Raw genomic sequence first — 144,179 nt, forward strand, 5'->3', positions numbered from 1 at the left:
TAAAAAAAAAAATAAAAAATTTTTAATATTTTTTTTCCGAAATCAAAAACTTTTTTGACTTTTTTTTAAAATACGCTATTTTTTTTTATTTTTTTTTTTTCTTAAAATAAAGTTTAGATATTTTCCTTGAACACCTACTTGGTCGCTTAGTGGGATGCGAGTGGGATATCTATCAAAATAAATATTTTGTAACTCAAAACATAAAATTTTTGACTTTTTTTGCAAAATCAAAAACTTTGTTGACTTTTTTTTTCAAAATGGACCCTTTTTTAATCTTTTTTTTTAGGTCAAACAAAAGCTTAGATATTATCCTTGAAGACCCTTTTGGTTGCTTAGTGGGATGCGAGTGGGATATCTATCAAAATAAATATTTTTTAACTCAAGACTTACAATTTTTGACTTTTTTTTTGCAAATACGATTTTTTTTCCAAATGGGCCCTTTTTTTAAAATTTTTTTTGTAGTCAAAAGAAAGCTTAGGTCCATTCCTTTAAGATATTTTTAGTCCCTTAGTGGGATGCGAGTAGGATATCTATCAAAATAAATATTTTGTAACGCAAGACATACAATTTTTTAATTTTTTTTTGCAAAATCAAAATTTTTTTCCAATATGGGCCCTTTTTTAATTTTTTTTTTTTGCTCAAAAGAAAGCCTAGGTCCATTCCTTTAAGATATTTTTAGTCCCTTAGTGGGATGCGAGTGGGATATCTATCAAAATAAATATTTTGTAACGCAAGACATACAATTTTTTAATTTTTTTTTGCAAAATCGAAATTTTTTTCCAATATGGGACTTTTTTTTAAAATTTTTTTTTGCTCAAAAGAAAGCTTAGGTCTTTTCCTTTAAGACCTATTTTGTCACTTAGGAAGATGTGAGTAGGATATCTATTAAAATAAAAATGTTGTAACTCAAGACATTCAATTATTGACTTTTTTTTTGCAAATTCGAATTTTTTTTCAAAATGGGCCCTTTTTTAAAAATTTTTTTTTAGTCAAAAGAAAGCTTAGGTCCATTCCTTTAAGATATTTTAGGTCCCTTAGTGGGATACGAGTGGGATATCTATCAAAATAAATATTTTGTAACTCAAGATATACAATTTTTGATTTTTTGGCAAAATCAAAAACTTTTTTGACTTTTTTTTAAAATGGGCCCTTTTTGTAATTTTTTTTTTGCTATAAAGAAAGCTTAGGCCTATTCCTTTAAGATGGTTTTGATCGCTTAGTGGGATGCGAGTGGGATATATATCAAAATAAATGTTTTGTAACTCAAGACATACAATTTTTGTGTTAAAACATTTATTTTGATAGATATCCCACTCGCATCCCACTAAGGGACTAAAAATATCTTAAAGGAATGGACCTAGGCTTTCTTTTGAGCAAAAAAAAAAATTAAAAAAGGGCCCATATTGGAAAAAAATTTTGATTTTGCAAAAAAAAATTAAAAAATTGTATGTCTTGCGTTACAAAATATTTATTTTGATAGATATCCTACTCGCATCCCACTAAGGGACTAAAAATATCTTAAAGGAATGGACCTAAGCTTTCTTTTGACTACAAAAAAAATTTTAAAAAAAGGGCCCATTTGGAAAAAAAATCGTATTTGCAAAAAAAAAAGTCAAAAATTGTAAGTCTTGAGTTAAAAAATATTTATTTTGATAGATATCCCACTCGCATCCCACTAAGCGACCAAAAGGGTCTTCAAGGATAATATCTAAGCTTTTGTTTGACCTAAAAAAAAAGATTAAAAAAGGGTCCATTTTGAAAAAAAAAGTCAACAAAGTTTTTGATTTTGCAAAAAAAGTCAAAAATTTTATGTTTTGAGTTACAAAATATTTATTTTGATAGATATCCCACTCGCATCCCACTAAGCGACCAAGTAGGTGTTCAAGGAAAATATCTAAACTTTATTTTAAGAAAAAAAAAAAATAAAAAAAAATAGCGTATTTTAAAAAAAGTCAAAAAAGTTTTTGATTTCGGAAAAAAAATATTAAAAATTTTTTATTTTTTTTTTTAAATATTTTTTTTCGAAAGATCGAAGAAATAGCTATCTATACTATTTGGAACACATTTTGCTAAGAACAATAGGTAATAAGTTACATGGATAAGAAAAACCCCTGTTTGACCAAATTGTCAAAATTTTACCCCCTATAACTCAGAGAGTTCTCGACCGATGTTGTTGAAAAATTGTGTCTGAGTTACTATCCAATAGAGCTAACCTTGGTGCAAATTTCATCCCGATCGGAAGACATCGATTTCAAAAGTTGGTTCACTTGACATGAAATCCCCCATATATAAATTCAACATCCAATTTCGGAAGGACATTTGTATGGGGGCTAGGTGAAATAATGGACCGAGTTCAGACAGTTTCAATAGGCTTGGTCCTTGGGTCGAAAAAGTAATATGTACCAAATTTGATCGAAAAATCGCTACTGACATCTATATTTGTATTTTCCTAGAAGTTTCCATTAGCGATTTTTTATATATTAACCCAGCAAAAACTTTACTTACCTAGTAAGCCAGCAAGTATAATTGGAGCAAAGCGATAACTACTTATTATTTGACTGAAACACTACTTACCATTGTTCGAGATTTTTAAAAAATTCAGGGGTCAAGCTTGTAAGCTTACAATCAGTTGAGAAATAAGTAGTAAATTCACAACAAGAATATGTAGCTAAAAAAAAACACAAAAAATATTGTCTTGTGTGGGAATCGAACAGTCACATTATTTGCTTGTATTTGATAGTCAAGCTGCTAACTCACTGCTCCATGTACGAGTTATTTTATTGGAAGTTAACAATAGTTTTAACATCAACATATAAATGAATATGATATGAACAAAAAAATTAATGGCTTTGACAGGTGGCGAACCACTAACCTCCCGTTTTCCAGTCAAACACACTAGATAGCTGTGCTAAATGCAAAAGTTCATTACCAGCCTGTATAAAAATAAGTACTTATTCTAGTAAATAAAATAATGTGCTGGGTAACCACCACTCCTTACAAAAGAATGCATGAAATAACTAGTTGTCATTACAAAAATTCACAAAATTTTTGCTGGGAAAACAATAAAAAAGTAATATTCGGCTGTACCGAACCTTATACGTATATCCCTTCACCTATGTAGATTAAAATAAAATAGTTTTGCAAAAAAAAAAAACATTTGAAGAAAAAACATTTTGTTAGAACAAATTTTTAGACTCTGACCTCTTATCCCACCGGCTTCGATACAAATATCACAATCTTTCAATAACACTGTGCCACAAATTTCTGGTCACTGAAGCTTCAACGAATTCAACACGTAGAAAAACGTTGAGGAAGAATACATCCAAGGATTTTGTTAACTTGGTTTGAATTTCATTTGTATGGGCTTTAGAAAACCAATTAACCCTTAAGAGCACTTGGGGTCAAAATGACTGTGTTTTTTGTGATTTTAAGGGTTAATATCCAGTTTTGTACTGTTATTGTAAATAACATGTTATATTTTTCATAAGTTTCATCAAAATCAGCCCAAAAATATATAACATTTCGCTATCTTTCCATTAGAAATTCCAAATATTGAAAAATTTGACCTTAGACCTTCACGATTTAAGGGTTAACGTTTTCCGATTTTAGGAAAACTTTCAGACTATATTTAAAATTACCTGGACTATAACATTCTGAACAGATTTTACTTAAAATTAATAACAGTAAGGAAATTGGGCTCATTCGCCAAAATATGGCCAAAAAATTAGCTTTTCTCGAAAATCTCAAAATTTATTCCGCAGGTACAGAAAAACTATATGAGGTATTGACATATTTTTTTTCACATTTTTATTCCCTATTATGTTGTAAATAAATCCCCATGTGATGATCAAAAAATTCTGAAATTTGTTTAACAAAATTTTTAAAAATTTTAAATTGTAGTTTTGAAACTGCCGTTAAAAAATATTTTTTTGATTGTAGCTGCGAATAAGTTAACTGTATCCTATGAAAATAAAAACTCATATACAAGTAAATATGGATATATTTTAAGAATAAACTTTTGTTTTAATATTTCTCAAAATATGTTAATTTTGTTCCTACATTTCTTGTTCTAGTGGCCTGAGACACGTTAATGTCCTGGCGATTTTTTAATAAATTTAACATTTTTTAACCAAATTTTGTCTTTTATATCTCATTAGAACGACAATTACGTATACATTTTGATTCATTTAAATTAAATTGCAAAAGTAATTACTTAATAGCAAAATTTTTAAAAAGAACTGAAAAAAAAATAATTTTTTCCCCTTGTAAATGCAACTCAAAACTAAATCGAAAGTCGGCACGGGTTGCCCTTCTTAGAACAAGCTAAAAAAATTGTTGGTGGTATTTTAGGTCATTACGAAAGTTTTTAGGCGGTACCGTGTCAACATTTCAAAAAATTTAAGTTTAAGGGACACTCAAGTATGTATGTACCCTCAATATGACAGTTATATAAGTTATAAAAAACAAAAATCGCATTCAAAATATACGCCATCTATTGTAAATCCCGCATTATTAAGTCATACACCCAATTAAGAATATTAAATTACTATTTGTGCAGATTATTATGAAAAATAAAACTTGATTTCAAACCCAAAAGGTACTTTACAAAAAAGGAAATTTTTTATTTCCAAAAACTCTGTGGCTTTTCAAAAATATCACTTAAATAGTAATTATGTTTTTGGAAATTCCTTCATAGATTTGTTAAATACGTACACCGCACAGTAGGTAATTTCACTCAATATCTTGGCCAAAAATAATTTTTTGCACTGACAAAAACATTATAATTGTTAGTGCAAAAAATTATGTTTGGCCAAGTTATTTGCCCAATAATATGCTGGACATTGTATGGTAATAACGTAGAATTGCATAGAGCAAAAAAATGAAATTAGTGAATACTTCCTATCCACATTTGCTATCGAAGGTAAAATAATAGAGATATTAGTGATTTTTAGTTAAATTTTAACTATTTATTTTTCATACTAAATTTTTGGGGTAATTTAAAATAAAATTCTTAATAAATGAGAAATTAACCCTAGGCTCTCTTTTGTTATATCTTATTTCTGACTTTCTGGTTGAATTTTTTTTGTTTTGGTGAATTCAGGGACTTATAGTAAAATTTCACGGACAATATTTTTGCGGAACATTTTAAAACCTTAAATCCCTGTTTTAATGGTGTTTTTTGCTCTTTTTTAAAAGAAGAACAAAAAAGACCCATGCCTTGAGGATTTAGCGGGTTAACATATTCTACAAAAATATTCTTCGTAACATTTTACATAAATTTGCTGAACACATTTTATACCAAAAATGTAAGGACACATGGTTTCTTCTTAAGAATGTGCCAGAGTTGAGAAACTTTAACCTCTCCTCAAATAAAATTCTAATGTAAACTTTCAAAACGCCGATACACGTGTCTTTTTTTTTGTCTCCTCTATCAAAATTTATTGGTCTAACCTTGTAATTGTTTTTGGTTATTAAACAAATAGAAGGAAATCGTTCATAATACGGTAAAGAGAGGAGATAGTAAGTAAAATTAAAAAAAAAAATAAATTCTGTAATTCTAACTTATCCTCAAATTAATGTCTTTTTCCATAAATATAAAATTCGAATAAGCTTTTGATAATGTTGGCCGTGGACTGCCGTATTTTTCATTGATGAAAAGTGTTAATAAAATAATTCTGAATTTATGTTTTGTTACTTTTCGTTTCATTTTCTTTCAGACAGCGTCAGTTTAAAAAATAGCAAACATTCTAATATGAAAAAAAATAATAAGAAAAAAATCTATGCTGTTTACAATTTTATTATCAGTAAAATTTATTTAAATAATGTTTTAAGACAAGATTCAGCTTCGTTAATGGCAAATATGCAAACTTTTTATAAAAACTGATCATTAAGGTGGCACAAAACTCACGGAAAATTAACGACTTTTTAAAAAAAAAATTGTCTGTATGGCTTATACGCCATTTTGTTAGCCCCTTTGCATATTTTCATCGTGCCGGATTTTTTAAAAAAATGTCAGTTAGTTTTCGAGATATTCAATTTTTTTACTTTTTTTCATATGGTGGCAACCCTTAAAATATTCACTATTACAAAAATCAAAAAATCCAGCTGTACGTGCTCATGAAAAACTTCTAAATTCCAAATTTCAGTCATATCGGTCCAAAACTTTGGCTGAAATTGTTGTTGTTGAAAATATAAACAACTCAAAATAAAAGGTTTATCAAAACCTAGTTGAAAATTGTCTGTAAAATCATTTCCGTTAAAGTTGGTAATATAATAAATGGATGGACTATATGGTATGACATTATTGTACAGACACATTTCCCATAAAACCCCTAAGAGATACGCATTAGAAGGACCATAACCATTAGACGGACATTTATGTAAATAATATTTATAAATATTTTGAAATATTTGTTATTTGAGAGTCAACTTTAAAGGACTAAAACAGGACAAAGCTCCATCTCGTGAATACTAAACGACCAATAGAAAAACTTCTTTATGTAGTATGAGCTCAAGTAAAAGATATATTCTGAAGACATACATTTTTATATTTTTGTCCACATTGGAACCACATTGCATTATAAAGAAAATAATGTGAAAAATTTTCAAAGTTTCCGCAAAATTTATGATAAAAATTGAAAAATTTTATTTTACTAAAGTGAAGCAAGTATAAAACGTACGCATCAAACAAGTTGCACAACACACAGTTTCTGCTAAAAAATAAAAAAAAAACTTCAACACAATTGCGCATGCAACATACCGCAAACCAAACACAACAGCAAGCCAAATGTAAACAAACAAAATTACAAAAATAAAAACAACAACAGAAATGTAAACATAAACTAAAACGAATAAAAGAAACAAAAACATAATATTCCTCCAAATATAACAACCAAAAATAGAAAACTCCCTTCCACCCTTTATCAAATAAAGCATTTTCATTATCATCGAATAGACCTTTTAACACCTCAAAGGGTTAAATGCAGCAACAGCATTTTAGAAAGACACATGCTGCATGAAGCAAATGTTGTACAACAGGGATGATGGTCGAACAACATTCGAACATTGAGTGTTGGGTTCGATGTTAAAGAACACGATGATGATGTTGTTAGAAAATTAAACAACAACAAAACAAACAATAAAGAAACAAAAACGAAGTTTTTCATGCTAAAACGATTGTTGGCCCAATACGAAACTGTCAGTCGAGTTACGAACGAGCAACGCGATGAACGTGTCATGTGCCAAGCGCTAAGAATTTTGAAAATTATTTGAAGTTTCCAATAAATTAATAAAAAAGAAATTTTAGTCTTTCTATAAAATAAACTTAATACGAATGATTGATGTCTAAAAAAAATAATAGTTTTAACATAAAACCTAATTATTGTAAACGGTATTAAAATAAAAACAAATTTAATTTTTAAATAAGTGCAGAGAGTTTTATTTAAATGAAAAATAATTGAATGGAATATAAACTGTTAAAACTTTGCCCCAAAAGGGCTAAATTGTGATTTGTTTGTGGACTGATGGATCGATTTATCATTTGATCGATTTAGACTTTATTTACGTTTAAAAGTGATTGGTCGGTGTGTTTACGATTTGTGGACGTTAAAGAGTGCTCGTAAAATTAATATTTTTTATTTCAATTTTGAAGAAAATACAATAAAAAAAAACAAAAGCCGCTTGCCGGTCGGTCTAAATGGATTTACTGATAGTTGTTGTTTGTTGGTATTTTTCTTTTTGTTTTATAAATGTCTGTGAGTTAGTTTTACCGCATTGAAGTTTGTTTTAAGTACAACAATATACCGTGTACAACATAGTAGCCGATAAACGGATAAATGTGGCATTACAATTCTACGACATTGATGTCGACATTCAAACTCACTTAAATACTGTTTGTATCGTCATCATCTACACAACGTCAGAGTCGTCGTCACTGACTCTGGCTGTGACTCTGGGTTTCGAAGATTGTCGAAACGTGTTTCCCTGACTGCACAAGTTCTTTTTGCCTGGATTTGTGCTGGTGCTGTTGTTGTGCGTCCATTGCTACATGCCTGGATGTGTTCGTTCGTGTGTGTTTGTGCTGGAGTGTTTAAACGTTTTAGTCAAGTTAATGCGCGTATTTTGTCGGCCTTTTGATCTTCAAAAAGGCTTTTTTCCCTGCTGTTGTTGTGCTACGATCAAGACCAAAACATCAGGCTGAAAAAGAAAAACTGAACAAAAAAAAAATAAACCAACCAACCAACAACAACAATTGTGTGCACGAGTGCAAATTGAGTATCTGTATCTGTGAGTGAGTGCGTGTGTGTTTTAGTATCTGTGTGCAGGAAAGTGATCATATTTGTTCGAACATTTGTCGGTTCGTTGGGTAACATTTTGCGAACAAGTGCCGCAAAAACAGAAAAACCAAAAAGTACAATAAAAAAAACACATAAACACAATCAAACCGACACACAAACCAGACAGCCCTACAGACAGACAAGGCGGTAAAATGTAATACTGCCAGCCAAGCAACTAAATAAAAGACCTTCTGCAGTTCCATCCATGTCCGTTTCAAAGGAAAACTAAACTAAATACAGAAAACATAAGAAAAGTGCATTATTTTTTGCCAGAATTACAAAAGAAATACATATTAAAAAAAGTATGAGAAAATCTTTGAAAAGCAATACAAACGAAATCCAAAGAGGCTTCTAAAGAAACACAACATCGTCACTATCGTCAACAGTAATAAAATAATTGAAGTATAAAAAAACTGCACAACAAAACAAGTTGAGGCAGATCATTAAAACAAGATAAAAAAAAACAAATCAGAAGCTAACAAAAATTGTGTCAAATTAATTAACTAGAAAGTATTAAAACGCCACCAAAAACAAAACAAAACAAATTAATTCAATTAAACAAATAACAAGTTTTAAATAATAAATACTACACATAAAAATCTCAATTATAATTAAACCCAATCTATACTTTATTAAATAACAAAACAAATTATTTTACTAAAATTTTTTTACAAAATCTTAAAATTTTTCCTTAAAATAAGTAGAGTAATAATAAAAATAAAATTAATCCTAAAAACAAAACAAAAAAACGTGTACTTAAAAATAACAATTTTAAAAATTTAAACAAAAATAAAACTTTACAATTTAAATTATAATAATTTATAAAATAAACTCCCGTTTTAAAGTTTAACAAATAAACATAAAATGCATTTATTGTGGATTATAACTTTGGCCACTTTGGCCATTTGGCATTTGCAACTGATCAATTGTGATGATCTCTCCATGCACTCTCAAACACAAACCACAAATGGAGGCTTACAAAGTATGGGCGTAGGTGGGCCCGGCCAAGGCTCCATAACCAATCCCTCGAACCCGCTTGGCAGTTCACTGCACAACCAGAATCCCTCTAACACAAATCTCAATCAATTAGCTGGTAATAGTTCACTTTTAAATACTCTTCTGCAAACAACGGGCAATGTGGGACTGGGTGGTCTGAATGGCAATATTGGTGCCATGGGTGCCATTGGCGGTTTGGGCTCTGTGGGCAGTGGCTCTACTGGTTTAATGGGTCATCCTGGCGCTGGAGTTGGAGTTGGTTCTCATGGCGTTAGTTCTGGTGGTGGTGTACATCATCATGGTCATGCTTTAGCGGGCTTGGCTGGTTTGGGCATCATTGTGCCCGGTCATCGAGGCAGCAGCACTGCGGATACAGGCGGTCGTTATAATCCGCCTTATTTGGGCTCCAGCAACCTGGATATGATGGGTGGTGGTGGCAATGGTATGCAACAGGGAGGTGTTGTTCCTGTTGGAGGTTCACAATATTAGTAAGTACAAGCTGAATTTGTTTATTATATTTAATATTACTGAGAAATAACCTACATATGTATGTCATTATAATTGGCACAACTATAAGAATGAAAATACGTAGAAAAATAATACATTTTGAACAAATAAAATACTTGTGAAGTACATAGAGTGGAAACTAAGAAAAACTCAAACAAAAAAATTACTCAAAATCATCACACATAAGATTGTTGTTTTTGTTCTCAAATTGATTTTTTTACTAATGTGCTGTTTTTCTATAGCGAACGAGTACTTTGAGTGGAAATTTAACATGTATTTTGTTATTGTAACAAAAACAAAATACATGTAAAACGTCCGCACAAAGCACTCGTTCGCTATAGAAAAACCGCAAATAAAACTTTCTCACCACTTAGGATTTTGACAACTGAGTTAGGTCTTTAACAGGAGAGTTTCCGATCTATGTGTCGTTATCTATACTATGTATTATTATTACAAAATCAAATTGATTGTCAAATAATATTCTAAAGTATTGTGAAAAATATTTTTACTTTTTTTTTATTTCTGTATTTAAAAAGTTTTGGAAGAAAATGAAAATGACAAATTAAACAAAATCAAATTGAAAACTAAAATCCATATCAATAAAGTAAATAAATGTACCTATTATGAAAAATAATAATAAGGGTACTAATTTAAACGTTTAAATTTCCCATTTGTGCAAATTTGCGTGACATGTTTCATGAACCCACCTTTTAAATTTTGTGCAATTTTATACAATTTCTATTTGATAAAAATGTCAAATATAAGTAAATTCAACAAAAGCTTTAAACAAAAAGTCTTTCAAATGAGAGTTAAATCTTTGAAACAAATGATGGTAAACATAGTTTGGAAGATGTTGCTTATGTTCTAGCTAGTTACACAATTTTCACATGTACAAAATATTTACTATGCATATATTTTATTTGATTATTATATAAACCATAACTGGAACTTTTTGAACTTTGAAAATTATAATACCATATTACTCGTCGTATAAGCCATAAATGTTTTTAGTCCACATGTTCATCCCATGTTTATTTCATCTCAGTCCTTACGATCTTTATGAGCCTTTTTTATAAAAATTTGAACTTGTTTTTATATATAAAAACAAGTTCCAACGTACACTAATTTTTGCTAGTTATACCCTACACCACCATAGTGGGGAGGATATAATGCGTTTGTGCAGATGTTTGTAACGCCCAAAAATATTAGTCTAACACCCACCTTAAAGATTAAACGATGTCCGTACGTCCGTCTGTCCATGTAAACCTTGTGCGCAGAGTACAGGTCGCACTTTTTTGGCCCAAGAACCAAGTCTATTGAAACTGGTTGAAATCGGTCAATTATTTTACCTAGCCCCCCATGTCCTTCCGAAATTGGACTTTATCGGTCATAAATTTTTAATTTATATATGTATCTCTACAAATTCCGCTCCAAATAAGTTTTATATATACAAAATTCATTATATTATATGGAGCTTGACCGACCATACTTTTTTACTTGTTTTGAAAATGTTTTGGATTTTTGTAGTAGGGGTCCTAATCGGGCCACTTTTCCTTAGATTTCTTTAAAAATTGCCGGAAAATTTTTGTCACGAAATTTCCAGTATTTCTTTATAAATTTTCTTCCTAAAATTACATTATTATTATTTCTGCCAGAAAAAATAATAACTAGAGATCGAAAATAGCCGGTCTACTTTCATTTCAATTGCAAATTCCCAGTTTTGACCATTTAAAAATCGTTTTTGTGTTATATCACTGAGAGAGAAAAAAAACAAAAGTAATGATGAGTTATTTATAATTTATTTTGTTTTCGTAAAGTTCAAAAATAAATCGCAAAAATTTATTTGATGTAAATCAACGCATAAATACATTAAATTAGTAAATCATTGAATGTAAAATTTTCAATTTCACAAAAAATCGAAAAATTTAAAAAAAAAATTACAAATTTTTTAAAAAAACATAAGTTTTTCATACATTTTTTTAAAAAAAAAAAAAAAAGCAAATTTTACGAAAAATTATCAAAATACCAGAACTAAAAAAAATTCTCAATTCTGGCTGCAAATCGGACTGCATTACTTCATATTCATCAAATGCTTTTCATAATTAAAAAAAAAAAACATCAAAAACTAATAAAGGTCATACCATCCATGTAAATAAAAATCATCTGATAACTGTTATGTTGAGTGATTTATTTTTTACCACAAAATATAAATCACAATTTGGATTTTTTGGTATATGGACGAGTTATTTTCGGTCTCCGAGTAAAATTCGGTTATTAAGATGATTATCTTCAAATTCGGTTATAACAATTAGTCTTGGGGATTTGTCCACAAGGATATGGATTTTGATAGGCTTTTGGAGACATAAAATTTCGTTAAGGGAACTATGAATTTTATTGGAGATATTTTAAAATATTTCGGGGATATTATGGGGATAAACTACTAATAAGTGAGCCTTCTTTCTTGTTTTTTGGGTAGAAAATGGAGCTTTATATCCAAAACATGATGCAGTGAAATACAATTATTTCAACCAATTGAATGATTATTTTTAAAATAAACGTTGACAAATTCATAAGAATTTTTGGCTCCAAGTACCTTGTTAATTTCATAATACTTAATTGTATCAGTTATCGGCCAATTATTTTAATAAGTAGTGTAATTTTTGTGAAACAATATTTGGGGATATTTTTAATTTTAGTTGGGGACAGTGATGAAAAGTACCTGGTAACCGTAATCAATAAAATATAAAAATTCACAAAAAAAACTTTCTTGACTTGAGTTGATCAACTTCTATTTCGCATAGATATTAATTTATTGCAACAGGAAAGTTTCAAGTTAAAACTTGGAACCTATTCTATATATTTCATATACAATAGGCCCGTCCCCACTGTGCGGCATAGGGTATAGAATTTTTTACGAAAATCTGTTGTGTCTGCAAGCTCAATTGAAAAATCGTAAAAATAAAAAATGAAGTATTCAAGAGAAAAATGTTTTAGCAAGCGTTTAGTTTAGTTTTTTTTGTTATGTATTTATTTTCTTCAGTCATTTAATCCACCAGATAATAAAAAAATGTAGCGTTCGATAAAGAGTGGGTGGCATTTTTCATTCATTCATTGTTTTTGACTTTGTTTGTTGAATGTGTGTGGCGTGGCGTTACTGTAGATGTTTGTTTGGATGATGGTTGAAGATTTGTTGCAACAATGTAATGACAAATAATGATGGTACTACAACAACAACAGCATTCACTTACACACTAACAAGTTGTTTACCAAACAAACAAACAACAACTATAACAACAACAAGTCTACTAAATGTCTTATATTCAAACAGGGATGTTCTTTCTATTCTATTCAGTTCAGTTTTTCTCATCTGTTCGGTTCAGTTTGGTTCTGTGTTCTACATACAAATGATCCACAAACAAAAATAACACACGGAAGAGGCAACAAATTGTACCTGCAGTTGTCTGTCTGACTGCCAGTTAGTTATTCAGCCTGTCTGATGAGGACCATGATGTTGATGACGACTCACTTTTATAGCCGACAATTTAATGTTGCTGCTCCTGCTGCTGCTTTCGTTGTTGTCATTGTAAAATGTAAATTATGTGCACTTTTCGAATTAAAAATTTTTACAACAACAAAAACATCTACTCCGCCCTCTTTTTGCCTTAAACCACAAGAACAACATCCCAATAATAATAATAAAAATTTCGCATTTTGTTGTATTTTGTGGTTTTCTACTTTCGGTGGCGGTTTTTGTGTGGGTGCCAGTCAGCAGCCAGCAGTGTTGATTTAAAACTAGAGCTTTTGGTTTTTTTATGAATAATCATGGTAATAAAACTGCAACATTGACGGTAACCAAACGAACGAACAAATGAACGCATTAAACGTTAAAATTCCCCAAAGAAAATAAATTATTACTCCGCTTACAACTTGCCCGGGTAGACTACTATGTATCTATTTCGATATTTATTCTCCTCACCCCTCCTCCTCCCCTCGAGACAATAGATAGCTGCTAGAAGCTGTAGTCGTTTGGTATAAATGTCATATAATCTGTTACATTCAGCAGAGGGGGATGGATTTGTTCTTATTTTTGTTTTTTTTTTTCTATTATTTATGTTAAATATTCATATTGTTTTTTATTACATCAAAATTAATGCATTACAGAATATTTATGTTCATTTATTTATTTTTTTGTTTGTTTTGTTTTAGTGTCTCTTTTGGTGAAAGTAATAAAGATTTTTCTGTTAACATTCGCAAGGGATGACAATAATTTCTTTTGAACAAATTTTTCAACAATTTAAAATTATTGGAGCTTTAAGAATAGTCTGGTCAGGTCTCAGTGTTTGTGCACGCAGAGAAATAATAAGTTGTTTACATGTTTACCGCAACCATTCTAACATTTTAACCAATTTTTTCAACAATATAATGGTAACTGTAATTATTTATATGATTGTGGAAACTACTTAGTAATATGTTAAAATTACTATTCACATGATTGTAGCAGTCATATATATGATTACAGTAATTTTTTATATGTTTGTGGCAATCATTTTTATGATTAAGGATAGGATTATACCACATTATGTTGTTCTCGAATTATGGTTATCATAATCTGACGTTTAGACGTTTATTTCCTCACATATTTGAATAATATGAAGGCACTTACAGATTCTATAGTGGAGACAAATTATGACATAATAGAGATTAGAAAATATTTTTACTCACATTTTTAAGAGATATTTTTTGGTCAAAACTCAATCATTTCATTTACTTATTTCATTGATACTATATTGTACAATAAAACATTATTTTTAATTTGCTCTATAAAAATGATCTTGATTTCATTTCATATAATTAAAATTCAAAAACTAAACAAAAAATTGGCATTAATCATAAAAAACATTTCTTGCTTAAATCACTGGAACCCTGTGAGAGCATAACTGTGTGTCTGTGGTTTCAAAATGACTTTGTAAACACAACAATCTGTCAATCAAATGTCAAAAAACACAAAATGCTGTTACTCTTTCTTGAAGTACAAAATGCAAAAAAAAAAAGAAGAGATTTATAAACATTGAGCGCAGTAAATGCACATTAATGGTCAATAAACAACTTTTGTTTAAACATTTTCTTTCTTTGTAAGACAAGAAAGCAAACAAATTTAACTTAAAATAAAGTTTAAATTAATGTGAGTGAATCCCGTTACAAACATTTACAGTTACAAAGATAAAAATGTATTGAAAATTTAACAGAAATTAAATAAAATCATTTCTGAAAGATGGTTAAAAAAAATATTGAATATTTGCACTCAAAAATATCACATCACTTCTAACATTCTTTTCATATTTTGGAATTTAAAATTCTGATAAAGTTAGTAGTTTTACAAGGTATCCTATCATGTGATATTGTCCTATTGTTCTAATATTTCACGACTTGGTGGCTAGGCTTATCCGACTCTTAGGCGTTCGGTACAAATCTCTGCTGGATGGTTACGACAACAAAATAAACATAGCATAGAGATTAGTATAGCTTTTTTAGCTTGAAAGGCAATAACATTTTTAAACCATTGTGAAATATTAGGTCATTATGACAATATGACATGATAGGATGGATACCATGTGAATCCACAAAATATGTATGAATGTGTCGTAGCAATCTATAAGTACTTTTTTGGAATCCCATTTTATTCTCGAATAGAGTTGATTATTGCTAAATTAGTGCTGATTATGTTAAATTTAATCTACACAAGATTTGAATTTAATTGATATTAAATAGTAAAAGGGATTGTATAACATGTGGCTGAACCGTTTTGTTGAAACTACAAGTCGTCAACTCAATATCATTCAGCCTCATATTCGAAGAAGTATAGTCCAATGATTCCTCCAGCCCAAAATCCGCACCAAACACTGACATAATGTGGATGCATTAGTTTTTCGACAATCTCTGAACCCCAATCGGCCCACAAATGCCTGAAATACAAGGTGACTGATGAGTTTTGCTACATTAAGAAACTGGAATAATGATTTTGTAAAGCATGGGATTTATTCAATCTTTTTTCATTCGAATGCCCATTATTAGACTTAAAGATAATTAAATTGAATTGAATTTTCTGTGTACAGTTGCACCATCATGTTAAAACCACACTGAGTTGAAGGAATATCTTTCGGCGTAGTTCCGGAAAGAAAAATAATTTTACATGCTCATGTAACTGTCTCAAGTAACCGTAATGGTTTGTCCGTTTTGTCCAAGAAGGCACACATGCAGTATTTCTGGGTTCCTTTCACATCGAAATGAGCCTCATCAGACATGAAAAGACAATTAAGTTTTCTTTTGGTAACGGATTTCATCAGCCACCCTGAATAAGCTAAAAATATCATTAAGGCCCAGTTTCGAAAAGCACTAAAATATGAAAAAATCTCTTAAAAATGTTGGTATCCAAATAAAATTCAACAATAATAAGTTTCATGTAGAATGAAATCGCGGGACTTCATTTCATGGCGATCGGTCTATAATTGATCATTGCACCCGTATAATACCCACCACCCAAAATCACTTTAACGAGCACAGGTCTCTAAAAACAGTTCTCTAAATTTCATGACATTAGGTCATAACTCCCACTTTCGAAAATCATTCACAAATACCAAATTATTGAAATTTTAGAATATTACTTTCTTATTTGATTTAAAGGGTATATATAAGATTATCATTTCGTTTCTAATTTCTACATTTTTCATTTGAGACCCCACAAAGTCGCAAATGATCGTCTTTCCGTAGCCCCCAAATAACATACATTCATGATTCATACATCAATATATCTGCTATAGACCCGGTTCGATCGCTGTTTAAAATCGAGAAAATCTGCCCACAAATGGCTGAGATATATGGACAAAACCAGGACAACCTCTATTTTTGATCTATATCTGGATTACTAAGTCATTAATATAGATAATATGAATATCTAACGAGAGATATTTGGAAGACCTTTGCTACGACGCACGGTGGCCCAAAGTGTCCTCTTTAAGCCCATATATAATTGTTGACCAGTTTTGACCTGTTTGTTGAACACCTTTTTCATTTGAATGCAATTATTCCCAAATTTGTTTTTTATTTTTATTTTACTTGTTCATTTGACTGGCGCAAAGTACAAGTCGCAAGTTTGAAGATATTGCGATAAAATTTGGTACATACATTTTTTTCGGCTCGAGGACGAAGCCTCTTGAAAGTGACTGAAATCAGTCCATTATTTCACGTAGCAAATGTTCTCCCGAAATTATACTTTATCGATCGTAAATGGGTAATTTAAACAGGTATCTACATAAATTTTGTTCCAAATAAGTTTTATATAAACTGTATTAATGTCACCTAATTTTATGATGATCGGTTCATAATTAGTCATAGCTCCCATATAATGCCCGCTTCCAAAAATCACTTTAACGAGCATAAATCTTTTAAAAATTTTGGTATAAACATAAAATTCAACAGAAATATATTACATATAGACATAAATCACACGACTTAATTTCATGGCGATCAGTCCATAATTAGTCATAGCTCCCATATAATGCCCTCTTCCGAAAATCCCTTTAACGAGCATAAATCTCTTAAAAATTTTGGTATAAACACAAAATTCAACATAAATAACTTCAATATAGATCATAGCTCCCATATAATGTCCTCTTCCAAAAATCATTTACGAAATTAAATTATAGTGTAGGGTATTATATGGTCAAGCTTGGCCGAACATACTTCCTTACTTGTTTTTATCAGCTTACAACTTTTTTATAAGTAAAGCTGATGCAAAAAATAAAAAAATCCGCATTTTCATACTAAATGCTATAAAAAAATTAAAAGTTCAACTTTAACCCTAAATTACTCAACAACTGCTAAACCGATTTTAATGAAATTAAAACTGGAGAAAAAATCAAGAAGTTATCTGTTCATCAAAAAAAAAATTCTAAAATATCTCTATCGGTTCAAAAGTTACAGAGTTTTGGCCGACGATAATGAGCCACTGTGCGACGTATATAATGCCCTAGTAAGTTGGTCCTACAATAGGTGAAAATATGGAATAATATTTTTTAACCCGATTTTTTTTTCACCAAAAACTATTTTTTGTCATACAATTTTTTTCTTCAATAAATTTCCAAAAAATTTTTTTTTTTAAATTTTCAAAAATAATTTTTTTTAAATATAATTTGGTGAAGGGTATATAAGATTCTGTACAGCCGAATATTGCTCTCTTACTTGTTTTACCTATTTTTTAACTATATGTATATTCATTACTAAAGGTCACACATGGCAAATATTTGACGAAAAAGACGTAACCACTAAATAAAATATATTTGAATTCTTTTATTTATTTCATAAACTCCTTATACTTACGACTATTCAAAACATTGTTTTATTTTATTTGATGCTGTTTGATCTTACAAAACACTTGTAAGAGTAAACACGTCAAACAAATTTGTGCTATTATAAGTGGTTACGCTTTTTTGAGTAAATATTTGTCATGTACGTAGACAATATGGATATCAAATGAAAGACATTTCTAAGACCTTTACAACCAACGCCTTATATAAATTAAAATTCACCAACAAATATTTTTTTTCACCCAAAATTGTTTTTAATCTTTATGATTCGGCACAGACGAACGAATTGGTTTTGTATAAATTCCGAAAAAAATTAAAAGTTTAAATAATTTTAATATTAAAGAAACATTAGCAAAACACATTAATTAGACTGTCTAATCAATTATTTACTTAATATTTAAACAAATGAATGCATTTTTAGTAGTATTACTTACTTACTTACACATTTTCTTTTGTACGATTTTTGACCTTTCATACATACACTCCACTCCCTCTCTCTATTGGACACATTATCGCCCAGTTACACATGTTTTTACACATTATGCACATTTTGTCTCAGCAAATTACAAACTAATCACTGTTAATCAGCTTAAATACAATTTAGCAAATGTTGCATTTTCATAAAAGGGAATATTTAAATTATTTTCACAAAAGGTGTTGACATGACTAATAGACTGTGCTAACAGTAAGCAGACAGACAACAAACAAAACTAAACAATACTGGGGCAAAATCAAAATAAAAAGTAGAAATATTGAATGGGGGGCCAAGGGACTGGCGAACAGAAAAAAACTTAAATACATTTTATAAGCAAATAAACTTTAAGTTTGTGAGGAGCACTCAAGTAAATTAATATTAAAATTTAACTAAATTTTATTAAAACTTTTTTTTTAATAGACTTTTATTGTAATGCCTTTTTCCCCAAATAAAATATGTTTGTATGTACATTACTATACATTAAATTCATTCTACTTGAGTGTGTGTGCGATAGTATCTGTGATTTTACAGAATACCACAAAGACATTGACTTGATTTAAATTGACACGCCTCAGACACATAAACTACATTGGCGAATACAAAAGAAACGAAACTCTTTTTTTTCTTTTTTGCCTCATTTCTTTTCTTTCTTTTTTTTTGCTTTAGCAGGCATTGCACAAGAATATAAAAGAAGATTTTTGTATATTGATAACAAAACTATTAATGAAAATAATATTGTTTTTTTGGGTACTTTTTTTTTGCTTTCAGTTAAAAACATAAAAGAGTACTCTAGTCGGTTGTACTTGGTTTTTTTTCTTCTTCTAGTGTGTTGCGTTGTGTTCTAAAGGGAAAATTTACATTTTTAGAAGTACAAAAGATCTTTTAGAAAATTGTGTAGATAATAGAATTTAATTTATAGTTGCATTTTATTAACTTTGGATAATTCTAAGGCAAAAGAAGTCATAATTTGTGAAGAAATTTTGATTGGATTTTGAAAATGATGCCACTATAAATGAATGTCGGTATATTGTAGTTGGCAGCAAAAGTGCAGTCTATTGTATTCTAAACATATTAAGGGTTTACTCAACTAGAACACATTTACCATAGATAAATACACATAGATGGGAAACTCTTCTGTCAAAAACCTAAGTGATGAGAATGTTTTGATGAAATAAACTGTGTTAAAACTAAAACACACGTGTGATTATTTTGAGTAATTTGTTTTAGTTTTTTTTCTAGTTTCTCTTCTATATGTATTTCTCTGGTTATGTGTTAAGTAATAGTTTTACTGACAGTTTTCATACAAAAATAAATTTAACCGACGGTATAACTATTAGTTAACGCATAACCAGGCTTCGTGTTAATGGAGGTTATACTAATATCTATTAAGAGTTCAAAAAACTTAAGAAAGATTTGCTCACATATTTTATTATTAGTTACTTTTTACGATGGTTTTATATGGTTTTTATTCTCCTTATCGGTTAATAATCTGATCTTGCATTTTGTTATAAAAAATTTTAAAAAATGTCATAAATAAAACACAATACTATAAAGTCAATATGATGAGTATGTTAAATACTTATTTGTTTATTTATCTTAAGTTCTACTGGAATTGTATTTTGCTTTGATTAATCATCATGATGATGTTTTGTAAATAATTGTGCCTTTAAGCTGGATTTTTGCTTACTACTCAGAAAATGCGCTTATAAACAAATTAAATCGATTGCCAGTCAGTCAAACAAACAGCTTTTAAAAATAAATAACTTATTTCATTTATATACTGGATATTAATTTCATTGCTTTAAGGAAATTTATTTAGTTGTTCTAAAATTTAACTTTCACATAAGTAGGACAGCAAATGTTTACCCATTTATGTGAAATTATTATTCACTGGTGGTGAATGTATGTTAATATAAGTGTTATTCATCATACACTTTATAAATTTTACACTTATGGCTCCTTATTAAATTTTAAGTGTGTGTAAATCACGCTGCCATCCAAAGTATAACTCCTAAATATACAATTTTTATTGTGTATGTTAGTCATTCTTTTAGACAGTTTGTTATTAAAAATCATCCAAATCGCTTCAGTATGAAATAAGTTATGAACCAAAATGTGAGACGACCTCAAAATATTTGATGTTTATTTTAATCAATTTTGAACATTAATAGTGATGACAACAACATAATTTGTTGTTGTAATAATATGTATATGGAAATCATTTTTATAAGCCAATATGTTTTTGTAATTTTTACAACAAAAAAAAAAACTTTAGTGGATTTGTGTATTAGGGTTCTATAGTTAAAACAAAAAGTCAACTTTTTCGATTTTTTAAAAGTCGACTTTATCCTATTTTAATGTTAACAAGTGAGAGTGTTATATCGGCTGTGACGAATCATAAAAACTATCAGTATTTGACAATAAAAAAATTTCCTGATAGGGTTATATGGGGGTTAGGGTCAATTATGGACCGATCCTCACAAATGTTGGTAGAGAGATTTGGATTAACATAAAATTTGTTTCATCACGATATTAATTACACGGTGCTACGATGGAAAAAAACTTGGAGAACGACCTAGCGTGGGTTATAAGGCTTGCTGAGTACACTACAAATTGTGTCTGAAAATTTCAAAAACACCCTCAAATTCAGAAGTTATTCTGAAAAAAAAGTTTTCAGTGATGTTCGTCAATTTATCGATCTGTAACTCAGTCAGTTTTTGTCCGACTTTAAATTAGTTAACGGGTTTGGAAAGAAAACTGATTACGCTTTAAAATTACGTGCAGTTTTGTATACATTTGTAAGTTATAAGTATCATTTTTCTTAAGAATATCTAAAAGAAAAACAAAATTTATAATTTTTTTTGATTTTAGTAGCTTTTCATTGCTTGTTTTGATATGAAAGTTTATAAAACTTTATAACAACATATATAGGAAATTTAGTTCTTAATAAAACATGGTTTTAATTATTCAAATCGGATTAAAATTGTAAAACCTATTCAACTTTTAATTAACCCCATTTTTATTATTTTCTCCCCCAGCGCATATGAATATTTGTAAAATTTTGAATTTACAAGGTAAATTTTTTCGAACTTTTTCAAAAAAGTTTAATAACTTTTGCAAATATAAACCAATTTTAACAATTAATATCTCATTTTTTCCCATACAAAGTTGTCTTTAAAACACTGAGCAAAAAAGAATAGGTTTTTATAGAAAAAAAATTAAAATAACTAAATGAATGAATAAAAATGAATTTGAAATAAAAATGAATTTGAAAAATTATTAAAAAAATAAAAAATAAAGCGAAACTTGTCTATCCAAATTGTTTAAAATTTTGAAATCGGTCTAAAAATGTATAAGTTAGAGGTACTAAAGTACTATGACCACCTACCCTAAAACAGTTTTTTCAAAATATCTCAAAATTTTAAGGGTGTTTAAAAATTTTTGAAAACGGTTTTATTATGTCCTCACCTAGGCCTACAACCCCAATTAGGTCGCTTTTCAAGATCTGACGAAAAGTGTCATTTTGTAGCAGAGTGTTATTATAAGACAATTATGAATGTTCAGGTCATTTTCTGAGGGGGACCTTGTATGGGGACTAAGGAGAAATGTTGCCTGATTTTCGCCATACTTTACAGTATAATATCAGAGTACTTAGAAATAATTTGTGCAAAATTTTATCAGGATTGCCGAATAACATATTTATGACTGCACAAACTGTAATTCGAGGGGACCTTTGTATGGGGGTTAGATGAAATCATGAACCGAAATTGCAACAGAGAGTAGTTGTGGAAAATTTAAGCCATATAGCTCCTTTCGTCTGGGCCAACAGACAGACAGCTAGATCGACTTAGAATTTCATAAGGACGCAAAATTGTTGACTTGCTGCAGAGATTATAATAGGTTTAAAAAAAAGGTTGTGTATGAAAAGTATATTCTAAAGTGACAGGTCACTTTTATATAAAGTAATAGATCTATAACCAGACCCAACGAACTAGTCACCTAACTAGTTCTAGAACAATTTCACTCCCCTTCGCCTAGTTTTGTCATTTCTATTGACCATGAAATCTTTTGTTTTTACATCCGTGGTTTCTTTCTGTTTATGATTGTGTAAACAACTCTGGTATTTTAAAAATTTATTTAAACTAAAACAATTTTCTTCAAAAATGTCAATATTTTTTTTCTTGTTTTGAAATGATAAGATATTTAATAATTTTTTCTTTTAAGTTTTATGGACATAAAGAAAATAACAAGAAAAATAAACATTTCTCAAAGGAGAAGAAGTCTAATAAAAATCACAACAATACACATTTACAAAGAACAAAAAATAAAAAAAAAATTAAAAAAAAAATAACGAAGAAAAAGAAACACATCTAATAAGAAGTAAAACTCAAATTTCACAATTTAGGAATAACTTTTTTTTGTATATTTATTTTATGAAGAAACACACAAAAAAAACTAAAACGAACTTCTGAATTAAAATGAAATGTTCAAGTACTTTGATAAAGAACAAAAAAAAAACTAAACAAAAAAAAATAATATACAAATACGAAAATATTTTTTTGAGAAGATGATGAGTATTTTTACTATTAAAGTTAAAAAACTTTGGCTATAAATGTTAAGACAATAGACAAAAATACACACACCCAAATACCCAAAAACAGTCTGACTTTTACTAACAAATGAATATAAAATTTAACGAGGTACCAACCAAAGCAGCACAAAGTTTTTTTGTAGTTAAATATCGCATCAAGACATTATCATTAAACGGGGAAACGTATCAACGACCCAACCAGCACTAAGCTAAGGAGCAGAGCGAGGAATTAAAATAAATATTAAAGAATTTTAAGGATTCGTTTTGAAGATACATAGCTTGTGTATAAAAATTAAAATTAAAAAAAAAAAAAAACAGAAACTTGTAGGAAAGAGTACTTTAAATAAATCAGTTGCCTGCGTATCAATTACAATAGAAATTAGCTTTCTATTGAAATCTTATATGTTTAGCAGTAAAAGGTTTTAAAAGCAAAAACCATTCATTCATTCTTTCATCCATTCGTTCATTGATGATGATGGTCGTGTCTATGCAGAGCTTTTAAATAATTGATTTTTGTTTGTGTTTTTTTTTCTCTGCTCGTTTGTTGTTTAAAGCTGCTTAACTGAATTGAGAGTAAGAGGATCAAATAAATAGTAATACTGTAAAATTATTAACAAGTTTTAAAGTTAATTTAACCCATTAGGAATAGAAGAGCTAGAAAAGTTAATAAGTTAATTTAAATATTGTATGATTTCACTTAGTTAGAATGATGATATATTTTAATCACCTTTTCCCATCTTTCTGGCAACATATGGATTCCGAGTAGAGTTTAGTGCTTTTAGTTTTACTCTTTGTGAAAATGCAAAATACTAAAATAATTCCACTTTCGATCGGAATAGAATTCTGTGAAAGCCGTAAATACGAGTTTTTGGAATATTTTGAATAATGAACTTGTTATTGGTCTATTTGGGTTAAATCTTTTTTTTTTTGTATGAATCTTCTGTGTATATTTTTGGAGCTTTAAACATCTTTCGAAAAACATCAAATAAGACCAAAGAAAATAATTCCCGGGCATTCTGGCACAATTTCCCGCGATTTTGGGATTGGCAATTTTGCGGAATTCCCTGGATTTCCCGTCCCGAATCAGTTGCATTCGGTACAGATTCCATGTGACTGTTTGACCAGATTTAAGCAGCTATATAATAATATATAGGATAATCTTTTACAGCGTTCAAGCATCATATCAGTCATGCAAAATCATCTTTAATGGCTCTCGGCTCCAATTCGTATAGTACTCAATTTTCCTTCTTTTGGATGAATCCTGATGCTCGCAAGCGTTTTGAAATTGCTGCTTCATTAGCTCCCAATGATTTTGAAAGCTCTTGTTGAGTTTTACAATAATCTTCATGGAGTAATACCTTCTTTTTTTTGGTCTTCGACCAGATTTCAGCAGCTAATAATATATAGGATAATCTTTTACAGCGTTCAAGCATCATTTCGGTCATGCAAAATCATCTTTCAAGGCCTCTCTGCTCCAATTCGTATGGTACTCAATTTCCCTTATTTTAGATGAATCCTGCTGCTCGCAAACGTTTTGAAATTGCTGCTTCATTAGCTACCAACGATTTTGAAAGCTCTTGTTGAGTTTTACAATAATCTTCATGGAGTAATACCTCCTTTTCATGGTCTTCAAACTTGTTTGACTTTTTTACCACTTCTGAATCGCACAGACCATCTTTCGCACTTTGAAACCGATTGAACACATTCACCATAAGCTTTGGTAAGCAATCGGTGTGCTTCAGTGGCAATTTGTTTTAAATTAATGAAGTAAAGCAAAACTTCCCGCATATGTCGCTTTTTCGAAGCAAAACAAAAACGTTGTTGTTTACACTATAATGCTCAAAAACTAAGTGAGGCAGATTATACCCTTCAAGCCGCTTCTTAGGGCTCTATGGGATCCGTCTCCAAAAAATAAACTCGAATATTCCTCTGCTAGGCTTATGTGACATTTAACACCAATCAGATCAGCCATTTAGAAATGGCGGTTTTATTTCCAAAATATTTTGATTCTACCCCACTGTGCAGTAAGCAAATAGTTTATTTTTAAACGTTAAAACGTTTTGTATTAAAATATAAATTTTTATAAAAAATGGACTTGCTTCCTAAGCTAACGATATGTATGTGTTATTTACTCTAAGATGAATATTTTTAGTTGCTGCATATGGAACTTGTATGTACTCGCATTCCCAAGGGTTAGTCTAATTATAGTCTCGTAGAAAATTTAGCATTTGAACGAAATTTATTCTCTCCACACAGTTTAGTGCCAGCAGAGGTTGTATAGTAAAATAAAATAAATAATTTAGTCTTAAAGCCAATATACAATATACTATAGTTATCTGTTCAAATTAGAAATTCAAAATTTTGAAGTTTAGACAGAAGTTAATTGTTTAGCCCTGTATGGATTATGTTAGATTAAAATAATAATTGTTTTACCCTTAATTATCTGAGTTTTATTAGGAAAACATTCTTTCAACATCTGCATCACAATGTCGATGATGACGATGTTGCAACATAATTATTTGATTTTGTACGTACGAGTTCGTCGTACATTTCAGCAATTGTTGTTAATACACATGCACGAGAGAATGTTGTCTGTCAAACATGATTATTACATTATTTGTTTAATATAATGTTGTTGTTGCTGTTGTTGTTTGTATTTGTTGTATATTCTGCCTCTAATCTAATGTGTGAGTGTGTATTTTTGTTTGTTGCTTTCGTCAAGCCTTATTCTATCTATCTACTACTCGTTTTTTCCTTCTTATGCCATGACTACTACTACAACAACTTCATTCTCTAATTAAAACTAATGTTTTCGTAACTGTAGTTGTTGCTGTTGTCGTGTTGTTGTTGTTGTTGTTATTATGTATTTTCTATTTGTATTTGAAATTGAAACCAACCCCTTTTGTGAAGAGGTCGTTCGTTTAGTTATCGTTCGTCGTAGTACTAAAACAACTGTAACCCCCTTCTTAAAGGGCAATTATTAAATTTTCATTACATCCCTTAATCAGCTTTTGAACAAAGTGATTTTGTTCTCATTACATTACACATGTATGTATGTAAATACATATGTATGTTTGTTTGTATGTATGTGTGTGTGTATCTGTGTGTGTAGTATTGTTTCTTCGACTGTTATTTTCTGGTATTCAAATACTTTGTTTGCTTAAACTTAATAATGGTTGTTAAATTGTAATCGAACCCTGAGTTTTTGTGAAACCAAGACAAATATTGATTTACAAACAAACAAAAAAAAATACCAAACAACAAAAGGTTATGCATAAAATTCAATTATTTATTTGTGTTCGTTTGTGTGTATTTTTATAGTCAAAAGGAGTTTGAACTTGAGATTGAATAAATATTTTAAGAAACAAAAGATTTACACAATAAAAAAGGGAATTAAAACTTTATGAATATTAATAGAGTCTTATCCAAGAAAAGAGTCTTTATAATTATAAATTATGAGACAGTTAATGACTGTCGCTTTCTAAAGGTGACAGATTTTTAACATACATATTTTAGCAGTTTAAAAAGGTTAGAACCTTAATTCTCACGGAATTTTTAAGGGACATGTGCTGATTTTTTAAAATGGAAAAAATTTAAAAGTCACTACCAACTGGAAATATATAATTATTTCACTTTCACATATTATTATATCAAATATGTAGATGGGTTTGCTATGTTAAACAGAAAAATTGAGAAAAATAATTGGGGTATTCACACGGTCTCCTATTAGTCGTATTGGCATAATGTCCTAATATATTATAATATTTGTTGTAGTGTTTTAAACAAAAAAAAAGTATTATTTTATGACAAAACAATAAACATAGTTCAAATAGTCTTATTAGTTTATCATAATATATAAGGACATTATGAAAATATGACCAAATAGTAGACCGTGTGAATACCCCAAATGTATATTGTATAATGTCTCTCCTCCTTTATAGGTATACAATATTTAATAAATATCTTCCTATTACTAATGTTTTCAACATTAAGAACATCCAAACTACTTTTTTTTGTTTGTTCCAGACTAAAAAATTTTAAATTTCTTCAATTTAAAGTGTGCAAAACATATTAATCTGAGGGTTGCGGGTTCGAATCCCACCAGAGTCTCTGCTCAGTTTACTACAACGGGTCTTCCTAACTATGGTCGATAAAATTATGTTTAAACGTAATATTTAGCAGCAACATAAAATAAATTCAATATTTCCACAATTGAATTTATTTTATCAATTGAACTTTGCGTTAGATTTATTCTTTTTTTTTTAAATTTAAAGTAGGCGTGGCACTTCTTATAAAAAGTAAATAGTTATTATCTAATATCTGGTGAAATATAATTGTGAAAACCGCAAAACTTCCCGGAATTTACGTTGGTACCATTGTATGCTTCTTTCCTGAAAATGGCCAGAATTGAAAAAATGGGCGTGGCACCACTCATACCAAGTAAATTGTTATTTTCGATTATCTGAAGTTGTACCCGAATATCTCCTTTATTACTATACACCTATCCCTTGATTTACACGATAGATGCGTTCCTGAAAAAATCGTGTAAATCTAAATGTTTGTATGAGAAATCATGTAAATCGAAAAAATACCCAAGTACGAATAAATTTAAAATCTTGTTTAGAAAATTCATTTATTTTAAAGCAAGCATATTCAAAAAAAAATTCAATTTAAACAAAATTTAGAAAAATTTCTATAAAAAAATTTGATTTAAAACGTTGTTTAAATTTAAAAATTGCATTAGCTTTTAATAGAATGTCCGCTATGGCATTATTTTCCAAAACTGTCCCGATTCGTCTGTATTGAAGACTTTATCAGGAGTTTATGAATTGGCAGTTTATATTTTGCCTTTGAATTTTGTCTATGTGGTCAAAGCTTACAATTACAACTTATTACAATATTAATAACATTGTTACTTTTCAAATTAAATGATATGAAACGTAAATTTTGTTGAATACGTTGCGACACTATAGAATCACATTTAAAAAAATAAATTAAAAGTTGGCTTTGACTTTTCATTTTTGGATTTTTTTGTTAATGATAAAATATCGGTAATAAAATATTTATCAAAAAATGGGTCGCGCAAAACATTGCACTGAAGAAGAAAGGAAAATTATTAAAAATTTAAGTTGTTCCGGCCGATCTCAACGTGAAATTGCTAAATTAGTAGGACGATCCCAGAAATTTGTTTTCAATGCGTTATCCATCCGCAAGCCGCCACGTTCCATAGGAAAACCACGAATAACTAGTCATCATGAAGATAATTTAATTGTTATAATATCCAAACGAGATCCATTTAAGTCCGCTGACGCAATCCGGAAGGAGGTTGGTTGTGAAGTATCCACAAGAACTGTTCAATGAAGATTGGTGGATGCTGGTCTGCATGGCAGAACTTCAAGAAAAGTTCTTATGCTCACTAAAAAGCACGTGGCAGCAAGAAAGAAATTTGCCAAAGAACATAAGGATTGGTGTGGCCCGGAAAATATAAAAAAGTGGCGAAATGTGTTGTGGACGGATGAAACAAAAATTAATTTGATTGGTAGCGATGGTAAAACATGGGTCAGACGTCCAAAAAATTCTGAATTAGATCCTCGGTATACAACAAAAACGTTCAAACATGGTGGTAGAAATATTATGATATGGGGATGCTTCTCTTGGTATGGCGTTGGTCCAATTTACTGGATTAAGGAAAATATGGATAAGCACCTTCCAACAAGATAACGACCCAAAGCACACTTCAGGTCTTGCGAAAATGTGGTTTTCAGATAACAAAATTGATATTATGGAGTGGCCCTCGCAATCCCCTGACTTAAATCCTATCGAAAACCTATGGAAAATAGTCAAATATAAACTGGACCTGAAATGATCTTTTTCCATCTTTCTGACCACGTATGTACTCCGAGCCAAAAGAACTGCTCATCTTTTGAGACCAAGAACGAATGAAGCCAATATTTTATACAAAATGAAGCGTATCCTAAAGAGAGCGTTCTGCATTGATCGAAACAAATAGTAGTCGGACGGGGCAAGGTCTGGACTATAAGGTGGGTGAGCCAAAACTTTTCAACCTCCTCTTTGTGAATAGTTTTTAACTGGTATTGCAACATATGGCCAAGCATTGTTATTATGGAATATTATGGTTTCATTTGTAGCCGCATATTTTGGGCATAATGATTTTTCTTTTATAACGTTCAGCTACATTTCGGACATGCAAAATCGTCTTTCAAAGTTTCTCGGATTCAATTCGTATGGTACATAATTTCCTTGTTTTGTATTAATCCTGCTGCTTGAAAACATTTTGAAATTGCTGCTTTTGTAGCTCCAAATGATTTTGCAAGTTCTTGATGAGTTTGACAACAACCTTCATGGAGTAATGCCTCCAATCCTTGGTCTTCAAACTATTTTGGCTGGCCTGGGCAACCTTTGTTTTTCGTATCAAAATCTCACACGTTGAAACCGATGGAACACATTCACAATAAGATTGGTGAGCAATCGGTGTGCTTCAGCGTCCTTTTTTTAAATTAAAGAATTAAAGCATAACTTCCAGCATATAACGCTTCGACATTTACGAAGCAAAAAAAAAGTAATCTGACTAGTTGTTTAGAAGGGAGTTGTAGTTTCGATTCCTATTTAAGTCTTTAGATCTTGTCTTCTCTTAAATACAAAATTAAGACCATTTTCGCATTAGTCATAGTGGCTTAAGTTATCTAATTTTTATCATTTAAAGATTTAAAATTTGGTCTGCCTAATTTTCAATCAACTGTCCTAAAACTAATTAAACCTTTTAAATTTATTATAAATCCAAAAACTTAAATGTTTCAAAGAAATTTATATAAAAAAAAACAAGAAAATCTTCTTTAAACCATAAAAGAAGCGTACAAAATCACACACAGATAAAAGTCAGTGATAATGCAACAGCGTATCAAACGTTTTACAAACCTTTTTTTTAACATACATCACTCCATTGTAATCTTTTCAAATATCTTGTCTACAAATAAAGAAAAAAAATGACTTAAAACATTTCAAGTCAAGACAATTAGAGGTGTAAACTGTAATACAAACGTGACGAAAAAAGTTGTACGTATGAGGTAAAAGGAATTATTATTAAGGGAAACCGGTGGAAAACATGACAAAAAAAAACAAAAAATGTTTACAACAATTTTACAAACAACATTCAAATGTTTGTAGATACTTGTACAAGTATTTTGTTACTTTACTGAGCATCTCAGTGTGGAGAAATATGGATGGATGGTTGGGTTGGATGTATGACTGTTTGGTTGGATGGATGCATTTTGAAAATCCCACCAATACTTTGTTAGTTTGCTTAGACAATTACCACATCTATGATCTGTTAAGATGAAGCAAAACACACCCACAGTGTAAATGTATTTACTATGGGTGTTTGTCTATGTGTTTGTGTGAAATTAAAAAAAAAAAATAAACTTCTCATTTCAATATAAAAATTGCCTTTGATCTTGACGAAAATATAAAACTGCCGGTGTTTAATCCGATAATGATGCATCATCATCGGCAGCAGCAGCAATGTTTTCATCATCATCATCACCATCAATGAACAAGCGACCGAGTTGAGCAGACAGACAGACAAATAATAATTTCTTCCATGATTTAAAACGTTTTTTTATTGTAGTTGTTTTTCTGTTGGTTTTTATATTGATTTTAATTTTAATACAATTTTCAACTTTTATTAATGCATGTGTATTAGGGTAGTTGTGTTTCTATAAGAGGAAAGATAAGGGGTTTATGTTCCCAACTAAAATGAAAGTTTAGTTTGTTTGAGGAGATTATTTCTCAAAATTGTTGTCCTATTGTGAGCTGGATCTTAAAATAAAAATGCCCTTTTTTAAGGATTATTTTTCATATTTTTTTGGTGTCATAAGAAAGGTCTTTGAATGGTATCAGTGCTGAATTATCGTGAAAGTCCCAAAATATTCAAAGTTATATAATAGGTTGAAATCCACTTTCCGTAACCCCCAAATAACTTAAATACATGATTCATACATCAGTATATCCGCTATTGACCTGGTTCGGTTGCTATTTAAAATCAAGAAAATCGGCCCAAAAATGGCTGAGATATAACGAAAAAACTAGGACAACCTCGATTTTTACCTATTTTTATCTAAGTATATCTGGATTACTAAGTCATTAATATAGACAATATGGATGGATCTAATGGATATAATGACAGATACTACAAAGACCTTTGTAACGACGTATATAACGCCATAGGAAGTCGCACGTACAATGGGTCAAAATCAGGAAAACTATTTTTAAGCCCGAAATTTTTTAGCCAAAAAAAATTTTTTTGTCATAAAATTTTTTTTACTAATAAATTAAAAAAAAAATTAAAAAATATTTTTTTTATAATTTTGAAATGAATATTAAAAAATTTTAAAATAAAATTAAAATTTTTTTTTTTAATTTTGTTTTAAATCTTTTATTATACTTCAAAATTATAATTTGATGATGGGTATATTGGATTCGACACAAATATAGCACTTATACTTGTTATCCTTTGAACCAGCTCATATTTTGAGAAACGGAATCTAAGAATCAAGTAAACTTTTATTTTAGTTGTAAACTTTTGGGGGCCAGCCTAATGTGTAAGTGCGTGTGAATATGTGTACGTGAGTTTGTAGTGGTAATAAAAGAATGGAAAAAGAAAAATCATAAAATTAACGAAGACGAAACAAAAAATGCTTTCAATCATAAACACCATAATAAAATCTTAAAACAAATACTTTTTTCTGTAATTTTCTTCTCATTTCTTCAACTTAAACTTACAGCCAGCCAGCCAACCAACCAACTGAATGAATGAAATAAAAGTACATACAAGGAAAAAATAAAGAAATTAAATGGAAAAAAAAACAGTGAAGAAATAGAAGAAAAATGAACAAATGAATTTCTTCGTTTAAATACTTTGTCTGTCTGTCTGCCAGTCAATATGCAGGTGCATTTCAGCACTCAAATACAAATATTAAACGAGTAGATTGAGATTTGTTTGCTCGAGCATTTTGTATTTATAAATTGAAAATAAAAACAAAACACAACAACAACAAAAAGTTATAGCAAAAACACAATAACAAAATGTGTGTAGGCTGTAGTTAGTTTGGGTTGGTGGTTAGATGAAATGCATCAATGAAATTACAATTTCCATCTAGGAAATATGAAAATAATAAAAACAATTTGCTGTCAATGGACTCGGGGCAAAACAAAGAGGAAGAGCAATAAAATGTTTAAATTTATTTTATGAAAAAAAATAATAATAATGAAATCAAAGGATTCATAATAATTTCATTTCATTGATCCTTTCAAGAGTTATGAGTTACTACATGCTGTGTTTTAGGTAACAAGCGATGTTTTATGAATGACAGCGTTTGTTTTTTTTTTGGTTTTTTAAAGTACATACTCTACTATTGTCATTGAGTTATCAGATAAGAAAAATATTTATGGTTTCTAAACTATGTACTTCGGATTAAATATAGATTTAAAATTGAATTTTACTAATTTTAAAGGTGAATGAAACGAATTGGTTGTCTACAAAGTAATTGCATAATAATGAATATAATTGTCTAGTTTTCCTAGAATTTGGCAACAGGGTGAGTGAGACTTTTCCTGCTATCTGACTTAATTTTTCACTCTTATAGAATAACTTTCTATTATTGTAACCTAAGAGCGACTATAGCAGAATTTATTCTACAAAATTTTTAATATTTGTCACTCTAGGAATATCTCTTATGAAACCTGATACAGCATTCGCTGAGTTAAACAAATTTTGCCGAGTTTGACTCGTATAGCTACAGTGCGAAGTTTCTGTTATGATAAAAATGATGAGAATAACAATGATGTGACAATTCTTATATTAACCTTTAACCTACTACATACTGCATAATTATACCAAAATTGGATCCCATTGATCAACACGAATACCATGACCAATTAACATAGCCAGACAATCACATATAGTTGTCCTTATTATATTAATATCTTCGCTACTTTCACTAGTAGCGTGCTGAAAAGAGCTTTCAGTTGAATTTCCACTAAAAAATTCTTATTTTCATATCTTGATTTTAAGGCATTCCAAGCTGCCAAATAATTTTGTTCAGACAAGGGATATTTCTGTATTATTTCCAAGGCATCCTTAGATGTTTTGTTAAGTAAATGGAAAAACTTCTCTACTGTAGATACTCTTGGATTCGTATTATTATTAACATTAACATATAGTAACATTATTGATACATACACAGAGAAAACAGATTCGTAGTAGCAACCGCATTTGTTGCCAATCGAATGATTCGGATATACACATAGAATTTTTCGGTTTTATCAACAGAAAGCCAGTTGATAAAGACAAATTTCGTTTGAAGCAACCAAACTTTTGTTAGAAATTCGGACCGACCATGGTTCAAAATTGGGGAAAATACTTATTAACATAGTAAACATGATCATCTTACTTAATCATGTTTACTATTTTTTTTTTTATTTATTTATTATTTATTATTTATATTATGTATTATTCTCTTCAACAATTCCAGTTTAAAACTTATAAAAAAAAACTCAATTTGTTTACACCAAATTAGTCTCCACCACACAAAATTCAACAAAATCAAACATCTGTTCTGTGTAAATTTTCACATTTTTATGCAGTAAAATTCAAACAACATACACTCAAGAAAATATGGCTGTGGCGATTCTTATATACATAAACTTCACCAAATTATATGTACTTTAAAAAATTTTTAAATATTTTATAGTAAACAGAATAAAAAAAATTTAAGTTTCATTTCAAAACGTTTTTTTAATATTAATTTAATTTTTTTTAAATTTTTTTATTTATTATTGAAGAAAATTTGATTGCAATTTTTTAGTGAAAAAAATTTTAAACCAAAAACATTTTTCTCCTGAAAAAAAAAAATTTGCTTAAAAATGTTGACCCATTGTTGATTCGACTTACTAAGGCGTCGCAAAGTGGTATATGAAACATGGCTAGTTTCATATAGGAAAGCTAAATATTAAAAATGGTTCATATCGGATAGTCCCTAGGGGTACCTCCCATACAAGGGTCCTTCCAAAATAATGTTGTATCAGTCTTAAATTCTTAAATAATTCAGCGATCTTATTTAAATTGTGCATATATTAGTTCCAAGTGCCCAGATACCATACTACAAAGTATGAAGAAAATCTGTCCATATTTGAACCTAGTCCACGTATAGGTCCCTTTCTGAAAATAGTTTTATCGTTCAAAGCTCAGATAAAAATAATAGTATCGTGATGAAATTGTGATGAAATTCGACAATAACAAGTTTTATATAAACCCAAATCTATCTGTTAAGTTTCATTAGGATAGGAGCATAATTGCTTCTATCCCCCATACAAAAAGTAAAAGCCTAGAAGTATGCGAAACCTTTTATTGTAAATATGCATTGCAATTTATTATAAACTAGTTGATCGCCCCGGTAGCATTTACTAATGCATTAAACACATTCAAGACAGCAGGCTACCAACTTCAATCTGTCAAAAATAAAATGCACACGTTTATATGGAGACGATTATTTTAACGACAGCACAGCTACACGGCCACACGACTACTCATGCCGATGTAGCCGAATTAGGCTAATTTCTATTTTTATCAACTACAAAACAGAAATAGTGTTGCTAATATAATAAAAAAAATGTAAATCAAATTAGTGCTTAAAAAAATATATATTTTTTACTTAATTAAGAGAAGTTTCTGATAACCATATTGAAATAAATTAATAACAGGTACATAATTAATTATAACCATATATATATTTTTACTCAAAATAATTGTTTCAGTCTTAAATACTTTGGAATTTTGTACGGTTATTTTTTATTAAAGTGGCACCACTGAATTATTAATCAGCTGTTTACTTTGTAGCTGTCGTCTTTAAAATAATTCAGTAGCTGCCACACGACTACAACTGTAACCAGCAGAATTTGTGTTCGTGTAGTCGTGTAGCCTGTTGTCTTGAATGTGTTTAATGCATAATGCTTTTTTATTACAGTTGACTGGACTCACAAAAAAAAAAGAATTTCCGAATTTCACAAAATTTATAAGTTTGTTCAGCGATCGCAAAAAGTCGCAGATTTTTTTACATAAAATGAAAGAAAATATTCCAATCTTTCATTTAGTAGTAGTTTTAACACGGAGGTAGACCGAGCTAACTTATTTTTTTTGTAATGAAAACTGCAAATGGTACATTTTTTGGAGCCATTTTGATTTGCTCAGATCTCTTAAACTATTTATGTAATTTAAATATTTTTTCTTTCCTATTAAATCTGAAATACAATATTTTAATAAAAATGCTCTAAAACTATTGTTAGTTGAACCATATTTATTGTATAAACAATTGAAATGTAGTAAAATTTTCATCAGTTTTCGTTGTATAATATTTAGATAACTTTACCACACTCTTTTTTATTCAAAATTTAATTTTTTTCGAAAACAAATCATTGTTTTCTACTAATGAAACATTTCTCTACAGAATTGCATCATTAGATTTCTAAAAAATAACTGTAAAAATAGACTTTTGCCAAAAAAAATACCACTGTGCGTCGTTGCAAAGGTCTTTGAAATATCTATCATTAGATATCCATATTGTCTATATTAATGAGTTTCTAATCCATATAGAGATCAACAATCGAGATTATCCTGTTTTTTCCTCATATCTCATTCATTGGGAGCGGCTTCGCTGGGTGGCGCGCATCTGAAGTGTCCAATTTCCCATGACTCTGGCGCATAAATTAGACTGAATTTCACCAATGGGTTATGTTGGCTATGAGAGTCACTTTGGTTTGTGGCTTATTCGCATAAACCTGTGACTTAAGAAAATTCCACAAGAAAAAGTCTAACGGGTTTAAATAGTACGATCGCGGAGGCCAGTTCACATCACCTCCACGTGAGATTGCCATGTCCTCAAATCGTTCGTGCAGAATATCCAGTGTGGCATGAGCTGTGTTGTACGTAGCGCCGCATAGTGGATTCTCTTATATAGACAAGCGGTCAAAGTTCAATATCTTTAAAACTAAAATAGCTTGGGTTTTCAAAATTTGTCATCTCATAGCATGCCCAAAGAACTTAAAGTTTGCAAAATTTTAAGAAAAAATATAAACAACTGTAGCCACAATAGCCTGATCTCTGGAGGATTTTTGAAATAAAGTATTTCAATATGAAAATTCGTTTGTTTTAAACATGATACAACAATATTAGGTACACTCAGTGGAAAATAAATTCTCAATTATACAATTCTTGTAACGTCAAACAAAAGAAAATATAAAAAAATATGAAAAAAATTAAAATCAAAGTTTGACGTTATAGGGCTAAATATTGAAAACTCTCCCTAGTGATTCTACCTTCTACAATTATTGTATCATGGTTTTAAACAATTAAAAAGTTATACAAAGTCATATAATGCGGTATTATTAACGGTCATTTTCACAATGTACGATTAAAAGTTAACGTGAACTTTAACCGCAAGTTAGGCTAATATGAATTTCACAATGTACGATTAATTCTTAACTGACACTATTTAACAACAAAGTTGCTGTTAAATATAACCGAATAAATTTCGCCGGTTAGCATCTTAATTGTAAGAAATATAATAAAAGAACATGGAAAAACATTTATATTTTTGTAATATTTATAATTTTTAAAAGTGTAAAACGAAGAAAAGTAAATTTTGCACGGGGTGATCCATATACCACCCGGATATTGCACTTACAAACCAAACAACAAATGTGTACTTTTCCTTGCTGGTTTTCAGTAATTGTTGTTCCGTTTGTTCTTTAAATTTTACAGTTAGGTACCTTAATATTTTTGAGTTTTATACGTTTTTTATTATACCACTAAGAAAACACAAATTATTATTTTTTATGCAGTCTTTTAGAAAATTTTTTATATTTCAATCTTTCATTACACTATTTTTCGTAAACAAATGTATGCATTATTGCCATACTTTCTACTGAATGCTTTGGTTAAGTAATCAAATGATGGTGAAACGTATATCGGTAACCGTTGGTTAAATGGTCCCCGTTAAACAAACCGACAGTTAGTTAATTTTCCGGTTAAAATGAAATAATCGTACATTGTGAAAATGGCCGTAAGTAATAAGGAAAAATATATATCAAATATTAAGCAAATTTAAAACTCCTTGATTTAAACTACTGTCTTTCATTGTTGGTAAGTTTCGGGCTCCAGAAATAAATGGATCTGAACTTAAAAAGACCCTATTTAAATTATCTGTATTTGTAGCAATGCACGATATTTTGCATGTATGTTGCAATCACCAATTGAGAGTAATGCATGCTTGATCATCTCAACAAGTTTTCTGGCTGTTTCTACAGCATAATCCTCAAACTTTTGGTCATCAATTTCAAATCCAGATTATAGCTTGGTGAATTGTGGCACAACTTTTCACATTTTGGCTTATCTACCAAAAGTCCCATTTCGGCCCGAAATTGTTGATGAATAAATTGTTTTCTCTTCAAAACACTTGACTTTTCGTTCTTACTGGTCTTACATTTTTTAGATCTAATTTGTACGATAAATGAATAAATGAAAGTATATAAAATTAACAAAAAGTCAGGACCAATTCTTGTAATTTCAGTAGTAATCTGTGATAATAAATAACCAAACCTAAGTAGAATATGGATATAATGGACTTTAACTATTACATTTCCATGAGTGTAACGAACATATTTCGTTTTTTGTGATGTATTATTTGTTTCTTCTTATTTTTTGTTCTTACTGTGGCAGTAACACTTTCAGCTATTTGCCAAGTCTTGAGCACACATTGCAACACACACACACATACAGACATACTTGTACACTAAAACAGATAGACGACAGTAATAAAACAAATACATGTGCAACATGGGAACTTGGGAAGGAAAAAATAAAACTTTGGCCACACGCCACAGTTAAAAAAAGAATGTTGCAAACAAAAAAAAGGCGGCAATTATTAATGAAATGAATGAAGACGAAGAAGAAAATGAGTAAGAAAAAACAAAAACTGCAGCTTTGATGTTAACAGACAGACAGACAAAATAGGCCTACAAGGCGGTCTTTGAAGTACGAGTATGTTGCTAGAAACAACAAAAACTCACACACAAACACACGAAAAATCCTACTTGAATACTACAGATTTTTTTTTCATAATTTTGTAATTTTTTTTTTGTTGTTTCTAAATAAAAGTTGGTAAAATGCATTTTGCGGTACTTTATAGACCGTGCATAAAAGGCGTTTAGTAAGTACTAGATGATGTTAGACACACACAGAGAGAGAAAGATACAAGTGTTTATGTATGTATTGTGGCATGCAACAAAAGAAGGTATATTTATGAGTATTTACAGTTGTAATTGTACAGATTTAGATGCTTGTACATAAGTCGTTGTTGTTGCTGTTTTTGTGTTAAATGTTTGCTTATAAATTGCTAACTTAAGTCGAGCAGTTTTTGTTGGGTAAAATAAAATATAAAACAGCAACAGCTTGTTGGCTTGGTTACTTACAGCAACAGCTTGCCTCAGTGTCAGTTTAGCCGCCCTGCCAGCCTGCCTGCCTGTTGCAGCCTGGCTTGTGTTGGCTTAGCAGCCTGACTGCCTGACTGACTGGTTGGTTGGCTGTTTTGGCTGTATTGTATTTTACAAGTGTGAGTCTTTAGTTGATCTTGAGTTGAGATGAAAGGTGCACTGGCTAAAATGCCGCTGCTGTATTTTAGACACATTTTATTATTGTATGTTGCATGTAGTACATTTTATTGACTGATGTAGGTACAATTCATACATCTAGATAGATGCTTAAGAGTGTGTGAACGAATAGTACTTCATGAGCACACTTGTGTAGTAACAAAAAAGGTGTGACTAAAAGCATAAAATGACACTTAAGTTAATTGTTGTCTAAAAATGCTTAAAATGTGTTAAAAGGCAATAAATTTTAATAATGAATAGGACAATAACAATATTCATATGTACAATAATATGTTCATACACATTTCCTCATACCCAATACGAATACTTCTACATAGCCATTCAAAAAATTTTTTCACAAGAAAATACCTCACAAATCCCCCAGCTTCACAAAAAAAATGTATAATTTTATATTTATAAATAAAACTATGCACTAATTTATAGCACTGTGGGTTCCCAATATTGTCGATTTAATGTTTTAGGGATCTTTACCGGTTGCATGCAAACGATATGTTTTAGGGTTGTTCTTATAAATCATTAAGATAGATGGAGGTGAAAGCATCACTTTTGAATTTTTTTTTTTTAAATTTTCATACACAATTTATTTCTTTCCAGTTTAAAAGAATTATGTATTCCAAATAAAAGCATAACATTTTCTTATTAGGACGAAACGATAAGTTTCGAAAAAAAAACTGAATTTTTGAAACTTTAACTTTGGAACTGTTAGGCAGATTTTATAATTTGTGATCTTATATTAAAGCTGTTCTAGGAATCTATCTTTCAAAAGAGCCATCTTCCATTTTCCGTAAATGGATGTGTCAGAAGCTAAAAGGTCTAACTCCACAGAATAAAAATTTGAGTACATTAGTGATGTTTGAAAAATTGATTTCCAAAATTTATGAAAATAATAAAACTTAACAAAGGGTTGAATTAAATTAAACAATAGAAGAACGAAATAATTTTCAAAGAATTCACAACTAATTAGATAGCAATATAACAAAATTGAGAAATTTTCGAAAAGTGTAGTTAGGCCTTTTAGCTTTTGACACATCCAAATATGCGAAATTTCACGATTCTTTTGATCTTTTGAAGAATACATATCTGTCATTTATTCTCACTTAGTTATACATTATAGTGTCAACAACAAAGTTTTTTTTGCTTTGAAAATGTCGAATTTTGTACCAACATAATGTCATATGCGGGAAGTTTAGCTTTACTTCTTTAATTTGAAAAAAAAGTGCCGCTGATGCTCACTGATTGCTCACCAACGTTTATGGTGAATGTAATCCATCAGTTTTAACGTGCGAGAGATGGTCGTTCGGATCAGAAGTGGTGACTTTGACACGGAAGACAATGTTCGCCCAGGTAAGCCAAAAAAGTTTGAAGACCAAGAATTGGAGGCATTGCTCTATGAAGATTGTTGCAAAACTCAACAAGAGCTTGCAAAATCATTGGGAGCTACTCATGCAGCAATTTCAAAACGTTTGCGAGCAGCAGGATTCATCCAAAAGCAGGGGAATTGGGTACCAAACGAATTGAAGCCTAGATGCCTTGAATGACGATTTTGCATGTCTGAAATGATGTTTAAACGCTATAAAAGAAATTAGTTTTTGAGCCGAAGCATTACTTGCGATGAAAACTGTATCCATTGCGATAACCCGAAGCGTTTGTGATCGTACGTGAAGCCAAATAGCCATAGCGCTAGTAATGCTCTATATTTGGTTGGAGCAAAAGGGTCCCATCTATTATGAGCTGTTGAAATCTGACCAGACCATCACATGGAACCTGTTCCGAACGCAACTGATTCTTTTGAAGCGACCATTTGCCGAAAAACCAAATCATTTCTTTCGATGATAAATGAATCCATTACGATAACCCGAAGCGTACCGAAATCCATTTGCTGAAAAACACCCAGCATATTCGGTCAAACATGAAACCGTAACATTCCATCATGACAACTCTCGGCCACATGTTGCAATACCTGTTAAAAACTATTTAGAATGAAGTGAATGGGTCTTTTTGTCTACCCTCTTTATAGTCCAGACCGTGCCCCGTCCGACTACTATTTTTTTCGATTGATGCAGAACGCTTTCGCTGGGATACGCTTTACTTTAGAACAGAGTATACAATTGGCTTAATTAGTTCTTGGCCTCAAAAGATGAGCAGTTCATTTGACTCGGAATTCATATGTTGCCAGAAAGATGGAAAAGTCCATAGCTAACAATGGCCAATACTTTGAAAAAATTTATATTGTACAAATGTATCGAAATAAAAGCTAAGAATTTAAAAAAAATCCCGTATTTTTAAATCATAAAATATCACCCAAGAACAAAAACCAAGAAAATATTAACTTTAAAGATGTTTATTATATCGAAATTCCGTCATGGTCAAAGTGGGACCAAGAGAGAAATTCGCATCTATAGAAAATGGAAGATACCTTTTTTGAGATATCCTTTATTCAAAGACAATTTTTGGCTCAATATAGTGGAATAATTTTGAACACGATATGGAAATAATTTCTATTTATGATTCGATTCGGTTGGTTCTTTCAACACAAACAATTAAGCAAGATTTTTGTGTTCATACGTTAATTGGAAGTTAAAAAATAGAGATACTTAGTATAAGTTTTTTGTTGATTTTGAAACTGCAAATATAATAGTGACTCTATTATATAAAAAATTCATAGTTTGATCCATATTTTGTTCCACGCACTAATTTAACTAATCTCATTATTAATTTATATGAATTTTTCTTAAAATTATCTCCCATAGTGCAGATTAATGTAAAAGTAAATTTGTTCATTTGTACTACTTTTTCACATGTTTAAATTGTTGTCTCTCTTTTCGGTTGTTTTGCTCGCTTTTCTTAATCATTTTATAACATAAACATGTCAATTTAAATTTTTCAGTTGTACGACACAATGACAATAAAAATTTCTTAAATTACATCTTTTATTTCCACGCCAATGACTTTTCTCTGTACTCAAACAGACAGACAGACGGACGGACATTTGAAACACACAAACGTAAAACGACAATTGCCAGTATTGTATGGTATTGTGTGGACAGATCAATACGAATTACGAAAATGACCCTGAATGTCCCCAAAAATATGAATGAATGAATGTCATATAACATCAAAATCAACAACATCATTCTCATACCGTCATCATCATCATCTACATCAACATTGTCTCCGTTCTTTGTATGGAGATTTTATCGGGCCACTTACATTTCGCCATATAAAGCAATATACCCGAGTCTGTATGTTTTTTGTTGTTGCTTTGATGGACTCTGACTGCATGACGGACGTACGGTCTAGAGGAGTAGTTTGAACAGAAAATAAAAACTCCATATGTAGATTTAAGTTAATGTGAAATGTTTGTTAAATGTTCTACACAAGATTTAATTTGCAAATCAAAACATACGACAAACGATTTATGTTCATGTTAAATATGTAAATGACAATCAAGCAGTCATATCACATTCACACACTTACAATATACAACAGAGATTCTTAAATGGTTTTCGGTATTTTTTTTATTTTTCAAGTATCCCTGACAAAACTTGTAGCTGTTAGATTTATCAGCTTCGATTTTAAGAAATTCAATATAAATGTTCTAAAGAACTTTGCTACGACTCGAGAACTTTCCCTGAAAATTGTCTAACTTTAAAGTATTCGAAGCAGAGCTTTGAATTATTTATTGGTATATGACTTAAAAATGAGGAATTTTTTTAAATGTTAAGCTTTTTTATTTGTACAAAAGCTCTGACCTCTTCCCATATTTATGGCAACATATGGATCCCGCTCCAAAAAAAGAACTGCTCATCTTTTGAGACCAAGAACGAATCAAGCCAATTTCGGATACTCTCTTCCAAAGTGAAACGTATTCCAGAGAGAGCGCTCTGCATCGATCGAAACAAATAGTAGCCGAACGCGGTCTTTCTAAATAGTTTTTAACAGGTATTGCAACATTTGGCCGAGAGTTGTAATGATGGAATGTGTGGCCGCATATTCTGGGCGTTTTTTTGGCAAATGGTTGCTTCAAACGAATAAGTTGCGTTCGGTACAGGTTTCCTGTGATGGTCTAGCCAAATTTCAGCAGCTCATAACAGATAGGACCCTTTAAGTCCCACCAAACACAAAGCACCATGGATATTTGGCTTAGGTGTCGATTCGGTGGTCTAGCTGCACATATGATCACTTACGCTTCGGGTTGTCGTAATGGATGTATTTTTCATCGCAAGAAATGATTTGGTGCAAAAATGATTTTCTTTTATAGCATTCCAGCATCATTTCGGACATGCAAAATCGTCATTCAAGGTCTCTCGACTTCAATTCTTATGTTTCCCAATTTCCCTGCTTTTGGATGAATCCTGCTGCTTTCAAATATTTTGAAATTGTAGCTTGAGTAGCTCCCAATGATTTTACAAACTTTTGTTGAGTTTTGCAACAATCTTCATGGATTAATGACTCCAATTCTTGGTCTTCAAACTTTTTTGGCTGGCCTAGGCGATCATTGTCTTCCGTGTCAAAATCACCACTTCTGAACCGTTCAAACCATCTCTCGCACGTTAAAACTGATGAAACACATTCACCATAAACTTCAGTCAGCAATCGGTGTAAAGAAGTAAAGCAAAACTTCCCTCATATGATGCTTTGTTGACACAAAATTCAACATTTTCGAAGCAAAAAAAAATCATTGTTTACTCTAATGCTCAGTAACTAAGTGAGAACAAATGACAGATATGTACCCTTCAAAATGACGTAAGTTATTAAAAACAAAAAATGCTTTCATTTTTAAGTCATTCACCCAATATTTTCACATTCCTCAGCTTTAAGTTATCCACCGTTTGAGAAATGCTGAAATTAAACACAATAAATTTTGTGTTTAGGTAGCGCCAGTTAAATTGACTTTTTTGTCGGGTGTTCATTTCGAAGGAGACGATAAAAAATTAAGCTGTAGAAAATAAAAGTGATTTAATAAAATTTATTTAACTACATATGTACGAGTATATACCTACAACTTGTTCAATTTATGTAGCTGTTAAATGTTTGATTATTATTCCAAGGAAAAGAAAAAATACACTTTTAATTTGATTTTTGTTTAACAAAAATTCTTAAATGAACATTAGATTTTTTTAGGTATAACAGACATCATTCGCGGTTCAAATAAACTTTAGCTTCAGGGCGTGAATTGACAATTGCAGTCAATTAAATACATTTCCAAGTAAAATAAATATCTTTAGATTTTGTATTAGTTCTCCTCCCTAGTCCATTAAGTTGTTGATTGATATGTTATTGTTTTTATTATTTTAGTTAAGAAATTTCCTTTAAAAATTTAAATCTATTTTTTCTATGCAGCACCTAAATATTTAAATTGTTTCCCTTTTAAATCTGTCACTAATTAGTAACGATTTTTTCTATATGTATATCACCTTTGAACATTTTCTGTAAATGAATTCTTAAATTTAATTTTCTATCTAAAACAAAAATCGTTTCATTAATTAGAAAACAGGAAATAAATCATAAATGGAAAAAACGTTTCACTTTTTTTTTTCTTGTTATTATTGTAGAATTTTAATTGCCCTTGTTTATCAGACCCAAATAAATCTAAAAAAGATCAGTGCAAGCCAAACTAAATATGTATGGATATAAAATAAAAGTACACCAACGTGCAAGCGATATGTGTGTATAAAACTGTATCTAGATTTAAAGATATTTATATATATATATGAATAAAAATGAGTTTTACGTTAAAAGTTGGCTGTGTAGTTTTACATTACAAGTCGTCTTCATGTGTCGGCATTTAGTGATGTCATAAAAATTTGATTAAAGGCACCGACATATCCAAACTAAGCAACAAATTTTACAACAGCAACTACATACTACATATAGCCCATACTCATCATCCATATAAATGATGAATGTATAATGAAATTACCACCCTTTCAACAACAGAGATTCTTCTTTCATGGTTCAGTTTTAGTTTGATTTTCAACTCCTTGTGCTTGCTGCCAGCAGTGCAATGCAGTAAGTGTTTGATGTGAGTGATTGTCATTTAGTAAATCTTGTTGGTTTTTTTTTTGTACACATTTACTAAATATAGAATTTATTTTTGGCTATAAGTAGTATGTGAAAGTCGTCGTGTGTTTTATGTTTAAGTTCTTTCTAAATTTCAATTCATTTTAAATTAAATTTTAGTTCAATTCAAATCGGTTATTTTCCTGTCAACAAAGTTCATACAAGTTACAAGAAACAAAGATCGGGACGAACGAGAAATTTCAGTTAAAAAAATTAATTTTTTAATCCTTACTCTTCTGAATTCGATAATATTTAGCCACACAAAATTTAACGTTCTCCAGAATTTAGAAATTCGCTTTAGCATAGGTTTTATATACATATGGGCAATTCCATATCATAGTACGTGACATTTGTACGCCTATAGAGTGGAATAGATTTTGCAAAAATAAGAGTATCTGAAAAATAATTTGGTCTTTATGTTCCATTCAGAGGGTACTATATTTTAAAATAAGAAAAAGTTCTTTCGAAACATTGCTGTCCAAAATATGGAGCGAACATAAGGGTATATCGTACGTGACATAAAACGTAAGTAATTTTGAGGTACATGTAGAAATATGCGAAAATATGCGTTATGTTTTCTTTTAATTTCTTAAAAGTTTTCTTTACAATCCGTCATATTTAAATAAAAACAATATTTGGATGATTTTATAATAAATAAAATTTAATATCGTACGTGACATACCGCACGTGACAGATTTTTCTCTTATAATAAAACAATATATAGTATTCCCTAAATATATGTATACAAAAACTAAAAAAATTAATAGAAAATATACATTCAATTTCAGTAAACAATTTTATAATAGCAAATAAACAATCAGACTCAAATTTCATTTCGTACTATATGCTAATTGCGAGCTTAGTTTTAACCGCAATTAAATTAAAAAATTAAATATAGACAGTTTAAACTAGTATTTTTGCCAATAAAATGTTGTAATAAGCTGTAAATACTTACACATAGTTAGTTTTAGTTTTAGTGCTTTCTCCTATTCAAATCATCTTGAAAAAAAGTTTCAAGGGTTTTTGGGTTTCTATTCATTGGAGAGTCATTCTCGTGGAATTGTCCACATGCTCAAAGTTCATATAAGTAAATAAAAGTAAAACTGTTAATATCTTAAGAACTGTTAGTCAGATTTTATAATTAATGATCCATATCAATGCTAATGAATTGTAGAATTTAAAGATTTTTTCTAGAAATCTGTTTCTCACCAAAACTATATCCTGTTTTGGCATAGAAAATCGTGCTTTAACAAAGGGTATAAACGTATTTTTGATTTTCCAAATATTTTCCTTAAATATGAGCCATTGCACGATTAGAAACATATATTGGGTGTATGATAAATGCGGAATTTACAATAGATGGCGTATCATTTGACCGGGGTTTTAGTTTTTAATAACTTTTTGGGCCTTTTTTGAAAAATTTATATATTTAAATATATAAGGCATGACTCATTCATTCACTCACTCACTCATAACTGTTGAGTCAGTGAGTGAATTAATGAGTCTGACCTTGTATTTTTAAATATATAGATTTAAAAAAAAGTTCCAAGAAGTCAATCGTACGTATACTTTAGTAACTGTGTGTATATGTCATTTTGAAGGGTACATATCTCTCACTTATTCAACATGCCAGATATGGTTTGTCCGGTTCAGAAGTTGTGATTTTGACACAGAAGACAAAGATCGCCCAGGCCAGCCAAATAAATTTGGAGATCAAAAATGAAATGCATTACTCCATGAAGATTGTTGTCAAACCCAACAAGAGCCTGCAAAATCATTGGGAGCTAATCAAGCAGCATTTTCAAAACGATTGCGATCATCAGAATTCCTCCAAAAGCAGGGAAATTGCGTACCATACGAATTGAAGTCGAGAGACTTTGAAAGACGATTTTGCATGTCCGAATTGATGCTAGAACGCTATAAAAGAAAATCATTTATGCACCGAAGCATTACTTGCAATGAAAAATGGATCCATTGCGATAACCCGAAGCGTCAGAGATCGTATGTAAGCCCGACTATTAAGCCGAATCGACACCAAAGCCAAATATCTATTGCCCTAGGGTAATGCTCTGTATTTGGTGGGAGCAAAAGGGTCCTATATATTATGAGCTGCCGTAATCTGGCCAGACCATCACATGGAACCTGTACCAAACGCAACTAATTAGTTTAAATCTTGCATTTGCTAGAGCGTGATAACGCTCGGTCACATTCAGAGCTGTAAATGAATCATTCATCATTTTTGAATTAATTCGAAAATCATTCACACAAAAAAATGGAATGAAATTTGAATCAATTCAAATGAATTTGGTAAAAATGAATTGTAATTCGTTTTCAATTTTCAATTAATTCAAATTAATTAGAAAAAAGAGTTAGCAATTCATTTGAATTAAATTCATTTCCAACTCATTTGAATTGATTGAAATTTGAATTAATTTTGTAAGTAAATCTACAGTAAGCATCACTGTCGTTTTGTCATTCAACTTTTTTTTATGAAAAAGAAAGCAAGCATTACATACATTATTATTTTTCCTGATTTTTGATTATTTGTAGAAGATAGTTTTATTTTTTTGAAATAAATATAAGATAAATATTAGCAAAAAGTTTGTCGTGAATATTAAATGTGTTTTGTCGTTCAGCGTATTTCAAAATAAAAATCAGTTCTTCTTGAAGAAACAAACTCCAAACACCATGTTTTTTTTCATTGATCAGCCGCGGATACAGGACAAGGCTTTTCAATTTTTGTACTGGATATTTTCATTTTGCTAGGAGAAATTGTTCATTCCCCCTAGGGATTTGCTCTTGAATTTTATTGATTGCAACTCATTTTTGATTCATTCATTTGAATTGCTAATTCTTTTTTCTAATTCAATTGAATTAATTCAAAATCAATTCAATTCAAATGAATTGGAAATGAATTGCAACTCATTTCTGCCTAATTCGTTTGAATTGATTCAAATTTCATTCAATTCATTTTTTCAATTCAATGAATTAATTCAAAATTTAGATAATTCATAATGAATTAAAATCAAAAAAGAATGATTCATTTATAGCTCTGGTCACATTATGCAATACCTGTTAAAACTATTTAAGTAGTATGAAGTGTTTGGAAAGTTTTACCTCACCCGCTTTATAGTCCAGAACTTTCCCCGTCCAACTAATATTTATTTCGATCGATTCAGAACGCTCTCTCTGGGTTATGCTTCACGTTGGAAGAGAGTAGTCGATTAGTCGGCTTGATTCGTTCTTCGTCTCAAAAGATGAGCAGTTCTTTTGGCTCGGAATCCATATGTTGCCAAAAGGATGTACAAAAGTATTTTAAGTTTTACACCCAATATAAAATTCGGAATGTGATCCTGGGGGATTCTAGAGATAATTGATATTAAGAATATATTCGTAAACATGTATTTATGTATATATTTTATAAGTAATTGACCAATTTTTATAAACTTAGTCTTATATTAATCTTTGAAAGCTTGCTATTCTAATGTATTACTCAAAAACATGTGTATCACATGTATGCAAAACAAAAGTCAATGAAGCTCAAACAAATTATCAAATCAGAAACAATAATCTCAATCAATAGCTTGTCAGATACAACAGAGCGAGATGGTACTTAATATTTTAAACCAGATTAAATTGTCTCTTTATGCCGACCACTGACTTTGACAACCAGTGCTTGACCTTGTGATTACTTCGTATCACATATTTTAATGTTGAATAAAACGAATGTTCTGATTGTGTTACTTTATGCATAATCACTAATTTGATTCCAATTGATAATTTTATCATGTTTGGCACCTGTTGGCTATGCCGACTACACAACAAAAATTTGTTTAAACTATCATAATATATTAGGATATTATGACAATATGACCTAATAGTAGACCGTTTGAATCTCGCAATTGTAATTTGTACAGTAATGTAATGTAAAATAACAAGGTTGAATTTATTAAATAATATTTATGTTTTGTTTTTTTTTCAAAAATAAATTTTTAATGACTTTCTTTAATTGTATTGTATTCCATTCAATCAACATTAATTGTAAATAAAACATGAAAACAAACATTGTATGTGTTAATTTGATTTGTCTTTCTTAAATAAAACAAAAACATTTTTCCCTTTAATAAATTATGTAAAATTATAGTTGTGTTGTGTAAATAAATAGCCAAAGATTGATTGATTAAAACACATTAATTAAGAATTGAAATGTTTTGAAATTCGTTCACATAAAATGTTTACACACTTTATAAAACACAAACTGAAATGAATGCAACACTTGTTTGGAAAATGTATAACCAATATAGAAATTCTGTAATTATCTTTTTTTATAATTTTTTTCTTTAAATAAAACAAAAGTTTTTCCAAATTTTAAAATTCCTTTCAAAAATTTGCCTTTAAATATTTTGCATCGTTCTACTGTGTTTTACCATATTTTTGTATTTGTATTTTACATGTGATTGAAAGCAACATGTGTTTAAAGTTCATGTTTTTTTATGCAAAATATTCAAATAAACAAAACGAAATAATGTAAATAGGGTTTGTGGTATTTGTGTTTTTTTATTTTTCATACAAATTTCAAGAATTCGGGAATTATTTGTTTAAAACAGACAACAAAAATAAATAAAAACAAATTATCAAAATAAGCAAAAATAAAAAATAATTAAAATTTCTTAAAATGTTTAAGATTTCCTGTCAATTTTAATCAAGTATTATTTCAATGAAAATTCAACATTAGCATCCAAAATTTATTTAAAATTTAACTTTCCCTTTATATCACAGACACAAACCCTAAATTTTTGCAATGTTTAGCTAAATGTGCACGTAAATATCCTGAAGTCTTGAGTAGATTTTAAAATACTCGCAAGTCAACACGTCTGCGAAAAGAAAACGAAAAAGACAAACATCATTTATTTTGTTTCACATTTAAGCCTTAAATAGCCAAAAATAATCCATTGAATTTAGCCGAAAAATCAGCATAAATAAATTTTTCTTTAAATACTAAATAAATCATTTCATAATTTGTTGTTGTTTTTAGTTTTTGTAGATGAGTGCAATAAATCTTATTTGTTTGCTGTAATTTTTGTTTTATATTTTTTAAATAGAAGAAACTCATTTACCCACCTTTGGCTACAAACATGAAGTAATAAATCGTTTGTAAAACATACAACATTTTGTTTTTTTTTTTATTTATTTTTGGAAAAAAACCACAAGTTTTAAAAACATTCATTCATTCCATCCATCTGCACTTTTTGCCCCACGTTCAAATACATAACAGACTGATACTGGTACTGATACTGACGAATAAATAGGAGTATTTAACACAGATGTTGAGAAATTCAAAATTCCTTGTAAAGCCAAAAACTAGAAAAAGAAAAGCTAAAAATATATGAAATTTTTTTGGGGGAAAAAAAGAAGAAAAATGCATTTGTAGTGTTAAAGGTGTGAGTAACAAACACCTCATAATCTTGTTTAAGGAAAAAACAATAAACAGATAAATAAAAATGTTGTACATTATTTTAAAATGTTTGGTGAAAAATGTGCTGCTTTTTCTTGTTTGTATAACTTTTTAGGCACAATTGCTGTAATAAATTCGAATAATAATATTGTTAACGAAACACAGAGTTGCAATTTGAGTTTTGAAACTCTAAGCAAAAATCGAAATTAATGTTCGATATGAGGGAATTGAAATAATTAATTTGCTCCCAAATCAAATTGCAAATTATGGTATACCACATCAATGTAAATATTCCAAGGACGGCTACCGTTACCGAAATAACTACAATTACCGTTACCGCTAAAATTCTGTTACTGATTTAATTTATAAATTATAACAAGTAAGAGAGCTATATTCGGCAGTGCCGAATCTTATATACCCTTCACTAAATTATACTTTAAAATAAATTTTTTTAGGTAAACAAAATTTAATTTTTTTAATTGTTTTTAAACAATTTTTTTTTATATTGTTTTTTAATTTTTTTTAAAAAAAGTTTTTTCCAAATTTTTTAAAAAAATTTTTTTTTGGAATAAAAATGTATGACAAACAAAATTTTTTGATGAAAAAAAAATTCGGGTTAAAAAATATTTTTCCCGATTTTGACCCATTGTAGGTCCAACTTACTTATCTACATCGTTGCAATGGACTTTGAAATATCTCTCATTAGATATTCATATTGTCTATATTAATGACTTAGTAATCCAGATATAGATAAAAAATAGGTCAAAAATCGAGGTTGTCCCGGTTTTTTGCTCATATCTCCGTTATGGACCGATTTTGCTGATTTTAAATAGCAAACTTCTCGAAAGCATGCCTGACAGAATTATTGAAGATTTGGATCCCGAAGATATCTGGGGTCTTCAGAAAATTTATTTCAACAGACAGATAGACGGACATGGGTTAATCGACTCCGCTATCTATAAGGATCCATAGTATATATACTTTATAGGTTCGGAAATGAAAAATGTAGAAATTAAAAACGGAATGACAAACTTATATATACCCTTCTCACGAAGGTGAAGGGTATAAAAATAAAAAATTTTAGATTTCAATAATATAGTTTTAAAATCGACTAAATCGACCACCTTTGTCAACTTATATTTATTTTTATATTTAGCAAATTTAATTTTTCATCGCAAGAGATGATCCGGTGCAAAACTGATTTTCTTTTATAGCGTTCAAGCAGCATTACAAACATTTTAAATCGTCTCTCAAGGTCTCTCAGCTTCAATTCGTCTCCCTGCTCTCGGATGAATCCGAAATTTAAAATTGCTGATTCAGAAGCTCCCAATGATTTAGCAAGCTCTTGTTGATTTTGACAACAATTACTTTAGTACCATAGATTTTTAGCTTTAGTGTCGATTCGGCTGGTTGGCCGGGCTTCAAAGACGATCTCTTACGCTTCGGGTTATCGTAATGGATCCATTTTTCATCGCAAGAAATGATTTGGTGCAAAACTGATTTTCTTTATAGATTTTCTTGAACAAGCACCATTTCAGACATTCAAAACGTATTTGAAGTTCTCTCAGCATCAATTCGTATGGTACCCAATTTCCCTGCTTTTAGATGAAATTGTTGATTGAGTAGCTCCCAATGATTTTGCAAGCTCTTGTTGAGTTTTACCGCAATCTTCATGGAGTAGTGCCTCCCTCCAATTCTTGGCATTCAAACATTTTTGCCTGGCCTGGTCGATCTTTGTCTTCCGTGACAAAATCACCACTTCGCACAAATCATATGCTTCGGTGTGCTTCAGTGGCACTTTTTCTACATTAAAGAAGTAAAGCAAAACTTCCCTCTTATGCTTTGTTGGTAAAAATTTTTTAATAAAAAATTCGACATTTTCGAAAAAAAAAAAAAAACTTACTTGTTAACACTATAATATTATTTTCTATAAACATTTTTATACCCTTCACCTTCGTGAGAAGGGTATATATAAGTTTGTCATTCTGTTTGTAATTTCTACATTTTTCATTTCCGACCCTATAAAGAATATATTCTGGATCCTTATAGATAGCTGAGTCGATTAAGCCATGTCCGACTGTCTGTCTGTCCGTCTGTCTGTTGAAATCAATTTTCTGAAGACCCCAGATATCTTCGGGATCGAAATCTTCAATAATTCTGTCAGACATGCTTTCGAGAATTTTTAAAATCAACAAAATCGGTCCACAAATGCCTGAGATATGAGGAAAAACCCAAGACAACCTCGATTTTTGACCTATTTTTAACCTATATCTGGATTACTAAGACATTAATATAGACAATATGGATATCTAATGATAGATATTTCAAAGACTTTTGCAACGACGTATATAAGACCATAGTAAGTTGGACCTACAATGGATCAAAATCGGAAAAAAAAATTTTAAGCCGAATTTTTTTTTTACAAAAAAAAAAAAAAAAATTTTTAAATTTAAAAAAAAAAAAAAATTTTAAATTTAAAAAAAAAAAATTAAAATAACAATCGAAAAAAAAAATTTTCCAAAAAATTAAAAAAAAAATGGAAAAAAAATTAAATTTTGTTTACTTTAAAATATTTAAAATTTTGAATTATAATTTGGTGAAGGGTATATAAGATTCGGCACAGCCGAATATAGCACTCTTACTTGGTTATATACAATTTGTGTATAACAGTATTAACTATCTATTGAAATTTTAAAATAATGTTTCTATTTAAAATTGTCTGTATTATAACTCGTTTTGTTTGAGGAGATCATAGGACACTGTAGATTGCGAATGCTCTTTAATATTTTTTAATGAGATTTTAAAAATCGTCACAGTCCGTTCTTATTAAAAATAAGTATTTTCATATAAATTCATATAAAAATTTAAGCAAATATAAAACAGAACAATTTCAATTTATGTGGTAAAACACAGGTGCTTCAATTTCTATATGAATTTATATGAAAAAACTTATTTTTAATAACGTTTTTCTTTATAACTCCTGAACTAATCGAGTCTCCATCGAAATTTTTTTCACGAATATAGTAGAGAGTTTAGGTGATCTTATACCATTTTCTTTTTGAATTTTAACATTGCAGTAAACACTGTACTAGTGTACAGACATAACAACTTTACTGATTGAATGTGTGGGCATTTTCTTGATTTGTTTAGAAAACATCGATAAATTTCAATTTACTCATTAAGAGTTTAGCCGAAGTGGATACTGAGAATAAATAAATATAATACTCACATGGATAATTATACTTGTAGAATTTTTATTTTCCTCAATACACAACTTCCCAGTACTATCCAGTATTCAGTAGTACTAAGTATTTATTGAGTTGTATAAGTTTTCGTGGAATATGGCGCCTGTTTGGCCTAATTATTAGGCGGTATTAGCTTAATTAACACTCGTTTAACACTTTTGTTTCTTAAAAAAAAAATGTCCATCCACAAATCCAAAAAAACAATGTGTGATAGAACAACAGCAACAAAAACTTTCGATAATTCTAAAGTTTAAATACCAGCGAATAGCTATACAAGTGCAAGTGTGGGAATTCTCTCCCGAAAATTTTATTTTTAAGTTTTTTTTTCATGTTTATTGTTGAAAACAAACAACAATAACATTGTTTTGTTTTTGGTATAAATATAATTTGTTATTGTTTTTTGTTTTGTTTTGGGGGTGGGTGTGTGTTATCTTCCTCTTGTTTGTAATTCAAGTGATCGCAAAGTGTTGTGATAACAATTAAATGATATATAGTGATAAAGTGCAACAAAAACATCAATGATCACCCATGTCGAATGGGAAAATATCACTTGTATTTAAACTTGAAAATTTTAAGTGGTTTAATTGAATTCTCCAAAAATATCATAAAGATGTTCAAAAGAATTTCGTAAGAAGTTATGTGCTCTATAATAGCTAGGGAAATATTAATTGATAAAATTTCATTATTATTATTATAATTGTTGTGTTGAAATCTAATAAATAGTTTAAATTGAGGAAATTTATGATTTTTTTACTAATTAACCAACAGACATACAATCAGACAAACATGTTTTAATATTTACGTATTCTTAAAGGTTTCTCAAACCTCATTTGAATCCAATATGAAATGGAATTGAGAAAAATTTTCAACAACTTTTAAGAACTAGTTTCTTGTCTTGCAGGGTATTACAAAAAAATTTCTTGTTCAATTAACCAAATATTTGCTTAGATAATATTTGAAATGAATTATTAGTTAAATGAACTTTTGTTTTTATTCGATTTAATGTATTTAGCCCTAAATATGTTTTCCAGATTTGTGTTTTCTCCAAAATTCTTCTTAATAATAGATAAACATCTTCCGCCTAAGAAAATGTGTTAACACATACGATTACAATAAGAAAATCTTCTACACGTATGTTTGTGTTTAAGCTAAAAACTAAAACAATTTATTAAGAAATGTTGTAAAAACTCTAGACCCCAAAAAAAAAAAGAACAACTACATACAATTTGGTAAATAGTATTTCGTGTTAAATGTCTGGCGCTAATAATAGAAACAAACGAGTAGAAAATAGAAACGCAGACGAAATAAAATTGTTATAAATTCGCACACTGGGACAGAGAATATACATAAATGGAGTAATTTATATAAAAAAATAGTTTGGAAACATGACTAAAAATAACATAAAATTGTCGCTCATTTCTTCGAAAACTCGGTCTTCAGTTATTTCACAAAATTGAATCTAATTTCCATTTTATCTGTCGTATCAATTAAATTTCGTTAAATCGAATTCAAAAATGTTTAACTTTTATATCTTCTCTGACGCGTCCCCTAATGAAAACAAAAATACTTTATGAAGTAATCTGTCATGTAAACACCAAATGCCTTACGTGAACGAGCAATAAAACATTTGATTTATTAGAATATTGAAACAAAAATTGATATACAAAGCAAAGAATTTCATTTATTTCCGTATGACAGCTAAAAATGTTGAGGTTTTATGACTCTACAACATTTTCGTTTTAAAATTTTTAAAAAAAAAATCTTTAAACACTCACGTGTGCTCTCGTTGTTGGTTCGAGAATGTGTAGCATGAGTTTGGAAATTTTTGAATTATTACATGGCAACCACCACTTTAGATTAAAAGATTGTCTCCACATCAAAGGTTGTAATCTTTTACATTTAATTTTTCCTGCAAAGAATGCAATTAATGTTAAATGCTTAAGGAATTTTTATTTCCTTCTTTTTTATTATTATTAATTTTTAATGCGGAAAATTGTTCATAACTAAAAATTGGGAAACAATGAAAGGTTTTTAATGTTTCAAAGTAGCATTTTATGTTTTATATCTACCAGAGATGGAAAATTAAATATTGTTCGGTTACAAAAATGTTCTATAGAAAAAACTGAAATATGTATACAAAATTCTCTATAAAAAAGCTATTTATACAAAAATTTCTATAAAAAAAACTGTTATACACAAAATTTTTATAGGAAAAACTGTTATACACAAAATTATTTAAAGAAAAAACTGTTATACACAAGATTTTCTATAAGGAAAACTTTTATATACAAAATTTTCTATAGCAAAACCTATTATACAAAAAATTGTCTGTAGAAAAAACTGTTTATACAAAATATTTTCTATAGAAAAAACGGTTATACACAAAATTTTGTATAGAAAAAACTGTTATTCACCAAATTGTCTGTAAGGAAAACTGTTATATACAAAATTTTCTCTAGCAAAAATTGTCATACAAAAAATTTTCTATAGAAAAATTGTTATACACAAATTTTTTATAGAAACAACTGTTATACACAAAACTGTCTCTATAAGGAAAACTGTTATATTCTAAATTTTCTAAAGAAAAAACTATAAAAAAAACACGGTTTTCTATAAAAAAAACTGATATACAGACATTTTTCCATAGAAAAAACTGTTATACTCAAAAATGTCTGCAGAAAAAACTGTTATACTGGACATTTTTAAAAAAAAAAATTGTTATACACAAAATTATCTGTAGAAAAAACTGCTATACACAATATTTTCCATAGAAAAATCTGTTATATACAAAATGTTCCATAGAAAAAACTAAAAAAACTGTTATACACACAAATTTTTTATAGAAACAACTGTTATACACAAAACTGTCTATAAGGAAAACTGTTATATGCTAAATTTTCTAAAGAAAAAACTGTAAAAAACACAGTTTTGTATAAAAAACTGATATACAGACATTTTTCTATAGAAAAAACTGTTATACTCAAAAATTTCTGCAGAAAAAACTGTTATACTGGATATTTTCTACAAAAAACACTGTTATACACAAAATTTTCTATAGAAAAAACTGCTATACACAATATTTTCTGTTATATACAAAATGTTGCATAGAAAAAACCTCTATACACAAACATTTCTATAGAAAAAACTGTTGTACTGAACATTGTCTATAAAAAAACTGTTATACAAACATTTTTTTTATAGAAAAAACTGTTATACACAAAATTTTCGAAAGATAAGGCTTATATTGTCTATAAGGAAAACTGTTATATAAAATATTTTATATAGCAAAAACTGTTATACAAAAAAATGTCTATAGAAAAAACTGTTATACACAAATTTTGTATAGAAACAACTGTTATACACAAAACTGTCTATAAGGAAAATTGTAATATGCTAAATTTTCTAAAGAAAAAACTATAAAAAAACACGGTTTTCTATAAAAAAAAACTAAGATATACAGACATTTTTCTATAGAAAAAACTGTTATACTCAAAAATGTCTGCAGAAAAAACTGTTATACTGGACATTTTCTAAAAAAAAAACTGTTATACACAAAATTCTCTATAGAAAAAACTGCTATACTTCTATATCCATAGAAAAAACTAAAAAAACTTTTATACATACAATTTTTTATAGAAAAAACTGTTACACACAAATTTTTATAGAAACAACTGTTATACACAAAACTGTCTATAAGGAAAACTGTTATATGCTAAATTTTCTAAAGAAATAACTGTAAAAAAACACAGTTTTGTATAAAAAACTGATATACAGACATTTTTCTATAGAAAAAACTGTAATACTCAAAAATTTCTGCAGAAAAAACGGTTATACTGGACATTTTCTACAAAAAACACTGTTATACACAAAATTTTCTATAGAAAAAACTGCTATACACAATATTTTCTGTTATATACAAAATGTTGCATAGAAAAAACCTCTATACACAAACATTTCTATAGAAAAAACTGTTGTACTGAACATTGTCTATAAAAAAACTGTTATACAAAAATATTTTTATAGAAAAAACTGTTATACACAAAAGATAGGGCTTATATTGTCTATAAGGAAAACTGTTATATAAAATATTTTCTATAGAAAAAACTGTTATACAAACAATTTTCTATAGATAAAACTGTAATACACAAATTTTTTTAAAGATATAGCTGTTATACACAAAACCTTATATAGCTAAAATTCTTATACAAAATATTTTAATATGCTAAATTTTCTATAAAAAAAAGCAGTTATACACAAAATTTCTATAGAAAAAACTGTTATACTGAACATAGAAAAACTATTATACACAAAATTGTCCAAAATAAAAACTGTTATAAACCATATTTTCCATAGAGAAAACAATTTTACACAGAATTTTCTATAGAAAAAACTGTTGTACAGAAAATTTTCTATATATGAACCCGTTATACACAATATTTTATAAAAAAAACTGTTATACACCATATTTTCTTTAGTATAAACTGTTATACATAAAGTTTTCTATATAAAATGCTGTTATATACAAAGGCCCATTATCATAGTCGAACGCTAAAGTCGGTTCTTTTTAGAAACAACTTTAAAATAAAAACCTGCTTTTAATTATTTTACAACTATAGTCAAAATTAAAGTATGTTTTTAATTGAACCGACTTTAACTGGGTGCCACCGCAAATGTAGAAAATGTTTTCATACAATATACAATACGCTGAACAGCTGACATACAAAATTAAAAAAAAAACAAAAAAGGTAAACAATAAAAGTAACCGGGACAACTAAAGAAAAAAGTTGTTTGTTGTGGAAAAATGAAATATATAAGATGAATATCATAATTAGAATATTTTGGTACTAATTTTATTGATAACTGTTCAATAATTTCAAAATCTCTACCAATATCTTGTAACTTAAACATTTTTTACTTTCTGCCGAACTTTTTTACTTGGTGAAGAACAGCTGATGCTGTTGTTAAACGAGTTAATAACAGCTTCAGCTAGTTTTATATTTAAAATCGACTTCAACGTCAGAAGTATACTTTAACTTGTCTATGATAGACCTAAAGTCCACTCTTGAGTAAAGTCGAGTTTAATTCTCTTAAAGTATTCTTTATTTATGACTATGATTATGGGCCAAAATGTTCTACAAAAAATAGAGTTATACACAAAATCAGTGGATTATTGCATTTAAATGACTCTCTTCTTTTCAATATGGCGAATTTGTATGCTATTGTATCGACTGTTCCATCCCTGTGTCTTAAAACAGAACAAATAAATTGATTTTACGATAAACTGTGGCATTATTTTAAGATCTTATTTTTCAATATTAATTTAAATACTTTCTTTTTTATTAGTTTTCACATTTCAAAACTTAAGTGTTGATTTCTAATTTTACTGTCAAAGTGCATACAAATTACATTTAAACGTACTTTGATACAAGAACTTTTTAAGTACTTTCTGCATTAATAAGTTGACGACAACTTTGATTCATAAATTGTTTGCTTTTACGAACAAGTGTTTTTTACCGATAACGTGGAAAATTGCTATAAAAATATTAAATAAAAAAAATACAACTCTCCCTATAGTATGTATTTTAGTCTACTTTTTAATATTTGCTTCCTTTAATAAAGTAAATATATATAATATTTCCGCCCTCCAAAACCACCAAGCAACCTCCCCCAGCAGATATCAAGGAAAGCGAGCTCATAATAATGAATTGTTGTAGGAAGAAGATATGAGAAGAAATACATTGTAATCATAAAAATTAAGCTCAAACGCAATCATCATTAAACTTGTTCATTTTCTACATCATTTTTATGATTATTTTTTTAGGGGGGTTTTCCCATTTTCTATACAAAGTCTTGGCGTAGTTTAATTCTTCATACTTATTTTATTTATACATTTTATAAATGCGGAACACGCAAAAAAAAAGTTCAAGTATTTTTATTACCGCCTATAAATGTTTGTTGCTGTTTTCGCCCGTTTTTTTGTTGCTTTTGTTAACTTACGTTAAATGCAACCCTGTTGTTTTATATTTTCCTTGTCGTATATTTACAGCGAAATGCGTAAAGAACGCACTTTAAATGCAGTTTTTATGACCGTGACGAAATTTTTCGCAAAACGAGAAGAATGAGTGAGAAATGTTAACAAAAGTGAGGGAGAAACTCTATTTTTTTGTTAAAGGGGGGAGTGATAAACAAACACATAAATGATGTATTAATATACGGTCACGTAATGCACATAAGATGTTTCTTCATCATCTTCATTTTCCTCATTTTTAACAGCCAGCCAGCCATCATCAGCTGCACAAGAATGATGGTGATAAATACGTTGCTGAATTTCGTAGTTAAGCATAAAGAGCGCTATTTTTATTACCAACTTTTCTAGGTTGCAAACAAATTGTACAACCAAAAATTAAATTTGTTTTGTGGGAAAATATATTTGATTTGGTTGCGGTTGTCAGCAAATAACTTTTTTTTGTTTGGTTTGTTTGTACTTTACTTTTATTTTGTCTTGAAATGTAAAGGAAAATATATGAGAATTTTTCTTTGAAATGAAGCGTTAATGGACTAAATGAGAAACTTTATTTTATACGTTTTATAAATTTGTAGCAGATAAATATCTAGAAATATTCATGCCAAATAGTCCTTACTTTTAGACGTGACATTTTTGTGTGAATAGGGCAGAAAGTCAGCAAAGACTTAAACCTTTCTAACGCTCGAAAGCTAAAGGTATTGCAATCGTATTAAGACAACAACAAAGTTTTAATTATTACAATTAAAGCATTGTAATTTCCAATACCAAATTAATCAAAATAAATTTAAATTTAACTAAAACAAAAATTCAAACATTTGCATTTTATTACGATGGCCATAAAAACAAATCCACAAATTTATATATTTTTGTCATATTTATTTATGTATGTAGATGTTTTATGGCAGAAATCACCAATTGTTTTTATTCCCATGCCACAAGTTTTTTTTTTGTTTTGGTTGTTGCTCTTGTATATTGTACATTATTTTTTCATTCTATTAAATCGACCTCGTGATACCAAAATTGATGACCATAATCTCTGATGCTCATATTACAACGTTCACAAAACGAAAAAAAAACCAAAAAAACAAACAACATCAACAAGAGTAGATGAAGAGCAGCAGCAGCAGTAACGACAAAAACAACAATAACAATAATATTCATTACATTCCACACTGTGTTATGCGTTTTACAAATATTGCAGCTTATAATTCAACAGCAGATTTTTTCTTTATAGTCGTTTTCAGCTGCCACACTTTTTTGTGTGTCCCTTGTTAAATGTATGTACTATGTTGTACAGTTGAGTCCACTCCCTGCCTCCCCCATATCACAATATGATGGTGGTTTTGTGTTGCTGCTCTAGTGTGCTGTGCTGTGCTTGCTGACTGTGTTGCTCATTATTCATAAGCCACATTTGCCATGCAGCATATTTTATGCTTTAATGTGTCAAATCATACATCAGCATTTGTTGTATTTTAACCGTGTTGTATGAAATATTTCCTCCAACTCCTTTTCGTTCGTACTCTTCATCCTTGATAAGCTTGTTGATATGAGTTTATTTGTTTGTATTTTTTTGTTTGTTTGTTGACGAAGTGGAATGAATGTGTAGTATGTATGAACATTTATGATGCATGTCGTATTTAGTAGTAAAATTTATCCAGAATGCTTTTATTATGATCATGCTTCTTTCTCGTAATAACGTCTCATGTTGCGTGTTATGGCCATCTATCAGTGTTGTTGGCTAAAATAATCTTAATGTAAATATTACAGTTTTGCTGTTGCTGCATTGTCTTTGTGTTTTTTACGTTGTTGCTGGTTTTTTATAAAGAATTTCTGCTATAGTGCTGCAAACTTTATTTTGATTAATTTAGAGAATTAAAGAAATTGTGTAAAATTTGTAATATTTGCTGTGTGCTGACATCTGCAAGCTGTGTTTAAACTATGAAAAATATTAAAAGGTTTTGTAAAAATATAAATGAATTTTTAAAATTTATAGACAAAGTTTTAATACATCTTTGCTTATGTATGCATTTTTAAATAAAACTCCAACATATGTATGACTGTTTAATTTGAGATGATACACTTTGCCACCCATGTGGCTGTTAAATACTCCAATCTATCCATGTTTTCCTTATACACACACTCTAACTCACACACGTTTAAATGATTATTTATAATTGTGAAAAGCGTGTATTTATCTGTACGACACACAAACAAAAAGCAGCAACAACAACAACAACAATTTTAAAACGTTTGCACAATTTTCCAATAAAACATACAAATTTGTTGCTGTTTTTCTTTGAACAAGTAAGTACTGCTGCTTGCTGTCTTTGAATGCTGCACAGGTTTTCTTGTTAAAACGAATTATCATCAACAAATAGTGGCAGATTGGGTTGGCAAGCTGCTGCATCAAAATCTGGCAGCCAACACTCACACACTCATACATTCACAGAGTCTTACAGTAGTCATCATCAGCTTTTTTTTTAGACAAATTAAGAAACATGGTTTTTGTTGTTGTTCCTTAATGTGGAACATGAAAAATAGCATTAGACTATAAACTAAATGTTTATATGCATGTGTTTTCACTATTAAATGCATCTTATACAGCTAATGACTAGAAAAATCCCACTGCGGATTTCTTCTTTAGGATCCATGTTAACGAAAGAGATGACATACCTCGACTGTCTCATATATTCGGTTCACTGTCACACAGTGGGGTTGATAGCAAAAAAGTGGTAATAAGTCTGAATCTACTAAATTTTAAATTACTATACACTAATACCCCGGTTTGCTTTGTTTCGAAGTTGCGTCTTTTTAAAATTTCTTCGAAGTTGTGTCGTTAGTATTTCGATTTGCGTCGTTAATATGAAAACGTTTGTATTGAAAAATCTAATTTTTTATGAATTTATGGGTGCCCCGATAGACTACACGATAGTGTACTGGACTATCAGTCAAAGGGTTGCGGGTTCGATTCCTGCCCTAGACTCTGGGTGTTTCTGCAGACAAGCAAAAACGCTTCGCAGTTTGTGTTTGTTTATAAAATAAAAAAAAATATTAAATGAAAATCAATACAAATGTATGGAAAATCGTGCTTCGTTTTGCGTTGCGTTTCTCCAGGTCCAATTATCGACGCAAACAGTGGTATTAGTGTATTTTGAATTTATTTTGTTCTTCTTTTTATTTATATTGGGTGTATGAGCTAAAAATGCGGATCGCAATAGATCGCGTATCTTTTGAACGCGGTTTTTGCTTTTAATGACTTATGCATATGTTATTTTGAAGGGTACATACATATCTGTAATTTATTTTCACTTAGTTATTGAACATTATAGCGTGACCAACAAAGTTTTCGAAATTGTACCAACGAATCGTCATATGCTGAAAGTTTTACTTCTTTAATTTGAAAGAAAGTGCCGCTGAAGCACACCGATTGCTCACCAAAGCTTATGGTGAATGTGTTCCATCCGTTTCTTGCAAAATCACTTAGAGCTTCTCAAGCTGAAATTTTAAACCGACCAACCAGCCAAATCGACACCAAAGCCAAATATTCATGTCGCTAAGATGTATTTGGTTGGATCAAGAGAGTCCTATCTACTTTGAGCTGCTGAAATCTGACCAATCCATCACAAGGAAACTGTACCGAATGCAACTGATTCGTTTGAGCCGCCCAGAATATGCGGCCAGACATGAAACCGCAATATGCCATCATGACAACATGTTGGAATACCTGTTAAAAAGTATTATGATGAAACGATTGGGAAGTTTTGCTTCAAACGCTTTATAGTTTAGGCCATGCCCCATCCAACTACTATTTGTTTCGATCGATGCAGAACACTCTCTCTGGGATACGCTTAATTTTGGAACAGAATATCCGATATTGGCTTGATTCGTTATTGGCCTCAAAAACTGAGAGTTTTTTGGTTCGGAATCCATATGTTGCCAGAAAGATGGGCCAATTTCATAGCTAACAATGTTTCAATATAAAAGCTACAAATGGGAAAAATTACGCATTTTTAATTCATAAACCCAATAACTAAAAGTAATTGGATTTTTGGGCGAGTTATTGTTTCACATACAATAACGTTTGAATTTGATATCCTAGAAAAAAGAATAACAAGAAGTGCAACGCTGTCAAAATACCTAACTCTACCTAATTTTAAAAGAAAAGGATTGAAGTTTTTTTCCTCTCTCAAGTATGTTGAATTCACACAGTACTTGTATGTGAGAAGAAAAGTTGTTGTTGTAGAACAAATGAGAGCCTTTCCTTCTTGTTATTCTTTGCCCTATAACATAAGAAATACACATATACAGAACATTGGACTAAAATCAGACTAATCAGACTTTAAACTTTCACCAATGGGGTCAAAGTTCATTTCTTTTAATATTTAGGAATTTTCATAAATTTTTAGGGAAATATAAGGTAAAGTTGAGTGATGTTAAAGGTGAAAATATAGCATTGAAATTGATTTTGATCAGAAATGTATTCAAGGCATAATATTTTACATACAATTAGAAAAATATTTTGGAAAACAAGGAGATTAGGTTATAATAAGATTTGAAAATTTCCAAATTTAGGGCCCGGTCAAATTATGCAGAAATTGTATATTAAGGTAGCGATATATAATAAGTGAATCAATGCTGAAGGAAATATTTGTAATTTGTAAATATTTATTTTGAGCACTTTTCAAATGAACACTCTTTTTTGTCACCAGCTTTATGTACATACACAATTTTCGCAGCGTCTATGTAAAACCGTCTGTATGTCTGACTGAGAAACAAACAAAATCATAAATATTTATTTTGATTATATTTTCTTTCATTTACAACTCCTCTGCTGACGATACAATTTTTATCTAAAGACAATTCGGCTCACAAAAATAAAAGAAATACTACTACTACAGTGGTGTAATCAAAATCGTAAATCATGTTTTAATTAAAAGAAATCCAAATGAATGAAGAAATATTAACGATAAAAACTTTTAATAAAAACCAGACAATGAAATTATTACCTGAAATTTATACAAAATCAAATCTATTTTCTACACATAACGCCAGATTCTTAAAATTCTTTAACATTTGTCTTTGTAAAAACTTTTCCCCACTGTTACAATTATGGCTAAAATGTTTATCGTAAAGGTGGATGGATGGATGGTTGACTGAATGGATGCTGACTAAACATTTTAGACATTACTAAAATTCTTTATATTATTCCATCTTCTACATTTTATTTGTTTTTTGGGGAGCGAGTAAATTTTTGTTGTTGGATTTTGCTTGCGTGTGTCATAAAATGAAAGAAAGCAAATGCAATAAAAATTATTTTACGACATTCTTATGGCCAACATGGAAAATGCTACTACTGATACCAGCGGACTACTGGCTGAGTGAGTGAGGAGTGACTGACAGAGTCAGTGAGTGACTTTATGCTGCCGAGCATAAAATAAAACACACGCAATTGTTTAATGCCAGCATACTCCTGGCATGTTGTGGCTGTCTGGTTAAAATACATTTTCCATAAGAATGGCTTTCCAAACTGCATACTTTGGATATATAATACGTTTTAATAAACAATTCCATAAGATAAACATTTTAGATACAAAATCTTTGTAAACTTTATGGCCTTAATGGTTTTTTTCCGGCAAAGAAACTTTATGAAACAATAAAATTTTGAACACATGTGTATGGAGGTGCACTCTATACTCTTTTAGTGTTCTAAACATGTGTTAAGACATGAAGAGTACTTCCGTTTTTAAAAACAATTTTGATAATTAGTCTAAATCCTAGTATTTAGACTAGGGACTCAAATTCAAAGTTAAACAATTGTAGGAAGTTGTTAAAGTGTTTAAATGATTGAGATATCAATATTCAAATCTTTAAAATCGACAGTTCTTTTCAAAATTTTTGACAGCTTAAGACCTTAAGATATTAACCCTCTTCATAAGTCTATTTATGCCGATATTTTGGTAATTTAGGCAGACAATACGTTGGCGGTAAAACATACAAAGTGTCTGTTAGTTTTCTATTTGAAGTCCACTTATCATTTGTTTATCCAAATGTCAATGTTTGATTTCTGTAATTTTTCTTAGTTCTTATTAGAACGATGGCGCCTAATTGCTGTAGCAGCTTTCAAAGGAATCGTGTATTTTCTATTTCCAACTTAATTACTTGGAGATATTTCCTGTTAAATTACATTCATTAAACGAACCTGATACATTAGTTTCACAATTTATGTTGTGTATAAATATTTAACTTTAATGCTCAATAATTCTTGATTCATTCAGAGGAATCATGTTAAATGTCATAAAATATTAAATCCTTGTTTTTATAATTTTAATGCAACTGTATAATGGGCTCGTAAAGTTTTTGTTTTGTGCCAATTACGTTTTTTTTTCATTTTTTTTTTTGAGAAAAAATCAAGTCATCATACATTGAAAATTAACTCCTAAGTACTAAAAGATTTTCAAACAGTTTATAGTGTTTCTGTTTTTTTTTTCTATAGCCATGGATGGCATAATTTTGCTTAAATACAGGAGAATGAAGCACCTGTTTTGAATGCTCTGGTGATGGAGTTGATAATGTTAAAAGAGTGCTTTCTTTAAAGAATTAATAAAATTTTAGAAAATTAAAATACAATTTATTTTGTTTTTTTTCAGTACCATTTCTCACATAGTCACATATAAATGCTGGTTCACACACGTCATGTTTACTTGCTCAAGTCCTGAGTTGGAGAGGAGATTGGCACAATTTTGCTTTTTTCTTCCTCTCTCTTCTTTAAATTCAAGACTTGCTCAAACTTGTAATTATCTTACCAAAATAAAAAAAAACGTTTTGATTTGTGGACCAGTTATTTTCGGTTTGTGGTCAATTGTTATTTTCACAAAGATTTATTATAATAATGTCAGAATTTGATTTGAATTTTTAGAATATCTTCTCTGTTCTGACAATCCTTGACTTTCTTAAACATGTGTTAAAGTTCCAATGATCAGAACATTATGCAATCAGCATTTTGTGAGTTAGGCAATACAATCACTGAGTGTAATTGACAGTTGACAAATTCAAAATCAGCTTTTCAGTTGCAAAACTACTACTGGTATTTTAATAGAGAAATAATTATATTCTGCACCTGGGATGAAAAATTCAATAGAGTTGGACTCTTGGACATTATCGCATACTCTAGTCCCAGAGAAAACGTTCTGCACCGATCGAAAGGGGCACGGTTTGGACTATTAAGCGGATGAGACAAAACTTCCCAACCACTTCATTCTGAATACTTTTTAACAGGTGGCCGAGAGTTGTCATAATGGAATATTTCGGTTTCATGTCGGTCGCATATTCTGGTTGTTTTTTGGCCAATACTCGCTTCATACGAATCAGTTGAGTTCGGTGCAGGTTCCCTGTGATGGTCTGGCCAGATTTCAGCAGCTCATAATAGATATGACCTTTTTGCTCCCACCAAATACCATGGATATTTGGCTTTGGTGTCGATTCGCTTGGTTGGCCGGGGTTCACGTACAATCTCTGATGCTTTGAGTTATAGTAGCGGATCTGATTTTCTTTTTTCTTTGCAAAACTGATTTTCTTTTATAGCGTTCAAGCATCATTTCGGACATGCAAAATCTTCTTTCAAATTTCCAGCTACTTGTGGAGCTTCCAATGTTGCAAGCTCTTGTTGAGTTTTACAAAAATGTTCATGGAGTAGTGCCTCCAATTCTTGGTCTTCAAACTTGTTTGTCTGGCATGGGCGATCTTTGTCTTCTGTGTCAAAATCGCCACTTCTGAATAGCATAAAATATCTCGTGCAAGTTGAAACCGATGGAACCATAAGCTTCGATGAGGAATTGGTTTGCTTTAGAGACACTTTTATCAAATTTAAGAAGTAAAGCAAAACTTCCCTCATATGACGATTCGTTGGTACAGAATTCGAAGCAAAAAAACTTTGTTGTTTATACTAAAATGTTCAATAGTTAAGTGAGAATAAATAACAGATATGTACCCTTAAAATCGACATATATGATATTAAAAACAAAAGCTGCGTTCAAAAGATACTCCATCTATTGTAAATCCCGAATTTTTAAGTCGTACTCCCAATAAGGAGTGAGATCGAAAAATTCTTAACATACATATATGTTTATAAAAAAGAAACCACTAAACTTACAGCTTTAATTTTTTTTTTATTTGATTGAAATTATTATTACAAATTACAAAAAAAATTATTTTTATAGTTTTAATCACTAGTGATGAAATTTTGAACCTTTTTCGGAAACCCTTCCATTAACGTTTTTATAGTGCTTTCTGTCACTTTGCTCGAACATGTAGTCCATCTCCGTTTAAAATCTACCACACTTTTGGACACCTTTTTTGTACTCTTCAATTCTCTTTTAACAAGAGCCCAATATCTCTCCACTGGCCTTAGCTCCGGGCAGTTTGGAGGATTTGCCTCTCTTGGTACAAATACCACATTATTGTTCTTGTACCACTCAAGGGCTTGTTTGCCATAGTGACAGGATGCCAAGTCAGGCCAAAAATAAGTGGACACATTATGAAGTCTTATGAATGGAAGCAGCCTTTTTTGTAAACATTCCTTGATGTAAATTTCGGTATTTATAGAGCCCGTTGTAACAAATGAGTGGCTTCTTTTGCCGCAACTGCATATTGCTTGCCATACCAAGAACTTTCTGGGAAATTTTGTCTGCTTTTGGGTCCTAAACTTTTCTTCAACATTCCCTCGAGCATCAGCAACATAAAATTTTTGACCTGGAAGTTGCGAAAAATCTGCCAGAACATACGTTTCGTCATCCATTATGCAGCAAGAATATTTTTTTATAAAACTTGACTTCAATTTCCGTGCTCTGTTTTTGGCCTCTAAATTTTTAGTAGCGTTCCTGTCAGGAACTTTTTGAGCCTTGTATGTTTTTAAACCTGCATTAGCTTTAACTTTTCGTACCAAATAGTCCGAGCACTGAGCTAACCGGGCTGCTTTCCTACCGGATGTGTTGGGAGCTCTTTTGAAAATGCGTTCTATTTTTTTGGCTTTAGAAACATCATGTGGACCATTCCTTCTACCTGAACCAGGTTTTCTATCAACTGACAAGTTCTCCCGGTACTGTTTAATAACATTGGAAACAGTTTGACGGCAGACCTTTGTATGCTTGGCCAACTTTTTGTAAGACCAAGTTGGGTTTTGTTGAAAATATTTAATAATTTCAGTACGCACTTTTTTCTGGTCACTCATTTTAATCAGATTAACAAAAAAATTAATATAATTGACATTACACATAATAACTGACATGTTTTTCAAAGGTAACTTGATCAAAAAAAAATTCAAATAATACTTGGGTTAAAAAATGTAATGAAAAACGTGTGTTAAGAATTTTTCGATCTCACTCCTTATATTAATTTTTCATCAAAATATCACAATAAATAAATGTTATTTGGTTGAAATTTTATAAAATAACATAATTTCAAAGCAATGACCTTTTACCCCATCGACGAAAGGGTTGAAATTACAGAATTTTGTTATATATTTTTTATAATCTGATTATTAATGTTCTAAATATGATGTTATAATACGAAGCAACAAAAAATTTGGTCTACTAACCAATTTTTGGCAAACAGTGACTCCTTAAAACTGCTGAATGAATATCTTAGCCACTACACGCAGAGAAAAAATATAGTTGGGCATGGTTACTGTAACCATTTCAATATTTTTAAAAGTTTTTTAACAATATTATAGTCACAGTAACCATTTACATGATTGTGGTAACCATAATATGGTTAATTTACGATTCACATGTCTGTATCAACCATATATATGGTTACAGTAAACAAATATATGTTTGTGACAACCATTCATATGATGAAGGACTTATCATATTATGTTGCTCTCGGCTTATCATAATCTGAGAACAACATATTATGATAAAATTATTCATCATAAATATGGTTGCCACAAACATATATTTGTTTACTATAACCATATATATGATTGATACAATCATGTGAATCATAAATTAACCATATTATGGTTACCACAATCATGTAAATAGTTACTGTGACTATAATATTGTTAAAAATCTTGTAACACTATTTAAATGGTTACAGTAACCATGCCCAATTATATTTTTTCTCTGCGTGTACTGAGGTGTTAAAGGAATTTACATAATTGAGGCTACCAGTGTTAAACTATTTATTTAGTGGTTTATTTTTGCTACATTATATTATGCTCTGTGTAAAAACGATTTTTCTAGCTCCATCTGCTTTTGAATACGAAGAGGTAGCTAACTCCACTTTTGTATTTGACTGTATGTAACACCAGAACATTAACCAAAATATATTGTGGGTTACACTACTTTTGCGCTGATGGCCTCAATTCTATTTTGCTTGTGTTGTCACAAATATCCTTAATAAGCGAGACATAAACATTAAATTTAGATGATTTGTCTTAAAAACTTATAAAATTGCATGTTTTTGGAAACATTTTTAAAAAATCACATTCGAGAATTAATTTTTTCACTATTTCTCAATTTAAAGTTTTATATTTCTCTTAACTATAATAATAATATAATTCATTGCAATCTTTTAAGCAACTGTCTAGTTATTGGCAGCTATTGAGTTCGTTTTTGTTTTTTTGCCACTTTGCAAAGTATAAAAGAGTGTGTGTGGCATTTTGTTGTGGCATGATGTGTTGAAAAAAAGTGTTCAGCATTTTTATGGTACATTGATGATGGTTGAGGTATATCATCGGCTGTTGTGCTGTTTATTATCTGCATCATTCTGATGCCTGATGCGGCTTTTATGCACTCCAACGACCAACCAACCAATCGACCACTCACTCACTTACAGCCGCACGTATTGACCACGAAATTAAGTTGTTTGTAATGATCTTTAAATGTTCATCAGTATTTGCTAATTTAGATGCCACTCGTATAAGTATAAGTTTCAACTACTACATGCAAAAATAAAATATAAATAACGGCAATAATATGACAGATAAAGATTAAAATCTTTATTTAACTTTAATGGAAGAACAGAATGTATGTTAATCACTGGAGTTTTTTATTTCTTTCTTCATTTCTTCTAATCTTTAAACAATTAACATTCTACTGCATGTGCAAACTTCTATCGTAAAAATTTTAATTTATGCTTTTAAAACGCCTCATAATGCAAGTTTTTAGTTATTTCCCTCGAAAGCAACATCTTCCTCGAGCCTATACATATTAATGCACACATTTGCAGACATAAATAGCAAATGAAATAAACCACTTGCCATTAAAACGAAACAAAATATCTACGCTCCATCCATGTGGCTGCAGTAGATATTGAGATATTGTAATGAAAAGTAACCATTTCCCTTCCCTGTATTGAAAAAGAAAGAAAAAAACTCGTAGTACTCGCTCGTTTGCTTCATTTTGCAATCAATTCAAATGTATGAAACGAGAAAAAAAACACTTTTATTGAAATGTAATAAAAATTGTAATTAATTGAAATAGATGAAAAAAAAAGATGAATAAATAAATATGTATGAAAAACAAATATGTAAGTACTCACTCGTATGCGTATTCGTATGTTATTTACACATCAGTATTTTAGATGGATGCAAATAAATGGCTGTAGTTTTTTTTAATTTTTATTTACTTACTTGCTGCCACCACCCCCACACATTAAGTGGGGGCAAGTTTGAAAGAATGAAAGAAAATTTATTAAATTGAATTCTCGTTTGTTTTGTTCCTGGTCTGATGCTGTGTAGAAAAGAAGAAAATATTAAATGCCTTTTTAAATAGTTTGGGTCACAAGAGAATGGAGAAGCCAAAAGCTACAATTAAACAATAAGTCTAGATTTGTGTAGAAAACAATTCAATGATTAATACAGTTAAGTTCAATAATGCAGCAATGTTGCATTGTTTAATTGAATTGTAAAATTTTAAGGTTTCAAATGGAAATACAATCTGACTGTTGTTGTTCTCTTATTTTTTGTTATTAAATAGCTGAGGAGCAAAACTAATTACTTCAAAGTTAATATCTTGTTATATTTGTAGAATTGCATAATTAGTTCTACAATTAACGATATAAGTGAGTTGGGATCCTTTAAAATCGCTTACCCTTTGACTATTCACAGATATTGTTTAAATTTAGCTCCACAATTGTTCGGATCTTTGGTCGAATGGGCCTCTCAATTGTCGTGGAAATGTACATAGACTGTTTTTGATTTTTTGTCTTCAAATTATTACTAATTAAGATTGTTATCTTCCACAAATAGGGTATACCAAATTCGTTATAAGTGTGCGCAATTGGTTTTACTTGTTAAAATGTCAGCTTTATGAAAATATCAATCAAAATCAATTAACATGTTTCTGTTCATTTCTTTTTTTTAAATTCTATAACTTTATTTATATCAAGTCGTAAATTATTATTCAAGGAATGTTAATATTAAGATAATAGTCATTTGATCACTTTATTGTTAAACAGATGCTCATTTCTTAAAACTATTAAAAACAAAGTCATTTCAACCAAAAACTGAAAAATTATGCATAATTGTTTGAAATTTGGAATCAATTACAATACAATTTTATTCAATATTAAGTTTAGAACTGATAACAATTATTGTGTTGTTTAATAATTTCATTAATTTATTACATGATGCCTGTTGCAAGAGTTAAGTGTTTAAGTACGAGTATTTGCAGATGTACATGAAATTAATTGGGCAATTGTTTAATGTAAATTATATCTAAAATGTTTTCTTTCTAAATTATGATCAGAAAAACAAATGCACATAAAATCAGTTTTGTTGTAGCAACTGAATTTGTGAGCAATCTCATGATCGCAGTATAAAAATGAACTGCTTTTCAAAGCTCTTAAGACAAAAAACAAATGCACTTGCACTTCGAAAAAGTCGCTTCTTGGATGCGGTAATGTAATGGCGTTTGTACGCCAGAAAACAAAAGCTATGATTTAATCAGGAGAGTAAACGTAGTGATCTCCAGCTTAGGAGCATTTACCCTCTGTCTTACAGAAGACATTTTATTCATAGCTTTTGTTTTCTCACTTATAATTGATCGTTTTCCCTCCATCTCCAGCTTCGTAGTGATCTCTACCCTTTGTCTTGCAGAAGACATTTTTCCATTTGAAATCTGGGTCACTCACGGCGACCCTTGTCGCCGTCAAAGATAGCCCAAGTCAAAGATAGCCCAGGCCAGCCAACAAAGTTTGAGCACCAAGAATTGAAAGCATTAATCCATGAAGATTGTTGTCAAACTCAACAAGAGTTTGCAAAAGCCATTGGAAGCTACTCAATCAGCAATTTCAAATCATTTGCAAGCAGTAGGATTCATCCAAAAGTAGGGGAATTGGGTACCATACGAATTGAAGCTGAGTGACCTTGAAAGATACTTTCGTATGTCTGAAATGCTGCTTGAACGCTATAAAAGGAAAAAAAATTTGCACCAAATCATTTCTTGCGATGAAAAATGGATCCAAAGCCAAATATCAATGGCGCTAAGGTAATGCTCTGTATTTGTTGGGACCAAAAGAGTCCTATCTATTATGAGCTGCTGAAATCTGGCCAAACCATCACAGGGAACCTGTACCGAAAGCAATGCATTCGTTTGAAGCGAGCATTGGCAGAAAAACGCCCAAAATATGCGACCAGCAATATTCCATCATGACAACGCATGTTGCAATAGATGTTAAAATTATTTAGTAAGAAGTTAGTAAGTCTCACCCACTTTATAGTACAGACCTTGCCTGTCTGACTACTATTTGATTTGATCGATGGAGAACGATCTCTGGGATAGGCTTCACTTCAGAACAGAGTATCCGAAATTGGCAGTTAGCTTTTAGCTCGGAATCCATATGTTGCCAGAAAGATAGAAGAAGATCATAGCTAGCAATGACCAATACTTTGTTGCAAAATAAAAATTTCGCGAGGGATATGATTTTACGAAGAATTCTAAGCAACTTTGTCCTGGAAACCTATGTTTTAAATGGATTTTTACGTTGCGGACTGATTCACTGCAAATATTGGGTACAATTTCCGCTAACAGGAGGTGATCAATTGTTGATGCAATCAAATGAGATAAATTGTTTGGTTCTCAATCGTCTAATTAGCTTCGTTATCGTATTGCTAGGAAGCATTATTATTTTGGTCTGCTCTGTGTAGTGTTAGGGAAAACGATCAATTCTAACGATCAATAACAAGTAAGAGACCTATATTCGGCTGTGCCGAATCTTATTTTTTTTTTAAATTGCTTTTAAATTATTTTTTTTAAACAGTTTTTAAATTTTTTTAAAATCTTCTTTTTTTAATTTTTTAAAACTTTTTTTTGGAAAAAGAATTTATGACAAAAAAAAATTTTTGATGAAAAAAAATTCGGGTTAAAAAATATTTTTCCCGATTTTGATCCATTGTAGGTCCAACTTATAGCCTTATTCCAACTTATAGCCTTATTCTGAACCGCACATTCACCGTAATGTTTGGTGAGCAATCGGTGTACTTCAGACGCACTTTAAAGAAGTAAAGCAAAACTTCCCGAATATGACGCTTGTTGACATAATATTTGACATTTTCGAAGCAAAAAAACTAAGTGGGCATTTTAAAGTCATAAAAAGGACTTTCGCACTCTAAGCTAAAGGTTTTATTAAGTAAGTACTTCTGGGAGATTAAAAGCAAAAGAGGATTAGATCAACTTTTCCAAGTCAATAAAAACTCTGAAACATATGTTTTGTTACAATATTAAAATATTGCTCATACATATGGCAGGGATAGTAGCTTAAAAATGTATGAAACCATTAGCTGTCAAATTACAAAGATAAATGATAAGAAGTAAATAGTTTTAAAACCTTTTTTTAAATTCCCATCTTAATAAGATATAATTATTCAATTTGATAATAACACTTCTTTAACTCGAAGCCATCAATTTTTATCATGCAGTTGATGTGTGTGTTTATGTTTTTTCTTGTATTGATTTCAATACATCATCCATACATCCATCCATCTATCGATCATCTTGAAAAAGTCAATCAACACCTCCTCATCATCAATAGCACATTAACGAAAACATAAAATAAATGCAAATGATTTAAAAAAAACCAACACAAATTCCAAAAAATAAAAAGAATTTCTAATGAGTTCATTTAAATACATTTTACAAGTAAAAAAAAAAACAAAACAATTTCCTTTGTATTTCGAAAAGCTAAACAACAAAATTCAAGGAATCTAAGTGAGAGTTATATATATCAAATCACTATCTATAGTCATCAACAATTTTGTTAGTTATTTTTGGGCCTTTTGATATTTAATTTCTTCATTATAATACCAAATTGTAGGTATGTACGAATATAAATAGATAGATCTTAGTAACTAATTGCATTCCATTTCATTTGTTTTAAGTAAGTCTTTTTCATTTGGCTACAAGCACATCATACATTCATTTTACTTATTCAGACCCAGCAGTTTTTACAAGTAGTCAATGTATCCTTTATAGACAGTAAAATACACTAATGATGTTTTGGGTAATTTGACACTCATGTGCTCTTTTTAATGCACAGGGAAGCCAATTGGTTACTTTATACACCTAGCATAAGTCAACCTGAAGTCAATTGACACTTTAGTGTATCTAAGTAATCTAGAGCGTAGTTACTTTAAACAATTATTTTGTACTACACTTTACAAAATAGTTATTTTACGCACCAGAAGTAATATATTGGAAAGTGGTCTGAGGAATCTTTGCTTAGAAGTAATCGATTACACAGGTCAACACCAAAAAAGGCTTCACTAACCACTATATAGATTTGATGCATCATGGTTACCTAAGTACAAAAATGGTAAAATTTTTAAATTCTATGGATAGAATTTTTTTTAAATTTTTTTTTTCTAAAATTGTGAATTTTTTTTAGATGTTTCTCCACATAATTTATGATAACTTAAAAAGGGTTTGTCCGATATTATTGAAGTAAACTTAGAAAAGTTCAAATTTACATAACCTTTAATCTGTTTAATCGGCTTAGTAGTAACAAATTGAAGCAAAAAATATATTTATTACATGAAAATAGCAAATGTTTGTATTTTAAAAAACTCATGAAATATCGAAAACGGCAGAACTTGTTCAATTTTATTAATTTGTCGCAAAGCCGCGTGTAATAGGAACAAAATGAGATACCGAAGATAAATATCGATTGATTCTTTTCGAATTTATTCACAATTAAGTGAATTCGCTCATTTTTACAAAATTAAACTTTTTTGTTTGATATACAAAAAATTGAGTAGTTAATGTTCTTCTTTCGATTGATTGAATGTTGAAAACATTTTCCCCATATATTGTTTATCTAAAAATATCCAATTTTTTTTTTTTTTAAAAAAATCATGGAAAATCTAAAATGGCAGAAATTGTTTAGATTTATTGCTCTATCGCATAGCCACATGTAATAGGAACAATATTAGATAATAATGAATAGTTTACTTCAATAATATCGGACTAACCGTTTTTGAGTTATCATAAATTATGTGGAGAAACATTTGGACTGTCCAGGAGATATATTTTTGACTGATTATTTGGGTCAATTAGCTTTCGCTTAGCATCCGTAAATGTTAAAATATATTGTTATGTAGTTAATTAAGTAACCAGAGTTAGGTAGCTAGTAAAGTAAAGGACGCAATGTAACTTTGGATCAGCTATCAGACAGTCTTTTTGTTAATCTATATAGGGTTAATTGAACCCCTGATTATGACACGCACTAGTGCACCGTGGGGCAGACGCGAAATTTTTTGTAAATAAATCTGGCATTTCTAAACGGCTGGTCCGATCAGGATAAAGTTTGAATTGGGCGTAGCCAAGGAGTATTCGAGTTTAAGTTATTAAAACGGGCCCTACAAATACTCCAGGGGCGGCGCTATGAGGGCTCAAAGTAGGGTACCTTCGACATGTAAAATTTTTAAATTTTGAAAAACCATGCTTCCGTGTGCTATTTATCTCTTATAATTTCCTAGTTATAGGCATTTTAAAATTGAAATTTTAAAATTTTACCATACCTAGGTCCGCTTTTTTAAAAATATAGGGCGCACTTTTGGACCTAATGGACTCGAAATTTGTTTGTTAGTTAGACAACTAAATTACCAATAACATACAAAAGATTTCAGAGCAATATCAATTACGAATCCAAAAATAACCGATTTTCAATTTAAAAATTCAAAAAATAGTATATTTTTGCTGTTTTTTGGACAAAAAGGTGACTTAACTCTTTAAGAACATATAACAATTTTATGTTTTTCTATAAAGTTTCTTTACGGTATAAAAAACATATCCAATTTTTCGAACATGTCGGCCCTACGCCCTTTGGAAATTGACCTATTTTTTATCAAAATTTCAACTTTGGGCCACATGTTCTAAAATCCAAAAGCTGGGATCAGAAAACGGAAAGCAGCTTTGGAAACTCTGATGAGGGAACACATTTATCTCTAAAGTATTTTGCCAGCCCCGAAGGAAATGTGGACCCTGCCCCACTGTGTAGTGGTGATAGGTAAAATCACTACTTCGGGACAGTCGTCCGGAACTGCTGGTTACTTACACACTTACTACATAAGTAAGAGTGTTTGCATGTGTTTATATGTGAATATATTTTGTTAAAGAAATTTCTATTTTGTCAAAAGGATTAAGTTTTTGTTTAATAGTTTGTCTGTTTTGTCCATTCTTACGTCCGTCCATCTATCCGTCTGTCTGTCTATTTGTCTTTGTAAATGTTATTCTGTGGCTATTATTACAATTAGTCTGTTTGTATGAATGGACACAAAGAATCTAAAATAGCTATTATTTCATACAAACATAAGAATATGCATGTAGCCATGTATGTATGTAGTTACATACAATGAGTATTATTGCAAGTTTAGATTTAGTTGTTTAATACCTTAAGTATTTTGCTTTTAGCCAAACTAATATCATCAACATCAATATCAATGAAAACGAAAAGAACAAAAAAAAAAAACAAAAAACATAATACTTTCTATAGTTTAATGTCTCAAAGAGTAGGTGTGTTCATTACATGAGTATTTTATACCGATTAAGGTTTGTTCTTTTCACCAGTTTATTGTATTATACTCTATACGTTCGTACATTATTACCCTAATTAAACAAATGGCCCAAACGGCAAATTTATGCAAATTACTGTTTATAGCTAAGCTTAATTTATTGCAAATATGTTGCAAGGTAATAAACTAAATGTTAAAGTATGAGAATGAATTTATTAAATTAATAAATAAAAATTGCAGTTTTAAATTTTATGCATTCATTTATAGATTTAGCGAATTCACATTATGACAATATGGCATGATTGTGAATCCACTAATTTTATAGTTTGGACACTTAACACAACAATGATCACAGTTTATATGGGACAATTTACATAAGATGTTGCATATCCTTTTTCTTTTGCGCAGTGAAAGCCAGCAGTCATTTTCTTTTTAAACGCTCTAATAACTCTGCTAAAGCTTTATTTAAATATTATAATAATTTTCATATGTATGTTTTGTAATTATTTCAAAGACTTGTAGCCAATTGACTTCTAAAAGAAAACATTTCAACTTAAGACCTTTTTCACACCAAAAAAAAGAACAAAACAAAAACCATAGAAAGAATTTCCATAAACATTTTGTGCATCTAATATTGTTGTATTTTTTTGTTGCCTTTAGCGGTCAGTAGTTTTTCAATTGGTATTAAAATTCTATTACATTTGCGCTTAAACATGTTTTGTCGTTTTTGTCGTTGTTTAAATTTATTTATGGGTACTTGTAGGGGTTTACATGAAGATTTGCTGCTTTAAGGGAAATTTGATCAGACTAATGTGTCAGTTCAATAATATTGATTAGAGGCGATGTGTGTATACGGTTAATAAAACTCAACATTGCTATTTTGTTAACAAACCAGCCAGCCATCCATCTATCCAACTAACTAGCTAAATAGCTTCTTGTATGTCTTTTTATTTAGTATTTTTTGGTTTTCTTAAAACTCATCTGATCATTTTAAAACAAATATTTACTTTCCATTGTTTTTTTTATTATTATTTGATTAGGTTTTTTGCCAAAATTAAGTTAGAAATTTCGTACAAAAAGTAGGAAAAATAAACAAATTCGCTAAATGTTTAAAAATACTATTGAAAAATAATAATCAATTAAATAAAACCAGAAACATGAAAATAAAAATTGATATAAAAAAACACCTGCTCATTGGTGAGAAAAAATAACAACAAGAAAAACAGATGAAAGCAAGTAAGAGAGCTGTGTCGAATTTTATATACCCTTCTCCAAATTATACTTTAAAGTAAAAATTAAAAAAAAAATTAGTTAAAAAACTCGAGTTAAAAAATATTTTTCCCGATTTTGACCCATTGTAGATCCGACTTACTATGATGTTATATACGTCATTGCAAAGGTCTTTGAAATATCTATCATTAGCTATACATATATATATATAAATAGGTCAAAAATCGAGGTTGTCCTGGTTTGGTTTGAACCATGCTTATAAGTAATTTGGGGGCAACGGAAACTTGATTTCAACATACTGCCATATCAACTCCGCTATCTATAACGATTCAGGCGAGGAACCAGGTCAACAATTTGGGAAGGAGGAAATTTCCTTTTTCACCCCCCGGATCCACGACAGCCTTGGCATTCATGGTGAAGAGTATAATTATATTTTGTGGGCGAATAGTTTACACTAGAGTATGAAAGTGAACCACCGAATCTAAAGGATTTCAACAAATATTAAATGTTACTTTATTCAGCTGTTTAAAATTTAAGAGAATTATGAAGATTTTAAAAACTATTAAATCTAAAGAACAAACAGAAACTTCATCAACCAACCAGCAAACAACCAACCCACTACAATATGAATATGAGCAATAAAATAAACGAACAAACTTAAAATGTTGTTGCCAAACACACTTTTACACACCTCTCTAAAATCACCAACCATGCGATACAATATTCAAAGTCAAATTATTCATCCATCCAGCCATCCATCCATCTAACTCAAAATCTATTATAATTTATAACATTTCTGGTTCTTGAAAAGCACCAACATTTTTTTTAAACAATTAATTTCTTTCGTTTTACTGCGAAAAATCCCATCATATTTTTACCAACATTATGTGATCCAAAAACAAAAAAACATGAAACAAATTTCCTTTAGCTTTCATTTCTATTTATTTTGTGATTAAATTGAAAAAAAACATCATAAATATCTGGGAAAACTTTTCGAAATTTATCTCTATGCGTTTCTTTCTTTCTTTTCTATGTTCTTAAAATGAGAGATTTCTTAACATTTCCCCTCCACATTTGACCGACCGCACATAAATTAAATTAATAATTCTTCTTTGGTCGAATGGATGATCTGATGGAAAAAGTGTTTCATGTTATCTTGCTTGTATTTACCATAATTTAATGACATTTTATTGGTTTTATTTTTTAAATAAATAACATTTAAATGTTGATGTTTATTATAATAATATTTTATGATCTTGTAAGGCCTTTTAAATTACTATAAATAAACCATTAATTAATTTAATTTTTTTCTTCTAAATATTTCAAAAGTCGAAAATTATAACAGTTTTCGCAATGTTTTAAAATTCTGTAATATTGTCAAAATTTTCCACTGTATATAAAGTGCACAGACTGGGGTTGTCTTAAGATCAGTGGGGTTATGAGATCTATATACTACTTTATCTTAATATCATTAACAGAAACTTCTCTAATACTCAAAGTGTCAGACAATAATACCATCCAGAGAATAGTGAACTTAAAATTTTATCTTCGATCTCTATCTTTAAAATACTGAAAAGGGTATTGATTCAGGAATATTCTGGGACGATCTTGGCTTCTGCTATCTCTCAAGATGCCTAATTTTAATACAAAAAATTGTGCTATCGATTCAGCTACGAAAATAATTCTAGAATTCTTTCTAGATTCGTCGACCATTCATTGGCACGTCAAATTTAACCCTCGGAGGTATAGGGATTTTTTGGCGCTAAACGATATAACCAGGTCTGTGCAGACCTTTATGGGATTTGTATGGAAATACATAGTCAGGTCTCTTAAAAGTATGTGTAAATTTGTTTGTTTGACATCCAAGGCACGAATACCTGACATGTGAACGCTGTAAACAAACCGGCAATGAAACCACAATTATGCACACGCATTATTAATGTGTGAATCCCCTTACATTATTTCCTTTTTATACCCTACACCACCATAGTGGGGAGGGTATTATGCGTTTGTGCAGATGCTTGTAACGCCCAAAAATATTAGTCTAACACCCACCTTAAAGTATACCGATCGACTTAGAATCACTTTCTGAGTCGAGTACAGGTCGCAATTTTGAAGATATTTCGATCAAATTTGGCACATATTACTTTTTCGGCCCAAGGACCAAGCCTATTGAAACTGGCTGAAATCGGTCCCCTCGAAATTGGACTTTATCGGTCATAAATGTTTAATTTATCTATGTATCTACACAAATTTCGCTCCAAATAGTTTTATATATACAAAATTCATATCACCAAATTTTGTTACGATCGGTCCATAATTAGTCATAGCTCCCATATAGACCCGCTGCCGAAAATCACTTTAACCTGCATAAATCGCTTAAAAATGTTGGTATACACACAAAATTCAACATAGTTAACTTTAATATAGTCATAAATCACACGACCTAATTTTATGGTGATCGGTCCATAATTGGTCATAGCTCCCATATAAGGCCCACTTCCGAAAATCACTCAAAAATATAAATTATTGATATTTTAAAAGAAAAATATTTTTACTCATTTACTTGGTGTAGGGTATTATATGGTCGGGCTTGACCGACCATACTTTGTTACTTGTTTAATTTTTATTAACGTTCAAATTATTCATAGGTCATAGGTATGCGCAGACCTGGTTATGACGTTTGAACCAAAATATTTGAAAATCTGGATTAAGCCGAACCATGACCCAAAATCTGTTAGATTTTTTGCTCATTGTGGCCGGAGAATGTTGCTCCAGGAAGTCATGCAAGGATTTGTCTCTAACACGAAAAACAATAAAGTTATACACACTTTTATAAGCAAAAGGTCTGCACAGACCTGGTTATACCTCCATGGGTTAAATGATTAATACATTATCTGTCAATGGTCCATAGAAGTATGGGCTATTATGACAGATCCTTCGCGATTATACGATCTCAGTTTACGCCATGTATTGAGCTGCGAAAATAATTCGAGAATTCAATCTACTTAAATTCATCGGATTTTGGTACGACTTAGTATCTGTATCTGACTATAGCGCGTATCCTTAAAGTATCCCTTTGTTGCGATATCGAATATGATCAATGAATGGGCATTAAAGGAGGTTTTTGGCACGCAATCGGTTGTAGAATATCCAGAATGAACCGAGACACTCCTTCCTCTTGGTTGCAATGTCATTGATCATATTCATTGATCATATTCGGTATCGAGACCAAGGTGCTGTTGAATATGATAAATAAATGCCACTAAGAGAGAATTGGTACACGATTTTTTGTAGAATATCCAGAATGCTTCGGAAATCTTTGGAGAACGAAGGCCATCTTTGGCTCAATAAAGAACCGAGACATTCCTTCCTCTTGGTTGCAATGTCGAATATTTATCGAAACCAAGGAGCTATCGAAGGTGATCAATAAATAAATTAAAAAAAGAGAGAGTTGATACACAATTGGTTGTAGAATACCCAGAATGCTATAAAAATCTTTGGGTCTCGATCATACTTCTTATAGGATACAAACTGGGCTCTATATTAATAGAGGTTATCAGCATCACAACTACTGCAGAAATTAATTTCACGAAGAGAAGCAAAAAAATAGATACAACTCCTTTCTGCTCCACAAGAGTAGATGGTGCTCTTATTCTCTCTCATGATCAAATTGGAAATGATGGAATATATTAAAACGTTTGGCAAATCATGTCTTCCAAAAGATATATCTAAATATTACTGGTCCCTTGGCCAAATCCAAAACTCTTAGCAAGTGCAAAAACATTTGTTTTATTCATGCTTATATTTTCATTTTTCAAATACTGCTCGTATCAATCTCAATTATAAATTGTATAATCAAGCATAATAGTATAACCAAATCAATTTTGTTTTGTTTAGTAAATTTTGATCAATTATAGCTTGTATTTTTCAACTTTTATGCGTTTTCTATCCCGCTGTTAAATGTTTTCAATAAAATGATTTTGTTTCGTTTCTTTTTTTGTTTATAAACATTATCGAAACAATTACAACAAAATATTTAAGTGCATGCTTGTTAATAATCAATTAATTTATTAATAATCAAAATTAAACAGTGGGTGGTGGCGGTTCATAAATACCGCAAAAGTAATTGTTTAAGAAAAACCAAAATTACATATGATTTGATGGAATGAAAATATAAATGATTAATAAATAAGAAATAAGAAGTATAACATTTTAATTATTAAAAATTAGCTACTTCCGTTGGAAAATATGGTTTTTCTTTACTAATTCGAATTTATAGAAGGTGACTACAGAACTACATCAAATGCAACATGTTGTCTGTTGTTATTTTTGCTTTTGGGTTTGTTGTATTTTTCGCCGCAACAACCACAAGTGAATTGACAGAATATAAAAAAATAATCAGGTCACCTTCTATAAATTCGCATTGGTCGTTACTTCTTTGATATTTTAAAAGTATTGATAATAAAGTGCTGCCAGATCTCTACGATTGTACAATCTGGAAGCACTTTATTATCCGTTCAACGTGAACAGATTCGGCAACTCTCCGGATGACACCAGCATGACTACACACACTCTCCATGTATTTCTTATGGAGATGAGTTGGCTCAAGACCCCCCAAATTTAGCTCATATAAACTTCATATAAAAAAATGTAGGTTTTCTGATGTCAGCCGTTGGCGTTGCCACTTTTTCAAAATTAATTTTGTGAGGCTCTAATGATTGTTAGGTGTCTAGACTAAATAATTTAGTCGAGCTACTAGTGACACCTTCAGTTGAAAGTGTAAATTAAATCTTACCTCTCTCAATGGTGAGTTTGGATATGTTGGGAAGAAAGCTTTACTAATTAATTGAGGTGGTTAAAAATATAGCAGAGTCACAAACCTCAAGACTTAAACATTCTGACCACACTTTTGTGGACATTGTGTTTCAATTAAGAAAATTTCAACAAATTATTAAAAACCCAAAATGAATCTTAATTAACATTCTATTTTACACTTTTTATCATTGCAGCGAACAGGAAAATTTCATTTCTGAACATACCGTTATGGCCGTTTTCACCTCACAGGGACAGGTGGGTGGACCCTGCCGTTATATGCCGGCTACACGACGACAAAATCATCAGTGTCGCAAAGAATTCGGTCTGCCGGACACCATACGTGAGGCCAGACGTTTGGCTACCACACATTGTGAGGATCAATTTCGTTATGATCGCTGGAATTGCTCTATAGAAATCAGAGGAAAACGCAACATTTTCAAAAAACTTTATAAAGAAACAGCATTTGTGCATGCTTTGACAGCCGCCGCTATGACACATTCTATAGCGCGTGCCTGTGCTGAGGGTAGAATGACCAAATGTAGTTGTGGACCCAGAAAGCAAAATCGGGCAGATCAAACATTTCAATGGGGAGGCTGCAATGACAATTTAAAGCATGGCAAACGGGTGACACGAAGTTTTCTAGATCTGCGTGGAGGAGATAGTGATGAAGTCACCGAAATATTGCGACATGATTCAGAGGTAATAATCAGACAGCAAGTTTTGTTTATTCATAAATACATATTAATTTAATCCATTTTATTTTAACTAGGTCGGCATAGAGGCTGTATCCACTTTAATGAAGGACAAATGCAAATGTCATGGTGTTTCTGGTTCTTGTTCGATGAAAACGTGTTGGAAGAAATTATCAGATTTTAATGCCACAGCCACGTTACTGAGACAGAAATACAATCAGGCCATACGAAAGGCACCCAATGCACGCACAATGCGCAGAGAGGCTCCCTCAAGTCGAGTGAAAAAACCCAAACAACGACGGAAGAAAGTAAGTTTTTACCCAGCTTAAACTAAAAAAAGAAAACCTAAAATTTACTTTTAATTTATTTTATTACAGCAACAACAATCGCAGTATACAACGCTATACTATTTGGAAACCTCACCCACTTACTGTTCCGTTACTAAGGATCGTCAATGTCTGAATCCAGACAACTGTGCGAATCTGTGCTGTGGGCGTGGCTATACGACACGCGTTTTCAAGCAAGTGGAAAAATGTCGCTGTCGCTTCAACAACGGACGCTGTTGCCAATTGATCTGCGATTATTGTCAACGCTACGAAGATAGATATTTTTGTAAATAGATTATTTCTTCATCGTTTTTTTAATTTAATTTAACTTAACTCATCTACTTCTTTTTTTGTATTGTATTTTATTTCATTCCTATTTATAATAAATGTGTGTGTGTATGTTGACGAATTAAGTAGTAGTGTAGACATAATGATGCTGATGATAATGATTGACAGACACCCAGTCCATCATTCATCTACTTATCATTATTTTATTTTTTAATTTCACTCATTTTTTTATATATATCTATATATGTATACATATATAAATATATTGTCCGGCGACATCACCACCAAGATGGCATAACTGTATTAAAAATCGAAATATTTTTTATTTAATTGTATGATAAAATAATGGAAAAAAATGGAAAAAAAAATCGAAAAACCAAACGAAAACAAAAACTTATTTAAAAAGCAGTCACAAAAAAATATAATTAATAATTATAATAATTATAATTTTAATAATATAAAATAATAATATCGTAACTTTAAATATTTTTAATTTATAAAATATACAATAAGAACAACCAACAACAACAAAACCAAAAAATAAATAAATAAATAAAAAAAATTTCAAATAAAATAGAAAAAAAAACCAGCAACTGATACGATTAATTTAAAACCAAAATATAAACATCAAACAAATAATTCGTGTTCTTTAGTTTTATTTGTATAAGAAATAAATTTATTGTTTATTATGTAGCTGTCAAAAGAAAGATATTTCTAATCATAGTCTGCTTTTACACACAGCAACACATTAGCTGATGTACATTAAAATTTAACATACGACTATAAGATAAAGGGCTCCAAAAGGTGGATCCAAAAGATAGACTATTTTCTTAGCTATCGATTGGTACCAACTACAATCAGTTCCCTTCAATATTTACAGAAATATGAGCTCTAGAAGATTTTTTGGTTTTAAAACGCTTACAACACCTGCAGAAAAAGTTCCATATTTTCCCCATTTGTAAAGCGATTTAATTGAAACTTGGCACATAGATAGAGTACGTCCTGCTCAATATCATAGAGAAAGAATAATTTGTTCAGGCTAAGTTGTCTTCTAATTATACAAATTTTAATTGATTTTAATTGATAATTTTATTATTATAGAGGGTGTGGCAGTAGGCAAAAAAGTATATAGTACATATAAGATAGAGTAAATTCAGAGCTATCGAATGACACCAATATCAATTAATTTCGCTTATATCTTGAGATATAAGCTTTTAAATCTTTTTAATTAATGAACATTTGCCTACTGCTAAATTCTGTTCACCTATTACGCCGAGAAAATTTTCTATATTGTCTCAAAATTTAAAAATTTCTGCGGTTCCTAAATTGTTTATGAGAAAGCTCCATATTTTGCTTATTTATCAAGCAATTGATATAAAACTCCACATGTATGCAGATATAGGCTTGGCCAACAAGTTCACATGAAAAAAGTTTGGGCTTGCTTCATCTTGCTATTAAAAACGTTGTCATTAAATAATGACAATTTTATTATAGTTGGCGTGCCAAAGGGTAGCAAAAAGTGCATCCAAAATATAGACCATTTCCTAAGCTAGCGATTGGTACCAATTGCAATATGTTTTAGTCAATATTTTGCCATATATGAGCTCTAGAAGATTTTTGGTTTAAAACGCTTTAACGCTTACAACACCTCCAGAAAAAGTTTCATATTTTCTCATTTGTAAAGTGAATTAAATGAAACTTGGCACATAGATATAGGAAGTCCTGCTCAATGTCATAGTTAAAGACGAATTAGTTCATGCTAAGTTATCTCTTTATTATAAACGTTTAAATGTAGTAATGACAGTTTTATTCTAGTGGGCGTGACAGTAGGCGAAAAAGTATATACCTATAAGATATGGTACATTCTGAGCTATCCAATGCCACCAAGAGAGATAAACATTTAAATCATTTATATAAACATTTGCCTACTGTTAAATTCTGTTCAACTATTACTTCGAGAAAATTTTCAGAATTTTCGTTCACAAAGTTTAAAACTTAAGCGGTTTTGGAATTTATTATTGTTGTTTATTTATGAAGTAATTTACAAGAAAATTCTCATTAAAGTAGAGATAGACTTTGCGAATAAGCTCGTGTCGAAAAAGTTTGGACATGCTTTTATAAGCGTTTTCATTAAATAATGACAAGTTTACAGTGGTGGGTATGTCAAAGGGCAGCTAAAGGTAAAGCGATTTAAATGAAACTTGGCACATAGATAGATACTACGTTTATACGTAGCCTATTCGCAAATAAAAATTATTTGCAATTAACTAACTCACTGTTTATATGTCACATTGGTTACGGAAAATTCTTGTTTTTATGAGATGCCGGATGGTAAAATTTAATTATTTGGTAGCTCTTTTATTAAATAAAATATGATACATTTTTTATTTTTTTAAATGTAAAAATTATAGAATCAAAAATTCTTGTCCGTCAAAAATAGTGTCGTTAATCAGGAATTGTTTTCGTGAGTTAGCTATTAGCAAATAAAAAATGAATTCACTGTTTATGCGGCATTTTTTTCTAATTGCAATATTTTTATTTGCGAATAAGCCGTGCGTATAAACGTAGTAAGAAAAAGTCATGCTCAACATCATAAGAACAAGAATAATTTGTTCAGGCTAAGTTATCTCATAATTATAAACGTGCAAAAGATAGACCATTTCGTAAGCTATTTAATTTTACCAATGACAATCACTTTCCTTCTACATTTTCCGAGATATGAGCGATAGCTAGGGTTTTTAATTTCCCGACCTTTTTTGATTCCCCGGAATCCGGAAATTTTTTTCTACATTCCCGGTTACCCGGCTATTCCCGAAATATATAATGATACTGTAAATTAGGAATATTATTGCCAAATTTCATATAAAAACTTAGTGTTATAATTATTAAATATCAGAGCTTCGAATTAATTAATAAAATTTGAGCTTAATTCACTAAAATCTTAATCCGTAATTAAAGAATGTCATCCTTTCATTCCATAATTCCATTCTTAATATTTAATTTTTTAGGTTCAATCCCAATCCTTTGTTTAAACTGAATTAATTTTAAAGTTAATTAATAACAGAATTTATTCAAACTTTGAATGATTAACTTTTTGTTAAATCAAATCATTTACAAAATTAATTGAAAAAATTTTCTTAAGCCTTTTTGTACTAGATTTGAATTGAAGAACAATTTAATTAATTAATAAATTTTTTATATTAATAGAATATATTTAAAGAAATTAGAATGATTCAATAAGAAATAAATTCTATAGATAATGAATTCTCTTTTTAAATTTTCATACGAAAAACCCCAAATAAATAATAATAGTAAGCGGTCTATTATTGCCGAGATATAAGCAAAAAACTGTAAAAAAAACTTTTCACTGTTTTTTTTTGGTGAAAAAAATAGAGTTCTAACTTGTTTTCTATGTATTTTCGTCTGTTTTTAATTCCCGGGATTCCCGACTAAAAATCCCGGGAATCGGGTAGTGAAAATTTGGCTAAATTCCCGGGGAAAAAAACCCAGCGATAGCAGATGTTTTTGTTTATAACGTTTTAAGGACCTACAAAACGCTTACAACTCCTCTATAAAAAGCTTCATATTTTGATCATTTGAAATTTACTGCAAAGCCAACAATTTTATGAAAGAACTGTTTGTTCATAATCAGTACTCTCGAAATTATTTACGCTTGCAAATCTTGAAAATTGATAATTATTTTTTAAATTGCACTGGAACTTTTCATAACTTCAGAAAATAATATCTTAGCCACTAAACCTGTAAAATAATAATTAGTTCATGCTCTAAATTATTGATATTGAATCGTTTTATGAATGTTTATTTAACTTACTTTTTACAACATTATTGCATAATCTTATCTCTGAATAAATATGATGCAGAAAAAGCTGGAGAAGAAATAAAACAAACTCCACAGACTAACGAGGTCAGACAAACCTGCTGAAAACTTGTAAATTGTGGAACGATTAATCAATTGTTGTATTTCTTTGTTTAAACTGCTCTTTGCAGCAAGTGATAAGACAAAGGAAATTTAAACTTTATTTAGATTATAAAAAATTAAAAAATGTTAATGCAAACAAATAAATTAAAAGAATAACTATTGCAGAGCTAATCAAGTTTGATCATTAAAACTTGATCATCTGTTCAAGATTTATGTATGTTTTAGCTGAGTTAATTGTTGGTTTAGAACTAAAATCCTTATAGTTTATCAGGAGCCGCATTCCCGATCGAGTAAAATAAATGTATCTAACTTTATATTATTTTTTTAACAATGGATCCGATATCGAACAATAAATTTACTACATTTTATTTAAATTTTTACAATAGAATCTTTTTCTATGCGAAAGCTTATTCCATTACTAATGCGATAAAGTACATTACTCTATCATCTTTTTGCTTTTCTGCATCAGCTGATCCACAAATTAATTCCTTGAACATGATGGAATCATCAACTCCTTGGTAAAAAAATAGCTGTACATTCCTCGTCCTTTTGAAAAGTCCAACTGATTTCTAAGGCTTGTACGATTTAACCTAAAAGAAAACATATGGAGAGATAAAATTAGAAATTAATTTTTAAACAAAAATAATTAAAGAAAACAGTATATACATAACTATGTATGTATGCTGAACTGCTTGTCTATATCAAGATACGAAAAAAAACTATTATCTATTTATTATATTAGATGACTGCAAGAAATATAAATCAATAATTGCTTAGATTGCATCTGACAGACTCTGTCTGTCTCCTTCCCAGGCGATTTTGCATTCACACTTGCATTTAGACACGAGTACATATGAATATTTTATAAATTCATAATGATATCAGTAACATCGTTATGGAAATTATTTATAAATTCATGAGTTTCTTGGATGGATGTTGGTTGTAGTTGTAGGTTGTTGTTAGGCTGCTTAAATATTATGCTGTTTATGCAATATTTCTCTAGTTGCTGGCGTTGTCGTTGCAGTCGTTGTTGTTGACATTAAAAGCAGCAGTCAATGGCAACTTATACATTTTTGTAGGACCTTTACAATCCACACTACAAGGATATTTAATGTCACATTAGGAAACAAGTCTTAAAACACTCAAAGTAAATTATTGTGTAAAAACAAGAATGAAAAAGGAAAAGTGCTTGAGTAGACAAGATGATGATGTCCGAAAATAGACTGTACTGAGGTTTTGTCGTCCAGTTATGCTATGTTTTCATAATTGTGCAATAATAATAATAATTTTTAATGATGTTTGTGGACTTATGGGTACTTTAACTTATTTATGGATGAAGATTTTCTGTATTTTATTAAAAAGAATTTTCAATTTGATCGTTTTAGAAATTAAGGAAATATAGAAGAACAGTACCTATTTTATATAAAAGTATATTTCAATGATTAATTAATTGATCTCATTCTACTGTTTAGGAATCAGACAATCTCATAAACTACTATTCTGATTCCCAATTAAATTTTCGATATTTAAATTAAACGTTGTTTATAAAGAAAGTACTAAGTAATTAATTTATCTTTATCAATATTTCATGTAAGTATCTGGATACATCAGCTTAATGAACCGCTCCAAATTGATAGTTTCCGAAGTGCTTCATCTTATAGACATATTTATTCCCAGTTTTTGCTTCCAAAATGTCGAATTTTGTACCAACGAATTGACATATGGGCAATTCCACGAGAATCGCTACCACGACTGAAAAAACAAAAACCTTTGAAACTTTTTTTCAAGATGATTTGAATAGAAGAAAATAATAAAATGTTACTATGTGAAAGTATTTAGATCATATTCCAACATTTTAAAGACAAAAATAATATTTTAAACTGATTATTTGTTACCAAGGAATTGATGATTCCACCATATTCAGAATTTAATTTTTTAATGTTTTAGGCTAAAATTGCGGCGAAAACTAGGCTCCCAATTAGCTTGTAGTATAAAATGAATTTGACTCTGATTGTTTTTTTGCTATTGTCAAATTGTTTAATGAAACCGAATGTATATTTTCTATTCATCTACAGAATATATATTGTTTTATTATAAGAGAAAAATCTGTCACGTACGGTATGTCACGTACGATATTAAATTGTATGTATTATAAAATCATCCAAAAATTTTTTTTATTTAAATATAAGGGATTGTAAAGGAAAAATATTTCGTTTAGTGTAAGAAATTAAAAGAAAACATAACGCCTCTCAGGATTCGAATATTTTCGCATATTACTACATGTACCCTTGTTTCTCTCAATATTTTGGACAACAATATTTCGAAAGAACTTTTTATTATTTTAAAAAATAGTACCCTCTGAATGGAACATAAAGACCAAATTATTTTTCAGATACTCTTATTTTTGCAAAATCTATTCCACTCTATAGGCGTACAAATGTCACGTACGATGATATGGAATTGCCCATATGCGGGAAGTTATGATTTACTTGACACTTTAAAAAAAACTGAACAAAAAAAGTGGAAATAAATCTGTAACTTCTAAACGGTTAGCACGATTTTAATAAAATTTCCTATGGCCTCAATGCCCTCAATGGGCAACTATGGTAAATTAAAAATTATTTTTGTTTTCGATTCTTTTTGAAAGATTTTTAAATATATGAAATTTACTTTATATCAACGTGTAGGAAATTGTGTTTATTTTCAAAAATGTATACAATTTTTAAGAATTGAATAATTGATAGAAGACTTTTTTCAAAAATATAGGAATAAAAAATGTTAGTCATTTTTTTAAATGCAATAAAAGATTTGTTTATGAATCGTTTTTAATGAAATTTAAAACTTATATAGAAACTTTTGATCCAAATCCAAACTTGTTAATGACAATCCCACAATTCCCATAAAAAACTTTTCAAAAATCCCAAAAATGGTATTTTTTAGCACCGAGTTCCGGGCTATAAATTCCATTTGAAAAATATTTAAGAACATTTTGGGGCATAGAAAACAGGGCTTATTTTAAAATTTACATCAAAATAAGTCTACTTTGGAAAGCTCTGCACCACGCAGTAATACGAAATTTGATATTTTTTTGCTTTTATAATATTTCCCGAAATGTTATCTTTCAGAAAAATATAAATACATTACAATTTAAACTGAATGTAAGTATTTTTTCGAAACAAATGGCGAAAAAACAGCTTTTTAATGTAATTTGAATGCACATAACTTTTGACTGAGTGGAGGTTTTTAAACAATTATTTCTAAAGAATTTTAATAAATTTGTTGTTAATTCAAAAAAAGACATATCAAGAGAATTCTAGATCCGTTATTAGCAAAATGCAGACTAAGGTGGGTAAAAAAACTAATGCGAATAACTCATAAATTATAAGGTATAATAATAGCTTTCAGAATGTTTTTATAGATCTCTTCTAGTAGATTCTATATACATATATAAAAATCGTTCAAATCGAATTGAGAACAAAAATTTGGCATCATTTTTAATTTGCCCTAGGTGCCCTTCTTTGGGGCATTGTGGCTCGGCACCCCATTGTATTATAGCTCAAATTCAAAACTTTAACTTGTCAACACCTTCTCAATCATGAAAGACAGACATGAAATCGTAATATTCCAGAATATAACAAATATCAAACTCTGAACAAGAAGTACAAACATTTTTGCTTTATGAGAATTTGCACTCCAAAAAGTTAGTCACCAAGTAGTTCACAGTTTTGTGATGTATGTTCTGGTGATATCAATGACCTTTGGGGCACCCTTTATTTATTTCATGATTGAACAGCTCTGCCTAAAGAAATTTACAATTGCGCTCTCGTTATTGGAAACTTTACTTTTATTCTTAAAGCAATAAATAATCTAATTGTGACATCATAATGAAATTTATAAAGAAAATAAACCAAAACCTCTTGCAATGAATTGTATAATTATTTAAACAAGAAATACTTTAACAAATGAATAGAAAACAAAATAAAAACCTAAAGAAAACATAAATTTTACTTTAGAAAAAAAACTTGATTAATTTTAAATAAATAAAGCACGTTTTCAAACCACAAACATGAACTTATGAAGGAAAATTACATAAAAGTACCCAGAAAAGTGCATTAAACCAGACAAAAGAAACCAACAATTAACAACAAATTAATGAAAATAAACACTTTTGTAATTAGATGACCGTTTTCTTTTTGGAGTTTAAAAATATGAAAATGACATCGGATACATAGACAGAAACAAGTGAACAGAAATTAATAGAAACCACAAAGAACAGAGTGACTTAAAACTTCAAAAACCACAAGTATTTAAACAGAAACCTTTAATACAATTAAATTAATGTGATGTTTTTAACTGGTAATTGAAGTAGTGAAAGTGACTTATTGATATTTAAACAAAAAAATAGAACAGCAGAAACAAAATGTTTATCTTTATTTTTTTATTAATGGTCTTAAGTATACCAAGAGTTTTGTTGAAGCCCTCTATCGCAGAAAGGTAATTTGATCAAAAATTTCCCAGAACTTGAGCTTACATTTTCAACAATTAACATTTGCAGCGAATTTGATGGAATTCTACTTGATGATGAGACAAGATCTAAACGTCAAACACAATTCTTCGATCTATTACATGAGGCCATAGAAAAATATGCAAATTGTGCCAATGAACACCTGGCCCCCCTCAGAGCCTTGGCCAATTATAAACAATATGAAACGTTTGTTTATCCTGAGGAATATTCCCAACCAGCTCAAACAATTGTGGGTGATTCTGTCAAACAGCAAAACAAACCAAATTTAAAGTGTACAAAAGTGAATTTGTGTTCTATAGAAAAGCAACATTCACACACAGCTCCCAGGTATAATACAAATTCTCCACCAGTATTGAGGAAATCTCGGGACCCCAAGTCTCCGAATTCCCAAGAAAGTCGTAGAAATTTTCCCTATAATTCAAATAATTATGTTAGATTACCCATATATGGCAGTAACCAAGTTGGCTTAAAAAATATGCCACCTATTTATAATCCACGATATTCTTATGTGCCCGGTAAAAAGAATTTCACATCTTTAGCCTTAAATCGCTCATTTTTTGACAAATTATTATATAGACCAATTCCAGCAAACAGGAAGCAAATTGTTATAACACCTACACAAAACACAAGAACTGAAGCTAATTTAGGCAGTGAAAATACAACACCTGTCAATGGAATTAAGAGCTGTACTTGTTCGAAAGTTACCACAGAAAAACCACCAACCACCTTAGGAGTCCAAAAATCAGCGAGTTTGAAGTCAGATAACAAAAATAAAACTGGAAATAAAGAGGAAATTAAACAAATATCTACTACAACAGAATCAGGACTTATTTTAGGCAGCAAACTAAACATTTCAACATCAACTGGAAAACCTAAAAGCTGTTCTTGTTTAAAAAATACCACCCCAAAACCTCAAAATGAGGCCAATTTCAATATAAAAAATACTTCAACAGAATCTGAACCTCTCTTAGGAAGTACACGCGACAATATCACTTCTACATCCTATAGCAAAATACAAACCCATACTTCTCCTAAAGTTATCACAGATAAAGCAGTAGCCTTAGCAGCAAACGAGCCACAGTCGAATCAGAATTTAAATTTATTATTCTTGCAATTGGACATTATGGCACACAATGAGAGTAAAGAGGATCTTAAGGAAATTTTGAAAAAGTTGAGTGCTTTGAAATCAGCCTTAAAAATTACAGAACATATAACTGAGAAAACGGAATTAAGAACTGAAACTTTTTCCACTAGCACCGCTACTCCTATAAGTACGATCAGTACCACTACATTAAAAACAACAACGACGACTTCACCTACAAGTGCGATAAGTTCCACAACTTTAACTACAACAACTACAACTGAAGGGAAAGAATCAAACCAGGTTGCGGCCGAAAAAATAGCTATTGTCTCAACAACTTCTAAAGAACAAAAAATGCCTCTGGTTGCTGCTAAAGAACCAGAAATTGTGGCAACAATTTCCACAATTGCAACTAAAAACGAGAATACAAATATTACAAAGGCTTTTAATGATACAGAAAATATGAAACTCCACAAATCCAATCAATTAAATAATACAAATATGGAGCAATCCCAAACTATTTTAAAAACAGATAATTCGAATACCCTACCCACCAGAAATATATTAAATACTACCACCATTATACACACCTCGAGCCACTCAGGAAATAACACTTCCCAACTGCTAACAGCACTAAAAGATTTATCTTTAAAACTAAATCTAAATAAATCTGAAGACATTACGAAGGTAAGCAGTTCTCAACCATTACAATTGAACATTACCACATCCAAAGATTTATCACGCATAACAAATGAAATTAATTCATTAGTATCCTCAATGGCTAATAAATCAAAACAGGGAAATTCTGAACAACATCATTCAAAATCTGATTTATCACGCATAAAAAATGAAATGAATTCATTAGCAGCCTCGATGGCTAATAAAACCAATCAGGGAAATTCTCAACAAGATCACACAAAATCAGAGAATGGCAAAGCAATGGATATAATGATTATAAGGAAAACTATTTCAACAAAAAACAATAAAACTTTAAGCAGCAGTCATGGTAATATTACGCTACCCGACATTCATTTCCAGGGCTTGACCTCGAAAGATCAATTAAAAAATCTTAATCAGCTTGTAGCGAATTTGAATGATAGTTTAGTTTCAAATCCTTTACACCACAATAATAATGATTCTTCGATAAATTCCACAATTACCATATCAATCTCTAGTAATGGCAGTTTTAAGAAAATCCAAGTTGAGCAGCAGTCGCCTAGTGATAAAAATTTGGAAATTAACGAAAAGGAGAATATGAATCTGGGTAAGTAGATGGGAAAGCATAACAATCCTTCGGGATACTTAGATTTTGAGGGTTTATTTGTTAAATTTTTTAGATTTAACTTTTAAACATTTGACCTTTTCCCAACTTTCTAGCAACATATGGATTTCGAGCCAAAAAAAACTGCTTATCTTTTGAAAGCAATAACGGCTCAATACATTAACACCCCTATCGGCAATAACATGTGAAATTTCTGTTCCCATGAAATAACCATTTCTCTAGAAGGGAAAATTGCTATCGTGATATTCCCATGAACTTTTCATTCACAATAGTTGATTTTGTTCGTAACAGCTGTTTATTGTTTACAAAATTCCATTTAAAAATTTCACAACATGGGGAATTTTTTTTCACGTGAACAAAGTTGATAAACGAAAAATGGGAAAAGGGAACACATTTCATGTAAAAAATTGATTCGCGATAGGGGTGAATATTGGCTACTCTATTTCTAAGGAAAGCGTTCTGCTTTGATCGAAGCAAATAGTAGTCGGACGAGGCATATAAAGCGCGTGTGGTAAAACTTCCCAAACAACTTCATCGTAAATACTTTTTAACAGGTAGTGCAACAAGTGACGGAGCGTTGTTATGATGGAATATTACGGTTTCATGTCTGGGCGTTTTTTGGCCAATGCTAGCTTTAAACGAATCAGTTACGTTCAGTACAGGTTGTCTGTGATATTCTAGTCATATTTAGTACCCTTTTGCTCCCGCCAAATACTGAAAATTACCTAAGCGCCATAGATATTTCGTTTGGTGCCGATTCGGCTAGTTGGCTTCGCATACGATATCTTACAGTTCGGGTTATTGTAATGGATTCGGACATGCAAAATTGTCTTTCAATGTATCTCAGCTTCAATTCGTATGGTACCCAATTTCCCAGCTTTTGGGTGAATCCTGCTGTTTGCAAACATTTTGAAATTGCTGCTTAAGTAGCTCCCAATGATTTTACAAGCTCTTGTTGAGTTTTACAACAACCTTCATGGAGTAATGCCTCCAATTCTTGGCTGGTCTGGACAATCTTTGTCTTCCGTGTCAAAATCACCACTTCTGAACCGCACAAACCATCTCTCGCACGATGGAACACATTCGCCATATGCTTTGGTGACCAATCGACACTTTTTTTAAAATTAAAGAAGTAAAGCAAAACATCCCGCATATGAAAATTCATATAAAATTCGACGTCTGCGAAGCAAAAAAAAATTGTTGTTCACACTATAATATTTAATAATAATAGTGGGAATAAATGACAGATATGCACCCTTCAAAATGACGTTTAAGTTATTAAAAGCAAAACCCGCAATCTAAGGCAACAATTTTGATCACTGAATTGAGCGAATACTGGAAATGTCTCATACAGTAATGGTAGGCTTCTACAGTTGAAACAAAAAATCGACTCCAACGCAAAATCCGCACCAAACAGAGAGATGCTGTGAATGTATTTATTTTTTGACAATCGCATGTGGGTTCCCTGAAGCTTAAGTCTATGAATTTTTACGATTAACAAAGTTATTAATGTGAAAATGTGCTTCATCACTCGAATGCTTTCTTTTTATTATTTATTATTTTTTTTAAATATTTTTCAACAATTAAAATGGATGAATTTTGGAATAGCCTTTATTATAATATTTACTCCTTTTAGGTTCTTCCAAAGTACGATCTATCGATATGAAGGGAACTGACAGTAGATACGTAAATTTTCTTAAAAATCCACAGCGAAAAGGTAAATTCAAATAAGCCCTAAACACCCCCCCCCCCCTCTATATTCAAAAAGGATTATTAAAGTTAGTAAAGATTATTTTAGTTTATAATGGTTTATTAAACACTATTTCCAGCTGTAAAGCTTTGACAACTTTAATAATCGTTTTTTGATATGGGGTTGTAATATTTGAACTGATTTTATTATTTAAATATGTATATAGATTGAATCATTATATTATTTACTTTAGAACCTTATGCTGAACCAATTTTATCCGAAATATATCCACTGAAAAGGAAATTAAAAACAAAGCCGCCTCTAAGTATTTATTGGCATAGAATTGAAGAAAAACCTTTAAAGTTAAAGGAAATTCCTAGTAAGAATTGGAAAGCTGATCAATCAGATGATTATGATGATGAAGATGACGAAACTGACAGTGGGAATGAGGAGAATTTGTCAACATTATTAAAGGAATGTTCTGATTACGAAGATTTAACTGAATCCGAAGAAACTCAGAGTGAAGAGGACAACCATAAACCACGATTTCGAGACATATGCAAGCATATTACGTATCTTACATGATTTTATTAAAGGTTTCCAAAAAATTGTTGGTAAATTATTAAAAATCGATAGAGTCGTGTAAGGATATTATTGATATTTATGGAAATTAATATTAAATATTTAACATTTAACTTAAATAATGAGTTTTCTATATTTTTAACATTTTGGTAAGTTAATACATGAATGAATGTCTGTTTGGCCTTATCAAGTTTATTCAACTTATTTATTAAAACACTTCTAAGCGTAAAAAAATGTGCACACATCATTTCCTAAAGCCTTCAATCATCAATCAAATATAAAACAAATCGATGGCATATATTTTGGTCAACTTAATATAATTAAATTTGTATTTTCTTTCCAAATATAAAACAAAATGCTGAAACTTCTTAAATCCTCTAACCTTGAAAACAAACATTCCACTAAATATTGTAGTTAAAATTTATAGTAAACGATTTAATGTCATGTCATTTTTGTGGCACGCAGGCCTGCCCTTTCAATAAATACGATTAGGGAAACAATTATAATTTTTCGATTTTTTCTCAGCGTAACTCATGATTAATGGCCATTTATAAGTACATGTTACTCATAACATTGACAACTTCTAGACATAGCTGGCTGGCTATTAGCGGGTAATGAGGGACACGGGTACTATCAATTTCTTAGCATAGAAACGAAAAAAAAAAATAATTATGAACGAAAAGTTTTCCAGAAAGTATTTTAAGAACACAATCAGGGCTAAAGAAGTATATATAATTTCATTAAATCGAAATATGAATACAGTCAACAAAGACTTGCTCTATTCTCAACCCGAACTGGGGTCTGAAATCCCGAGTTTGGGACCCACAGGTTTACGTAACACGAAACTTCTACTCCAAGATATCCACGAAATTCGCAACATGTTAGAAAGGCAACATGTTTAAAGTATGTTTTTGTTAATGAAAGAATGGTAATAGGAGCAAAAGGACGATAATCTGTAATCACTCATATTTCCCACCAAATGTCGATTTTTATATGAAAAATCTAAAATCACTCATAAATCGTTAATAAGAGGTCCTAGAGAAAAAAAGACAAACATCTGTGATCACTCTTATTTAAATAGAGGAAAAAGACAAAATCTGTGATCACTATATTTCCCACCAAATATCAATTTTTATATGAAAAATCTAAAATCACTCATAAATCGTTAATAAGAGGTCCTAGAGAAAAAAGGACAAAAATCTGTGATCACTCATATTTCCCACCAAATATCAATTTTTATATGAAAAATCTAAAATCACTCATAGATCCTAGAGGAAAAAGGACAAAAATCTGTGATCACTCATATTTCCCACCAAATATCAATTTTTATATGAAAAATCTAAAATCACTCATAAATCATTAATAAGAGGTCCTAGAGGAAAAAGGACAAAAATCTGTGATCCCTCTTATTTCCCACCAAATATCAATTTTTATATGAAAAATCTAAAATCACTCATAAATCATTAATAAGAGGTCCTAGAGGAAAAAGGACAAAAATCTGTGATCACTCATATTTGACACCAAATATCGATTTTTATATAAAAAATCTAAAATCACTCATAAATCATTAATAAGAGGTCCTAGAGAAAAAAGGACTAAAATCTGTGATCACTCTTATTTCCCACCAAATATCAATTTTTATATGAGAAATATAAAATCGCTCATAGATCGGTAATAAGATAGAGGAAAAAGGACAAAAATCTGTGATCACTCTTATTTCCCACCAAATATCAATTTTTATATGAAAAATCTAAAATCACTCATAAATCATTAATAAGAGGTCCTAGAGGAAAAAGGACAAAAATCTGTGATCACTCTTATTTCCCACCAAATATCAATTTTTATATGACTAAAATCTATAGGACTAAAATCTGTGATCACTCATATTTCCCACCAAATATCAATTTTTATATGAAAAATCTAAAATCACTCATAGATCGGTAATAAGAGGTCCTAGAGGAAAAAGGACAAAAATCTGTGATCACTCATATTTGACACCAAATATTGATTTTTATATGAAAAATCTAAAATCACTCATAAATCATTAATAAGAGGTCCTAGAGGAAAAAGGAAAAAAATCTGTGATCATTCTTATTTCCCCACCAAATATCAATTTTTATATGAAAAATCTAAAATCACTCATAGATTGTTAATAAGAGGTCCTAGAGAAAAAAGGACAAAAATCTGTGATCACTCTTATTTCCCACCAAATATCAATTTTTATATGAAAAATATAAAATCGCTCATAGATCGGTAATAAGATAGAGGAAAAAGGACAAAAATCTGTGATCACTCTTATTTCCCACCAAATATAAATTTTTATATGAAAAATCTAAAATCACTCATAAATCATTAATAAGAGGTCCTAGAGGAAAAAGGATTAAAATCTGTGATCACTCATATTTCCCACCAAATATCAATTTTTATATGAAAAATCTAAAATCACTCATAAATCATTAATAAGAGGTCCTAGAGGAAAAAGGACAAAAATCTGTGATCACTCTTATTTCCCACCAAATATCAATTTTTATATGAAAAATCTAAAATCACTCATAAATCATTAATAAGAGGTGCTAGAAGAAAAAGGACTAAAATCTGTGATCACTCATATTTCCCACCAAATATAAATTTTTATATGAAAAATCTAAAATCACTCATAAATCATTAATAAGAGGTCCTAGAGGAAAAAGGACAAAAATCTGTGATCACTCTTATTTCCCACCAAATATAAATTTTTATATGAAAAATCTAAAATCACTCATAGATTGTTAATAAGAGGTCCTAGAGAAAAAAGGACAAAAATCTGTGATCACTCTTATTTCCCACCAAATATCAATTTTTATATGAAAAATATAAAATCGCTCATAGATCAGTAATAAGATAGAGGAAAAAGGACAAAAATCTGTGATCACTCTTATTTCCCACCAAATATAAATTTTTATATGAAAAATCTAAAATCACTCATAAATCATTAATAAGAGGTCCTAGAGGAAAAAGGATTAAAATCTGTGATCACTCATATTTCCCACCAAATATCAATTTTTATATGAAAAATCTAAAATCACTCATAAATCATTAATAAGAGGTCCTAGAGGAAAAAGGACAAAAATCTGTGATCACTCTTATTTCCCACCAAATATCAATTTTTATATGAAAAATCTAAAATCATTCATAGATCGGTAATAAGAGGTCCTAGAGGAAAAAGGACAAAAATCTGTGATCACTCATATTTCCCACCAAATATCGATTTTTATATGAAAAACCTAAAATCACTCATAAATCAATAATAAGAGGTCCTAGAGGAAAAAGGACAAAAAACTGTGATCACTCTTATTTCCTACCAAATATAAATTTTTATATGAAAAATATAAAATCACTCATAAATCATTAATAAGAGGTCCTAGAGGAAAAAGGTCAAAAATCTGTGATCACTCTTATTTCCCATCAAATATCGATTTTTATATGAAAAATCTAAAATCACTCAGATTGTTAATAAGATGTCCTAGAGGAAAAAGGACGATAATGTGTGATCACTCATATTTCCCACCAAATGAACTTTTACTAAATTGTTTTGTACACATTTCTCTTTAATAATCTCGGAAGTTTTTCAAAATCATTAAAGTCAAATTAATCAGTTAACTACAATAGTATTGTTGAAATGTGGGTGACATTATCGTAACATATGAGTAAATGGAAATTTAGCTGATTCATTTTATAAACTCATTACTACAAAGCTCACAAACATGCATAAATATTTATTTACTAGTATTTCATTTATATTTATTTCATTCTTAGAAACATGTACATTATTAGTTGCTAAGCCTACTAAAAGGTAATAAAAAAGTGTAGAATTTGTTTATTCTTACTTCTTTTCTCACTCACTTTTTGCTGCTGCTTTTATCGTAAAAATGTGCTATTGTATGGACATAATAATTGATATTGGCGTAATTCAATTATAATTAGTTACTTAGAAATATCAAATGAAATAAAAATAAAAAAAAATACACCATGATAGACTTTAGACATTTATCAGTCAATTTAAAGACTGGACAACAACAATTGTTGTGGTGTAAGTCGTAGACCGAAAAAACTCTGAAGGCGAGGAAAAGAAAATAAAAGGCACGCGTTCCAATTATGATTCTATAATGATACGAGTACATACCTACTACTTACAATTGAAACAAACCCAACAAAGCTGCTAAAAAAATTGCTAAAGTGAAATGAAATAAAAACATATGACTCTTTGAAAATGAATTAAAAACAAAAAGAAATAATAATATTATTAGCAGAGTTGGAAAGGACTGATTTCTAAATACGAATTTTAAACTTTAGGAAAGTAAATTTGATAAACATCCTAAATGACTGTAAATAACGGTTATACATAAAATATGAAATCAAAAACACAATCAGCCCAATTATGAATAAAAATTCCCCGGGAGTTTTCTCCCTTTTCCCATTTTTCCTATGTAAATTCAATGGGAAAAACTCCCGGGTAATTTTTTATTCATAATTGGGCTGTATATTTTAGAGTCCATGGAGACCTATACTGTTATATACCAATATTCGTATTAACATATTCTTTCAGAATCTATGGTGATATTAAAAAAAAAATCTCAACTCCACAATTAACAGTTATTTTTCAACGTAAAAATAAAAGTTCGCATGAAACTCTTAAAAAAACTCATTTGAGGAGTTTTATTTTTCCTGTCAGAAAAAACTCATTTGAGGAGGTTTATTTTTTCCATCATAAAATAAGTCATTTGAGGAGTTTTATTTTTATCGTCAGAGAATAAAACTCTTTTCGTTAAGTTTCTACTTTTTTCAGTGTCTTTCTTTATTGAGTCTATTTTATATAATGTGTGTAGTAAAAAAAAAGAACACCAATTTAATAATAGGAATCAAACAATAGCAAATTGAAATGCCACTTGTTTTTATTTTAATGACACTTATTCAATTGCAATTACATAAAAAGAGTTTTAATTTCTGACGGGAAAAATAAAACTCCTCAAATGAGGTTTTTTTCTGACGGAAAAAATAAATTTCCTCAAATGAGATTTTTTTAATGGCGACTATTTAAAACTCCCTTTTCAAGAGTTTCATGCGAACTTTTATTTTTACGTTGAATAATAACTGGTTTAGATGGATTTTTATGTTTAAAGTCACAGAATAACTGTTATAAAATAACTTTTTTGTCCTCAAATTTAGTTTTTCAAAAACATTTTATTTCATAGTTTTTAATATTTATCTTAGTGTGAAGGGAATATTATACTATAGCACTTTTACTTGTTTTACTTAAATTTATATCAAAGTATTTATGATCTTAAATGAATTCACACCTTTCAGGAGCTGTTTATTATTTAAGAATGAAAAATATAAATTTATATTTGTAAATACTGAAAACAATTTGACAAGACAACAAATGATATGCCTGACATTTGCAAAAAAAAAGAATAAAAAACACCGTTAGATATTTAACATTATCATAACAGAGAGCAACAGCTGGAGAGAAAACCTGCGCTGTACATATTTCAGAAGGAACTAAGAGCGCGTAATACAGGGAGTGTGAATGTGAAATTTTACAGTATAAGGGGTAAATTTTAACATTTCAACATATAAATCAGAAGTTTTCTTCTAGCTGACTTTTAACTGACATTATATGTATAGATATGTTGGTATTATAGGGAAGAAAAGAAAATTCTGTATTTTATATTTCAGCAAGTATTTAGGCGCTGCTGGTATATACGAATAAACGGACGTGTTTTTCTTAAGCCGTATAATAAAAAAAATCAAAAAAAAAATAAAAAATTAATACAAGTTAATGAAAAAATGCTATTTCTTACATAAAAATATAGTAAAATTAGTAGAAATCTTAGAAATTAGCAAAAATTTAACGAAAATTAAACCAATTATTGTGTATTTGTTATTGAAACCTAAAAAGTGTTAAATGTTTTAGTTAAATTTATAGTTCAATAATATTATTAATAAAAATAAATAAAGTTAAATCAAATTTTGTTGTTCTGTTTTAAATAAAATATAACAAAACAAATTACAATATTATCAAATAGTTTTTAAAAAAAATAAAAATTAAAGCATTTATTTTAAAATATTTTATTAAAACTTAAATCAAAGCCACCAATTATTAAATATTAAAAGGGAAAAAATGTATATCTTCTGATACACCTAAACTACAAGAATTAATGTATGTGGTTTTTTTTAAATAAATCTGTACCTACAACAACATACAAGTTTGGAGGAGGTGACATGCCCCACAAAATAAATCATTCAATAACAATTACAACACTACCGCAACCCAACCACTACCAAAGAGAACAAAATAAATGTGAAACAAAAATGCCAAGAACCTCGGCACAGTATTAATCGATATATTTAAAAATAAATAATAGAAAAACAACAAAAACACCGTATTATACCAACAAAAATCAATCTATAACAATTTGTTATAACCAAAAAAAATTAAAAACAAAAAAAACTAACGAAAGCCGAAAAGCCCCCAAGGAAACGAAACGTTGAATTAACCAGGAAAATATTAAATCTAAATACTATTGAAATCGAAGTTTTTCTTGCTCTTTCTCCAAATCCTCGTAAAGGACAAAAACAGGTTAAATTTCAAACCACTGCCATTTAATAACCAACAAAACAACAAACCAACAAAAAGTTGTTTCTAAATACAAAATAGCAACAACAAAAAATAGAATCTCACAAAAAAACATTTCAACACGGTGAAAAACCTGGGAGTCATTTAACTTTCAGTTGGAATTTGTTCGCCAACTGTAACAGAAAATAACGTACGTATCTGCCAAGAAAAAAATTTAGTTTTTATTTATATAAAAGAATGAATTCTTTGTTTATTTGCAAAGAGGTATTTTCAAGTAAGTAATTTTCAAGACTACCGATTCGAAATGGTTAAAAGGTAACGCTAATTTGGATTATTTTCAGGTAATTTCATCCTGAATTAAATAATTAATAAAATTTACAAAATTGAAAAATAAGTTGACAAAGGTGGTATTTTATTTTTCATTTACAAATTTGAAGATTTCAATAAACTCAATTATCGAAATTAAAAATGAAAATTTTTATTTTAATTTAATTTTTAAATACTATAGTATTGATAACGGTATTTAGAGGTAATGGAATTTACGATTATATCGTTAGCCAACCTTGGTAATTTTAATAAATCTTAATTCCAACTAAATAAATTTGGGACAAAAAATTCTTTAGAAATTGCTGTATCACTGTATTTCCATAAATAGCTATAAGAGGGATTGAAATATTTTTCTCATTTTCGAGAATAAAACTTGACTTGACAAAAAATTATAAAATACAATTTTATAATGCAATTTTCGTTTTTTTTTTTGGAAAAATCTGATATTTAAGACGTTTCAAAAATAAATATTTCCTAAAGCTTTATATATGTATAAATGAATCGTTTATTTCAAAAACCAGTCAAGCAACAAATTATTGATTTTGAGTAAATCAAAGAAAACCTCCTAGCAACCTAAAAATTATTTTTACAAAATTAGTATTTTTCCTAAGAAAGCTAAACATAAAACATATGTATATGTAAAAAATAAAATATAAAAATGAAATAAATAGTCATCACTATTGTAAATTCCATACGAAATATTCTAATTTTTGGTAGGAACTTTTTATATTAAGGCATCGATATATATTAGGGTATTCAATTAATCGGGTTCCTGGTTTAATCGGTTAATCGAGCAAATAATTAATCGGAGTTTAGATTTAATCGGTTAATTTTAAATTATTCGATTAACCGAATAATTTGTATTTTAATTTTATATTGAAGGGAAAAACACTAATTTTCTGTACTTTTATAAGCATTTTGTTAATAAAAAAAAAACATAAAAACCAAACAAAATATAACAATTCAATAAAACAATAAATAAGGAATCTTCTGAAAAAAAACTTTTAAAAAAAGAATATAATTTAAATGCTATCCTTTGAAACGATTTTTTTTTACTTTTTAATAAAACTTGACTTGACAAAACTCTCTCACTGATTGTAGAAATCGAAAGTAAGGCATGATAAAGAATATACAATTTCTCAGTTAAGTTTTCTCTAAGCATATAAAATCCTCCATCATTCCATTGTAGTTCTTTTTGGTTTTTTTTAGATTTTGAATACTTTATTAGTTACGTCAAGTTCTGATAAAAGACTCGTTTCAGTAATGTCTTCAGTTTCGTCTAATACCATGTCGCCTCCGGACTCAGTAGGACAAAGTTCATCATAGAAACATTCTAGAAAAAAGGACATTTCCAAATTCCTTAGTTTCAGTTTTCGTACAATACTTCAAAAAAACTATTGCTAGAAGGAAATGTTCGAGTTCAGAAATAAAATTTGTGTGTTTAAAACTATATTTCTATATAAAGTGCAAAAAAAATTATATTTCGGTTAATCGACACAAATTAATCGGTTTATTTGTTATTTGAAAATCGTCAATTTTAAATTATTCGAACAGTTAACCGACCAAAATTAATCGGTTAAGCGATTAACGGTTAATCGATTGAATACCCTAATATATACATATTTGTTTTGAAATAACTATTCCTCATCATACACTTGTTCTACAGTACATTCTGCTTCCGTTGAAGGCAATTGAAAAATATTCCCTCTTCATATCCTAACAAGTAGGGTTTTAGAACTTGTAAATTTTTTTTTATTTTTTTCACACTTAACTAAATTATGGCCTAGCATAAGAAGTTACTTGATTTCTTTCTGCACTAAACACGGATTTGTCGGCATTGCTTCACCATAATAGGGAGGGGGAAGGGGTTGGTTTGTCAGTATTTATTTTGTTGGCATTAAACTATGCATTTACCTTTACAAAACAGTAATCGCTCAATAACTCAATTTTGGATATTTTGTTGCTTAACTGGTTTTTGAAATAAACGATTAAATTACTTTATTTAAAATATTAATAAAATCTCCATGGGTTCTTTAGAAAAACTAGTAAGAGAGCTATATTCGGCCGTAGAGAATCTTATATACCCTTCATCAAAGTATACTTTACCCTCCGTTACACGCAACTGATCTGGTTGATACAGGGAAAAAAATTTTTATTGTAAATTTTTTTAATCGCCCTAAATTTTAAGCTATTTTTTGATTAAATAATATTTTTACTCCATTTTTTTTGTATTTTTTTTTAAATACATTGCATTTAATATTGCTTTTAGGATTTCGAAATAAAAAGTAAAGAGATTATTTTCAAACGCGCCTTTTTTTATTGATATCAATTTGATACATTGCGATTAGTCTCGATTGAAAATGATTGCGACTAACGGAGGGTTAAAATAAATATTGGAAATATTTTTTGGTTTGTTGCTGAAAAAATTAGTTTTGCGAAAAAATGGTTTATAAAAAATTAATGTTAAAAACATTTTATGGTTAAAAAAATATTTTTTGTTAAAAACTTTGGTTTTAACATTGGTTAAAAATATTTCTCCCCGATTTTGATCCATTGTAGGTCCAAATTACTATGGCGGTATATATGACGTTGGCAAGGTCTTTGAAATATCTACCATTAGGTATCAAAATTGTCTATATTAATAACTTATATCAAAAAATAGCTAACAAATCTAGGTAGTCGTAGTTTTTTTGTGGGCCGATTTTTTTAAATAGCAACTATAGCAGATGTATTGAATTATGTATGTAAGTTTTTTGAGGGCTACCGAAAGTTTATTTCAACATACAGACGAATAGACGGACATGTTTACATCGACTCTGCTATCTACATATATATTGATCCATATAGTCACCTAAAATGCAAAGGGGCCTATCATCACTTTTTACAATTTTACAGGAGAGACAAAAAACTTAATAAAATGTAAAGTGTTGTGGTTACAAATATGATTTACTTTCTTTAATAAAGTCGTTATTTTTAAAAATAGAAAGCTAAAAATTTGTGAAGACGTTGGCATTGATGTGCTGTACCAATGTTCATTAAAAACTCAATTTTGAATTTTTTGGTTGTTACGCCCTTTTGCATTTCAGGTGACAATATATACTTAATTAAAAATTTTAGTGGCAGACATACAAATTTTAAAAATTTAAAAAAAAATCGGATTGATTGAAATTTATGAGATTTAGAAATATCAAAGAATTCATTATTTTATGACTCTGTCTAAATTAGTACATGTATGGGCATGTACTTTGTTGTATAATATACATTCATACATACATTCATACGTACGTAGAGTAAACTGTAATAATAAACTGCTGTACAATACCCCATTTACAGAATACAATAGCAACAACAACAATAATAATAAGCAACAGCAGAAATAAACAACAAAAACAGCAAACAAACCTAGAAAAGGAAAACTAAATAGTATCTAAATCTAAACTAGGCCGTTGTCGTATCATTGGCCCACTCTTGTACATATTTCTGTGTATAAATATTTTCTGTTGTAACATTTTCTTTTGTTCGTGCCAATATGAGTTTGTTTTGTGTTGATTTTTCAACTAAATGAAACTTCGTAGCAACCATTTATTTCAACGAAAGAAAACGGAGACAATCCATTTTCAAAACACGCGCGTTCTTTGTATTTATTTTAATCCTTTGGATTTCGTGGACATTTTTTTAACTCGCTAGTTTGGCTGCTGCTGCTGTCGTTGTCCTAATTGTAGGAGTTGAAAACTTGGAAGCAACAAAAAGTAAGTAAAAGTTAGTTAAATTTCTAACATTAAGTTGTGAATGCTTTGTAAATTTTATGTAATTTAATGGAAAAAAGTTGATATTTTTTTAATTTTCTACTTAATGAAAAGGTCATTTAAGAGAAAAGTATTTTTGTACAATTTCAATGTTTGTGTTTGTCAAGTATTTTTTTAATGAAATATGAATGAATGAATTTTTTGTACTTTGAAAACAAAAAGGACTTTTAATTAATCTTTAAAATGTTGTAGTCAACATAAATAGATTTGACATTCATATCATTGAAATGTAAACATTTGCATGCCCACTTGAAAGTAATTTTAATTTAAATTTAAAGATATAAATAAATAAGAAATTTAATTGAAAACAGATGTTTTAATCAATATGAATGAAATACGTACTTTTTTGAAAAACGGCCAAAAATAATTTTTCTTAAAATATAAATATAATTTTTGTTAAGTATTTAAATATCTATTAAATAAAAATTAGCATGTGATTTAAACAAACTTTTGGTTATTTCCTTGCCTTGAACTAATATTTCAAACGAAAATGTTAAACTTTTTTTCAAGAATTCTCAGAACATCTTCAAAAAGTCGCTCAAAAAATTATTTTTCCCGAAAATGAGTTATATTTTTTATAATTTCCATATTTTTCATTTGCGACCCAATAAAGTATATACATCTATTCTAGATCGTTTAAGACACCAGAGTCGATATAGCCATGTCCGTTTGCCTGTTTAAATCTTATTTTCCAAACCCAAAATAACGTATATATACGATTAATACATAAACATATCCACTATAGTCCAACTATTTACCAACAGCGACGGACGGACATCGCTAATCCAAACCGATATCTATGATGATCCACAAAGTATTCGATGTATGACTATACATTTTTTGCTTCTACATTTGTACAATATAAATTTATTAAAAGTGTTGACCATTGTTAGCTATGAACTATTCCCATCTTTCTGACAAAATATGGATTCCGCGTCAAAAGAACTGCTCAGCTTTTGAGGCCAAGAACTAATCAAGCCAATTTCAGATACTCTGTTCTGAAGTGAATCGTATCCACAGAGAACGTTCTGCATTACTCGAAACAAATAGTAGTCGGACGTGGTAAGGTCTAAACTATAAGGTGAGTGAGACAAAACTTCCCAACCACTTCTTTCTAAATAATTTTTAACAGGTATTGCAACATGTGGCCTAGAGTTGTCTGGCTGCATATTCTGGGAGTTTTTCAGCCAATTCTCGCTTCAAACGAATCAGTTGCGTTAGGTAAAGGTAATGGTGATGTGATGGTCTTGTTTGATTTCAGCTGCTCGTAATAGATAGGACCTTTTTGCTTCCACCAAATACAGAGAATTACCTTAGCGCCATGTATATTTGGCTTTGGTGTAGATTCGGCTGGTTGGCCGGGCTTCACGTACAATCTCTTACGCTTCGGATTATCGTAATGGATCCATTTTTCGTCGCAAGTAGTGATTGAAATTCGGCTTCAAACGAATATGTTGCGGTCGGTGCAGGTTTCAGCTGCTCGTAATATATAGGACTGGTTTTCCGGTCTTCTTGTACAATCTCTTAAGCTTTGTGTTATCGTAATGGATTCATTTTTCATCGCAAGTAATATTTCACATGCTCGCTTCAAATGAATATGTTGCGTTCAGTACAGGTTCCCAGTGATTGTCTGGTCAGATTTCACCAAGTACCGAGTATTATATTAGCGCCATTGATATTTGGCTTTGGTGTCGATTCGGCTGGTTGGCTGGGCTTCTCGTACGATCTCTTAAGCTTTGGGTTATCGTAATGGATCCATTTTTCATTGCAAGTAATGATTCGGTGCAAAAGTGATTTTCTTTTATTGCGTTCAAGCATCATTTCAAACATACATAATCGTCTTTCAATGTCTCTCAGCTTCAATTCCTATGATACCCAAATTCCCTGCTTTTGGATGAATCCTGCTGCTTACAAACATTTTGAAATTGCTGATTGAGTAGTTACCAATGATTTTGCAAGCTCTTGTCGAGTTTGACAACAATCTTCATGGAGTAATGCCTCAAATTCTTGGTCTTCAAAATGTTTTGACTGGTCTGGGCGATATTTGTCTTCCATGTCCAAATCACCATTTCTGAACCGCACAAACCACATCTCGAAACCAATGGAACACATTAACCATAAGCTTCGGTGAAAATCTGTGTACCTTAGCGGCACTTTTTTCAAATTAAAGAATTAAAGCAAAACTTCCCGGCTTTGTTGGCACAAAATTCGACATTTTCGAAGAAAAAAAATCGTTGTTGTTTACACTATAATGTTCAGTAACTAAGTCGCAAATAAATATTGTAGAAATTACAAACGGAATGGAAAACTTATTTAAGTTTTTTCTACTCTTGGTGAAGGATATTGAAAAGTTCCATGTATGAACCACGTATTATATATCAATCATTTAGAAATTTTCTTTATATAAAATCTTAAACTATGAGATTTAAAGACAACAAAATAACCAATTAAAACCGTTAAAAACTGAATTATAAAATCGAACGGAATCAGAAGAAGCTAAAGCAAAATCAGAATAGTAAATGGAAAGTGTGACAGGTCTGCTAGAATATGTCTATTTCAACATATAAAGAAAATCTGAGTCCCCAAGTCTTATGGAATGGATAATTTTGACATTTCCAACAAATAATTGAAATTTTACTGTAAAAGAGTTTATCTGAAATTTAATAAAAAATCTTTACATTTCATGAAATTTGTTTAAATAAATTATTATTAAATACATATCATATCTTAAGAACAATTTAATATTTTATTGTTACAACACCGACTTTCATACGATTCCCTAGAACAATTGAATAATTGAATTACATATTGTCAACATTATCTATTATTTTCGACATTTGAAGTGTATTTAAAGTCAGCTTAATGTTTTTTATATTGTCAATTTAATATTCTTATACATGTTTTCATGTCTTAATAATGTCTGTTTATTGCATTAACATTTGAAGTCAGCTCATGGTTCCTTATTGTGTGCGACAAGCTGTGGCGTATTCATAAAGTGTTCATAAGATGGAGATTATGATCAAAGAATATATTTTAATTTACATATAGAAATGTAAATAATTTTGTATGCCATTAAAGCAACATAGAATTATTTAATTAAGACGAACAGTTTTAAGGCTCTGCGAAAAAAGACTAAACAAAATATAGTAGAGGTTCTTTTGTATCCTTAAATATACATTAACAGACATACGGTACACGTGTGAATAAATTAATTTCATTAACAAACATATGAACATACTTTTATAGAATATAAACACATACATACATAATATTTACCCAGCAAATAAGGAGGTTTAATCTCAAATTAAGTACGATTTGAAATCACAAACCCTTTCTCAAACTGTAATTTGGATTATTTCGAAATAACAGTTTATTGGATGGTTTCGGCAACGGTAATTAATGTTATTTCATTAGCGGCATTTTAGGGGCGAAGGTAGTCGATCCGAAAGTTATTTTTGGGAAAACGCTACCTACCTTAGAGGCAATGGATCAAAGATCTGAGATATTGGAAATTTTATCTGACATCAAATTTTTATTTAATTAATTTAATGTTTAAACCATAATTATTCAAAAGTTTGCTGGGTATCTTTCTTCATATTTTGGTAGTAGAATTTTGTTTTGGGTTTTTGCAATAAAATGTGTATCCATGAAACACATGATGAAGGGTTTTACTTGAGAAAAACTTTATCAATCAAAATTATCGATTTTCTTGTCATTTAACAAAAGTTGTAAAAGTTTTTATTCTACTTAAGTACTACTTGTCCTTTTAATTTAAATATTTTTTGGGAAAATTCCTTGAAAGTATAGTAGTACTGTTTCCCATTAGTGGCATGCGAGAAATGTTGATTTAAATAAAATGTAACACTGTTTTTCTCACTGCCCGCAAAAGTTATGTTGGTTTAAAATTGAAAATTTCCAAAAATTCTTTAAAATAAGCTTTTACTTAGTGAAATTTAAATTATGCCAATTCCCTCGGAATTATCAGCGTATGTTATAATATTTATTAACATATATGTCATTTTGAAGAGTACATATTTGTACCCTTATGGGTACAAATATGTACTCTTTGCCTATATATTTTATACCATTTATTATATGTTACCCATACCCTCATAATGTGTTTTATTTTTAACGATCACAATAGAACAAAAATCATTACCATTTATGCAATTTTCTTTTATGTAGCTTCGAAATATTATAAAACTATACATTTTGCTTACATAAAAAGTGTTGCATTTCTAACCCTTTGATAAAATTGAGGGTGAAACATGTAGCATATATTCAGGGTTTTAGGGTAACATTATTAGAAAATAACACGATAAAACTCAACAAGAGTTTGCACAATTATTGGAAGCTACTCCAGCAGCAATTTCAAAACGTTTGCGAGCATCAGGATTCATCCAAGGGAAGTTCAATTGAAGCCGATAGACCTTGAAGAACGATTTTGCATGCTCGAAATGAAGCCTGAACGCTATAAATGAAAATCAAAATCAAATCATAACCTGCAATGAAAAATGGATTTATAGGATTAATCGATACCAAAGCCTATGTGTCTATGTTTGGTAGGAGCAAAAGGGTCCTATCTATTATGAGCTGCTGAAATCAGACCAAACCATTACAGAGAATCAGTACCGAACGCAACTGATTCATTTGAAGCGAGCATTATTCTAAAAACGGCCTGACATGAAACCGTAATATTCCTTCATGACAACGTACGGCCACATGTTGCAATACCTGTTAAAAAGAATTTATAATGAAATGGTTGGGATGTTTTGGCTCACCCGCTTTATATTCCTGACCGTACCCCGTCCGACTTCTATTTGTTTTGGTCGATGCAGAACGCTCTCTCTCTCTGGGATTCGCTTAATTTTTTATGTAGGATGTAGTCCAATACTTTTAAATTCGTAATATAATGTGATATATTTAAGGATATCTTTTTTTATCTCTAAATTCATTCAATTGATCAAAAAATTTAAACATTACAAATCATAATTTTCTTGCACTTCGTAAAGCAACACAATATGCATCATAGTAGAAAAATAGAAGGTAGTTTCATTCTCTCTTTATTTTTTAAAATTCTACGTCTCACATGCTTAAGGATTTTGACGTTTTCGTTAAAATAGTAATACCATATTAATTAAAAATTTTCCCATATATTCTTTGAAGTTTGTGAAAAAATTAATACATCATTTTCATTAATTTGAAAAATATTAAAAAAAAATATAAAAAATATTTACTATCAAATTGGGATCAAAGGTAAGATTTTCATTTTCAAATATTTCAAAGCTAATTTATGAACATTATTTTAAGATTTAACAAACATGAGTTGCATTTTCCCCAACTGCGAAAATACCAAATATTTTTTCAAAAATTCAATTTGCGAAAATACCAAATATTTTTGCAAAAATTCAAATGTAAATTTTTTTAAAGTCCCTACATTACCTAACAAACGACAACAGTGGCTGGATGTATGTAAAACTTGCGAAGAAGATTTGCCAAAAGAGCCAATGGTGTGCTCCGACCATTTCCTTAAAAGCAATATTTCAGCTAATACATTAACTTCCAACACAACATACTTAATACATTTTTATTTAAATACTAAATTATTTATTTATTTATTTAGATATTTATTATAATTAAAATTACAATAAATCTTATAACTAAAAGCACTAGCAACTTAGGCTATCGGCTTACACTAAATTATAAATTACACATTTTTTGTAAAAAATTTCTGTAAAATAAAAATCATTTTTAGGAATGTGGCAACGCTTTTTATAATGCTCACAAAATAAGGAAACTTCATAAAATCTTATTTGAAAAAAAAAAATTTTTGATTGAAACTACCTTCTATATTTTTATCATGATATGCATTGTGATTGAAAGATTCAGCTAAATTCAATTTTTTAAAAAATAAAAAAACTTTTTAAGCTGGGTTTCCGCATACACCGTAATCTGTGGCGATAACGGAAACTGGTGCTCGTCACCGTCTCGTTTCTGAATTGTTTTCGTTTCAGTTGGGTGCGTTGCGGCATAAAACAGAAACTAAATTATTTTTTTAATTTTGGATGTCGCACATTAAATAGAATTTCATTATTTTTGACAAAATCTATTATTTTTTCCTCTTCCAATTTTTTTTTTTATTCATTTTGATTTTCTTTAAATTTGAAATAGAAAATAAAACCTACTTGAAGTAGTTTTCGTTCCGGCCCCAAATGACAGGTTTTTCGTCACTGATCTGTGCCGTTTCGTTCACAATTTTCGTTGCTGATTTCTGAAACAAAATTTTTTTCGGTGCAAATGTATAGAATTTCGGTGCCGATTACGGTGTATGTGGAAACGTAGCTTTACTAGGTTCTTATTAAAAAGTTGTGTATAAATTTCCCCTAAATATTGCAATTATATTGTATGCCCCTTTCAATGATACGAAAAATTACAACGAATATGAGAAACATCTGAATAAACTAAAAAAGGTACATACATTTTCGTCCTTTGATTCTGCTTGCTAGCCATTAGAACAAATAAATTAATAAATAGTATCGTCAATCAATCTAAATTTTGATTTGAATTGGGAACATCAACAAATTTGTATGGTGCCAAAGAAAAGCATATATATTCATTAGAGTATTCTTAATTAACACACATTTCAATATATGTACTCGTACTTTTACATAAAATAAAAAATAAATAACCTTACAGCATGTGCACAATAAAACATTTCTAAGGACAATAACTACTCTCACATTCATAATATTTTTATTTTATCCTTAAAAAACTATTGAATAGATGTGTAATTTTATATTTTAAGTAAATAGAAATCTTTTCCAATCACAACAAGTATCATTGGCAGCCAATGATTGTATCTATTTCCGACATTCTCTATGCATGCGAACATACTCCAACAATAATAATATAATAAATAACACTTCGATTGGCCATTGTGTGAAAATAGGGAAAAACAACATAAAATCTGCAAAATGTATAAAATACATCATTTCATTCATTTGTATCTATGTGTGTACAAATACATACAAAACAAATCAATGATGGTTCGTTCGATTGTTATTGAATCTTTATTTACTTTCTGCCTCGCTACAAACGTTACGTTTACAATCAATCTTTTAAAACAAAATATTGATTTTCTTTAATGACAGAGCCACACTCGTGCTTTTAAACAAATTCATTAAAATTTCCACAGAGAAGGAGGAGGCTCTGCTGCGCGAAAAACTACATCCATGTTATACATTTACAAACTTACAAAGTTATACTTGGAAACCCAGCAAAGAAAATTTAGATATCTTTTAGTGAATTAATTTTCATAAATTGAAATTTAGTTTTAACATCTTGCTAATAATTCAAAATAAATCTCTTCTCAGTCAAAAATTAAAAGGAAACTACTTTCAATTATTTTATTTGCACCAGGTAGATATTATTGAAAAATATGTGATAAATTTTATGACATTACTTAAAGAAATCATCGAAAGAATCACCATTTTATTGCATTGCGACCGCAATTTCCGTTAATGAAAAGGCTGCTAAAAACAAACATTAATTGCTTCTTTGGAAGTTCTTTTTTTGCTGGGAAATAAAAAACTCATCAACAAGAACTACAATAACGCTGAACTTACATGTAAACAAAATAACCCAGCAGTTCTGGCTAAGTCTCCCAAAATTATTTTATTTTATTTAAGACTAGTTGATCGCCCCGGCTTCGCCCGGTAGCATTTACTAATGTAAGTTCTTCAAGTTTCTCCAACCCACGCACACCAGCCTGTTCTTATTTATTTGCAAATAAAATATCTCAATTTGTACTGCATACTTTAAGGAGCTTATTTATTACTGTTGACTGAACTCACAAAAAAAAAATTCCGAGTTTTACCCGGAATTTTTGTTTTTTTTTTCTTTACAAACCATCTCCTGAACATTACATACATGGACCATTTAATTTTTATATACATATATAGAATAATGAAAATCCTAAAATATATCCATCGATTTCAATTTAAAAGTTTCGGTTCCTTGGAGATTGGACTGAATAATAGATTCGGTTCTGATTTTAGTCGGACTATAATGATTTTTATTATCTTAAAAATATCTCTGGAGTGTCCTAGACGGAAGTCAATTGACTCTACATAAAATACAAAGGCTAAACTCGGCATTACAAAAGGACCCTTAGTGACTACTCTCTAAAAAGCAACTTCTGGTGGGTAAAATTACTATTTTCTGAAGCAGTACAAAAAAAATTTAATTAACTAAATAATAGATTACTTAGAGCCACTAAAGTGACAATTGACTTCACGCTATATAACCTAGGATGCATAAAGTAACCAATTGACTTGTATCTACATTACAAACAGCACATACGTTTCAAATGTCAAGTCAAGTAATTAGACAAATGGAATACATAGACTTCTTTAGTGGTCAATGAAGAACTGCTGGGATTTTTGTTTATTTGAACGAACGTATGTGTCAGCATTTTTTTATATTTTGACAGCTTTTATAATATTATATGATGTACAACTACTTTTGTATGATTTGAGCACTATTAAAAGAATTTTTGTTAAATCTGACAGTCCTGTGTTGATGGAAATAAAATGTATGGTGTTGGTACTAAGCCCAAACATAACTCAATTCCGCACTAAATCACATAAAGACAACCGATTTTATACAACTTTGCCCAAATTCATTTTTGAAGCAAATTGAGAAAAACACGAAACAATGTAACTAAACAGATCTCTGACCGCAACATTATTCAGCTTTATTACGAAAATCGATATAATTTCCCGTTCCAGACCTGTCAACTGGCCACCTAGATCGTGTGAAATTACCCCTCTGAATTAGTTTGGCGTTCTATGAAGTCAAAAGTCGTCGATAAGGTACCTATGATTCAAGACTTGGTATCCAACATTACTTGTGTAATTCGCTTGATACCGGCAGTAATGTTGGAGAGAGTGATCAAAAATTGGATTAATTATGTCGAAATTTGTCAATGCAACACTATATTGTGTCTTCGCTTACTTGAATATTGTGTCTTAGCTAAATGTCTTCCAAAATATGTAAAATGGCATCTTTCATTAGAGAAAACAACTGCCAGTTAAGAACAAACCAAAATGTATATTGATTAGCCTTCTGCTGTTTCCAAAATTTGAATAACAAAACATCTGGTGGAAACACTTCGATATAATTTGCTCAATGCAACTTGTTTTGATCATGGTTGAAACGCAGTATAAGGGCAATTTTTTCCCACGAACAATATGTAATTTTGGTATCAAATGAAAACAATTTGAAAGGATCATGGAATGACCAAAAAGACAATCGAATATAATTGAATCGTTTATTTAAAAAAATCAGCCAAGCAAATCAAAGCAAACAAAAAATTACTTTTACAAAATTGATATTTTTTCTATGAAAGCTAACCATTTTTGTAACTGTTTGATAAACATAAAGCATATATTTAAAAAATAATATAAAGTTTGCACTTGACTGTTTTCTGAAACATACAACCATTATTATTGTAAATATCATTCGGAATATGTATTATAATTTCATTAGGAACTTCAAAAGTAAAATGACAAATTAACTTTTTAAAGAGTCATATTCGTATATTTGTTCCGAAATAACTATTCGCCATCATACATTCATTCTACTCTCTTCCGTTGTAGGCCATTGAAAAATATTTCCATAAAACTCTTCATATCTAACTAAACAAGTAGGGGTTTAGAGCTTTTATTTTTCACATTTTTTGAGGCCTACAATATTTATGAAAAAATTGAGTAGGGCTTAGTATTACATAGCCAGAATCCAGTCAATCGCTGGCACTTGGCTTCTTTCTGCACTAAACACGAATTTCTCGTCTTTGCTTCACAATAATAGGGCGCAGTATTTAATTTTGTTTGCATTAAACGATACATTTACCTTTAAAAAACAGTAATAGCCCAATAACCCAATTTTGGATTTTTTGTTGCTTGGCTGGTTTTTGAAAATAACGATTCAATTATGTAATACATTTTTTTGTCAATCCGCATATGCTGAAGTGTTTTTTCATATTTCGAAATTCGTTCGTCATTAATTTTCTTCTCCTTTGTAATAATAAAGATAATTTTTGTTTTGGAAAATAATCACAATTAAGTACCAAGATGTTTTGAACAAAATTACAAGTTTACACTTAAGTATTAACTAAATTTCAGACTTACACTTGTTCATAATTACTAATGCTGGTCACTTGATTACAGTTAAAATGTACCATAAAGTCATGAATAATGTCATGAAGGCGCCTAAAATTATAATGTGGTTTTTTTAAAAAACACACTAACAATACGAAAACCACACTCTGCTTTCTGTTCTTAACTTGGCTTGGCGTGTTTTATACTTTAATTTTCGCACACACGACGAATTTTTTATGACCCACATTTGTGATAAATACTGCCATCACCATCATATAAAAAACATCATCACAGCCATGGTATGATGTGCTACAAATATAAAAAAAATAAAAGAAAGAAAAAAAAAAAAGAGAAATGAAAATGAAAATGAAGGAAACTAAACAAACAAAAAAAATGAAATAATCCAAATTTATTTTAAGGTTAGCAACACAAAAAAAGTTTGAGATACCAATTCACACACACAGACAATCCGGCTCATTCATACACATACACATGCATATAAAGTATATATGGATATAAATATGTATATATGTGTGTATATTATTTATATGTAATATATTTCACTTTCCTTATTGACTTGATTTGTAATGCCATTCATGCAAATTACCATAATTTCACTCTCAATAAAGAAAATCATATTAAACTATATAATAAAAAATCTGAAAAATAAGGATTTCAATGCAATTCAATTCATCCTTATAATTTTCATTCAAGTACAACAATATAACAAATTTGCAGAAAAGAAAATACTTAATAATAGAATGAATACAAACTATAATTTCAAATAGATTTGTATTTATTTAACATAATATCTAAATTTTGTGTCAATACTTTTCAAGGTTTTATGTATAATTCAGTTTGTTCAGAGATTTAATCAAAATGGCATCATTTTATTTGGATTATTAATAAGTATTAAACTTCGGTTCTAAATTATATTCTTAGGAATCCTAAATATATAATTTAGAACCAAAGAATTTACATTTATCAGGCCTGTCAAAAAGTAAAACGAGAATTTCTTTCGGAATGAGACCACTTTCAGTTTGCAAAGAATTATGAAATATTTTTGGAATTAATAAATTACACGGAATCTGAAGAACCTAAAACGAAATCGATCGGAATAAAAGGCCTGTATTTAATATGTTTGACGATAGGGTAAAGAACTAAAAATAAAATTTGTCCCCGAGAAAATTTGGTCGATATTACTAACTACATACTAATAAAAACTGGATCAAAAAAAATGTTCTAATTTTTATCATATTTGCTTCAAAGGAATCATTCGATTGGCAACAAATTCGGTTGCTATCACGAATCTGTTTTCTCTGTGTATATAACCAAAATTAGAAATCGAGTCAGATTACCTCTTTATATTAATTTTGTATTGGATTATTTTATTTGTATCCAATTACATTTTAAAACTAAAGAATTTTTTTTAGATTTTTAATGAAGTCTACATTCTTAAAATTAAATAATTTATTCTAGGCGGGAATTCCCGGAATCGCGGTAAATTTCAAAATTAATCCCGATGTCCAGGAAAAGAAAAAGTGCGGGAAAAGTAAAAGTAAGTAAATTGTGGAAATGTCAAGAATTAAGGAACATTTGTCTACAAAATCATTTTTAGTTTTGAGATCCATTTGCAATGTGATATTTAGTGAATTTCCCGGTCGCTTAATTTCTCGATTTGACAATGTCATTGCTTCGTTTCGTTCTTGTGACTTAAAGCCGTTGGACTATTTTCTCCGGGGCCATGAAAGACCGTGATAACGTGAACAAACCACAAACATCTAATGCTCTGAAAGACGAAATTTGGCGCTGTATTTATGAGCTAGCGGAAGCATTTTAGAAAAAACAAGTAAGAGAGCTATATTCGGCTGTGCCGAATTTTATATACCCTTCACCTAAATATACTTTAAAATAAAAATTTTAAATATTTTAGGTAAACAAAATTTAATTTTTGTTTACCTAAAAAAAGTTTTGTTTTAAAATTTTTTTTAAAATTTTTTTTTAATTTAATAATTTTTTATTTAGTGAAAAAAAAAATTCGGGTTAAAAAATATTTTTTCCGATTTTGACCCATTGTAGGTCCAACTTACTATGGTCTTATATACGTCGTTGCACAGGTCTTTGAAATATCTATCATTAGATATCCATATTGTCTATATTAATGATTTAGTAAACCAGATATGGGTCAAAATAGGTCAAAAATCGAGGTTGTCCTGGTTTTTTCCATATATCTCAGCCATTTGTGGACCGATTTTCTCGATTTTAAATAGCAACCGAGCCGGAAGAATTTCGGAGATATTGATGTATCATTCGTGTATGTAAGTTATTTGGGGGCTTCAGAAAGTTGATTTCAACACACAGACGGACATACCGACAGACGGAATGGTTATATCGACTCAGCTATCTATAACGATTCAGAATATATATACTTTGTGGGGTCGCAAATGAAAAATGTAGAAATTACAAACGGAATGACAAACTTATATATACCCTTACCCTTAAAGCCAGGCTATAGGTGAGCATTTGCCCGACATCATATTCCATTATTAATTCCCATATTTCTACTTTAAATAAAACTGAATTTGTCCAAAAAAAGTGTGTTCTTAAGCTATTTTACTTCCTAATCTCAAATTTGCCCACTTTGTGTGATATTTTTGTATTGGAAACCAGATATTTTTACATATAATTGGCTCATTTCGGATGGAAAATCATAATATTACTAATGTAGCATCAAAAAATATCATAATATGATAATCCCTTGTTATAATTATTTGATTATTGGTAATGAATATTTTTATGATCATTCGTAATATAAGTAATAATAGTAAACACAACCATAATATGATTTAAAAATATGATAGGCTAATATCATATATTATGGTTGTATTTCAATCATATTATGATTGAACACAACCATATTATGATTGAAACACAACCATATTATGATTGAATACAACCATATTATGATTGAATACAACCATATTATGATTGAATACAACCATATTATGATTGAATACAACCATATTATGATTGAACCAACCATATTATGGTTGAACCAACCATATTATGGTTGAATTCAATCATATTATGATTGAATTCAATCATATTATGATTGAACCCAATCATATTATAATTGAACCCAACCATATTATGGTTATTTAAAATCATATTTGGTTAAGATCAACCATATTATGATTCCAGCTCAACTATAATACGATTACTTTTAAACTTATTATTAAAATTAGCTAAAAGTTTAAGGGCTTTCTTTAGGTTTGAAAATAATATTGAAATAAAATTGTGAATATACAGTCTTTCAAACGTATTTTTTGTATAAGAATAAAACTTGATATCAACTTGAAAATATAGGATTTTATCAACTTTTATCAAAATTCAAATGCGAATTTAATCCAAATGGTTTGTTTGGAAATATACAACCTGATAAATATAAATACTGAGATTTGTAAGTTATTTAATTATTTTTTTTTTAATTATCAATAAAATATGAGTTTCAAATATAAATTTAAGTGTTGAGGTTTATGTTTTATAAGATTTTAGTAGTGTAATGTTTTGTTCTACTCAGTCCAAAAATCAAAATTTTGAGTTTTGACCCTAGACGAGAGAACATTTTATTCTATAAAATAAATGCCGCCAATTTAGCGTGTTTCTTAGAAACAAATCTGGCATTTCTAAATAGCGGCGCGCCGTTTTTAGTTTTTCCGGCTTAATAGATACATTTTAATGTTGTTGTTAGTTGAAATATATTGAGGTGGGTGTGTAAAAGTAGGTATATTTTACCTCTAAATAAAACTATTTCTAACATAATGTAAAAACGCCTTATTGCAAGAGAATTGCATTAACACTGGCACTTAAGAGAATATCCGATGATGATAAAAGAGTACTTTGCTCTTGTTGTAACATAATAAGCCGGTAAATTGTTTTCAAATGCACGAAACCGTATGCAGTATAAGAGCGGTGTAAAACAAAATGCATCTTGAAGATTTATTATTGTTTACAATTTTCAATATTTCTCGAAAGCAATAAACTCGTCAAACTAAAATGCGATGTATCTTTTTTTATGGCAGCAAAACAGTGGGGGACAAAAAGTGAGTATAAAAAAAGTTTTAATTTATTTTTTGAAACTACATATTTGAAAAAAATATCCTTTTTGATCAACACAAACTGTTTAAGGTTGGAATGAAAAAAAAATCTAATAATATTCTTGGTTTGGTATAGTTTGAGGACATTTGTTTATAATCTTAACATTTTTATGATTTATGTTCTGATTTGAACAACTGAAATGCGTTCAGGAACTATATCTCTGCATCAGATGATTCAGAAAAGGGTAGAGTAAATTCAAATACATATAAAATAAATTAGAACAGTGCAAAAAGTTATTTTGAAAATTGTTTACATTTTAAGTTATTTTCCGTATTCACGAGTTATCGATATATAACTCAAATAATTACAAAACTTTATGAATTTCTTACCTTTTGTCAACTCCACTGTTGTTTCAAAAGAATGCTAAAACAACAATACATCCAACCACAAAGAATTGTAAACAAGATAATAAATAAACAGTTTGTATGCACACTGTTAAGAATTAAAAAAAAAATAACAAAATCACAAAATTCCAGAATAATTGTCTGCTACAACCACACATTTACTTGTACATACATAGATACCAGCGAATACAATTTTAATGCACTTACTCACGTTGTTTTTCTTTGCATTTTCCTTCTTCCTGAATTGAATGATAAAATTTGATTTTATTTATTCTAAACACACCAACACAACAAAAATCACAACAAAAGGGAGAAAAACAACATTAGATTTTCCCACTTTTTTTTGTTTCCCCATTGTGTATCACTTGGGAAAACTATTCGAATTGCAGGTCATTTTAAAATGACAAGAGAATAGAGTGAGTGAGTGAATGAGTGAATGACTGAATGAATGTGTGAAATTGAGAGAGCAACTGTGATATAAAATCATATTCAAAAGAGACGAGGAAAATCTGCACTAATACATGTTCAATGTTGTTGTAGTAGCCAAATAACGGCATTATTATTCTATGGGATAAAACACATACATTCTATCATTAATAGAAATGAAATGCAGCAGGCACTGTCCTCAAGTGTTGTCAAAATGGTGGTTGTAATAGAAAAACGATAGAATAATTTGTAATAGTAATATAACAATATACACTTTAGGATTTGTGTAGACCCAAAATAATGTTGTCAATGTTTTGAACTAAAATTAAAGAATTTGAGGTTATAATTAAAATTGGCTGTCAAATGATGACATGTCAAGAATTGAGTTTTCATCCTTTGACATTTATTTTGCACAAACTTGGGAAATTTTAATCATGGAACGCTTTGGATGCATTGAACGTTTGTGAATTGGATTTAAGATAAACAACACATTTTCCAACAAAATATTCTGTAGTGAAGAGACCCGTTTTCAATTATGCGGCTATGTTAAGAAAAACTACATATCAGGGATTTTTTGTTTCAGCAAGACTGCGCGAAGAGCCACAAAGCAGACCAAAGTTGTGGCATGAGAAATCTTCCAGTCGCTTTTCGCAATGTCTATTGGGCGTCTCGTTCTTGTGATTTAACGCCGATGGACTATTTTCTGTAGTACCATTTGAAATTCCGGGTTTAAGTACACAAACCACAAACAATTTATGCTCTGAAAAATTAATTCGGCGCTGATTTGTGTGAAAAGAACGGACGTCAGCCGACGCGCTATAGGTGGACATTTGTCCAATATCATATTCTATTAATAATTCAAATATTTCTACTTTACATTGGTAACAAATAAAATGAATTTGTTTGAAAAAATGTGTTGCCATCATCCTGGAAAATTTCCAACCCTTCCCAAAGCTTAACAATGAACATAAGGACTAGATAAGAATGAACTATACAGTCATAGAACGGCAGACACTCTATGGGGAAACGCAAACCAGGAGAATACAAGGGAGATTCTTAAAAATACTAGTTAATGTGTTAACTAGACATACAGATTTGAAGTGTTATCTGGCTCTCGTATGGGTATATCAAACGATATGAGGGATAAAATCCTAATACAGGCGAATGGTTTGGGAGGGAAAATGAAGTAATTTTTACAATATTTTTCATGTTTTGTATATAAATATTTTGATCTAAAAACATTAGTTTTGAGGAGAGAAATTTCCTTTATTCCCTAAACGTGGATCCGCGCATTTGCTAATAAATCAGAACTGGTACTATTCATGAGGAGATATGAAATCCGTCAATTTGTTAATCATGGGAACAAAGGAGTGCATAATACTATATTGGTATGTACCTGAATTCACAATTCAGGATCTATACGTTTTCGATTTAGTTTTTATGACAAATATCAGACAGACCTCCACTATCTGGGAAATGACACCCAAATAAGCTCACATGAAAGTCAGAGTTTTATTCGAATCAGTTGAAGTTGAGACTGTTCGTCAGGCTACAGCATTACGGCAAGGTAATTCAAGCCGAAATTATGGCTACAAAAGTGATCACAGAAAAACTGAATTTGTTGTGGATATATCTGACAGGGATAATCACATATTTACTGACAGTAAAGCCGCCATTACATCCATATAGAGTGTTTCTATCAAATGAAAAATGTTCAGGGTGCTTCTAGAGTAGATAGCGTGGGCTCATGGTCATAGAAACATTGATGGAAACTGCAGAGATACACTTGCGAATGTCGGCAAGCTAGTTTCACTCAATTTGAAACTCAATTGATCATGGAAGCCTCAGAAATCCGTGTCATTCCTATTAAAAAGGGCCTCCAGCGAAATATTTGATTAAAATCGCTTTGCACTCAAGAATTCCTGTGATCACCTAGAATTTTAAAAGAATATCAATGAACTTTTCAAGTGTATTATTTCGCCCCCGTGCTGTTAAGAGATATTTTACTAATTTGAACCCTCGCTATTATTTATTTTAATTGATGTAAGTCGAAACTAGGGGGAATCAAGCCGAAATTTTGTTGTTTTTTTTTGTTCTTTCTGGGATGTCACTGAAGGAGTCATCCAAACTTCGACATCACACAGTTGGAGTCTCCCCCGAGGCATGTTAGACAGGACCTTAGAAAATTTGAGGAGAGCATACAGAGGTATGTGCAGGATCCATTTGATCGCAGCTCGTATTTGACAGTTTTGAACGACATTCATAGAGACGCCATCAATTCCGCGGTAGCAGGATACTGTATGAATGTCGTACTTGGAGGTCGCCCACCACCGATAGCAGACGCCTAAAAAGTTCTACCGCGTAAAACAAGAGTCGTTCTGGCACAACTAAGATCAGGATGGAGCATCAGTCCTAATGCCTTCCATCACAAAGATATTGTTTTGTTGTGGTTATTATAAGTAGTCTAAAAATCCATTTTTAACACTTTTTACCAATATTCCTTTAAACTCAATGATTAATTGTAAATTGTTTGCCACAAAAACATTTTACTTTAATCGTATGTTAAGTATATTGCATTTTAGGGTAGGAATAAAATAATTTCTCTTGATCTGGATCTTTATTTGAGTGTATTTCAATATAATTCAAATGATCAGCCAAAAAAACCGCCAAGTTAGCAACAGTGAATGCATCCATTTTTTGTTTTTCCACAGCTATCACAACAGTTTTGTAAGTTTAAGGGAAGAAAACTATGAAAAACAAAAATAATAAGAGACACATAAATTAGAGTTTGTTTGTTGAATGAGAGATGATGAAAATAAAGAGTCTTCCTCTGCATATTCTTTAAACGGAATAATAAAGTCGATGCATACAACGATTTGCAACTTCAGTTCAACACGCGACCTACGGAAATGAACAACGACAAGATAGAATGTTGAAAAGGCAACCAAGTATTTAGAAAATAAAATTATTTCAAATCAAAGAACAAGCAACAACAAAGGAAATAACTAAAACGGAACAGGAAGTTTTTGTTTAAGTATGTGTGTGAGCATTTTAAAAGAATTAAACAAAACGGTTTATAGATTAAATAAAAGTGTTAAAATCAGGAAAATGAAAACTATTTCATTGTATTTTAAATAAAATTGCAGAAAGGAAAAACAAAGAACTTTTATATCTCTGGAATATTAACAACTATTCGTTGTGTGTTTTTTTTTATATTTTGCATTAAAGTGTTATTGAACTCGTTGGCTGCTGAACAAAGACTTTGAGTCAGTGAACGCTAAAAAAATAAATAAAACGACTGAGATGTTTGTCTATAACAAATAGTTAAAAAAGTGAATAAATCTGTGTTAAATTTCTAAATTAAACTAAATTTAATAACCAAACATATCAATATATTTTGTGTATATCTTCTTTTTTTTGAAACAAAATCTATAAACAATTTATTTTGAAAAACCAGCTGCTTTTTTATGCTGCTCGTAAACACCCACGTGAACTTGTATAAAATCAAAAGAAAAAAATTAATTTTGCTCTCATTTTAAAGAGCACTCACTCATTGATCCATTAATTTAAGATCCCAGAATTTTTTTTATTATTTTTTTGGAAAACAAAGAAAGAAAATGAAAACACAAGAACTGCCGCACAACGTCAACAATGACAGTTCGTGCAACAGCAGAGGAAGTAACAGCAACATCACCACCACCACCACCGCCACAGTCACTACCGGTGAAGGTGATGATGCAAAAGAACTAATTAATTATAGTTCAAGCAGCATTGATGGATCAACTGCATCGGCCAATTCCACACAACCGCCTCTGTTTGTATTTTGCTTGACGACAACAAAAATTATCACCCAACCACCACCACCCCTACCACTACTACCGCCAAAGAATCCCAATGCGAACAATGATAATCGGTGCGTATATTTCGAACAAAAGAATTTTTTTTATTACTTTGCTTTCATACCAGATAATTTCTTTGTCTGTAAACATTTTAGTCTCCTATATATTTATGTACAAAGTAGTAATTGCAGATAGATAAATAGATACGATATACTAAAGTATGTATTTACACTTTGTCAACTCTCATATCGTAATTTATCTTGGCGTTTTACTGCCAAACTATTTATTTATGTCTGTATGTACTTGTTATTAAGTGAACACTTTAAGTTTGTTACAACTTCAGTTTCAAATTTATACTTTTCCAAATAAATATGATTTAAAACTTTTGCAATTTTCTCAAAATTGTTTTTATTTGTTCATAAGTTATAAACAAATAAATGAAGTGCTAAATATATTTCTGTGATTTGTTGCCAACTTTTGTCATTAACAAAAAAAGGCCTACATTTTTGTTAACGTTTAATTACCATGTTTTTGATTTCTCAACGTAAATTTAATTTAAAATGGATAGACGTGCTAAATAACAAGAAAATAATATAACATGTTAATTAAGCTTTCACTATTAATTAAACTTAATTTAAATTAGATATATTTGGAAACCCAACCTTTTAAAATTTATTAATATATAAAATTTTTAGATTATTTCTTAAAGTAAATACGAGACTTTATCAAAATCGAGAAAATCGAAGACTTTCCAACGACGTATAAACCCTATATTAATTCGGAACTACAATGGGTAAAAATTGGAAAAAATATTTTTTAACCCGAGTTTTTAATAACATTTTGTTCAGCAAAAAAATGTTTTTGGTCAAAAATTATTTTCAATCTTTATCTTAAAGTATACTCTGGTGTAACTTATATAAGTTAAAAGTTACTCGTTAAAAATTGAGAAGATTGTTGTTAATTATAAGTAGGGGGAGGATTTATATGGGTGTATTATTTTATGTTTTAGTTATGACCATTTCCCATCTTCCTGGCAAGATATGGATTCCGAGCGAACTGATCATATTTTGAGGCCTAGAACGAATTAAGCTAATTTCGGATACTCTGTTCTGAAGTGAAGCTTATCCCAGACAGAACGTTCTGCATGGATCGAAACAAATAGTTGTCGGACGGGGCAAGGTCTGGACTACAAGGCGGGTAAGGAAAAACTTCCCAGCCACTTCATTCTAAATAGTTTTAAACAGGTATTGCAATATTATTAAGCTTTCATGTCTGGCTGCATATTCTGGGCGTTTTTAAATCAATGCTCGCTTCAAACGCATCAGCTGCGTTCGGTACAGATTTCTTGTGATGATCTCGTCAGATTTCAGCAGCACATAATAGATAGGACCCTTTTGCTTCCACCAAATACAGAGAATTACCTTAGCGCCATGGATATTTGGTTTTGGTGTCGATTCGGCTGGTTGTAATCGCAAAAATGATTTTCTTTTATAGCGTTCAAGCATCATTTCGGACATGAAAAATCGTCTTTCAAGATCTGATTTCAATTCGTATGGTACCCAATTTCCCTACTGCTTGAGTAGCTCCCAATGATTTTGCAAGTTCTCGTCGAGTTTGACAACAACCTTCATGGAGTAATGCCTTCAATTCTTGGTATTCAAACTGGAATGGGCGTGGAATTCCGGAATTCCGTGTTAAAATCACAACTTCTGAACAGAACAAACCATCTCTTGCACGTTGAAACTGATGGAACATTCACCAATGATTTGGTGTGCTTTTTTGTGACAAATTAAAAAAGTAAAGCAAAACTTCCAGCATATGACGCTTTGTTGACAGAAAAGTCGAAATTTTCAAAGCAAAAACAACTTTGTTTTATAATAAGATATGGCTGTTCACAGATTTTCATTCATTTCTGGTTTTGGAATGAAATATAAGTAATCACAAAAGCCACTAGTTTACGATTTATAAGTAATTTTAAAAAAACCTTTAAATTGTCATATAAAACTCGAGTTTCAGAATGAAATTTAAGTGATTCATTGTTTGGTGATGACAGTGTTTTTTGTAAGGAGTTCATCTGACAAACAGGAACAAGTTTAAATTATAGCTAATGTTACTTTTTTACATTATTTAAAAATTTTCAAAGAACTTCAGCTATTCGAAAATGTAAGAAATGTCAGCTATTCAATGATTTTTGCTTAAAATGTATCCTCAGAACTATTTCCAAGGAAGATTTATACAACGATTTTGAAACTAGTTCTTTCATCAATGATTTTTGTCCGATATTTTCACCTTGTGTAACTAAATTGTATAGCTACATATACTTAAATAACCAGTTTCGTGAAAGCTGTATGCACGAACTTAAGAATCACAATATTGTTCAACAGAACAGGTTCCGGAATTAGTAGCAAAATTACTTTTTTTCAAATTCTATTTAATGTTGTACTGATTTGTAGACATATTAATAGAGTTACATTTAAATATTTTAAACCAAAACTAGAAACAGAAATTATATATTTATTCTAAACAAATCCACTGAGAATTCATTTAAAACATAGAGCCAGGGTCTAGACTCTAGACACAATAAAATATTTAACACTAACTACACACACACGTAGCTGAGTGAGGTAAACATCAACCAATTAGCACACTTTAATTTACCCCCCAAAAAATAAAAAAATCTGAGGTAAAACTCTTTGATTAACTACAAACAATAAAGAAAACAACGAAATCTTTCCAATAGACAGAAACAAATAATAAAATTGTTTATCTTTTGCGTAGTAATTAGCAGTTATTTAAAAAAACAAAAAATATTATTTTATTATTGGCAAATATTTAAACATTTTATTATGTCAAATATTAACAAACAAAATAATGTTAAACAATTTTAGACTGTTAATTTTATATTTACACATAACACTATCTATCTACATATATATCTATGAGAACAATTGTATGTAACAGTGTTAACATAAATTATCTACTAATTACCTCAAATTCTATAGAAAATATTACGTTACTTTATTTTTAAATTTTAAATTTATAACCTTCCTGTCCAATTAGTATTCATTCAAAAACATTTCCCTTTTTTAAGTTTTTTTGTTATCATCATTATTATTTTATTTGTGTTGAAAATTTGCTGCTATTCGATTTTGATAGAAATCTGTGTAAATATTTAATTGATTGTAAACTAACAATGCGAATGGAAATAATATATAAAACGAATAGAGATTGTTTTTCGTTTGGATTTATAACTATGGACAATTTTTAAATTTTATAAACAAATTTACACGCCGCCTGCATTGAATTAAACAAAAATTAAATTAAAATTAATAACAAAATGAAAAATACACATGCAATTTTACAAAAAAAAATACGTTTTTTTCATAAACACATAAATAAGCATGTGGATAAAAATGCATTTGTATGTTTGATTATGGGACAACAAAGAAAACATTATTGTTACCCACTATAAAGATACACTCAAAGAAAATTGTAAGATATATGAAACTCGTTTAAATGTTTCATTAATTGCACTGGTTATTTATATTGTTACGTTTTTACCTTTTGAAAATGGTGGTTTTTTTCCTTTAAATAAACCTAATTTCTTTAATTGCAAATGCACGCAGTTAATTAGTTTAGAATGGTAACAACTGTTTATTTATTCAAATTTACACAACAACAGTTTAAATAGTCACTCTGTGTTTTTATACAAATACAAGAATACACTGGTAATACAGTTGATGTTAATTCTAACAGCGCCTATGATCAACTGACTGTAATTTCATGAATTATCTATCTAACGTACAAAACTATAATGTTCTATTTCTAGAGCTTTAAGCAGCTATGTTAATGTTACCAGCTTTAATGTTGTTATACTTACAAAAAATGTTAACAACATTGTTGATAACACAGTGCAACACGAAAAAATATAACCATACGGGATAAAAGACCAAAAAAAAGAAAAAAAAGTTTTGCCCAAAGTCATGCACTTTTCTTTTTATGGACCCCCAAACATTTGGGGCCTCGGTGTCATTTTTGCAAAAAAGTGATCATTTTCTCATGCTCATATCTTGCAAAGTTGTAGCCCTTGTCATAAAGAGCAAAAATTGTGAACATATAGAATCAAAAAACTTCATCTTCAAGATCAAAATCGAAAAAAAACTTTAAAAAATTAGATTTTTAAACCTTTTTTCCCCTGTTTAGGGTCCATAGGTAGCAAACCGTTCAAAATTCAAGGAAACAATCAACTACAAAAATGTACCTAAGATCTAATTAAAAAACTTCACAAAAAAAATGACACCGAAGCGCCAAATCTTTGGGGGCCCATCTTTGGTCTTTTATCACGTACTGGTGTCCGTATATGGTTATATTTCCATGACAGTCTAACTAGAAGTTTCGAGCAAGGAAAATGTTTATAAACAAGGTGAATGTTGCAAGCAAGCGTTACAGACCGTTAAATTCAAATCTTTAATGCAACATCGTCACAATATTTATTACCTACTTCAAAATAGTTTTTGTAAAAACTTTAAACGGCTCAAATAGCATTTATGCACCCATTTGGTAATAATAAATATTGTTCTATGCAAACATGATCGTGGAGTATTCTAATCTGGACGTTATAATTTCAATTACCAACATTTTTCGTTGAGCCTATTTTGATACGCAAGCACTATCTGTACACAACAAGTGTATAATCCTAATTTAAGTTGAAATATTATTTCAAATTATACGATACGAGTTAGTATTCATTGATGACAGTTCAATTAGTGAATTTTTGCAATTTACAATTGTTTAAAACAAAAACAAAACACACAAATAAAAGTTGAACAAATTAGGAAAACAAAAATATGGCAATTATTGCAATAATAATGTTATATATAAAACGTAAAACCAACGTTTATATCATCTACAATTTAGATATAAGTAATTGTTCGCTGCTTAATTATACAATAATTGTGACACACTCAAGCCCAATAAATAACAAGTAAAAGTGTTATATTCGACTGGACCGAATCTGGTGTACCCACCATCAATATGTGGACATTTTTCTGATTTAGGGGTTATATGGGGAGTCAATTATGTACCGATCTGAGGGAAAAATGTTGCCCGATTTTCACCATACTTTACAGTATAATTTCAGAGTACTTAGAATTATGAATGTTCAAGTCATTTTCGGATATTTTTCATGCTTTACAGTATTATTTCAGAGTACTTAGAACTAATTTGTGCATAACTTTATGAGGATTGCCGCTTATTATAACTGCTGAAACAGTATTCCGGGGGGACACTTGTATAGGGGCTTAGTGAAATCATACAGCGATATTGCCCATTTCTAATACGAAACAAACCTTATCATCATTAACCAAACCTTATCGTTTGGGCCATATCCTCTTTTCAACAGACAGACGGAAGGACGGACATAGCTAGATCATCTTAGAATCTTAAGAAGACCCTGATATATGTATATACAAATGTAGGTCCGCTACAACTATTTTGATGTGTTACCAACGGAATGATAAAATCAATATACCCCTTATCTATTTTAATGGTGGGTATAAAAACATTTTACGATGATGTTTATTTGTTTTGTTTTAGTTTAAAATGTTTGTGAAAATTGGATAGTTGGGGAGGAACTTAATTAAAATCTGAATGTTTTTATTTTTTTTTTATTTTGGCGACACTCAATGACCTTTAGGTCAATAACCACTGTAGTCATAACATGCCGTGTAATATGAGCAACCACCCACTCCCCCTCACTATCGTATAAAAGTAATAGAACTTTTTTTTTTGCTTTCGGTCTTTAATAAAGAGTAATTGTTGTTGTTAGAACTGTTGTTTTTGTTGTTATGTGAGTACAAACAAAAAAACAAGTGCCTAAATGTAGACTGTGAATTATATAAGAGAACACAATTTTAAGAGTAAAATTCACAATTAGAGTGTGAAATTTAGTTCAAAATTTTATACATTCTTTCACTATTTGTATGAATATAAAGAAAATGTTTGATTCTTTTGTGTAAAGGAAATGTTTAAAAACAATTCTTTTTTAATGTACATTATTTGTTTGAATCAGTAAGCAATAATCATAATTAAAGTAAATCAAGGTCATATTTATGAACGGTAAACTAAAAGACAGCAATAATTCTATTATTTTGCTTAGTATACAAATGAGCTAAGTCCATTTTTTATGAAAATTTAAATTTATAGTTAATTAAATTACTTAATTCACATTTTTCAAAGAAAATCAACTCCTGTTAAAAATTGCAAATTTATCATAACTATGACTCCAAGTTTATTTTAATTTTCCTTTCTTCTGATAAAAATTCAAAAAAAAAATTAATTTAAATTATTTTTTATTTCTTCTAATGGAACTTTTAGTTTTTGTTTTGTAAATTAAGCAACATCTCAATGCAATTCTGTCACAGTGCGCAGTGGGGCAGAATCAAAATATTTTGGAAATAAATCTAGCATTTCTATAAAAATTGACGCAGTCATAGCGATTTTATGTTATTAAAATGGGCCCTACAAATGATCCAAGGGCGGCGCTATGGGGGCCTAAATTTAAAGTAGAGTACAATTTTTTTGTTTTAAATCCGATTTCAAAGATTTTTATATTTTGGTAAATCGCTTGGCTAGGCCTTAACTGTGCTATTTTTTATATCTTATAATTTCCGAGTTAGATGCAATTCAAAATTGAAATTGTAAAATTTTGCCATACCTTGGTCCGCTTTTTTAAAAATTTAGTTACTTAGACAACTAAATTACCAATAATATACAAAAGATTTCAGAGCAATATCTATTATGAATCCAAAATTAAACGATTTTCAATTTAAAAATTAAAAAAATAGTAGATTTTTGCTGTTTTTTTATTAAAAAAGAATTTCTTTAAGAACATATAACAATTTTATGTTTTTCTGTAAGGTATCTTAACAGAGAACATTTTGGTATTAAAAACATGTTCAATTTTTCGAATACGTCGCCCCTACGCCCTTCAGAATTTTACCTATTTTTTATCAAAATTTCAACTTTTGGCCACATGTTCTAAACGGAAACATGTGGAAAGATTTAAGATTTGGAGACACCCAAAGGAAATGTGGACCCTATGGGTAAAATTGTAAAGAATACCATTTTTGGGATTTGCCCTCCAATTTTTAGGAATTGCGGTATTCTTTTTGACAAAATTTTTCAAAGTTTGTTATTTATAACGACAAATTTAAAAAAAACGTTGAAAACTTCATTGAGTTTTGTTAATAAATAAAGATTTTATTACGTATTACACATTTATTTAGTTTCTAAAAATAAAATTTGTATAAAAATTTTAATAGGATTGCAAATATTATAAACAATTCGATCCACATTTATTCCGAACTATTTTTATACCCTTCACCATGAGTGGCAAGGGTATATATAAGTTTGTCATTCCGTTTGTAATTTCTACATTTTTCATTTGCGACCCCACAAAGTATATATATTCCGAATCGTTATAGATAGCGTAGTCGATATAGCCATGTCCATCTGTCCGTCTGTGTGTTGAAATCAACTTTCTGAAGCCCCCAAATAACTTACATACACGAATGATACATCAATATCTCCGAAATTCTTCCGGCTCGGTTGCTATTTAAAATCGAGAAAATCGGTCCAAAAATGGCTGAGATATAAGGAAAAAACCAGGACAACCTCGATTTTTGACCTATTTTTGACCCATATCTGGATTACTAAATCATTAATATAGACAATATGGATATCTAATGATAGATATTTCAAAGACCTGTGCAACGACGTATATAAGAACATAATAAGTTGGAGCTACAATGGGTCAAAATCGGAAAAAATATTTTTTAACCCGAATTTTTTTTTTCACAAAATCTTTTTTTCATAAATATTAAAAAAAAAAAATTTAATATTAAAAAAAATTTTAAAATTTAAAAAAAAAAAATTAAAAAAACATTCGAAAAAACAACTTGAAAATAAATTAAATTTTGTTTACCTAAAAATATTTTAAAGTATATTTTGGTGAAGTGTATATAAAATTCGGCACAGCCGAATATAGTTCTCTTACTTGTTTTTTTTTGTTTAGATGAGTTAATTTTTGGTCTTAAAATATCAAGACAATATCTCAATTAGATTAAAAAATATGCCACTTTAAAACTCAGTCCTTCAAAAATATTGCACTTTTTCATACAAAACGTTTTTTTATAAAATTTTCAAGGTTTTGACTTGTCACATTAAATTATTTTATGTTAATGCAATTAGTAACATGAAAATTATAATAAAATGTAAAAATTTAATTAACTAAATCCTGAGAAATATGTATTTAGCTGAATTAACAGACTTAATTTTAGATTTTCTGAAAATTTCAAAAAAATCACAAATTTTTTGTAGAAAATCAGAAAAATTGGAAGAAAAGCTAAAATAGTTCATAAATAGGAATAAAGCAAAAATAACAAATACTTAATCAAAACCAATACTAAATTAACATAAATATTTTGTTGAATTCATAACTGATACTTTGTAAAATATTTATATACAAATCCATAAGTTCGTTACAAAAAGTTTCATTCATTGCTAAATAAAACTTTACAAAGTTGACCGCATTAACCAACCAATAAAAAACTTAATGGCGACAAATAAAATGTAATAAAATTACAAGTGTAAATATTAAAATTTAAATTGCTTTCGCTGTGGAATATTTTATATAAATTTACAGAATTTTCCACTTACGCTCACTTGCTTTTACACTTGACAGAGTTGTGCTGTTGTCAGTCACACCACACAAAATTCATTCAATCTTTAGGCATCAATTGTGCCCACATTTCCACAAAGACAGAAATGAAATTTACAAACAACTTAAAGGGAACAACTACTAACATTGTACTTATTTATCTGCATCATGTAATCATAATAAACTTAAATAGGTTCTTTATTAGAAAAAAAAAGAAAATAACCTAAGTTACTTCAACAAGTAAGTCAACTTACTTTAGCACTAACCAAACTAGATTTTGAACGTCTTAGCAGGGCTAAGTATGTACTTAGTAAAACTTTAGGTTGAGGATTTAAACTTAGAACAGCACTAACTAATATACTACATACATTACTTGTAAGCAGCTGTGAAATGTCACATACTTATTTGTTTATAGTAAATATTTACATACAAATAATCCCTGTAATCTGTTGTGGATTTAAAACTTAACATATCGAAAATTTCAAAACCATAAAATCATGCTTGCACGTGTTTAATCAAGAAGACGCAAGCATACTTTATGGTTTTTTTATATATGTATGTAGCCTTTAAGTATGCTATGTGTTATTATTTTTTATTATTTCATATAATGAGTAATTTTATGAGACCATGATGCTAAATGTTTATTTCAAACGCTTTGCAATTGTTTGGAGGTTTCCTTCCAAATGATTAACCATAAATTTTGGTAAACAAATTGTTAAACATTAAATTTAGTTTTAATTGAAGCGTTCTAAAAATCTGCTTAAGCAAATCAATTTGTATGTAAAAATTTGTTTAATCAAATTAAGATGAAAGCAGAGATTGTAAAGGATTTAAATGAATTTATTATTGTTGTCAAAAGAAGATTTATTATCTTTCGTTTTTTGTGATTTAATAGACTGTAAATAAGCCTTTGGGAATAAAGTAGATTTAAGTATTAATTTAATACGCAGTTAAATTGATTAGCATATTTTATGGGTATTAAGCAGAATGTGGGAAATGAAGTAAATAATATTTTAAAAAATGTATAAATAGCGTTTATAATAATATACGGTATTCTAAACATTAACCTCCATTATCACAACCTATATTTAAAGAGATCCACAGCCTCTGGCGGGAATCGAACCCGCAACCCTGAGGTTGATAGTCCAGCACTCTGCCGTCTAGTCTATCGGGGCATACCAAAAATTATTTAAACGGAAAGTTAACATCGTCTTAATTTGTTTTAACTGCCTGTTCCACGATGTCGAAAGAAAAATGAGTCGAAAAAATTTGTATGAAAAACACTCAGGTTTCAAAATTCTTTCGAATAGTTTTCATACAAATTTGTTCGAATCGTTTTTCTTTCGACATCGTGAAACAGGCCCTAAGTTTCATTAGAACGCGACAACATAATTTTGATTTGATTATTTAAAAAAAAAAAAAAGAAAACAAACACAAACTGCGAAGCGTTTTGCTTGTCTACAGTTACACCCAGAGTCTCTGGGCGGAATTGAACCCTCAACTCTCAGATTAATAGTTCAGCACACTATCGACTGGTCTATTGGGGCACCCAAGAACGGTTTATTTGGCCGAATAAATTCATAACGCCATCATCAATTACGGCTTACACCTGAGAAGAGCCTCTTCCAGGTACAGACATTTGACCTATAGTTTCGTATAGGATGCCGTATTTCCGCACCTCATAATAGATAAGAATCTTTTGCTCCCACCAAATACAGAGAACCTTAGCGCCATGGATATTTGGCTTTGGTGTCGATTCAGCTGGTTGGCCGGGCTTCACATACGATCTCTTACGTTTCGTGTTATCGTAATGGATCCATTTTTCATCGCAAGTAACGATTCGGTGCAAAAATGATTTTCTTTTTTAGCGTTCAAGCATCATTTCGAAGATTCAACATCGTCATTCAAGGTCTCTTGGTTTTAAAATTGCACCCAATGTTTTTGCAAGCTCTTCTTGAGTTTTAAAACAATCTTCATGAAGTAATGCTACCAATTCTCGATCTTCAAATTTATTTTCGCCTGAGCGATCTTTGTCTTCCGTGTTAAAATCTGAACCGCACAAACCATCTCTCGCACATTGAAATCGATGGAACATATTCACCATAAGCTTTTGTAAGCAATCGATGTGGTTATAGGTCCTCATAAGACTCTAAGACGATCTAGCAAAGTCCGTCCATCTGTCCATTTGTCTGTTGAAAACACAATAGGCCCAAAGCTAGCTGGCTGAAATTTTCCACAAATACTCTCGGTTGATAAATTTGTTTGGCTAACGATATTACATTATACAGTTCAATTCTCCAAAGACCTGTGGTGAAAATATAGGGATGTTTTAAGCCTCATTTGGTGGGCTCATCCCTTTTTAACTAAAATAAGAAATCATACAAAATAAGGATTTCATTCTTTATAACATCTGTTACGTGGGTGCGTATTTATTTTGTCTTTCACTTGTACGAATAAGGTCAAATGAATCGTAAAACTCTGTGTAAATATGTATGTAAAATAAAGTAAAGTAAAGAAAGGAAACATTTGATGATGGCTGTGATGATGTTGTGATGTTGTGATTAAAGTAAAGAAAAATATAAATAAATAAATTGTACTAACATACAATAACTATATATTTGAAGCAGAAAAAGAAAAACACTTTACAAAGGATAATTAAAGTATGACCACTTAGGCGGCTTCTTTTTTTGCACTCTCTCTCTCGCAACAGATTTAATTAAGTTAAACGGTTCAAAAGTGACATGTTTATGTGTCAATTGTATGTAAAACTATGAACATACAAATGTATTCATTCTATGCATGACATTGCAAAGAGCAGCTGTCAGTCATTTAAGAATATTTCAGCAATTTTAGCTTAATGTTGTAAATATTTGTGGCACATTGCACGAGTATCATTATTTATTAAGAGCAATTATAATTCATTTAAATGAAATTATAAAATTTAAATTAGGAAAAATCTCATGATTTTTAATTTCATTTTCATTATTTTTTTGGGGATATTTTTGGAAAACTACAATAAATACACACAACTACTTTTTAATTAAACATTAAAAGTATTGACGTCAAAATCACACAAATTTAAATCAAAAACCGAAAATCCGCTGTCAACAAAGAACAACAAAAATAAAAATTAATGAATGCAATCAAATGAAAATAAACGTGATAATGAAACGTGTTTAAATATAAAAATATCAATAACATAAATACGGAAAAAAAAATATATTTTAAACAAATAATGAAATGTGCCAAAAAATAATAAATATGTTTGAACTATAGTTAATGTAAATATCTACTTTTACTATTTATTTATTTGTTTAACTACGTCACTATTTATTTTTATTGGAATGGAATGGAAAATCAACACTAAACTTAATAATAAAATAACTATGGTCAGTTAAAAACAAAATCTACTTATTCAAATGTTATTGTACATATAGAATTATTACTTACTACTACTTGGTATGAGACTGTTATCAAATAATAAAAAAAAGATTCCATTGCAGTGGTGTCATTGTATTCACTATCATCATCACTGGGAGTATTTAATTGCTGTTACTTTAAAATCTTTACAAATTATTATTCTTGATATTACACATTGGAAAAATATTAAATTTGTTCTTTGTGCTAAGAATATTTAAAATAAATAAAAAAATTATTCAAAATATTTCGAAGAACAAATACAAAAATCAAGTGATAGTGCTATATACTGCCTTATATCTCAGCCATTTTGTGGCCCGATTTTCTCGATTTTAAATGGCAACATAAGTTGGACTATAGCGTGTATATTGATGTATCAATCACTTATGAAAGTTATTTTGGAGCTTCGGTTGTTCAGCTGACATGTGGACTTGGCTATATCGATTCCGCTATCTATAATCATCCAGAATATACATATTGGGTGTACGATTTAAAAATGCTGGATTTACAATAGCTGTCGTATCTTTTGAACTCCGTTTTTTTATTTTTAATAAGTTATACATATGTCATTATTAAGGCTACATATTTGTCACGTATTCTCACTTAGTTATTGAACATTATAGCCATACTAAAAAAAGTTACACATACGAGTGTTGTTTTTGTATTCACATATTTTTTTACTAATACATTCTCACCACTTAGGTTTTTGACAACTCAGTTAGATCATTGACAGGAGAGTTTCCGCTCTATGTGTTTTCTCTATGATTAGAGCCATAGAATAAACGCATAGAACGGAAGGAGAGAGTAAAAAATTACTCTCTTTTCACACATACGGCTGATACAAAAACAAAATACATGAAATACATTAACATGAATTAGGTTTTTGACAACAGATTTAAGTACTTGGCATTAGTTACCTATCTAGTTGTTGTCTATGATTATAGCGTAAACAAACTTTTTTTTTTGCTTCGAAAATGTCGAATTTTTTGCTAACAAAGCATCATATGTGGGAAGTTTTGCTTTATTTCTTTAATTTTAAAAAGAGTACCGCTGAAATACATCGATTGCTGACCTAAGTTTATGGTAAATGTGTTTCAACGGTTTAAACTTGCGATAGATGGTTTGCGCGGGTAAGAAGTTGTGATTTTGACACGGAAAACAAAGATCGCTCAGGCAAGCCAATAAAGTTTGAAGATCAAGAATTGTAGGCATAACTTCCAGAAGATTGTTGTAAAGCTTAACAAGGCTTGCAAAATCATTGGAAGCTACTCAAGCAGTAATTTCAAAACGTTTCCAAGCAGCAGGATCCATCCAAAAGCTGGGAAATTGGGTACCATACGAATTGAAGCTGAGAGACCATGAAAAACTTGAAGGTTTTTTATGTCTGCATCATTTTGGACCGAAAAATGGATACATTACGACAACCCGAAGAGTAAAAGAGTAAAAGAAGCACGGCCAACCAGCCGAATCGATACCAAAGCCAAATATCCATGGCGCTAAGGTAATGCTCTCTATTTTGTGGAAGAAAAAGGGTCCTATCTGGCCAGACCATCACAGGGAACCTGTACCGAACGCAACTAATTCGTTTGAAGCGAGCATTGGCCAAAAAACTACCAGAATATGCGGCCAGACATGAAACCATGTTATTCCATCATAACAATGCTAGGCCACATGTTGCAATACCTGTTAAAAACCATTTAGAAAGAAGTAGTTGGGAAGTTTTGCCTAACCCGATTTATAGGCCACACCTTGCCCCGTCTGACTACTATTTTTTCGATCAATACAAAACACACTCTCTGGCATACGCATCACTTCAGAACAGAGTTTCCGAAATTGTCTTGATTTGTGCTTGGCCTCAAAAGATGTGCATTTCTTTGAGCTCGAAATCCATATGTTGCCAGAAAGATGAGAAAAGGTCATAGCTAACAATGGACAAAACTTTGAATAAATTTATATTGTACAAATGTTTCAAAATAAAATCAAAAATTTTAAAAAAAGTCTCCCATTTTTGAGTCAAATGTTTCAAAATAAAATCAAAATTTTAAAAAACAAGTCTCGCATTTTTGAGTCATACAAAAAATTTTACTAAAAAATTAATATTTGGAAAAAAAAATTGGTTGGTAAAAAATTTGCAGAGAAAAAATTCGGCAAAAAAATTTTATATAAAAAAAAATTTTGTGAAAATAGTTAATTTATAATATGTTAAATATGAAAATATAAATTCAGTTTTTGTTTTAAATAAAAATTTATAATTAATTGAAAAATATTTTCTAAAGCTAATTTGTAATAGGTTTGAATTATAGTATCCAAAACCGAAAACCGGTCAACCGGTTTTTTTATCTTTGTAAACTCCACCTGTTTCGGTTTTTTAACTTTTCGGGTTTTTGACAAACCGGTTTTTGTATGACGGTTAAACGCTTTTAATGAAATATATGTTCTGAAGCTCATTCAAACATATTTATGAAAAACTTTGATACCATTTTTAACAATATTGATTTATTTTATAGAAAATTGTAGCATTTGACAACATTTCGTAAAAGATATAAAATAATTGCATAAAGAATTCAAAAATGCAAAATTTCCATTAAATAAATATTTAATATAAACCGGTTAACCGGTTTTTTTTCAAGACAAAAACCGAAACTGTTTAACCGGTTTTTTTAAACGACAATAATCTAAACAGGTTTTTTCAAAAACACACTTTTTCGGTTAAACCGGAAACCGGTTTTTTAAATTAAATTCCAAGAACAATTTAATGATTCCAAATAATTTTCAAAGCAAAATTGTAATTCACACGGTCTGCTATTAGTCATATTGTCATAATGTCCTGTGTTTTAAACAAAAAAAATTATTATTTTATGACAAAACAATAAACATATGTTTGTAGTTCAAATAGTCTTATTAGTTTCGAACATTTTTGTTAAAAACACAACAAAAATTTGTTTAAACTATCATAATATATTAGGATATTATGACCAAATAGTATTCCGTGTGAATACCCTAAATGTAATTTTAATAAGGAACTAATTCTATATAGAATAAATTCTTAAAGGAATAAATTCAACGCGGTTTGAAGTACTAAGGAATTAAGCGTCTAAATTAATGGAAACATTAAGAAATTCAATGTGATTTTAAAAATTGTATTAAGAACTAATACTATGTTTCCAACTAACCAATTTTTTTGACTTTCAGTGAAGCCCTCGTTTATGCTATAAAATATATGTATACCCACAATTGTTTGTATGTTAAGAAAATCTTAATACGAAAGAAATCTTCCACTGTATATTATTAATCAATGAATATGTATTTCCAGCAGATTCGCAAACAATTTTCACAATACAAATATTTAAGTATAAAAAGAGAAAGAATGTATAAACAAATTTCATGATAACAGCATATACAAATGGAAAACAATGTTAAAATACAAATATTTGCTAAAAGAATTGAATTATTTTCTCATTATATCAGCATTATATCTATTTATATACAATATTCCAATTAAATAATTAAAATAATTTGTTTATTTTAATAATTTTATCTATTATTTGAAAATTATAGATGACAAATAGTTATACAGATTTTAGAAATTATTAGAATGTAGAGCATAAAACTAGAAGCGAAGGTGGGAGTAAAACAAATAACACTCCTATTTAGTAAATTATTTTCATAAAATTTTGTCAGAGGTATCAAATTAGAACAATAAAATTGTATTCTAAAATTTTATACAAGAATAACGGTATTTTCAATTATTTCGGCAACAGTATTTTAACGGTAACGACAATTTCAGTTATTTTGGTAACGGTATTTTAGGAATACGTTTCTTGAACATTAAACATTCTATATCTGTCTTGAGAAATTATTGGGAATTACGTGAGTTAATAAATGCTGCTTAATAAATTACTTTCACCTTCGCTTCTTTTCCCTTACTCTGCGTTAATCAAATCAAACAAATTTAAAAAATACATACAAAAAACTAACCTATTAGATGAAACGAAATGAAATGCAAACATAAAAATAAATAAAGGTTTGACATTGTTTACTGTTAAATTAAATCAAAATCATCAACAACAACAAAAACAGTACAAAAATATCCAAATGACGTTAAC

General features: G+C 29.8%; 2 protein-coding genes across 2 annotated transcripts; both read left to right on the plus strand.

Annotated features, from left to right (window-relative positions):
- The first annotated feature begins 9,176 nt into the window (after positions 1 to 9,176).
- Wnt4 (Wnt oncogene analog 4) lies at positions 9,177 to 85,800 on the plus strand. Its single transcript, XM_065501626.1, has 4 exons — positions 9,177 to 9,820; positions 84,050 to 84,554; positions 84,625 to 84,855; positions 84,925 to 85,800. Exons 1-4 carry the CDS (start codon positions 9,201 to 9,203, stop codon positions 85,165 to 85,167), a joined length of 1,599 nt encoding a protein of 532 aa, XP_065357698.1. The 5' UTR covers positions 9,177 to 9,200; the 3' UTR covers positions 85,168 to 85,800.
- A 7,745-nt stretch (positions 85,801 to 93,545) lies between these two features.
- LOC135949838 (serine-rich adhesin for platelets-like) lies at positions 93,546 to 98,264 on the plus strand. Its single transcript, XM_065499284.1, has 3 exons — positions 93,546 to 93,595; positions 93,657 to 95,971; positions 97,933 to 98,264. Exons 1-3 carry the CDS (start codon positions 93,546 to 93,548, stop codon positions 98,262 to 98,264), a joined length of 2,697 nt encoding a protein of 898 aa, XP_065355356.1.
- The last annotated feature ends 45,915 nt before the right edge of the window (positions 98,265 to 144,179 follow it).

Source organism: Calliphora vicina, chromosome 2 (assembly GCF_958450345.1).
Source record: "Calliphora vicina chromosome 2, idCalVici1.1, whole genome shotgun sequence".
NCBI classification, from domain to species: Eukaryota; Metazoa; Arthropoda; class Insecta; order Diptera; family Calliphoridae; genus Calliphora; species Calliphora vicina.

Bases quoted from the DNA above. Each gene is read 5' to 3' on its own strand.
- Wnt4 (XM_065501626.1), top strand. From the start codon at position 9,201: ATGCATTTATTGTGGATTATAACTTTGGCCACTTTGGCCATTTGGCAT. The intron at 84,555-84,624 runs GTAATAATCAGA...TATTTTAACTAG, and splicing joins TATTGCGACATGATTCAGAG to GTCGGCATAGAGGCTGTATC. The intron at 84,856-84,924 runs GTAAGTTTTTAC...ATTTTATTACAG, and splicing joins CCAAACAACGACGGAAGAAA to CAACAACAATCGCAGTATAC.
- LOC135949838 (XM_065499284.1), top strand. From the start codon at position 93,546: ATGGTCTTAAGTATACCAAGAGTTTTGTTGAAGCCCTCTATCGCAGAA. The intron at 93,596-93,656 runs GTAATTTGATCA...TAACATTTGCAG, and splicing joins AAGCCCTCTATCGCAGAAAG to CGAATTTGATGGAATTCTAC. The intron at 95,972-97,932 runs GTAAGTAGATGG...TATTTACTTTAG, and splicing joins AAAGGAGAATATGAATCTGG to AACCTTATGCTGAACCAATT.